Source organism: Pituophis catenifer, unplaced genomic scaffold (genome assembly GCF_029215685.1).
Source record: "Pituophis catenifer annectens isolate HBS135680 unplaced genomic scaffold, rPitCat1.0.hap2 SCAF_1, whole genome shotgun sequence".
NCBI classification, from domain to species: Eukaryota; Metazoa; Chordata; class Lepidosauria; order Squamata; family Colubridae; genus Pituophis; species Pituophis catenifer.
The window spans coordinates 229152537-229274432 of NW_027256881.1; the positions used below are offsets into that span (position 1 = coordinate 229152537).

Consider the following 121896-nt stretch of genomic DNA (forward strand, 5'->3'; position numbering starts at 1 on the left):
GTGTTTGGAGTGAGTTGAAAAGAATCAGAAGTAATGAACAGAAGAACAGGAGTTATACAGTATATTAAAAGTATACAAGCCAGTCCCAAAATCTTAGTGAATTAATGTGATTATACTGAAGAGGCATCTGGGTTAAAATAATTGAAGGATGGAATAAAAACCATCCTCTATTTATTATCACTTAACTAAGGAGAAGATGCAAAAATGTGGATGATGCTTTTCAAGTGCGACATGCCAATTATCAAAGAGATTGAACCAGAGTTGGGGTTCAGCAGGTTCTGACCAGTTCTGGAGAATCGGTAGCGGAAATTTTGAGTAGTTCAGAGAACTGGTAGTAAAAATTCTGACTGGCCCCGCCCCCATTTATTCTCTGCCTCCCAAGTCCCAACTGATTGGGAGGAAATGGGGATTTTACAGTATTCCTCCCCTGCCACGCCCACCAAGCCACACCCACCAAGCTATGCCACACCCAGAGAACCGGTAGTAAAAAAATTTAAAACCCACCACTGGATTGAACTTTAACAATGAAAGATTTTACTTCCCCTGACATCTGCTCAAAGACAACACTGCTGAACCTGGTTCTTGAAAGTCCTAATTTACTTTGCTGAGAGCTTCCTATTTCGGAGAGTGGTAGAAAAGGTTTAACTATCCTTCACCTGATATTAACTAATAATTTAATTTAATTAATTAAATTTATATGCCGCCCCTCTCCGAAGACTCAGGAAAGTTGAGGATACTGGGATTTAATATTTACATGCCATTCATCTAATGCTTTATCTAGTCTTACCTGTGTTGTGGTCTGCCAGCAGCCTGAGGAGTTGGCAGCGGAGTCGGACAGTGAGGAGGCTGCGGAGGAACATGGGCCAGTCCTGGAGTCTGGGGAAGGCCCGGACGAGGGCTCTGCATCGGAGGCAGGGCCAGGGCCATCTGGGAGTGATGCACAGACTCCGGGGCCCCCAGAATTGGACAGCAGAGAGGCAGAGGAACAGGAGGAGCCTGTTCCTAGTGCACGCATCCGCAGAGCTGCCAGAAGGCAAGAGCAGCTGAAGAAAAAGGGATGACTTGGGAGTAAGGCCAGGAGATGATTGGCCCCTGCCATAAGGCTTAAAAGACAAACAAAGGCAGTTGGGGCCTTTTGCAGGAAAGCAATGTTGCTAACTCTGTTTCCAGTCGGCATCTCTTGTTTGTTTCTGAACTTCGTGGGGCTTTGCCAAGTAAGGACTTTGGCAGGGTGTCAAAGAAGATAAAGGCTGGTGATTATCCCGAAGGACTTCTTCCGAAGGACTTGTTTTTGCAACTAATTGGGACTCAGCTGGGAATGAACGTAATTCTCAGATGTTACAATAAAATAGGTTTATTTGGAACTAATTGTGTCTTGTAATGACTCAGTAAGCCTAGGTCACAACAACCTGCTTATTCTAAACTACTTTAATACAGTGTTTCTTAACCTTAGTAACTTAAGATGTGTGAATTTGAACCATGCTGCTGTAGAATTCTGGGAGTTGAAGTCACTCATTTTAAAGTAGCTAAAGATGAGAAACACTAATGTTTTACATCTTCTTCCCTGTTACACTGTGATAATGCATACCAATCCTATTTTATTATTTTTGTATGTCCATCACATCTCAGGTGGAGTATATAACATAGTTTATTAGTCCCATAAGAAACATTAATCTGGGCTAGAAAAACTAGGTCTTTTATCATTAAGAATGCTAGTTTTCCTTTGAGCTGCAAGTTCCCATAGCTTGATGTAAATGGTACTTTTCATAGCTTAGGAGCATTAAAAAGAGTTACTGGTATTGCCCTGCATTAAATGTGCTACTGTTTTCCACAGCAGTATAGTATCCATAAAGTAAATTACCCAAGTTTGCATTGCTTTGCTATTTGTTGATTAATTGATTTATATTTATTTTTTCAATTAACATGTTTCTTGCACTTTATTGGGACTATGGTCCAGGACATTCATGAATAATATAAAATAATTTAGTTTTGGAGAATTATAAATGAATGTTTAAGCTAACTCCATTGAAAACTATTAATTTGAATTGATAGAAGATGCATGAACAATCATTTTTAATTTAAAATAGACATGTTGTAAAAATGAGCTTTGAACTGTGCTTAGATTTATGAGCACATTAAAAAAATACCGAAGCGCTCCTGTACAGGTTTCATATGTAATAGTTCATTTTGCAAGCAGTATGTGATTTTACTTGGCTGTATCAAAATTTGCAAACCTTAGAGATATTATCATTTTAGTCTTTTGTACAAAACTCCAAATAGAAGCCAATAAAATAGGTGATCTTGGCTCAAAAGATTAAGCAATATCAGACCTAATTTGTAGTTCAATGAAAATCCCAGGGCAAGAAGCTAGACTGGGAAATTGAAAAAAAAAAACATTCCAGAAGTCAACAGCAGATCACTTTCATACCAAGTTCACTACATGCTCATGTCCATGAAGTTACCAGGAACCAACCTTTATTTTTTGTACTAGTATCTCAATAATAGGCAGTTTTGGGTTCCAAGAAGTTTGTTCAACTTCACAAGATTAATCTGTAAAATTATACTTAAGAAGTATTATTTTGCTCAATATCACATAATAATAGGGTTCATACATCTAACTGAACTTTAATGTAGTTTTTATCTATGGTTATTCAACAATAACAGCTAATTTGATCTAATGGTTAAGGCACCAGGCTACAAACAAGGAGTCTGTGTGTCCTTGGTCCAGTCACAGTCTCTCAGCCCAACTTGCCTTACAAGGTTATTGTTGGTAGGGAAAATAGGAGAAGGAAGGAATATTAAGTATAGTCACCATCTTAAGTTCTTTATAAAAACAATAAACATGATATAAATAAACAATTAATTTAAGCATAAATTCAGCATCGATTCAACTAACTCCCCAAAACTAGCTGTGTTTAGAAACTCATTGTTGGATCAAATTGTTTCTTTGTACCGTTCTAAGGTTTTCCTGCCATCATGATATTGAAACGCTAAAACCCAGATCCCCCAAAAGTGCTTTGAGGCATTTGTGATTTAACCCAGTCTTTTCCAGTGTGAGGTTTTCCAGAGAATTTCTCCTCAGCATTACCAACTTGTGGAAGTTGAACCACATCACATCTGGAGGACATCAGGTGAGGAAGACAGCTTAAGTCTTCATTGGTAACAGCTGAATTTGGGAGAGACATAGATGTTTGACATCTGCAAATTCATGTAAAAATAAATATTACTATTTCTAAGGTTTTCTGCCAGTGCTGAACCTCTCTTGAAATTAATTGTGATACTGGTTTAAATATAGGTTTTCCTGTGTGAAATCACTTAACTGCTTTTTTTTTTACATTGCAAATTGTCTCAATGTTTCTTTGGGCAATTACAGCATGTCCATTGCATTTAGTATATTGACACACTTCTAATTTACCAAGATTCTTCTAAAGAATGTATGCAGATTGTGCTGTGCAGTAGGCAGTTATCTAAAGAAATGGCAAGAACTTCAACCAAGCCCGCTGGAAGAATTCTGCATAGTAACAGTCAATCCCCTATTTCTAAAAATTCCCTGTTATCACAGTGAACACTCCCTGGGGTTTTTGCAATAGAGAGACTACTGTCTGTTGCTTGTGAACTAAGCTGCTGCTGCTACTTCTCTACAGTATCTCTCTTCGTTCACATTCTTTTCTTTGAAATCCTAATCCTTTTATTTTCTCAAAGACAGATTTATACAGACATGTACATAAAAAGAGGTATTCCTACGCAGTGATTTCAAAATGAGTACAGGAGCATTTACACAATCTGGATTCATGCAATTCACTAAGGCAGAGGTGACTGGAGGATGTAACGATAGCATTTGAGGGAAAGGTGGATAGCAAGGAGGTGGGCCTGGTAGTTCAGCAGACTGATAGCATTGTGATTAACACCAGCTGTCTGCAATTACTGTAAGTTCGAATCTCACCAGGCTCAAGGTTGACTCAGCCTTCCATCCTTTCTAAGGTAGGTAAATTGAGGACCCAGTTTGTGGGGGCAATAAACTGACTTTGTATAAATATACAAAAGTATGAAGGCTATTGCTTAACGCATTGTAAGCCGCCCTGAGTCTCCGGAGAAGGGCGGCATATAAATCAAATTAAAAAATAAAAATAAAAAAATAATGCAAAGAGGACAGAATTTTGTTGCCTGTGGAAGGACAGCCACATTTTTCTCCTTTTAAGAAATGGTTCTCTCCACCAGCATCCCATTTCCTCCCCCCACCCCACCCCCAAAGAACTTCATAAAGCTGATTTTTAGGGCTTGTCGGAGATTTCAAGTGGTGGGAAGCTATGCTGTTATTTTTTGTCCATTATTTATAATCCAAAGGTGGATTGCGAAGCACGTTTACCTTAGAGTCTCAGGTTGTCTTAAATAGCAATGTGAGAACCTAGCTTTTGTGTGCACAGGTTCATTGGAGCACAAACTGGAAAGCCAGATCTTGAGTAATATCCTCAAGCAGACAAGCCTATGTAATTCATTAGAAGCCTTATCACTTTAATTTATTTCTTAAATAAAAGCAGACAATTTAAAACAAAGGCATAAAATGAATAGACATGTCCACATACAGCATCTATATTTTAGTGGCAGCTTTTATATGCTTCCCGGTATATGAAAACAGTTTTATGTATTATTTTTATTCTGCATAGAAATTATCTCCAAGTTACAGGTTTCAACTCAGATTTAAGAATGGTTAGAATAAAAGTCAAGTGTTCTAAATTACTAATGAGTAACTTAAATCTCCTTCATTTTAATCAGTCTCTCATAAACTCAAATAAACTAGATCTTTTTCAATTCATAAGAGAAAGAGTGGTAACTTTCCCCTTCTTTTACTGCAAATATTGAACTCAAGTGAATGTGGTTTAAAATAAATAAATAAAAATCAATGATAGAGATGTATGAACAAAATCAGTTCAGATTAAATGTACTACCATAAAAAGTTATATTCAAATAGATATATAAGGAACACACAAAAAAACAGTTTACATACGTTTCTACAAGGAAATTTTCAAAGGCTAAAGAAATAAAACCCAGAAGTAAGTATCAGAAAAAACAATGAAAGTATAGTAAGGGCAAAATGAATTTCTGAAGGATAAATTTGACTAATATTATATTAGTGACAGAGAAATTATTTTCTCTGATTGGACCATCTTGATTTACATAACTGGACACAAATGATTAGATAATGAAAGTGCAAAATGGGTCTTTTTATCAAACAGCCACAATTCTGGAAGGAATTGGGCTGTGTTTCTGTTTTTTTTAAATAGGATGCTTACCTTTTCTTTTGCCCTTTATATCACTTGAGTGAACATTTTCCTATTGTCTTACATTTCTTCAATATCATTGTTGCACAGTGATACAAACAATATCTCCCAAAAATGATGTTCTCCCATCTGGTAATCTTACACTTCTGCACATTACACAAAACATAATATGGTTTATTTGGTTTCGGGCTTAGTACATTGCATGCCCATTGACATTGCAGCTTTCATGCTAAAGCTCAGGCTGCTTAGAAATCACAAGATGGGTGATTCAGTAAACTGTGCTCCAGCAAACCTGGCCGTATTTACAAACTTGCCTTTGCTTTGGTGTCTGTGGTCAATTTGAAATTGGTTGAAATTTTCTGCTGTGGTCAAGCAACAAAAGTGAGATAATGCATCATGCTGAGCCTTGATTAGCTAAGTCATTATTTGTTAAGCCAGTCAGACTGGCTTGAGTCATATAACTCAATAGCATACCATTCAGTTGTTCTGGTGATGGTCTTATTCTTCATTTGGTTTTTATTCTTCCCTTTACTGCTGGCAGTGTTCTTTTGAAACAAGTCTTTAACCTGACTTGTTACATCGCTTAATAAGATAAAAAATAAAATATCCTTGGATTCAGCATTTCCACTTGTTGAATTCATGAACACATCTATATATAAACAGACACATTTACTAGATATGGAAGAAGCTTGTCAGTGCTTTCTGAGATGATTTTCAGCTTCCGAGTCCCCTGCGACCTCCTGCTGCTTTATCATCTAAGGCCACGATGGTGAACCTATGGCACGTGTGCCAGAGGTGGCGTGCACCGCCTTCTCTGATGGCACACAAGCCATTGCCCCAGTTCAGTTCTGCTGCGCATGCGTGCATGCCTCCCACCAGCCAGCTGGTCTTTGGGTCTCTGCTGCGCATGTGCAGGGGCAAGGTGTGTGCACAGAGGGTGGGGCGTATGCGGGCAATATGTGCGGGGGCTGTATGTGCATTGCATTTGGGGGGATCGCGCACGTTCACGTGCAGCACACTTTCGGCACTCGGTCCAGAAAAGGTTAGCCATCACTGATCTAAGGGCTAACCTGGCCCAGCCCAACTCAGCCTTTTCCAGAACAAATGAAATCTATACATTTCTTGGTGGTGAAGTGAAATAGATTTTCAGGAAGATGATCTCCAAATCTAATTTTCGCAAACACTGTTCAGATAACCGGAACAGTTGCTTTGAATAGTCCAGTGTAAGTTCTTGTATGCAGGGTAACAATGTGCTTTTCTTATCCGCTACCAAACAAAAAGAGTTTTAGAAGGGTTGCAATATACTTTTCCAATAAGAAGATTAAAATGCCCTCAAGTCGAACTTGATTTCTGAGAATTGCACTGGGAAAACCATACAGTTTTCTGGGGAGCATTAGCAAAGTGGCTTGCTATTTATTGACTTCTGATTTTTATTTTTTTTAAAGATTTCCATTCTGGCCTCTTAATAGCCTGAGAGTCCCTCAATCAGATACTACAAATATCAGGTTCATCTGTTCCTTTCTTACCTAAATTCATCTGAGGTTTGGGAGGGAGGAAAGGAAATTCTCTGGACTCCTTAGAAATAAAATCTCCTTTCCCATCTCAAAATCTTGGCCCCAGCCAGAGGCTATTTATAAACATTGTACAAATCAACATACACATTGGACTTCAGATGTGGTTCTAAAGCCAGAGTAACTGGCTTAATGCAACGTGCAAAGCCAGATGTCTTTCTGTGGTAAGCGTGACTCCAGCAAGAGTATTAACTTTGGATGCTGATTTAAATTCATCTCAAGGCTGCTCATTTTATATTCATAATTGGGTCACATTTTCCTGAGCATTTTCTGTCTTTTCTTCTCACTTTTAGGATTCAGAGCAGACGGAATTCATTCAAGGCTGGGAAGGCTGCATTTGTTTGTACTGCTGAAGTGAACACGTCCCTTTTCCAATGATTGTTTTTGGCACATAAGGGAAGAGAAAGCATTTTAGAAGATAGCAGAAAAAGTCAAGAAGATGCCCAGTGAAAGAGTTCAGAGTAACTGTGGGCCAAAAGCCCAAATTTCTAGGAAGAGCAAGAACAAGGGGCAGAGCTCTCCTTGCAACTCCTTACATAGAGCTGTGGCTACGGCTGTGACCTTCGAGGGAGAAGCCAGCACTGAAAAAAGGAAAAAGAGGAGGAAAGATTCCAGGCCAGAATCAATCATCATTTATCGGTCAGGGACGGAAAACAAGGTGGAAGAAGAACAGGCAGAGGAAGATGGGGGTGAGAAAACTTCTGAGAAAGGCTCCAAGTTTTTGGGACACACTCTAGGAGATGGTAAATTCCTTGGAATAAGTGGTTTAACGTTTGTTGTTCAGATTTTATTTGTTCCAATAGATGTGTTAGGGAAGGAAATGACGTCTTTTTGCTCATTTTTCAGGTGCTAACTTAATACAGTCTACAGCTAGTAGTAGTACAGTCTACACATATTGTGTTAAACCATGGTTATTTTGCAGTCAATGCTTGAACAAGCTGCAATCCCTGAATTTGTACATTGCTAAGCCATCATCCATGGTTTGCAAACCACTACAGCTGTATTCTCACATTATGCTTAGCCCAAAGAAGTTACAGACTTTTGTACAAAGTCATCCATAGATCTTTGATTCCCAGAGCTTTCTGTTTTGTAAAAAAATGGAGAAGAGCATGACACACATTGTTTTGCTTCTATATTTTCCATTCAGAAGCTATTGAAAACTACTCACTTCCATTTCTGTAAAGTGGCCTCAATATCACTTGATGATATTGTTTTGTTATAGTGTTTGCCTTATCTGCCCAAAGCATTACTAATCTTTGGAATGACCCTGACAATGTGGCTTTGTCAACAGGCATGGGGACGCAGGAGATGGATGGAGTCAGCATAATGGTTCTATTGAATTCTATTGGTAGATGTGATTCTTTGGCTACAAATTCATTTTTAATGATTTTATATTATTTTGTATTGTTTTGTATTGTTTTAAATTGTATTGTTCAGTTGTTGTTTCTCATTGTTTAATTGTTGTAAGCTACTCAGTCATATATATGAGATTGGTGGCAGTATACATTAGAAAAATTCATACATTTTTCATGATGTATGCTTACTTTTAGCAATGGGAATAGCACTTAGACTTATATACTGCCTCATAGTGCTTTATAACCCTCTCTAAATGGTTTACAGAGTCAGTATATTGCCTCCAACAATCTGGGTTCTCATTTTACTAACCTTGGAAAGATGGAAGGCTGAGTTAATTTTGAGTTGGTCACGACTAACTGCTGGTAGTTGGCAAAATTAGCCTGCAATACTTCATTCTAACCACTGCACCACCATGGCTCTTAATTTCAAGTCCATTCTTATTCTGCAATCTTTTCTCCACAAGTGTCTTACAAAGAGTGTCCTCCAATGATCTTCATCACTGAGAGTGGATCTAAAATAATCCAATACTGACCTACACCACCACACCATCTTCTCAAATAACACAAATAAATATGGATATTTATACGTTTTGAAGTATAAGCCCATAAATTCAAAGTCACATTATATGATCTTTTGATGTATCTTCTCCAGACCAATCAGAAAGGTTTTAGCTCAGCAATCTGACTCAAAAATGGGAGTTTGAATCCAGCTGGCAGCTATTCAAGTGTTGAAAAGATAAAGCAAAATGTCTATACTTCAGTTTCTTACCGATGGTGTGAGATAACGTTACATCAAAGTCTCCAATACTGTGTCCAGGACATATATGCATAGATACAAGTATTTATTTATTTTTATTTATCAATCAGTCAAAGTTCTTAACTGCCCATCACCCTCTGTCTGACAGAGTATATATAGCATGCAATTAGGGTTCACCCTGTTCATGGCTGAAAGGCAACTATGAAACATAGGTATAAACTACCTTTCTTTATGTTGAAACGTTAGCCATTCTAACTTTCATTATTATGGCAAGAGTTATTAATACAAAACCATTAAAGTGTCCAGGAAAACAAACTGTCATATTCCAGCTGTAGTTATTTCAGCATCTTCCCATCCATAATGTGAGAGTGCCAAATCAGACGGGATCTTGCACAAGATTCTGTCATTCTATTGAAAAAACATAAGGCCAAAATCTCACATTTTAATTTATAGGGCTCTGAATACGATACAGGTGAGCAATGGATGTTTCACTTTCTTCAACAATCTTGTGTAACAGGAATTTAATTTACCATGCTTTAACAAACAGCCATTTCACTTTCTTGAGAGAATATTCATGGATCACAGAGGCAATACACTAACATGATGCAAAAATTTACAGAACAGTTACAAGATTTTCAGTTTACCGAATAATATTTACCAGGCAATGAATTTGTTCAATAACGTAACTTAATATAATATGGTTCCATATAATTATGTTTAGTGAATGTTCTAAAGGTTCATTAACACTTAATTATAAAGGTGTTTTTATTCTAAGGCACAGTTTTTTAGAATTACAGTTAATTACTGAAAAATACCTTTTTTCTAATGAAATGGGAACAAAACCCATTTCTTTGAATTATAGTTTTGATTTAGGTTTTCCTGAAAGCATGCTTCTGAGTGCTTTGGCATTATGTCCATCTGGTGCTGGGGGCCATCTGTCATGATCTAGGAGAAAAGAGAAAGTTGCCTCAGAAAGCAAAACTAATGCTATTGATTTAAATTTCAAAGATTTTTTTCCCAAAGAAAAACACTTAAAACAAAATGAGTTAGAGTTACTTTTATATAATCTCAAAAACAGAAAAATGAATATATTTAATATTTCAGAATATTGTAATAGTCATTTTCTTCTCAATGAAGAATAAAGAGTTCAGGCATTTGGCTACATTCAAAATCCTGTTTGCTAAGTTTCAATTAAGAATGTTGTTTGAGTCTTAACCCCAGAGTAATTGTCAAAGATGTATAAAGGAACTTCAAACATATGCTGGAAATGTAATTGTCAAGGGAACTTTTTATCATCTCTGATGGTTTGGTGATAAAGCAAAAAATATTGGAATCAGATTTCCCTAATTCAGAATATTCTTCAAATAAATATTAAAATGAATCCAGAATTTTCCTCTTAGATTTGAAGGATAAAGATTTTGACAGAAAATTTGGAACTTTATACTCAGTCTTCCATCCTTCTGAGGGTGGTAAAATGAGGACTCAGATTGTTGGGGGCAATATGCTGACTCTGTAAACCACTTAGAAAAGGCTGTAAAACACTGTGAAGCAGTATATAAATCTAAGTGCTATTGCTATTACTACATATGTTAATAGCAGCAGGCAAAGATGGAAAGATACACTAATTCCCACAACTGAAGAATTAACCATGAAGGTGATGGAATTGGTAAACATGGCAAAATTGATTACTTTTATTAAATAGAAGAATTAACTATTTTTGTTTCTACTTGGAAACTACTTCTAGATTTTTTTAAATCAAAACTGAGAAAATATCTAATTGTAGATTTTGGTTATTAGAGTGATTTTGTTGTTAGAGAAATGGCTTGAAATATTTAGAATTGTAATACAAAAGATTGAGGTTTTTTTTTTGTTTGTATTCTACTGCACTGAAAGTGGGAAGTAGAGAGAAGTCCTTAGTTTTTTTCTTTCCTCTTCATCTTCTCTTGCACTTTCTCTTTCTTCTTTTTAAACTTTCTCAATTTTTGTTTGTATTTGTATTTTAATCCACAATAAATTCTAGTAATTTTTGCTTTAAAAAAGAGGGTTGTTTGACCGCAATCACTGAGGTTGGCAGCTTAGCGTACTGTGTTTATTTAGCCAACCAAAATTAAGCAAACCAGGACTTCACACAATATGTGAAGCCAAGCTGTAAGTTACATGACAGATATGATAGTATTCAAAATTAAGAAAATGCCTTAACGGAGACAATTTGCACACATCCTTAACTTGTTTCACATGAGGGAAATGGGTCCTCCGCTCACCCCAAAATTAAATAGAAATACGTAAGTGGCTGTAACACAAACCAAATAATTGCTGATTCCTAAATTAAACCAATTACATGAAAGCTCTCTTGGAGGGAAAATCAAAAGAAAATTCCAACAATGGTGGAATGACATTACCAGGGGAGTTGAGACTAATTGTTGTAGAAAGTAGATGTACCCAGAACTAAATCAGAGATGTGAAAGGTGAGAGATTAAATAATTATTAACATTAGGAAATAAATGAAAAGTAATGTAAAATTTCAAGAAGCAAACTTGCATCACAATAATCTAGGCCAGGTAGAGTATTTGACAGAGGTGGACAGCTACAGAAATTGGATGGAAGGATGGATGGATGGGTGAATTTAACAAGTCAATCATACAAAGGGGAAACAGCTCTTGTGATCCTATAGCACTTACAATTCCAATCTAAGTAAATTTAGATTCCTTTCATTAGCAGAGTTTAACCAGAAAAGAAAATAAATTAAAAAGTAATAACTTGGCTTTACGGGGGCAAATTAGGGATCACAAAGATGGAGAATGAAATTTGGATTTAAATAGAGATTGTTAAACTTCCAACTCTTTCATGTAAACATATGATTAAATTCTATCTTGTAACATGATTACTTGAATATCTCTAAGAAACCTAAAAGTTATATGCACCAGGAAAAACTTTGCTCAAAGAAAATCCAGATTATGTTGGTTTATCTTTCTGTATGAATTGAGAGTTTAAAGCTTATAGAAGCCTTATAGGCAAATTCAACATTTAGTAGGCAATGTGAAAACATTTGAGTCAGTGATTTTAACAGAAAAAAGCACATACGGTAATCTGGAAAGTTCAATACGATAATTTCTGGACTAATCTCCTAAATGAAGCGGAATTTGATTAAGATGGAGAAGTCCTAAAGATAAATTCATTTTTAATGTCAGGGCAAAAACATCAGAAAAAAAAGGAAAGCAGACACCGTCTGCTAAAACAGTCAGGTTATTATTTTACCACTATTTTTAAAGCATTGTTTTACCTGGAATGTCCCAGAGGCAAGTGTATAGGCTTTGTCCACCATCAACCTTCACAGTTTCTCCTGTTATAAAGGAGGCAGCCGGTGAAAGCAGAAAACACACCAAAGCTGATACCTTAAAAGGGAAATAGAATTATTCATTGTTACATTAGTTGCCTCCAGACAAGATGGGAGACACATAAATTCAATAAATAAAAACATATTAACCAAAGAGTCAATAAACAAACAAACAAACAAATAACTATTAACCATTATAGCACAGGGCCTTTCAGATGTTCAATTCAGGTTTCACTTATTCTTGTTGCTGGATTCACATATTGTCTGTAGTTTGGTGGACAGACTCAGCTTTCATATTATGATAAGGCACAAACCTTGAGTTATCCACAAAACCTGTGCTCACACATAACACAAAAAGATGAAGTACAGCTTAGTGTAATGAGAGAACCTGCTCAAGAAATGATGAGAATAGAGCAACACTTATTTTTTTTTTATTTTTTTATTTTTTTTATTTATAATTTACTTATAATGCAGTTTTTTTCTCTGCAGACGAGGCAAATTGTGACACAGATCTGAAACATTCATACACATACTGTAGATGCAAGTGAGCATAAGAAGTTGGATATTGTGACGTGTAGGACAAGTATAGTACTGCCAGCACTATTTTGCTATCTTTTACATACATGTTTTTTAGGGTGTAGAACCTTAGTCACATTTTGAATGGGAATGTTAGCTTCATATCCAAATGTGTATTTAATGGTAATCTATTAAATCAATATTTTATTTACTAATTGAATAGGTTCACATAATTTGCTTAGTTCTGGTTTAGTATACTGTGTCAATAATTCAGATTAAGCGTATTATATAAACTAAAACACAAATTAATAATAACAGTCAGTTTGCACTGAATATTAGCAATAAAAATGTATAACATGAAGAGAACAAAATCCAATTTTTAAAATCACCTGAAAACCCAGAAGTTCAAAATATAACAATTACATCAACATAGTACTATACCTCTTCAGGAAGTCCTAATCTCTTTGCAGGAATCCTCTTAATATTATTTTTAAACAAATTTTCACCACCTTTGTAATGTGCAACAGCAGTTTCTGAAAATATAACTCCCTGCAAAGAAAGGACAGTTTCAACATTAAGATTTTGTAATTGTTTTTCACAACAATAAAAACTCCAATCACTTTTGACATTCACTATAAACTCTGAATATCAGTACTGAAAATAAATGACCTGGATTTATAAACCAACAAGCAAACTGCATTGGAAAGGAAGAATGATATCCTTGTAAGTAAAGTGCTATTCGACTCAAGCTCCGTTCTTGGCGACTTCGTGGACTTTATGCAATTTTGCTAGCAAGGGGGCAGCTCTTGCCACATCCCACATTTAGCTTATAACTTCTGGGGTTTCTATTTTTATAAATGTAGTACGTGTAGTAATTACATTTAATTAATTACTAAATGGAATGACTACACATACTACATTTATAAAGCAACACAAAGATATCTACCTGTTTTGTAGAGACATCTGAAGAGCAATTTCATCCCCAGTGTTAATATTAAAATACTTCTGTAAACATTCTTCCTCAATCTGGGTTGGTCACCGAGATCCTGAAGATGGGCTCCAGCACGAGTCCGAAAGCTCAAAAGACAAAACCTCTGGTCCAGGTGACCGACCCAGATTGGATCCTGCAACATTATCCTGGGACACGTATATCCGCCTTCATTTGTGATTCTTCCCCCAAAAAACAAACTCCATTGAGTGTAGATTACAGCCTCTAATCCCCTTCTCAGTGTTTGGTATAGCTAAAGATTTAGATATAAAAATCTTAGCAGTTTCAATAGATACGGTATTAGGAGCAAAATCTTCTGATCTATGAAAAAGCTCATCCATCCAAGATTAAATTAGGCAAATAAGATTGTCAGCATCAGCTGGAGCATTTATTTCCAGTCTGTTGTCTAAATCACTTATTTCATAACCTACCGGGGCAACTGAGTTAATCCTCACTCCATTGCATGCCCACTCAATGGCTAAACTTTTGGTCAGGTTATCAACTGCAGCTCTTGCCGCTCCACTGTGCCTGCAAAGGAAGCAAAAGAAGAGGCAGACTTAATTTCCTTCCACAGATTAAGTTAGACCATTCTGAAATTAGATGTTGTGATTATGAAATGCCTATAACTATACTCTGCTATCTTTAAGTGGGGTTTAGAGTTCAAGAAGCTCTCCTCCTCCAAGTAATTTTGGTGCCATGGGGCAGTTGTCAGAAATAGTGATCAATTTCCACTCATAGTTTAGCTAGCCAGAGTCAGGATGGTTGAAAATCCCACCGTTTAGTTATTCCAGTCTAACTTATCTGTATAAGCACAGATTTTACAAATAGCACCCAATCTGTATCCCCAGCTATAATAAAATTGCTTGTTTACCCTTACGGATCTTTGAAATACAAGTATCTCTAAGAATTCTGAGATTTTAGGGGATATCAGGCATAACTTTCTCTTACAGCTAGGATTGTTCTCAGGACGGAGTTAGAGGCCAACAAAATGTTCTCTCTCTTTCAAATTGTAATTACATGAAACTCTTCCAAGGCAAAAAATATCTGTGTGCACCTGTGTGCATGTTAATGTTCTGCAATCAGGAAGCTTGCAGCAATTTCATAATCAGAATTCCATGAACACAGTCCCAGCAGACAAGTCTATGCAAAGACAAATAGTATTTCAACTGGTTGATAAGAAGGTTCAAATATCATGTTACTCCATGATGTGGTTTCATTGTGAGCATGATTTAGCCCCATTACAGATAGTCCTTGACTTACAAACATTCATTTAGTGACCATTCAAAGTTACAATGGCCCTGAAAAAAGTGACTTATGACGGTTTTTCACATTTACAACCATTGCAGCACCCCCATGGTCACATGATCAAAATTCAGGCACTTGGCAACTGGTTCATATCTTGCAGTGTCCCAGGGTCATGGGATCATGTTTTGTGATCTTCTGACAAGCAAAGTCCATGGAGAAGCCAGATTCATTTAACTGTGTTACTAATTAACCACTGAAATGATTCACTAAGAATTGTGGCAAGAAAAGTCGTAAAATGAGACAAAACTCACTTAACAATTATCTTGCTTCATTCATTGCATCCTTCAGTCTCAAGAGACTATGGTATTGTGCTCTGGAAAAAGTTCCTAAAACAGCATCTGGTGTGACTAAAAAGGCCAATGCGAGAGTGGCAATCCCTTCCACACTGAGGGGAACATACATTCTGTCCCCTGCCCAGCCCCCAGATTTCGCTGGTTCCAGGACTGCCTCTTTGCCTCAGCCTGCCGAACAAGGGTCTCTTCGAATTGGAGAAGGCCATGCTGTGTCTTTAGCGTCCAAGCTGAAGATCAGAGGTTAAGGTTTCCCAGTTGTTAATGTCCATTCCCAGGGCCTTTAGGTCCTCTTGCAGATATCCTTATATCTTGCTTAACATGAGAAATTTTGGGCTCAATTGTGGACATAAGTCAAATATATAAGTCAATTAACATTTTTTCTTCATGAGTGAGTATTCTCTAACAAACCATGCTTTTGCAAGCAGTTGCTGTGAACTATTTCTGGGATCCAAGTTTGAGGATCATAAAGATAGGCAAAAGTCCACAATTCTCAAAGATTCCTATGATATCTGTGGAAATATACCAAGAAACAATGGATTTAGAACCAGCCATTGTTCCAGATAATGTTGATGCCCTTAAAATTCTGGTCACTCAGGATCTGAAGACTGCCAACTCCTGACTTGATCTGTAAAGTCCAGAGTTGGCAATCTCCAACCTCTAAGATACACATGGCCCTCCTGAATTTTTGGCCTAGCTACTTCTGTTCTTCCTAATCCACCAATGTAGCAGATGTTAATTTCTTCAAAACTTTCTGATATTCTGATTTCTGCATTGGAAATCTATATAGTACCTGGGCTTTGCAAAAACAAGGCCATTAAAAAAAAATAGGGAGAACACAGTACAATACTGATAAAAAGGGAGCCAGCTAAGGAACAGAGGCTTCAACCTTCCCTGCCTATTAATTTCAAGCTGCAAAACAATATTGCAAGAAGCAGGGAAGTGTCTCTGTGTCTATAAATAAGTGTCTGCTCAGAATTGCCTGAACCGCAAGATAGGAGGCAAATGAATTGAATAAGTAAATTAAAATAAATACATTTACTTAGACTTAAGTTAACAACAAGAATGCATTTGGATATTAGTAACAGCTTACGATAAGCCAGGCATCCCTTTCCACATATTAGCCACAATATTGACAATGGCACCTCCGTGATCCCGCATCCAAGCATTGTACACTATATGGAAACAAGGAGGGGGGGGGAGAGCAGTAATTAATATTGTGACATTTTTATTTACATTTTCAGAATCTGTACAGAATGCAATCTCTCTTTGAGTTAATCCCCCCCCCCCACACACACAACCTCTATAGCTAAGTGTATCAATATGGGGGGTTGTGTAATATACAAGATAGCAATGACATTAAATCCAGATATTTGCCAGAGGGCACAAGTAACTATGAATGGAGGTTCATTCCCCACATTACTGAAAACATATAAATCCACTCTGTCACACACACCCCAAAGCCCAAACCTACCTCACCGTGGTGGTGGGGAGGATGGAGGGTGAATAGTGTAAGCCTACTATACCAGCCAACACGGCTGTGGCTTGGAGAAAGATCTATTCCAATTCTTCCCACCAAAAAAAAATATGGATTGACGCAAAGATGCGGAAGATATGGTACCGAGCAGTGATTCTCCCTGGCTGGGAGATACCAATAAAGCTACAGGGGAAGAGCAAAGAGAGTATCCTAGTAGCAAGAGCATCCATGGCATAGATGGGGTAAATCCTAATGCCTCCCCCCCCCCCCCGCCAATGACACAGATTCTAGAGAAAAGAGATCTTTCTGCTGTTCAAAGATCTTCAGATCAGGAATATGGAATGTCAATGGCTTATACTTAGGAAAGCTAAACATTGTTAAGGACAAAATGAATAGGCTCAACAATGATATACTTGGCATAATGAACTTCATTGGACTGGCTGTATATGGAGACATTAAAAATAGTTCAGAATCGGAAAAGGCAATTGGCAAGGTTGCATCCTGTCACCTATACTATTCAACATGTACACAGAAATAGTTATGACAAATGCACATTTGAAGGAATCTATCACTGGCGTTAAAATTGGTGGTAGGAATATCAACAACCTCCAATACACAGACAATATAACATTGTTCATGGAAAACAAGTAGGATCTAGAGAGGCTAATCCTGACAGTCAAAGGTGAAAGTGAAAATTTGGACTGCACCTTAACATCAAGAAAACAAAGATAATGACAACTGCAGAGAACATGCAGGTCAGAGTGCTACTATCTCAGTTGGCAGCGTCACTTGATGATTTCCAGTTTTACCTGGAAATGTCAGTCACTGCCTAGGCAATCACCACTATCCATAGCAGGCACTCTAGCATTGAGTCACTCCAAATAAAGTGAAACAATTATATTCCAGTATTATTAATACCAATAAGTATTTTGGTGAGTTATTCAAATTTACACATTTATAAAATCTAAATGCAGATAACAAAACACCAATATTCTGAACAAACAAACAAACTGTAAGGAATAGATTTTAGTATTTCTGATCTAATCATCAAAGCAGTTCAAATTCTTATTAAATGTCTTCTTTGACTTATAATTAAAACCAACTATTCTCTGTCAGAGATGCAGTCTGAATAACTGTTGTGTTATAATTTAACCTAACATAATTGGCAAAACATGCTAATCGCTACATAGTTAGGTTTATCATTATACATCACTTTCAACCATTCTTTTAACCATAATTACATTGCAACAGCCAAATATATACCAGTTAACAAGAATGTGACCAGAAAATATTTGTTTCCTTGCAGACCTATGGATAAATCTCTTATTCATTTGCAGGAGTGTGCTTGCTGAATTCATATCAGGGGTGAAATTCATTTACCTTCGCTACTGGTTTGCAAATGTGAGCGCGCGTGCCTCCTCCACGCATGCGCAGAGCCTTCTGCGCATGTGTAGAGGCTCAGAAACAGGATGTGATGACATCTGGGCGAGTGGGTGGAGCCTCCCACTGCCGGCGCTACCGGTTCTCCCAAGCCAGATAGAACCGGCTGAATTTCACCACTGATTCATATGTCACAATAAACCGTAATTGCAAATATTTAAGGCTAAATATAAAAAATGTCAAGGCATGAAAATGTGAAATGCAAAGTAATCGTGCTTCAAATGGCTTTATGAACAAAACTTCAAGTTATAGTAAGCAATCACCTGCTTTACAGCAATAGAAAGTTCCAGTCAAGTTGGTTTCAATAACAGCATGCCAGCCTTTTGCGCTTATTAGTTCAGATGGGCTAGGAAACTGCCCTCCTCCATTGTTGACCAAAAAATCTATCCTACCGTGAAGATCTAATGTTGCCTTCACCAGTGCCTCTACCTACAAGGAAAAAATAAAGCATAGTGGTAAGATTGATGTTCCATTTGCAGATTTCTGTACAGGATTAAAATCAGTACTTGGCCTTTTGTTTAAGGTCAAATAGAGTTTTTGTCTATAAACTTAAATAAGTGTGGTGTTTCTTTAATAGAAAATCCTTTCCGCAAAATAGTTTTCAGTACTGTTAGAAATCACGATATGGCAGTTAAAAATATCACCTAGAATATTCTATAACAAGGGAATTCCACAACAACCGAAGATTTCATCACAATGACAAAATTTCTGTTGTGATTTGGTTGCAATATGCCTGCAGAAGGATTTGTACAAGTTTATTGAGAGTTTACTCTTAAACGTAATTTATAAAGAAGAAAAGAAGAGTATTATTACTTAGAAAACTCATATACTGTAGTTATTATGTTATATAGTTATTATATAATGTTATAGTCCCATCTTAGCCATGAAAGCCAGCTGGGTGACTTTGGGTCAGTCACTCTTCTCAGCCGAACACACCTCACATGACTGTTATTGTGGTTACAATAGGAGGAAGATGTGTTGGATATGCTCACCGCCCTGAATTATTTGTAAAAAAGAAAAAAGGCAGAATACAAACAAACAAACAAACAAGCAAGCAAGCAATAAAAATTGTAGTCAAAAGGTCCTTATCATATATCATAATCCTGCAAAATGTGTTTTCACTGTATCTGCCTGGCTACCAATGACAGAAAGTTGATCAAGAGATCTATGACTTTAGCCGCTCTTTGAAAGGGATCGAATGGCAGTGGTTTAATAACCATTGTTCCTGTCATTTCAGAGGCGTATTTCAGAACAAGCCTCTACAAAGCAAATTATGTTTCCACATGACATCTGGTAACATGATGTTCCCTTTCCTGGGAAAGATGATCAAGTTAAAATACAACATAAAATACATAAAATACAGTTAAAATACAACAATTTATATATGTAGCAATGTACTTGATATAGAGCTATTGCGCTAAAAGTCACAGCTCTTAACAAAAGAAAGCTGGCAGCCAGTGCTGTACTTAGAAGCTGTGTGCCAAACAGAGCAGAATTATTTATAGCACAATGATGGGAAAGCTTTATTAGAAAGCAAGGATGCCCTAGCGGATAGAGATTAAAACTCAGCATTCAACAAGTTTTCCCCTAGGTGGTTTATTTGAATCTGCTGTAACAGATTACACAGAGAAACAAAGCTGCTGACAGATGTAGACATATGAAAAATAAGGTATTTTAAGCTGTATAAAAAAGAATTTAAAAAAAAGGGCATTGATCCCTTTCAGAGTGATAATATTATCTTAGTTCCTTGAGGGAGACATCTTAGTAGCCACATATTCAGGAAGAAAAGGCCCCCTTTTCTGATTCTGTCACCAAAGGGAAACACAGGCCAAATTTTTCTGATAAAGTGCATTCAACTTGCAACGTACTGCTATCTCAGGTTTTGTGCCCCTTAGAAACAGTGATTTGAGTTACCGGTAGCATCCTATGTAAAGATCTGAGATCGTTATATCATAGCATACAACCTAGCAGATAGCACTAATTTAGAAAATCATAGTTAAACTAAGTATTAACGTGTTCCTATATAAAAGTGAATTCTGATATTGTGCTAAACCATAATTTGTTTAACTATTATTTGCCAATAACGCCACAAGATGTTAAACCACACAGATCAAAATGTGTTATAATATGGTATATGAATCTATTTAAACTATCATTTTAAAAATCCATTTTTAATGTATCCTTCTTTGCTGGAATTGATTCTTGACTCAATAGATTCTGGTTTGGGGTTTTGTACATTTGATAGCTCACTTTCTGTTTCACTCTTTAGGATACACTTTGGCCTAAATTAGGATCAATTACCTTTTTGTCTTTCCAGCCAATTGGTTTATTTAACAGTTCTGTCATGCACTAGACAGGAAGTTCAGGCTAGAGCTCACAACATATATTTAAAATTGTGTAGTATAGCTGAAAACAGCATATGGTTGGAGATGAAGCCTAAACAAAAGCCTTATACTGAGGCAGATTACTTACTAATATAATTCAATATTGCTTGCATATACAGGTAGTCCTTGACTTACAACCAAAATTGAGCCCAAAATTTCTATTGCTAAAGGAGACAGTTGTTAAGTGAGTTTTACCCCATTTTACGACCATTCTTGCCACAGTTGTAAAGTGAATTATTCCAATTGTTAACTTAATAACATGGTTCTTAAATGAATCTGGCTTCCCAATTGACTTTGCTTGTCAGAAAGTTGGAAAAGTGATCACATGACCCTGGGATACCGCAGCCATCATAAATATGAGTCAGTTGCCAAGGGTCTAAATTTTGATCACAGGGATGCTGCAATGGTCATAAGTGTGAAAAATAATCATGTCACTTTTTTCAATGTTGCTGTAACTTCGAATGGTCACTAAATAAATCGTTATAAGTCAAGGACTACCTGTACCGGCAATACAAATGCTACAAAATACTATAGCATTGAACCAGAATGTTTTTTCCTTTTCTAAAATCAAAGCAATTGCCAAATTATAATTCCATTTCCATCTCAGTAAATGGAACTTCATCTAAAGCAGGGATCCTCAACATGATGTCTTTTGATATTTTCCAAATTGTTAAAGATGGATGTTACCAAGAAAGCACACAGAATAAAAAAAAAATATTAATAAATGTAAACTATTTTAAGAGTTTACAAAGCACGGAATGCCTACTCCTATTCCTACATTTAAAATTACAATTATTTAAAATTGTATAATATAGCTGACTGACTCCTAACTGATGTAAAAACAACTGGAAACAACAACATTTGCCATCTCCAGCAAAGGAACTCATATTTATATCACTTTTTTGTGGTTTAATCTTCCAATATTGAGATGAAAATATTATTTTTTCCACTGTAATAATAAAAAGAATAACCCAGTGAACCATACACTAGTCAAATATGGAAGACTATTGCGTTTTTACCTCTTCTTCTTTGCGAATGTTGCATTGTATGGGAGTCACCTGGACAGAACTGGTGGAGGGAATTTCAGCAGCTAACTCTGTCGCTGCAGCTTTTAATCTGTCAAATTTACGAGAGGCAATCACTACATTACTACCTATAAAACAAAATGAGAAGCATTTCAACATCAGTACAAGTTGTAAAAAGATTAAACCAGATCTCTTGCTGAAATATTAAATCTGGGCTAATCATCCCTTCAGTGTCACTTTCAGGCCTATCAAGAGATTACTGGTTCTTGTAAACCTACAAAGAGAGAAAACATGAAAATTGTGCTTATTCTAATCTGATATTTAGTTTATGAACAGCACGCATTCTCTTCCTAGTATTAGGGCTAGTTCTTAGGGCATCACAAACAATCAGTTGGAAACTAGGCAAGTCAATCTAGGCTTATCAAAGCAAGAAGCAGTCCAACCCCACCCCCACCCAAATGAGTAGCTTCAAGTCCTTTACACATACTGTTTGGAGAAAATGGGACAAGAAATGGAACCTTGATTTCTTTAAACAGGGCTTGCATTTGCTAAATCCTTCCATTTTTAGCTTTCCCACAATAAACCACATTAGTCTGTCCTTCAAAGTCTGTTGATGCAAGTGAAATTAAACCTGCCATAAACCAAGGTTCTGTCCCATGACTGAACTTGCTCCCCTCTAAATCTTCTTCAGAGAGTCTTCACTTCCCCAGAATATACTGTATTTTGAGGGCCTATGAATGGAATAAGGGAATTTTATTCTTGTCTCCATTCATAAGATAGCATTTTCATTTATAGATTGAACAAAGACTTTTCAATAATGTCCTAGCTCAATAGTGGAATTTGACTAATATATTACTTCAAATAAGTTAACAGCAAAACCTGTTGACCCAAAGAACCACATATTGTCTTAAAGGCTTAAAGGCGAAGGGGGGAGGGGGGAGAGAGGGGACAGAGGGGGGGAGGAGGGAGGGAGGGAGGGAGAGGGAGAGTACTTTAGTTCAGTCATTGACCAGTATAAAGAAATAAAATGAATAACAGAAAACTATCCCCTAGAAACAAGAACTATTAGCAACTATTTGTGGAAGAAGCTTACACATATTGTAGCAAAATTGTATTACTTTTGGAGAAATACATTTATCTTGATTATTTAACAGATAGTGCAGATAAAAGCTATCAGAATGCCCTGAAATTTAAATAAAAGAAGAGTCATCTAAAAGTATTTTGTGTTTTAAGATCTGAACAATGGTAAGTTTATCCATTGCCACTTATGTCTCTACCCCTGGGAATCCCATCAATGCCTTAGTTCAGTGTTTGAAGACTGAAAGGGTCTGGATAGAGAACAGACTTCAGCTGAACCTTGGCAAGACTGAATGGCACTGGATTTGGGGGGGGGGGGGCACTGGTTCCGAGACTATGCCATCTTTGATGCTGGATAGAGTTGCACTGCCCCAGACAGACCCCATGTGCAAGCTGGGAGTCATCCTAGACTCACAACTCTTGCCTGATGAGGAAATAGCAGTTGTGGCTAGGAAGCCTTTGTACAGCTTTGTATGTGTGCCAGTTGCATCTGTTCCTGGTTCAGCAGGTCCTGGTGGTGATTTAATATCTTAGTCACCATCAGATTGGACTACTGCAATGCACTCTACTTGAGGCTACCCTCAAAGAATATCCAGAAGCTTCAGCTGGTAGAGAATGCAGCAGCATGAGCAGTTATGTGTGTTCCTAGAACAGCACAAGTTATACTTCTGTTCCCCAAGCTGCTTTTTCTTGCTTCTAGATCAACTCAATGTGCTGGTTTTAGGTTTAGTCTTTTTTTCTTTTTTCTTTTTCTTTCTTTTTTTTTTTTTTTTGCTGTGGGACAAGGCTATCTGTGGAACTGTCTCTCCTTGGTTACATCAGCCCATCCATTAGATCTGGCAGAGGAGACATGTGATAAAGGACACCATCAGTTCCAGACCTACATTTGGTGACTCCTAGGAGATGTGTCTTCTTAGTTGTGGCATCCACTTTTATGAAGCATTCTCCTCCCCCTCCCCCCAAGATTAGATTAGCTCAATCCCTTTTTAATATTGCAGAAGTTCCTCAAGACCTGCTTATCTTATCAGGCCTGGGCCTCCCAAGAACCAAAGACACGCTTAGATCACTCCTTTTCTGAGGTACGCATTTTTAATATTCTCTTTGTCTTTATTTTTAATGTGGATTTGTATATTTTAATACCTGTTGTTTTTATATCTGTTGTTTTATTTCATTGTTATATGGTGCTCAGAATTGCCTTTTGTGAAATGGGCAGCTATACAAATTTGATAAATAAGTAAATTTCTTGAGAAAGGAGAGCAAATCCCCATCCGTTTTAATGTTACATTAATAAATTAATACTAATCATTTCAAAAGCATGTTGGGAATCCTAAATTATATAGTAAAAACTGCATACAGTAGTCGACTCTTCTTAACTACATTTTATAGTTACAGAATCACAGAAATCACAGAATTGAGGAATTGGAAGGATCTATAAAAATCATCTAGATCTTTTTTCTGCAATGAGCTGGAAAACTAATTAAACCATCCTCAAAACTAGCTGTCCAGATTCTTCTTAAAAACTTCAAGAGATGGGAAACCCACAACTTCAATGGTTTGATTATTGAAATCCATTGTTGAACTGGTCCATAATGCCTACTTCAAGTAATAGGCTAAGCCAAAACCAACTAATTTGAATGATGAGTTAATTGAAGTGTGTGAACTCAGCTTCTTTGATACTCTTTAATACATTTCTGCACATTTCATTCCGCTAAAACACATACACTCTTCAATAAAAATGACTTTGTAGTTTTATCACGTCCTTGAATTGAAATCCAAGCAAAACAAATTGCAACTTCCTAGTATAACCCATGGATATTTCTCAAATAATATCAGCATTGGAGTTTAAACGGTGTTCATATGATATTAAGTATAACCCAGTGATTTTCAAGCTGGAAATCACATGCATTGCAACTCAATGCCAATTATCCAATAGTTTAATTTTCAGAAGTTTTTTGCACAACAGAATTAACAGAACACCTATCATTATCCCACTTTTATCCAGTATCCAGTTCTTTGCCAATGTTTTGCTATGGTTATAACATTCAAATCATTATACTCAGTTAGTACTAGCTGGAATTTGACACTATTATTGTTTATTTTTAAAAAATAGTTAATACTAATTAAAATCACAGCTATTCCTAAATCAGATGACAAGATATCAAGCATGGTTAAAGGACCATGCACATCAAGGGAGAGATGTCACGTATGCATTCCCATTAATCACATATTGTAGCTTAATATATCATGCCAACCAGGCTTTAGAGATCACAATCTGCTTTTTCAGTAAATTTATTTTGTTCAAATAAACACACACACACACAAACCCATATTCCCAAAGGTGACTGTGGAATTTTCTGGCTTTACATATAAGACTAAGTTAAAATGTCAGTGTTCAAAATAAGGAAGATGATCTTGACCAGATATTCCTATGTAAAAGGAACTGATTGTTTTTTTTAAATCCAGAACATCCAGACAATATTTGGAGTAGTTCAGATTGATACCTCCCTAATTAACTGGAGGATGACAAGGGGAAAGAGTTACAGCACAGTCAGACTTGCCAGATTTTATAATATAACCAATCTCAATAGAAGTAGTTTAAGCCTTCCTTGGGAGTTAATTTCATTATCTGATATACTAATGGAGCCGATTATCAATAGCTAATTTATAGCTCACTGTTTCACATGAATACAGCCTCAGAAAAAGTATCCATAAATAAGAAGGAGCCTGGTGGTGCAGCAGACTAAACCACTGTTATTAACATCAAGCTGTCTGCAATTACTGTAAGTTCAAATCTCACCAGGCTCAAGGTTGACTCAGCCTTCCATCCTTTCTAAGGTAGGTAAAATGAGGACCCAGATTGTGGGGGCAATAAACTGACTTTGTATAAATATACAAAAGTATGAAGGCTATTGCTTAATGCATTGTAAGCCGCCCTGAGTCTCCAGAGAAGGGCGGCATATAAATCAATTAAAAAAAAAAAAAAAGAGGACCAAGTGTATATTTTAGAGGTGAACATGTTCAAAGATGTTTATATCAGCACTTCAGTAAAGAGTGAGAAGATCTTATACTAATTCTAGTGGAAAGAAAAAAATCCATTAATTACATTAATTTGAGCCACAATTCAGCTTCAAGAACTAAGTACAGATAGTCCTCAATTTACAACCAATTGAGCCCAACATTTCTGTTGTTAAATGAGATATTTGTTAAGTTAGTTTTGCCCCATTTTACGACTTTCTTGCCACAGTGGTTAAGGGAATCACTGAACTTATTAAGTTAGTAACCTGGTTGTTAAGTGAGTCTGGCTTTCCCATTGACTTTGCTAGGCAGGTCGCAAAAGGGGATCATCTGACCTTGGGACACAGTAACAGTCATAAATATAAGCCAGTTGCCAAACATCTGAATTTTGATCATGTGACCATGGGAATGCTGCAAAGATTGTAACTGTGAAAAATGGTCATAAGCCACTTTATTCAGTGCTGTTGTAACTTTTAACAGTCACTAAATGAACTGTTATAAGTTGAGGACTACCTGTAATCATAGAAGATATGAAACAGCAGAAGCAAAGCAATGAAAGCACTACAGAGGTGGGGACTAGTTTTTGATTTAGTAAAAGAAGAGTTTAATAAAAAAATGTTTTTACATAATTATAGCAGGACACTGCAGTGAATAGCCTACTATATTTTTCTTCTTAAAGAAAAGAGGAAGAGGAATATAAGCACCTATGCATTAATTTTTTATTTTATTGTTTTCCTGAAAAACATTAATAGTTACAAATCTGCTCCAGGAATCTGACAAATTGCATTGCTTAGTTCCCATCATCTTATAGATGCTTGACTAAAAATCAGTCACAGCTTCCAGAAAAACATTCCCTCCCCAGGTTGAGCTAGATATGCAGGAAAAACCTGTCAATAACCACTAAGCAGAAGGATGGGCATGCATGAGCTTTATCTTAATCCATCTGTCAGTAGTTTGAATATTGTGAAAGTAATGCTCATCATAAAGCCAAACTCCAACTAAATCACCGATCCAGTTCGCACATAGCAAAAAAGTATATTTGAGAAGAGTCCACATACAATTTCCAAATAAAAATTACATTTATTTTACAGAAATAGAGCAGAATGCCAGCTTTTGATAAAACTGTCACATAATCACTATGTCCTGTTACAACATAAACTAACACAGCTAGAAATCTAAACTTGTTTAATGTTTTATAGACTGAGCAAGTGAAGAGGGAAAAAGAGAAGCAGAATCCTAAAGCATTACACAATCTGTTTTCTTGAATTTTCTTTATCGCCTACAGTATTTCCTTCAGTTATACACCATTCATATATGATCATGTCCCATAATCTCAGTGACAACAATAGTTGGGCTATTGGGAGCTGACACCCAAACAATCTGAAGAAAATCCAACTTTTTCTTCCTCCTAGCCCGTTTCCTTCCTTCCAAGAAAATCCCTGGGCCTGTTCTAGTAACTTCACAGCAGGTAACAACTTATTATGAAAAGCAGTCCCAGACACCAAACTTCTAAAGAGAGAGAACCTGCACCCTCTCCCGTCACTCTTGTTGTCTCAAAGGTGGTTTTTCAAGAGGCAAGTGGACTTTTTGGTTTTTCTTTGAAGACGTTTGGCTTCTCATGGAATTCCCCACCATTCAGTCAGAGCTGAAGAAGCTTCTTGCAGGAGAAGCAAAACGTCTTCCAAAAAAACAAAAAAAAAAAAATCAAGAAAAGTCCAGTTGCCTTTGGGACAACCATGACCCCTAGATGAGTGAGAATCTCCATAGACATCCTGTCACTCTTGCCCAAGTCCTAAAGCTACAATCAATAACACGGAGGAAGGACTCGCAGGCATAGGGAGCTTCCATCCTTCCACCTCTCCCATTTCCCCCAGGGGAGGAGAAATCAGCCCGCTCCCAGAGAGGCTAGGCTCTCTCCTCCGTTGCCCACCGAGATGCAGCAGCTCAGCAGCGATAGCCTTGCCGATGCCGGTGCCCCCGCCCGTCACGATGGCCACGTGGTTGCGAAAGAGTCCAGCCGCCAGAATCCCTCGGCCACCGCCGTTACTAAACGACGACGAGGACGCCATCTTGACAGCTCTCAGTCGGACTCTGAACCCTAAAGTCATTCATATCGCCCGGAGCGCTCCGAGTCACGTGACTTGAGCCGCTACGCCCCCTCCCCTCCCCTTTCGAAATCGGAACGCTGCCTCTGGAATAGCGCCCTATACAGTACAGCGGCAGCCTTCTCCCTGCCACGCCCACGCGTTTGCGACGGAGGTGGGGAGGGAGGCTGGGCGCCAATTGCTCAATGCGAGCTAATGGCACGCGAACGGGATTGTGCCTTTCCTTGCATGAGAGAGAGGGAGGGAGGGGGGGAGGGAGGGGAGAAAAAGAAAAAGGGGGGGGGGAGGGGGTTCCGCCAGAACACAATCCTCATTCTTTACCCTCCTCCCCTTTTTCCCTCGCAGGCACAAAAGGTCCGTCTCCGCCGGGTTCCTCCTCTCCCTATCAGAGACACGGGAGGAGAAGGCAGGCGGGGGTGGGTGGAGGGGTTAGATCCCACTCCGCCCATTCTATTCTATGCAATTCGCGATCCGTGAGCCAGATTCCCCCCACCCCCACCCACCCAATAATACCAAAAGAAGCGGAAGAGATCATTCGGTTTCGCCCCCTGTTTTTTGATTTCGCCCCCGGCATTGTCTCCCGATGCAAACCCCGCTCCTTACAGGGCACCCGAGCCGCTCGAAGCGGGGAGCCCCCGGTCCTCCTTGAAAAGGGTCCATCAGACAAGACCCCTCTTCCCTCCGGTCGGTTACAGATGCGAAGGGAGGAGAGGTCCTTCGCCTTTCCGAACCACCTCGGCGGAGAAAGGAGTTCAGGGAAAGGCGGTTCGGGGACAGGGACGGGCGCTACCTTCCCGCGAAAAGGCGGAGGGACCGGAGCATCCTCTGTCCTCGGCGCTCCGGATGCCACCCCAAGGTAGGCAATTGGGGGGCAATTTAACCGGCGTTTTGCAGGCCTTGCCAATCTTGCGGGAACAGGGAAGCCTGGCTTTCATTTAAGAGAATTGGGATTTTTCCAACATGAACACAGGCCAGGCGACTTCGCCCTCCTTTCCTGTAAGCCTATTAAAAAGCGGGAGAAAAGCGGGAATCTCTCACCTGTCTGCAGTCCGCAAAGCCTCCAAAAAGCCAGTCGGAGCACCTGCGTGGCTGGATTATTTGCCTTAAGAGAAACCTCCCTTCTCTTCTTTAACTTGGCGTCCTCCAGAGACCTTTTAACCCAAACTGCTGCAGATGGCAAGGTTTTGCTTGTCTGGAAATGATAGCATAATCAATCCTTCCATAAATATATATATATATATATATTTTAAGGGAGTCAGATTAGACAGGCTGCCCTTTGGAATACAACTCTGGTGAAATTATTTGGAAGCAACGTGTGTGTGTGTGTGAGCAATTTTTAAAAGGAAGCATTGGGATTCCATGGGTATATCTGAAATGGGATGAATATCCATTTACAAGTTGGGGAGGGGTCTCTAATGTTTTCTCTCCCACAATTGTATGTCCACCTTAGTGAGCTCAAAACAATATAGTGGTCTTCTCACAACAGCCTGTGAAATAGCCCTGACTGGCCTAAAGTCATTAAAGACTACAATTTATGGTATTGGGAATAATTCCTCCCCCCACCCCGACTTTACTCACAGCCTCCTCTACAGCAAAGATTAATCGTTACTATTTCTCTTTCATATGAGGAACCTTGAAAATGTATTAAATATTTTGAACTTTTAATGTTAATGACATCAACTTAGTCATAACTGCTCCTCTGCATGTCTTTTGATTTCTTCAGTTGTTGATAAATACAGTAATTGGGAGTTACTTGCTATGTTTTAGAATGAAGGAAAAGTCAGTGAATTCTAGTGTTCTAGGCATTAGCCTTTAGCTTTGAAGATGCATGAAGTTCACCAGTCTTTGCTTACCATGAACCTTTCCTGTGTAAAACAAGATACTACCTGGGCTAGAGTGGGAAGGACTGTTTGCATAGTAGAAGGTAGTTTGCCAATGAAAAATGGCAAAAGAGCCATTTCTCACTCCCGAGAGGCTAAATCACACAATGTTGCCTTATCTGGAAATAAACATACTGACATTTCATATACATAAATAGACATACAAAGCAGTGGTGGGTTGTCCCCGGTTCGGACCAGTTCTTGCGAACCGGTAATAAAACCGGTGTGAGGCTCCGCCCACTGACCTGGCCGTAATCAGGAAGTTTCGGTCCCATTGCGAACCGGTAGTAAAGGTAAGTAGAACCCACTCCTGATACAAAGTAATATACAGTGCAATTAAAAAGCCAGAAAGAATGGGAATACTCACTTCAGAATCTAATTTATTATAAGACGAATGGGAGCTAGCCAATTCACTGCTTAACTATTTCAGCCTGAAGAACCCCATCCATTACTAAAACGGAAACCACAGTTATGGTTCCCCATCCATTACTAAAATGGAAACCATGCAGTGTTCATTCCTGCAATACCAGTGGCATTCCTCTTTCATTCCTCCTTTATAATCTTATAGTCTTGAACAGTATGAGGAAATCAAAAGCAAAAGGCTTTCCCTCCCAGCTCTTTTCCCCCCAGCTTACAAATTTCTAATTTCCCACTGAAGAAAAACCAACTGATTGTGATCAGGATTTCCTGGGAGAGAAAGGAAACTCAAATAATTGTCTTTCCTTTTGGTTGTATCAGGCAAAGTCATAGACAGAAAGGAAAGCAGTGAGGTCTAGAAGGAGAAAGAAGAGGTCAATATTTTCTTCTGGTTAGCTATGAGTCTAATCAGCTGTTCATTACACACTTTTTGCAGCCAAAGCCCACATATAGGCTGCTTAGCATGCCAATGGTTTATACACCCAAGCTATAACAGCTGTTATGCCAACTCTCCACCACACATGGCAGCGCATATGAAATATATTTGTGTCATATGTTTACCCATGATTAACTGAATTCTGCTTTACTCAATTAGCCAAATTGTCTGGATTTCCATGATACATTGTACCATATACTAACCACATGGGTGGCATTAATCCACACACAGAGAGCCAATTTGGTGCAGTGGTTAAGGTGCTGGCCTAGCCAGGAGAGAGTGAGTTCTAGGCCTCAGCATGAAAGCCAACTAGGTTACTTTGGCCCAGTCACTCTCTCAACCCAGCCTACCACACAGGGGTAATTGTTGTGGGGAAAATAGGAGGAAAAAGGAGCATTAGCAGCCTTGAGTTGTGTGTCAAAACAGTAAAGACAAATAAATAAATAAATAAATAAATAAATAAATAAATAAATAAATAAATAAGTAAATAAATAAATAAATAAATAAATTTTCAGAATTTGATAAGCTAGGCTATGGTTGGTTACTTGTAGCTAAGTGTTGTATGAATCCAGGCATAGAATACTTATATGAACAAATACTTGATTCTGCCAACCATCATGTCTGCTTCAGGCTAAATGTTATCCAGATGTGCAGTAGCTCCTGCTCATATACAATGTAATTAGTTCAGTGTGCAAAAATAATAACACTTTATACAGCATGGGTCATTTTTAAAATCATTGGATGCAATCATTTGATCATCATGACTGGCTTGGTTTAGTCTAGTGAATTAATCCTCTCTAGTTTACAGACTCTGGAGTAGAGTGGAACCTCTGTTATATTTTCAAACAACGTATCCTCTAAAATTCTGAGATTTTACTGAACAGTGTAGATTTTTCAAGGTAGTAATAAATCAGTATTGATAATCCCCCCAATAGCTGTATAAATTATCTGACACATTCATACTCTGAATAAAAAAGTCTTATTCTGTTGAATAAACGTATTTTAAAAGAGTGCAGTAAGCCACCCTGAACAGGCTTAAACACATTGTCTGCTAGCCAAGTTGCAGACTGAATTCTTAGTCACCTTGCCAGAGCTTCATCTGAATGGAGGCTTGTCGAGTGAACCATAGTCTGATTCATCCAACTGTTGTCTTAGGGAGTTTAATGGCACTTACTTTCTAATAAGTAGTTCCATTGCTTTGTCTGTGATGCAAGCCCTCATAGTTGTACAGCCTCTTGACTTCTATTGAAGTGGATTTTAATTTATCATTAATACAACTAAATATAGACTATTTAAACATTTGAATTATATAAGTTCAGTTTTCCATTTCTTTCCTATTATTATGTTCATTTAAATTGGAATAATTGAATAACAAAGTATGGATATGTGTGTCAAGCTAATTTTGCTTAGGACTTGAAAGATGTGTATTTCTGTTATTTTTTTTCCTTTTCAGATGCAATTAAATAAAATTTAAAATAAAATAGAAAAAAATCATGGTCTTTTTATCTATACAATATTGGTTGAAGTATGAAAGCTAAATACAAGAGCTCGAAATATGGGTACATGAAGCAAATGCAATTTAATAGTTATAATGTAAATCTCTGATTTATTTCCACAACTGGAATATAAATTGATATCAGTTTAGATACAAAAAGCTGCATGACTACTAGATGGCAGCAAAGAGAGTGTTTGGAGTGAGTTGAAAAGAATCAGAAGCAATGAATAGAAGAACAGAAGGAGTTATACAGTATATTAAAAGTATACAAGCCAGTCCCAAAATCTTAGTGAATTAATGTGATTATACTGAAGAGGCATCTGGGTTAAAATAATTGGAGGATGGAATAAAAACTATCCTCTATTTATTATCACTTAACCAAGGAGAAGATGCAAAAATGTGGATGATGCTTTTCAAGTGAGACCTGCCAATTATCAAAGAGATTGAACTTTAACAATTAAAGATTTTACTTCCCCTGACATCTGCTCAAAGGCAACACTGCTGAACCTGGTTCTTGAAAGTCCTGATTTGCTTTGCTGAGAGCTTCCTATTTCGGAGAGTGGTAGAAAAGGTTTAACTATCCTTCACCTGATATTAACTAATAAAGGAAAGTTGAGGATACTGGGATTTAATATTTATATGCCATCTTCATCTAATGCTTTATCTAGTCTTACCTGCGTTGTGGTCCGCCAGCAGCCTGCGGAGCTGGCAGCGGAGTCGGACAGTGAGGAGGCTGGGGAGGAACATGGGCCAGTCCTGGAGTCTGAGGAAGGCCTGGACGAGGCTCTGCATTGGAGGCAGGGCCAGGGCCAGGGCCATCTGGGAGTGATGCACAGACTCCAGAGCCCCCAGAGTTGGACAGCAGAGAGACAGAGGAACAGGAGGAGCCTGTTCCTAGTACACGCATCCGCAGAGCTGCCAGAAGGCAAGAGCAGCTAAAGCAAAAGGGATGACTTGGGAGTAAGGCCAGGAGATGATTGGCCCCCTTAAAAGACAAACAAAGGCAGTTGGGGCCTTTTGCAGGAAAGCAATGTTGCTAACTCTGTTTCCATTCGGCGTCTCTTGTTTGTTTCTGAACTTCGTGGGGCTTTGCCAAGTAAGGACTTTGGCAGGGTGTCAAAGAAGATAAAGGCTGTGATTATCCCGAAGGACTTCTTCCGAAGGACTTGTTTTTGCAACTAATTGGGACTCAGCTGGGAATGAACGTAATTCTCAGCTGTTACAATAAAATAGGTTTATTTGGAACTAATTGTGTCTTGTAATGACTCAGTAAGCCTAGGTCACAACAACCTGGTTATTCTAAACTACATTAATGCAGTGTTTCTTAACCTTAGTAACTTAAGATGTGTGAATTTGAACCATGCTGCTGTAGAATTCTGGGAGTTGAAGTCACTCATTTTAAAGTAGCTAAAGATGAGAAACACTAATGTTTTACATCTTCTTCCCTGTTACACTGTGATAATGCATACCAATCCTATTTTATTATTTTTGTATGTCCATCACGTCTCAGATGGAGTATATGACATAGTTTATTAGTCCCATAAGAAACATTAATCTTGCCTAGAAAAACTAGGTCTTTTATCATTAAGAATGCTAGTTTTCCTTTGAGCTGCAAGTTCCCATAGCTTGATGTAAATGGTACTTTTCATAGCTTAGGAGCATTAAAAAGAGTTACTGGTATTGCCCTGCATTAAATGTGCTTCTATTGTTTTCCACAGCAGTATAGTATTCATAAAGTAAATTACCCAAGTCTGCATTACTTTGCTATTTGTTGATTAATTGGTTTATATTTATTTTTCAATTAACATGTTTCTTGCACTTTATTGGGACTATGGTCCAGGACATTCATGCATAATATAAAATAATTTAGTTTTGGAGAATTTCAAATGAATGTTTAAGCTACCTCCATTGAAAAGTATTACCGTATTTTTCGGAGTATAAGATGCACCTTAGTTTTTGGGGAGGAAAATAAGAAAAAAGCTGATTGGCAGGTGGATCAGCCTCCCAGAATATCCCCAATCAGCTGTTCCCAGAGGTGAATTTTAGCAACAGGTTCCTTGGTTGTGAGCTCTGTGCCTTGTTTTTTTTGCTTTTTTTTCTGCCTCTCAAACTTCTGAAACTCAGTTTCAGAAAAAACTTTTTTTTCCTGCCTCTGAAAGAGCTTCAGAAAAAAAAAGCCTCTGAAGCTCTGTTTGGGGGCTTCTTTTCTGAAGCTTCGTTTCTGATGCTTTTTTCAGCCTCTGAAACCTCCGTTTGAGAAGTTGGGCGGAGCTACATTCGGAGTATAAGACACACCCAGATTTTTACCCTCTTTTTTGGGGAAAAAAAAGGTGCATCTTATACTGCGAAAAATACGGTATTTTGAATTGATAGAAGATGCATGAACAATCTATCATTTTTAATTTACAATAGGCATATATTGTAAAAATAGGCTTTGAACTGTGCTGAGATACTGTATATGAGCACATTAAAAATACTGAAGTGCTACTGTACAGGTTTCATATGTAATAGTTCATTTTGCAAGCAGTATGTGATTTTACTTGCTATATCAAAATTTGCAAACCTTAGAGATATTATCATTTTAGTCTTTTGTACAAAACTCCAAAGAGAAGGCAATAAAATAGGTGATCTTGGCTCAAAAGATTAAGCAATATCAGACCTAATTTGTAGTTCAATGAAAATCCCAGGACAAGAAGCTAGACTGGGAAATTGAAAAAAAAACCATTCCAGAAGTCAACAGCAGATCACTTTCATACCAAGTTCACTACATGCTCATGTCCATGTCATGAACCAACCTTTATTTTTTGTACTAGTATCTCAATAATAGGCAGTTTTGGGTTCCAAGAAGTTTGTTCAATTTCACAAGATTAATCTGTACAAATTATGCTTAAGAAGTATTATTTTGCTCAATATCACATAATAATAATAGGGATCATACATCTAACCGAACTTTAATGTAGTTTTTATCTACGGTTATTCAACAATAACAGCTAATTTGATCTAATGGTTAAGGCACCAGGCTACAAACAAGGAGCTTGGTTCTTGTCCTTCCAGCTTGGTCCAGTCATACTCTCTCAGCCCAACTTGCCTCACAAGGTTATTGTTAGTAGGGAAAATAGGAGGAGGAAGGAATATTAAGTATAGTCACCATCTTAAGTTCTTTATAAAAACAATAAACATGATATAAATAAACAATTAAATAAGCATAAATTCATCATCGATTCAACTAACTCCCCAAAACTAACTGTGTTTAGAAACTCATTGTTGGATCTGTTTTAAATTGTTTCTTTGTACCGTTCTAAGGTTTTCCTGCCATCCCGATGTTGAAACCCTTAACACGCTAAAACTCAGATCCCCCAAAAGTGCTTTGAGGCATTTGTGGTTTAAGCCAGTCTTTTCCAATGTGAGATTTTCCAGATGCATTAGGATTTCTCCTCTCAGCATTACCAACTTGTGGAAGTTGAAACTCATCACATCTGGAGGACATCAGGTGAGGAAGACAGCTTAAGTCTTCATTGGTAATAGCTGAATTGGGGAGAGACATAGATGTTTGACATCTGCAAATTCGTGTAAAAATTAATATTACTATTTCTAAGGTTTTCTGCCAGTGCTGAACCTCTCTTGAAATTAATTGTGATGCTGGTTTAAACATAGGTTTTCCTGTGTGAAATCACTTAACTGCTTTTTTTTTTTACATTGCAAATTGTCTCAATGTTTCTTTGGGCAATTACAGCATGTCCATTGCATTTAGTATATTGACACACTTATAATTTACCAAGATTCTTCTAAAGAATGTATGCAGATTGTGCTGTGCAATAGGCAGTTATCTAAAGAAATGGCAAGAACTTCAACCAAGCCCGCTGGAAGAATTCTGCATAGTAACAGTCAATCCCCTATTTCTAAAAATTCCCTGTTTTCACAGCGAACACTCCCTGGGGTTTTTGCAATAGAGAGACTACTGTCTGTTGCTTGTGAACTAGGCTGCTGCTGCTACTGTCTCTACAGTATCTCTCTTCGTTCACATTCTTTTCTTTGAAATCCTAATCCTTTTATTATACAGATTTATACAGACATGTACAGAAAAAGAGGTATTCCTACGCAGTAATTTCAAAATGAGCACAGGAGCATTTACACAATCTGGATTCATGCAATTCACTAAGGCAGAGGTGACTGGAGGATGTAACGATAGCATTTGAGGGAAAGGTGGGTAGCAAGGAAGTGGGTGATAATGCAAAGAGGACAGAATTTTGTTGCCCGTGGAAGGACAGCCACATTTTTCTCCTTTTAAGAAATGGTTCTCTCCACCAGGATCCCATTTCTCCCCCCCTCCCCAAAGAACTTCATAAAGCTGATTTTTAGGGCTTGTCGGAGATTTCAAGTGGTGGGAAGCTATGCTGTTATTTTTTGTCCATTATTTATAATCCAAAGGTGGATTGCGAAGCACGTTTGCCTTAGAGTCTCAGGTTGTCTTAAATAGCAATGTGAGAACCTAGCTTTTGTGTGCACAGGTTCATTGGAGCACAAACTGGAAAGCCAGATCTTGAGTAATATCCTCAAGCAGACAAGCCTATGTAATTCATTAGAAGCCTTATCACTTTAATTTATTTCTTAAATAAAAGCAGACAATTTAAAACAAAGGCATAAAATGAATAGACATGTCCACATACAGCATCTATATTTTAGTGGCAGCTTTTATATGCTTCCTGGTATATGAAAACAGTTTTATGTATTATTTTTATTCTGCATAGAAATTATCTCCATGTTACAGGTTTCAACTCAGATTTAAGAATGGTTAGAATAAAAGTCAAGTGTTCTAAATTACTAACGAGTAACTTAAATCTCCTTCATTTTAATCAATCTCTCATAAACTCAAATAAACTAGATCTTTTTCAATTCATAAGAGAAAAAGTGGTTACTTTCCCCTTCTTTTACTGCAAATATTGAACTCAAGTGAATGTGGTTTAAAATAAATAAATAAAAATCAATGATAGAGATGTATGAACAAAATTAATCAGTTCAGATTAAATGTACTACCATAAAAAGTTTATAGATAATCAAATAGATATATAGGGAACACACAAAAAACAATTTATATATGTTTCTACAAGGAAATTCTCAAAGGCTAAAGAAATAAAACCCAGAAGTAAGTATCAGAAGAAACAATGAAAGTATAGTAAGGGCAAAATGAATTTCTGAAGGATAAGTTTGACTAATATTATATTAGTGACAGAGAAATTATTTTCTCTGATTGGACCGTCTTGATTTACATAACTGGACACAAATGATTAGATTATGAAAGTGCAAAATGGGTCTTTTTATCAAACAGCCACAATTCTGGAAGGAATTGGGACGTGTTTTTTTTTTTTAATAGGATGCTTACCTTTTCTTTTGCCTTTTATATCACTTGAGTGAACATTTTCCTATTGTCTTACATTTCTTCAATATCACTGTTGCACAGTGATACAAACAATACCTCCCAAAAATGATGTTCTCCCATCTGGTAATCTTATACTTCTGCACATTACACAAAGCATAATATGGTTTATTTGGTTTCGGGCTTAGCACATTGCATGCCCATTGACATTGCAGCTTTCATGCTAAAGCTCAGGCTGCTTAGAAATCACAAGATGGGTGATTCAATAAACTGTGCTCCAGCAAACCTGGCCATATTTACAAACTTGTCTTTGCTTTGGTGTCTGTGGTCAATTTGAAATTGGTTGAAATTTTCTGCTGTGGTAAAGCAACAAAAGTGAGATAATGCATCATGCTGAGCCTTGATTAGCTAAGTCATTATTTGTTAAGCCAGTCACATTGGCTTGAGTCCAGGGGTGAAATGCTCCCAGTTTGGACCGGATTGCCCGATCCAGTAGCGATGGCGGCGGGTGGTTTGGAGAACCGGTAGCAAAAATCCCTGCGCCCCCCCCCCACCATGCCCAGCTGAGCTGCAGGATCATCAGAGGCTTTTTTTTTACTTTTAAAAGCATTTGTTTCTACAACCTCTTCCGACAAAAAAAATGCTTTTAAAAGTTAAAAAAAAAAAAAAAAGCCTCTGATGATCGCACGGCTCAGCTGGGATCGTCAGAGACTTTTCAAAGCATTTTTTTCTACAACCTCTTGGCCGAAGAGGTGGTAAAAAAAATGCTTTGAAAAGTCTCTGACGATCCCTGCTGAGTTTCCTGATCGGCAGAGGCTTTTCAAAGCATTAGAAAAAATGCTTTGAAAAGTTAAAAAAAAAAAGTTGGCCACGCCCACCCAGTCACATTACCCCCACCACCACCAAGCCACACCCACAGAACCGGTAGTAACAAATTTTACATTTCACCCTGCTTGAGTCATATAATTCAATGGCATACCATTCAGTTGCTCTGGTGATTGTCTTATTCTTCATTTGGTCTTTATTCTTCCCTTTACTGCTGGCAGTGTTCTTTTGAAACAAGTCTTTAACCTGACTTGTTACATCGCTTAATAAGATAAAAAATAAAATATCCTTGGATTCAGCATTTCCACTTGTTAAATTCATGAACACTTCTATATATAAACAGATACATTTACTAGATATGGAAGAAGCTTGTCAGTGCTCTGTGAGATGATTTTCAGCTTCCGAGTCCCCTGCGACCTCCTGCTGCTTTATCATCTAAAGCTATGATGGCGAACCTATGGCACACGTGCCAGAAATGGCCACAGTGCCCTCTCCGTTCAGCTCCGCTGCACATGTGCACACGCCTCCCGCCAGCCAGCTGGTCTTCAGGTCTCTGCTGTGCATGCAGGGGGCATGCATACGTGTGGGAGTGGGCCGCATATGCAGGGGCTGTGCGCACATTGCATTTGGGGGGATCAGGCATGCACGCACGCACTTTGGGCACTCAGTCCCGAAAAGGTTAGCCATCAGTGATCTAAGGGCTAACCTGGCCCAGCCCAACTCAGCCTTTTCCAGAACAAATGAAATCTATACATTTCTTGGTGGTGAAGTGAAATAGATTTTCAGGAAGATGATCTCCAAATCTAATTTTCACAAACACTGTTCAGATAACCAGAACAGTTGCTTTGAATAGTCCAGTGTAAGTTCTTGTATGCAGGGTAACAATGTGCTTTTCTTATCCGCTACCAAACAAAAAGAGTTTTAGAAGGGTTGCAATATACTTTTCCAATAGGAAGATTAAAATACCCTCAAGTTGAACTTGATTTCTGAGAATTGCACTGGGCAAACCATACAGTTTTCTTGGGGGCATTAGCAAAGTGGCTTGCTATTTATTGACTTCTGATTTTTATTTTTTTAAAAGATTTCCATTCTGGCCTCTTAATAGCTTGAGAGTCTCTCAGTCAGATACTACAAATATCAGGTTCATCTGTTCCTTTCTTAAATAAATTCACCTGAGGTTTGGGAGGGAGGAAAGGAAATTCTCTGGACTCCTTAGAAATAAAATCTCCTTTCCCATCTCAAAATCTTGGCCCCAGCCAGAGGCTATTTATAAACATTGTACAAATCAACATACACATTGGACTTCAGATGTGGTTCTAAAGCCAGAGTAACTGGCTTAATGCAACGTGCAAAGCCAGATGTCTTTCTGTGGTAAGCGTGACTCCAGCAAGAGTATTAACTTTGGATGCTGATTTAAATTCATCTCAAGGCTGCTCATTTTATATTCATAATTGGGTCACATTTTCCTGAGCATTTTCTGTCTTTTCTTCTCACTTTTAGGATTCAGAGCAGACGGAATTCATTCAAGGCTGGGAAGGCTGCATTTGTTTGTACTGCTGAAGTGAACACGTCCCTTTTCCAATGATTGTTTTTGGCACATAAGGGAAGAGAAAGCATTTTAGAAGATAGCAGAAAAAGTCAAGAAGATGCCCAGTGAAAGAGTTCAGAGTAACTGTGGGCCAAAAGCCCAAATTTCTGGCGAGAGCAAGAACAAGGGGCAGAGCTCTCCTTGCAACTCCTTACATAGAGCTGTGGCTACGGCTGTGACCTTCGAGGGAGAAGCCAGCACTGAAAAAAGGAAAAAGAGGAGGAAAGAGTCCAGGCCAGAATCAATCATCGTTTATCGGTCAGGGACGGAAAACAAGGTGGAAGAAGAACAGGCAGAGGAAGATGGGGGTGAGAAAACTTCTGAGGAAGGCTCCAAGTTTTTGGGACACACTCTAGGAGATGGTAAATTCTTTGGAATAAGTGGTTTAACGTTTGTTGTTCATATTTTATTTGTTCCAATAGATGTGTTAGGGAAAGAAATGACATGTTTTTGCTCAGTTTTCAGGTGCTAACAATACAGTCTACAGCTAGTAGTACTACAGTCTACATATATTGTGTTAAACCATGGTTATTTTGCAGTCAATGCTTGAACAAGCTGCAGTCCCTGAATTTGTACATTCCTAATCCATCATCCATGGTTTGCAAACCACTACAGCTGTATTCTCACATTATGCTTAGCCCAAAGAAGTTACAGACTTTTGTACAAAGTCATCCATAGATCTTTGATTCCCAGAGCTTTCTGTTTTGTAAAAAAATGGAGAAGAGCATGACACACATTGTTTTGCTTCTATATTTTCCATTCAGAAGCTATCGAAAACTACTCACTTCCATTTCTGCATTTTTTTTGTTCTCTGTCTACTTCAAAAGGTTGATGAGACCAAGTAATCAACTCCATAGGAAGGTTAAAACTGTTATTATTGAGATTGGCTAGAATAACAGAATCTTGCAAGTCTGATTATATTGTGTTTATAGTTCAGTGATTTGGGAAAACGTCTGTTAAGATGCTTCCAAATATTATATATCCATTGTCCACTTAAAATATTTTTCATTCCTCATTGCCCTAGTAATGGATCTTACATATCTATATCAAAGTCAACTTCATAACTCTCCATACTGTCTGAAATGGATTGTTGTTGTTATTAGACACGAAGTCGTGTCCAACCCATTGCGACCCCATGGACAATGTTCCTCCAGGCCTTCCTTCCCTCTACCATCCCCCAGAGTCCAATTAAGCTCACACCGACTGCTTCAGTGGCTCCATCCAGCCACCTCATTCTCTGTCGTCCCATTCTTCTTTTGCCCTCAATCATTCCCAGCATCAGGCTCTTCTCCAGGGAGTCCTTCCTTCTCATTAGGTGGCCAAAGTATTTATTTATTTATTTATTCATTTATCATAAATTTTTAAATTCTTTTAATTAGTCTGTGATTCTTAACTTTCGGGCCAAAATTTATATATATTTTTAAATGTTTTAATATTTGTATTCTATGTTTTTTATCTTGGCTGTACACCGCCCTGAGTCCTCAGAGAGAAGGGCGGTATATAAATTGGAAATTAAATTAAAAATTAAAATATTGGTTCGATTTATATGCCGCCCTTCTCCGGAGACTCAGGGCAGCTTACAATGCGTTAATTTGAGTTTCATCTTCAGGATCTGGCCTTCTAAAGAACAGTCAGGGTTGATCTTCTCTAGGACTGACTGGTTTGATTGCCTTGCAGTCCAAGGGACTTGCAGGAGTCTTCTCCAGCACCATAGTTCAATTCTTTGGTGCTCAGCCTTCCTTATGGTCCAACTTTCGCAGCCATACATTGCAACTGGGAAGACCATAGCCTTGACTATACACACTTTTGTTGGCTGGGTGATATCTCTGTTTTTTAGTATGCTGTCTAGAGTCTGAAAAGGATACACAGGGGTAAATATTAGGGTCTACTTGGAGCAACAAGAGGGAAACCTTAGCCAAGAACTTTGCAATTCAATTTTTTAAGACCCTCTTTATTTTCAGCCTTAGAATGAGAAGCACAATACTTCGACAAACAGGTTGAACTACCAAACCATGTTACAATGTGTTCTGGCTTTTTTGTGTCATTCAGTTACATTCTGTACTGTATTTAATCAGATTTTTTTCAATGTAGTTTTGTATGTTTGTCAGTGCCTTAGATTAAAAGTTCATTCTATATCTGAAGCTTATGTTAATTTTCTCACACAGTCTCCTAATTAAAATGTGGAAAGTTCTTTCTATTTTTAAAGGAGATATGAAAAAATAACTATTGAGGGACTAAATTAAGATAGATATATTATTTTAAACAAAATATTTTCCTGCTTATGAGTTGTCTTTCCTCAATATTTGGATTGATTTTTCCTTCTCTTCCTTCCAATTTGTTCATTTCTTTTACCGTTTCTTAAGCCAACTTTCCCTAACCTGGCGATCTCCAATTTTGATGGACAACAGCTCTATGCTACATAATTTCATGACTATCATAACAAGCTAGTATAGTAATATTACGGTTTAGTTTAGTGGCTTGATACATGTCCCTGGATAAGCTTTCCAGGTATGAATGTGATTGCAATTATTGAAGTAAGTCCCAATTTAGCCCATGCCAAGGAAGGATTGTTTAAATCCATTCCCAGAGTGGCTTGCTTCACAAGGATTACTGATGCATTGACAGACAGGGTCACATATCATGTTAAACCCCCCAAAAAACCCCAACAACACCATAACCCAGAGAATGCCAGGTTAGAGAAATCTGCCGAAAATGCAGCAGAATTTCTATCAAAACAGTGAATCTCGGCTTTCCTTTTGTCTTGTATTGATTTAGCTCTTCTGTGTTCCCAGGTTCATGGGCTATGCCTTTAGATAGCAGGTATGTTACTTTAACTGGAACCATCACAAGAGGAAAGAAGAAAGGACAGATGGTAGACATCCATGTTACACTCACCGACAAAGAGCTGCAAGAACTGGCTCGGTCAAAGGAGCTTCCAAAAACAGAAATGCCTGAAAGGAAGAAGGCTTGTGAAGTTGGGATGGATAAAGGACCCCACGTTCTTCTCTGGAGCCTTGCCTGCCTCCCTATTATCTTCATTATGTCCTTTATTGTTTCTTTTTACTATGGGACCATTACTTGGTACAATGTCTTCTTGGTGTACAATGAAGAGAGGACCTTTTGGCACAAGATCACCTTCTGCCCATTTCTAATTATCTTCTATCCTATCTTCATCATGGTGGTTTCTTTCTCTCTGGGCGTTTATACAGCAATAACTCAAGTCTCCTGGGCCTTTGGAGATTGGTGGCATGCAGTGAGGGATATGGAGAAAGGATTTTGTGGCTGGCTCTGTAGCAAGGTGGGCCTGGAAGATTGCTCTCCGTATAGCATTGTTGAGTTGCTAGATTCAGATAATGTCTCAGGGAGTCTGTCAGCCAAAGGTTCGACACAGGGTGAAGAGGTTTCGGCTGTCTGAGTCTTTGCATTAGGAGATTATGAATACATAAACTGATTGTTTGAAGTATGGACAAAAACTCTGATGCCAACTTGAGCGTTCAGAAATAAGACCACACATTGGTAATTTCTGCATAGTATGTCAACATGAAATATCTGTTTCCATTTCTGTGGAAAATGTTCTTTTTTGTAGAAAGCAGGCATGACCTGTAGAAAGATTTTAGCCCAGCTAAAATGTCTTGCTAATATTGAACATGATGTGCTTTGATACAGCCATAGGCTGTAAGGAAGAGATACATGTTTGATGCCTAGAAAATCTCTCTGCACATCTAAAAATTAAGAGCAATTTTTAGCAAGGCTGGGTTGAAGCCATTTCTCTGGTCAGCTTGTTTCCTGGATTTTTACGATCACATACTTAATTCTAGGCTCCTGCCTACAATGAAACGATTCCACCCATTTTCTACTTGTCTGTATGAACCAAGGGATCATGAAATATCAGTACGCTGGAGAAAAATGTCCTATTCCTTGTTAGGATGAATATGGTTAATTAGCTTATGAGTTTAGCTAGTCGGATCAATTTCAGTTGGACAGTATTAAGCAAGATAATAGAGCTGGGCTGCAGACATTTGGCTAACCATAGTAGTAAAAGGTTACAGAAAAGCATATTTCTTTGCTGCCATCTAGTGTTTTTCTGATTTTTTTGCAGCCCAGAAGTTATTGTGATTGCTTCTGTGGGAGAAGAGTAGTACAAAGAGAAAACAGAGTCCAAAGTTTGCTGATTTTTCACAAATCTTTCACTGTGGACATTCTTGTCCATCTTTCAAACAATGGCTGACAAATGCTGATAGGTGAAATGCATTGAACTGAGAGTGATTCCTGTTAGGTGCAAGAATCCACAGCTTGACTTAGAAATTAGAACCACAAATATGATTTTCATGAAAGAAGCCATGAGCCTGACATATACAAAGATATGTGGAATCTGCTTCCCATTTTATCCAGCCTCTTCCAATTTCAATTGCCAACTGAATTTTAAGGCAATATATTGTTGGTTATGGGGTATCAGCAGTCACATCTGATTTAATATGTGAGCAGAAAGCCAAGGTGAATTTAAATTAATTAAAGCAATAATTAAATCAAGTAAAGTATCTAGAGGAAATCAATGCAGTGTACTTGGAATGACACAATGTCCAAAACTGGAATCTCTAACATATGACGTCTTCAATGTAGACTTCAGATGCTCATCAAGTTTTCTGCTCATAGGAAATCATTCTAATGCTCGCCAAACATTTTGCCCACATGATTTTCTTAAAAAAATAAATTACTTAAGAAGAAGCTGGCTATGCAATAAAGCAGTGTTGTCAAACTCAAGGCCCGGGGGTCGGATCAAGCCCGTTGGGTGCTTAGATCTGGCCCGTGGGGCTGCCCTGGAAACAGTGAAGGACTGGCCCGCAGTGCCTCTGCCAGCGAAAACAGAGTTCAGGAAGGCTGGCAAAGGGTTGCAGGAGGCCATCGCGGACGAAAATGGAGCTCGGAAGCCCATTTTCACTGGCAGAGCGCTCAGGCTGCCACAGGCACCCCCGACAGGAGTGACAATGTTCTGGCCATGCCGCCCCGCCCCACCCCACCCCCCGAGGGCAAACACAACCCTGATGCAGCCTTCAATGAAATCGAGTTTGACACCCCTGCAATAAAGTATCAGCGTGCTATGTTGACTTTTTCTAAATATGAGGCCCATATGCTTACTTATTGAAAACAATGGGCAACTTACTTCCACTGCTTACTGTGAAAGTTCCACCTATCTACGCAAAACAAGCAAATAAAACAAAAATATTAGGGAGCCACCTGAAAGGGCAGAGATACAAAAGATAGTAGGTGGGATTTTGGTAATTCCGTGTTTTGTAACTGATTTTATCCCCAATGGCATTTGTGTATGGACAAGGCATTTTGCCAGCCAACATTTTGCGAGAGAGCCTACCTCTTCAAAACCTATATATATCTACCAGACTTTGCCACTTCAAATTAGCAGTCATGGGATAAATCATGAGTACATGCCTTGTTGACCCCCTCAATTACTATAAGCTGTAGAACTGATGTCAGAAATTACACAACCTATCCAATCGAGCTATTTCTGTGGGGCAAACACCATAGAATGTGGAGCTACCTATGATGCAGAATTTACCTGTATTACACATTTTCTTCTAGTATATGCATTAATAGCCATCTTACTTCAGAACAGATCTGTTGTCTTCTGTGAAGTAAAGAAAACTGTGCCCAATTGGTGGTGCTATTGTATTAGTCTATTTTATGTCTGTCTAAACCGTACAGTTTTTTTCTCATAACAAATCTTTGGTTGCCTACTATTACGAAGTGTTTGCAAATATGACTGTCTATTAAAAGCCATGCTATAATTGAAAAAACACAATGTTCTTTCCTTCCTATGCTCACACTTCGAGTGTATACTGATGTAACATGGAAAAACTTTTTTTTAAAACCTTTTTGTTACACTCTATCCAGGCAAATTATTTTCTCAGGAACAATTTTTAGCAAGTTGTCAATACAACAACAAACTTTATCTCTTCGTAGCACTGACTAGGTAACGCCTGTGATATTACCACTCCATTCTTTCCACAATTGAAATAGTTTGGCATTTTAAAAAAATAAATGCTTAAAAGACAATGGTAATGAATAAACTTTTGAAAATAAACGTGATGTGCTAATAATTTTTTACAGCAAAAAATATCTTGCTGCAAACATGGATGGAGCCATATTGTTGTATTAGATCCATTGATATTCATTACCATCATTTACATCAGATTTCCCTAGTTATATCTTTCAATTAAGTTGGCTGAACTATTTTGCTATGACAGCTATTTTAAATGTTAATCTGTACTGTATCACCCATTTGTTATTTTGCTGGAATGTCCCAAGAGGCTTAATAGCTGAATATTTGTAGTGGGTGATTTAATGATGCATTTCATAATTTTGCTTTGGGGAAGCAGGTCTCCTTGTTCTTGAACAATGCCCCCAAAGTGTACCATCCCCTCATTTCACTTATATTAAACTGCTTTAGATGGATTTATGCTGTCTTTCTGTAACTTCTTTCTGCTACATTTTTCTTCAGATTTACTTATGAAGATTTACTTTACTTCCCCCCCCCCACTTCTTTAAATAGTCTGCTACTAAAAAAAAAGGTCTTTCAAAACTTTGGATTTAATTCCACTTTCATTCATTTTCAAGGGCTTCAGTGATATTAAAATAGGTTAAGTTACATCAGGATGAACAGGAAGAAATGATACTCCTTGTGATTCCTTCAGAACTAGAAGAATCCGTGATTTTTTTTTAATATGAACAATGTCATTTGTTAAAGTAAAAATGGAGTTTAACTAGCCAACTTTTATCTTTCTCATTCTTCTCAGTTTGGAAGTGTATTCGGGAGAGGGGGAGACCCGCTCTTCACCTTTTAAAAAGAATTACCGGTAATTCTTGGGAAAAGAAATTTTAAAATAAATCTAAGAGAGATGAGCAGTTAAGAAATATGAAATATAAATAAAATAAAGTTTCAGGAAGGATAATTCCCAATTCATTTCCAGAGAACTGTGTAACTCCCAAGAAATTTAATTACTGGTAATTAATTAAACCATGTTTAATTAATTAAACCATATGTTTAATTAGCTTGCACGGGATTTTTTGGGCTCTCTGATTTGCAATAAATTTTGAACTTGAGGTAACACAGGCTTCTTTAGGGACAATTTTTGACCACAAGTGAAATTAAGGTAAAATAAATATATAATTGGAAACTCTTGGTTTTAAAATAATTTAACCTGGGAGACAAAGACAGGGTACATGGATGTTTGGTAAATACAGTTTCTTCCGAATTAAAATATGCTTTACTCTGTGTAGGTTGAGTAAACCATCTGTATTCAAATTCTTTTTAGACCATTGGCAAAGAAAAATAATAATTACCTAATCTGTGAGATTTGTTTTGGGATTGAATTGGAACTTTCTACATATAAAACAAATGTTCCACCACTAAGCTACAGCTCTTACTCATAACAATCCCCTACAAATATCATGGAATTTTACTCAGCTATATGTTATTTTTCCTGATTCTTATGTGTGGCCAGCCTTTTCTCAAAAAATCTTTACAAATCTCAGAACGTAATTACTTCCTGGAGAGTTCCTAGCTAGGAATTATTTCAATAAAATGTTTCTACCACATCAAAACCTGTCCACATCTTCATCTGTTTATGTTATTTCCACCCGGAGCAAGCTTCAATTAATGTCAATGAATACATTGCTTCAACATGAAGGAAGTGGGTTATTTAACATCACACAGAATCCATTCATACAGATTCAGGCCACAGCTGCAGTTCTTGAAATGAGGCACTTTTTCTTTGGATACATTATTGATCATTGTTTTTCATTTTGAAGTTTAGTGTTGTGTGCTCTTGCTTCAGACCTGGGTGTGGCAAAATCAGGCCTTGTTTAAATGGAGATCACACTTGTCAGTGGAAATGAGCAAGATTCCTTCAAAATCCACTATTCCTTTCATCTTGGCAGCATTTCTAAACATTATATAAGTTTAGAAATGGTACAATCTAAAAATGCTGTTTAATATCATGTATTCTTCCTGGCAAGTATATACAGTACAGTACTAATAAAGGAGAATATTTGTAGCTCAGGGTTGACATGAGGGTTCTTTGGTGTTTTCTTGCTTGCTTGCTTTCTTGCAGATGTTTCATTACCCAAACTAGGTAACACTAGCACTGATGATACCTAGCATGAGTAATGAAACATCTAGTAAAGAAAATAAGCAAGTTCAGAGAGCACCAAGGACCCCTACCTATACAGTACTAAGTCAGAATGAAGTTTGTTCACCTTTTGCTCCATGTCTTATATTTAACTTTATAAGTAATCCTCACTTCTGGAAGAAATATCCATCTGGTTCAGTTCCAAGTGGGGAGAAAGACACTGGAAACATGGAGGCTGATTGGAAAGATGGTTTATTGATGGACAGGACCACATGGGTTTGAGGTCCTGGGCAGCTGAACACATGGAGGAGAGAGAGAGAGAGAGAGAGAGAGAGAGGGAGGGAGAGAGAGAATTTATACATTATTTTAGGCCTTGCCCTTGAGCTTCCTGTTCCTGTGCAAGAAATGTATTTATTGGCTGTAGTCAAGACTCCTACGTGGAGTCATGTTTGTCTGAATCAAGTTTGGTTGAACCTTGAGCTGATGTAATGTCCCCAGGTGATTTCGCAATGCAGTGAGCCCCGCTGCTAGATAATCCTATAATGTCCTGGAGGGTCATGCATGTCTTAATCCCATCACCCTGGAGCTGAAGGTCTAATTGCCTTGTAAATAGGCTGGCCCAGTCCTGCTGGGGCTATTAACAAAGGTGGGGGCTGCTTTCCAAGAGCATGCTTCTCCTTTAGGGAAATATAATATTCTGCCTTTTTAATATTTCTCAAAATATTTCATTCTTCTAGGAGGGATGGATGCTAACTTTCTACATCACCTTAACAATCACAATTGGGACCAGAATTCTTGTAGCTAAGTAAGGTGCTTGCTAAGTGACTTGCACCTGAGTTTATAATCTTTCTTGCCATGGCTGTTAAGAAAATTGCTGCAATTGTTAAGTGAATCAGGCAGTCATTAAGTGAATCCAACTTCCCTTATTGACTTTGTTTGTGGGAAGCCAGCAGAGAAGGTTGTGCATGGCAATCATGGGACACTTCAACTAAATATATGCTGGTTGCCAAGTGCCTGAAGTTTGATCACACGACCATAGGGATGTTACAATGGTGGTAAATGTGACAACAGGTTGTAAGTCACTAATTTCAGTGCAGTTGTAATTTTGAATGGTTGCTAAGCGAATAGTTGTAAGTCAAGAATTTCCTGTACACTGGCCCAGTTGCATCTCAGAACCGCAAGGAATTGTACCTACCCAACCTTCACTGGGCCAGAAAACAAGTCCATTAAGAAAGTCCATTAAGGAATCGAAGGCTGCAGCTTAGACCAACCACATCCAAAAAAATTAAGCAAGTCCATTAAGAAATCTAAGACTGTAGCCTAGATTAAGACGTTGCAACAACAAAAAACAACAACCTAGAATGGTGCAGTGGGTATGTTGGCCTGTAGGTCCATCTTCAGTTCTTTAATTGGACTGTCTGTCTCCAAATGGTCGCTGCAGGTCACACCTTCTGAAAGCTACTTTTAGGGGAGACCTAGTTAGCTCTTAGAGGGGAGACACCTAGTGTTAAGGATATTGTTGTTGTGTTACCAATCAGCAGAGTAAATGCACAAGGAAATGTTGCTGAGAACACTGAATAAGAGTTATGCAAACTGGTTTATCAAAAGATTACTTTATAGTAGAAAAACAGTCTCATAGTCTACAATTCCAAGTCTTTGCCAGTAAATCAGTCCAGTAGTTACAGAATCTTCTTACCCAACAAACAGTAGTTGGTTAGAATAACAAACTCACTCTGGTTCACAAACCACGATGGTTGCAGATCCATCAAACGATGATTAGCAGATAACAACTCCTCTCAATGGTAGCTTATCATAGCAGCTTCATCATCTCATCATCTTCATACACAATGGCAGCATAGCATAGCAGCTTCATCATCAACAGCAAACTGAATACGTTACAGTAACTTGCTTAAATATTCTCACAACCAGTCATTATGTAATTGCAGCATGACTCAGCATTAAAGTCACATAATACATTTACAGATTAAAGTTACAGTACACTTATATTGCCTGGACAATTTAGTTAGGCTCAAACCATATCCTAACACCTAGTCTCTAGAGTTGTATGCTAAATTAAGAAATTGCACACTTGCACTCTCTCATCCAAAAGCCAGAACGAAATGATTAAGCATTTCTGGACTGCTGTCAAAAAAAAACCAAACCCCTTCCTGGATGTGTTCATGAAACTTCCCAAGATTTGAGCTTAATCTGAAAAAAGATTTTTCAGTAATATTTGCAAGAAACTAGCAATGCCAAAATAAGAGCACGTGAACAGTGGCGTTATCACAAATACTGCCAAGACTAAGTGCATGAGATGACAGACTTTGTCATTTGCTCCCTTGTTCTTACCAGCACCCGAGGCGTTCATGGAGATGTTGCCTTTCATCCAAATGAAATTAATTGGACATTAATATCTACATTGCATGTAAACTCACCAGTTTCCATGATTTGCATGAGGACTATTACATATTCAATGGGTGTCTGTTAGCAAGGGTTTCCAATCTTGTGATAAACAAGCACAAGAGCCGTCCAAGGAACAGCACCAATAACTACCTATCTGAAACACCAGTACAATATTATGCAAATAAGGATCGTTGGAGCTAAAATGTCCTTGAAAGATTTCATGTAACAAACACTGATTAGGGTTAATACATAGATTCTTACTATCAATAGGGCTTCTGATAAAAAACCTAACAGTTTTTGGCGTTTATTAAATTGATACGGTTATTTAACTATATGTCCAGACAGCATCAGTCCAGGGTTGGCTTTATTTTTAGAGATCCACCATTGCTGTTCCAAAGGTGTTTTTTTTTTCCCCAAAAAAGCAACTGGACTTTCTTGGTGTTTTCTTTGAAAACGTTTCGCTTCTTCAGTTCTAACGGAAGCTAAAGGTTTTCAAAGAAAAAAAAAACCCAAGAAAGTCCAGCTGCTTTTTGGAAAAATCAGCCTTTGGGACAACGATGACCTGGATTGATGGACAATCTCCACAGACATCATTGCTGCTTTTCGTTCTGCGGACTCCGGCTACTTCCTTTCCTAGCCGCGCCAGTCGCTCCAGCTTCTGTTAATCGAGACTCAGCCATCGAGGGTCGCTGTCGGCTTTATTCTCAATTCGGAGGAAGGCGGGACAAGTTTCGCTGCCGTAAAGCAAGGCGACTCCAGAAGGAAGAGGCGCCGGGTTTGTGGCGGAAGACCGTGAGAACTTTACAGGATGTCGCGGGCAAAGGTAACGTGAGAAATCGGGCTTAGACCTGGAAGATTGGCCGTCAGAGTGTTTATGAAGGCTTGCCTTTTCCCGCCACAGGCGGCGGCAGAAGCCTGGATCAACTGATCACTGTCCTCCTCCGTTTGTTGGGGCTGCTTGATCCGGATTGGTTACCTCTTAACCATCACCATGTTGGCTCTTTACTCAACGGCGCTTAGCGATTGGACTTTTTTCTCCTAGGCCCTCCCCCCCGCCGTAGAGCGTTTTGTTTTGTGAATGAGAGCTTTCGAACCATACTAGAAGTAAACGGAGGGTAAATGGATCCCGCTACTTCGTAGGGAAGTTGATGTAACAGGTTGCAGGAAGTCTCTATTCTGCATCTATAGATGCAGGAGCTATCTATTAAGCTGGAGGTGGATTCCCCAGGAAATGAGATAGTTCATGCTGCAGTTTCTGCTATTAAATGACAGATGAGGGCCCCTTGTCAGTTGCTGGGAAGTCGGACTGAATCATCATCAAATCTGTACATAAAATAAATTTAAGAATAATGCATAATAAAATCTCTGCATTGACAAAGTTTCCGTCTGTCAGTTACAAAAGGCCCCATTGTCGAGGTTTACATCGATAACTTTATGGCATCCTGGGTCTTTTGAGAAGAACTTGAGGGAATTGAAGGCCAATACTAGCCAAGCAATGGGCAGCTGTAATTTCACATTGTTAAATATATAATAATAGATGTGAGGGCCAGTTTGCTATAATGGTTATGGCATCAGGCTAGAAAATAGGAGACTAAATTTTAGACCCACAATAGGCACAAAGCAACTACATGATCTTGAGCTGCTCCCTCTCTTTCAGCCCCAGGAAGCAGGCAGTGATTTATTTTATTTTATTTATTAAATTTTTATACTGCCCTTCTGCTGGACTCAAGGCGGTGAACAGCCAAGAATAAAAACATCACATACAAAATTTAATTTTTTTTAAAAGAATTAAACAAATTTTGGCCCAATAAATTTAAAACATCCCAACTAAAATCAATTTACAGTTAAAAATATCTAAAAATATCTAAGGGGAGATTATGCCAGCCCAGCTTGATGAAATAAAAAAGTATTAAGAGCACGGCGAAAAGCACGGAGATCTGGTATCCTACATATCTCCGGGGGCAGGTCGTTCCAGAGGGCAGGTGCTGCCACAGAGAAGGCCCTTCCCCTGGGGGTCACCAGCCGACATTGTCTGGCCGACGGCACCCTGAAGAGTCCCTCTCTGTGGGAGCGTACTGGCCGGTGGGAGGCTATCAGTGGCAGAAGGCCGTAAGTACCCAGGCCCTAAGACATGGAGCATGGTAACCAACACCTTGAAGCGCACCCAGAAGAGCACCGGAAACCAATGCAGCTCGCGCAGGAGGGGTGTCACATGGGAGCGCCCCATTGCTCTTATAATCCCCTGTGCAGAAGTGATGAACCACTTCTGGACTCTTCTCAAGAAAACCTCAGAGACTGGTCCAGATAGCCATCGGGAGTCATCTCTGAGTCAAAGATATCTCCCGCCCTGTCCCCCACAAAGCATTTGCAGATTGCCATATTCTAGTTAGTTCTAGTCCTCTCTTACACACCAGAGCCACCTGGTGTCCATGGGCCAGTTTCTTTTAGCCCCAGAGAGGAAAGCTGAGAACCATTGAGAACCAAAGTGGCATGATGCTTGAGTACCAGGCTAAAAACCAGGGGACTGAATTCTGTTTCCATCTCAGGCACAAAATCATCTGGGTAACCCATGTGTCAGTCACTGTCTCTCAGCCCTAGGAAGCAGACAAGGGCAAACCGCTTCTGAAAACCTTGTCAAGAAAACTGGGGGGATCCTAGGAGTCAATGCTGATTTGAAGGTGCATGTGCATGCACACTTGTGCACACACAGATGTGGGCGGCATGGGATAGGTGACCAGCTCCTGGGAAAAGTAAGAAATCCTGAGATTGAAAGGATGGGACTGAAATGAATAGGTTGGAACTGGGTGAGTCATCTAAAGGGATCCAGAAGGATGGCCTTTGGGACAAACTAACTTAATGCTGAGCTAAAAGCAGAACTAGAAAGCATCTGCTTTTGTGCCTTTTTGATCCTTCTGATAAAGATTTTACCCACTTAAAAGGATATATTAAAAGGGTCTTTAATGTTTAGGGGTTAAAGCCATAAAGGACCAATGCTTCATTTTTATCAGAATCAGACCATATTGGGAGCAAAAACTATTTAGGTAAATTCCAATTATTGTGTCGGTGAGGAGGGAGGCTGAGAGGAGTGGGTATTTTTTAAAAGAAGGTTGGGATGTCCTATATAATTAGCCATGGTGTACTTTGTTCTTTCTTCTGGCAAATGTCCTCTTAGCATGGCAGTTTCAGTACCAAAACCTGATTAGGTTCAAGCATGAAATTAATTTTAGGATGTAGAGTAGCAATCAACTCAAGGGGCTTTGTAATATTCCAACATATTGGTGCATCCATTTTGGAGAATCTTTCTGGCTAAAAACCAATTTTGAGCAGCAGCTTCTTTATTTATTTGTAGGAAATTGCTTTTAAATCTTGTCACTGATGAGACTAGTTTTACTGTACAGGGATTTTAATTTGTTTAATTTGTGTTTTAACTCCTTTGCTGTGTAAGTCACACACTAATTGAGCCAAAACAGCAACTGGGATAAACAGAGTAGGATTAGCTATCCATATCCATGAGCTATCCTTTTCCATAGAAGAGGAGGTGAGATTTGAACTAGGATATTTAATGCTAGTGCTCTCTTTTATTTTAGTGGTTCATTATTGGTACCCCAAATACAGGTAGTCCTCAGCTTACAACTACAATTGAGCCCAAAATGTATGTTGTTAAGTGAGAAATTTGTTAAGTGAGTTTTGCTCCATTTTACAACTTTCTTTGGCCATATTTGTTAAGTGAATCACTGCAATTGTTAAATTAGTAACATGGTTGTTAAGTGAATCTGGTTTCCCCATTGACTTTGCTTGTCACAAGGTCGCAAAAGGGGATCACATGACTCCCGGACACTGCAACCGTCATAAATGTGAGTCAGTTGTCAAGCATCCAAATGTTAATTACACGATCATGGAGATGCTACAAAGATTGTAAGTGTGAAAAATGGTCATTAATCACTTTTTTCAGTTCCTTGTAACTTCAAATAGTCACTAAACGAACAGTTGTAAGTCGAGGACTATCTGTAACTTACCATTTAAGGTAGTCAACAGGATTTAAAAAATAATATGGGTATAATGTATTATAAGTAGTATATTTAAATTTGAGCAAAAAGCATTCAGAAGAATTTTTGAATTTTGAGTAGTGATTTCTTTAACAAGTAAAGATAGCATGTTTTTAAAAGAACATTATTCACATTTATGAAAGAGAAGAAAGGTGGAATGTTTTGCAAATGCAGCATTATCTGACTTTTCCAGGACTTTTATCTTCATATAAACACCATATTTCATTTTTGTTCTGCTTCTGTTTCTAGTAAATAATTCCTTGTGGGCCCAACATTACAAAATTTGCATTGGGATAAGGTCATCTTAAGGGAAAAAAAGAAAAAGAAATACCCTGCAGGCAGAGATAAAGAGAAGGGCTTTTTTTATTTCTTCCTCTGAAATGAAATAGTTCATGTTTACTTTCACTGTTTCACATTAAACAACACTTCATTCTGATGGCAATAAAATTTACTCTGCAAAGATAATTGAATAGATTTTTATCCTCCTTTAAAAATCTTTTAGTTTATTTTTCTGTGGTGTTTTTTCCGATACACATGCACATTTTGTATAGTTTGATAGAACACTTAGGTGAATGTTTTCCCAGAAATACATTTCACCAGTGCAGTGTTTATTTGCAGGAGATTGCATATAGGGCTGTAACTTTCTTTGCAGTGGGATTGTATTGTAGGATAACCAGTGGCAGAACCTGGGGGCAGAGTTAAAAGAAGGATCAGCCAAGAATCCCTAGATACTCACAAGTAGACTAAGTCCAACCCCTCTTGAATTCTGTTGACTCTTATCTAACTCCAAGCAGATGCTAACCATTAGTTGAGAAGAGCATAGGCTTTTTAGCAATAAATCAGTTTAATTGCTTTATTAATTTTCCTTCACTTTGGACCTGGTCTTTTTGTAACTGGCATGTATATATCTAAAATATTGTTACTCAAGAAAATTCCACTGAGTACCATGAATAAGGTACAGCAAATACAGCAAATACAAATATACCCCTTGTTTAGCAATTGCCTCATACAGCAACTGTTCACAATTATGATGGTGATGTAAAAATAATTTTGTGACCAATGCCTATATTGTGGCCTTTGAAAATCTGTGAGGCAAAGAAAAGCTGAAGTAAGATCATAAGCAGTCATGACTGCTTCAGGTAACAACCGAGTTACCAGTCCCAATTGTGGTCGCTAAACAATGACTAAGTGTAGGTGCTTGCATTATGTCATCTACTAATCACTAATCTTATTCCATCTATGTTTGTGCCTTTTTCCCCCTCAAAGACAGCTGCTGTGCTATGCATGGATGTTGGTTTTTCAATGAGCAATTCCGCTCCCGGAGAAGAGTCTTCTTTTGAACAAGCCAAGAAAGTGATGACAATGTTTGTGCAGCGACAGGTAAAAGACACCAATAGTGATATAAGTTGTCATAAGCAAGAAATCATGACAGACGGTTGCAAACTGCAAGTCTGTTTACATTTTTGTTGCTATGTGTTCCCACTTCTAGAAGCCATCAGTCAGTTTTTTCTACCCTGTTTCCCCGAAAATAAGACCCAACTGGAAAATAAGTCCTAGCATGATTTTTCAGGATGCTCGTAATATAAGCCTTAACCCTCAAATAAGCCCTGTTAAGATTGTCAACCAGATGGATGCATTTGGTACCGTATTTCCCCCAAAATAGGACCTAGTCAGAAAATAAGCCCTAATGCAACTTTTGGAGCGAAAATTAATATAAGACCCAGTCTTATTTTGGGGGAAACATGGTAGAGAGTCAAGGAACTCGATTGCCATGGATGCCATGATGTTGGGAAAACCTCAGTATCAAATCTTAGAGGGTGGAAGACAAATTGGAGAAAAGGCCGTCTTCAGCAGAAGCTCTTGAACATTTCTTGCAGTGCTTAGCTGAAAATATGTTTATTAGGGAGATGTGGCACAGCCCTGGGTCAAACCTTCAAGCCTCTTCTGGGTTAATGAAGTGAAGTGCTGGTGGGAAATTGACATTTTTCAGCCACTGGAGAGGGAGGTGCATGTGCTTCATGAACATTTCTTCTACTGTAGTGTTTGTATCTCACTCCCCAAAGTTACCTAAAGCAGAAATATACAGTAAACAAAGCTAAAACTAAAGAAGATACCTTCTTTCACATCCTAATACATTATTTATTTTATTAATCTTTTGATGCAGAAGGAAGAAGGCAATGTGTTGTTTTGCAATCCAGAAACTGATGAGTGTTGTTTTTTAAAAACACTTTTTACCCAATGAGAGCAGACTTTTTAAATATAATATTTAGATTAAAAAATGGTTTCAACATATTGACTCTCCATCCTCCCAATATACTGGCTGTTGAGCACGAAAGCTTATTTATTTATTTATTTATTTACTTACTTACTTATTTATTTATTTATTTATTTATTTATTTATTATTTATTTATTTATTTATTTATTTATTTATTGTTTGTTTGTTTGTTTCGGTTTATATGCCGCCTTTCTCCGGAGACTCAGGGCGGCTTACAATGAGTTAAGCAATAGCCTTCATACTTTTGTATTATATTTATATATATATATGTATGTATATATGTATGTATATATGTATGTATATATATATATATATATATATATATATATATATATATATATATATATATATATATATATATATATATATATATATATATATATTCTGAGGTTTTCGCGGGTGTTTGGATGTACTGGCAGTTAAAAGGAAGAAACAGCTGCGATCACACACATTGCTCCTAGAAGCACGAAGCCGAAGACACCAGCCTGAAGATGACGAATGAGACTTCGTCGAAATGTTGCCAAGAAACCTCCAATTTTACGCGGGAGAAAACCCGAATAACCAAAGACCTACATACATACATACATACATACATATAAAAATACGGTGCAGATAAAATGAGAAAATGAAGCTGTAGCAATTAAGGATTTTATGGTAAAATCTACACTGCTCCCTTGTATTAGCCTTTCATTTTTCAACCATCTGTAGGTATTTGCTGAGAATAAAGATGAAGTTTCTTTGGTTTTATATGGCACCGAGAGGACTTCCAATAGTCTTGCAAGTGGGGACCAGTACCAGCATATCACTGTACAGAGACACTTGATGCTGCCGGATTTTGATTTGTTGGAAGACATACAAAACCTGACTCCACTGGGCTCTGAACAAGGCGACAGTATCTTTTTTGAACACTGAAGATGGCTGTCCAGCAGATATTTGTACATAGAATTTCTATTACTTAAATAAACAAACAAAATCTGAATCCTTTAGAATTAAATAGGCATTGATGTTGTCTTGTAGGATCCAATCTGAGTCGGTCACCAGGACCAGAGACTTAGTCTTTCAAGCTTTCAGACTTGTGCCCCTGAACCCATCCTCAGGGAACTTCTCTGTACTGGAATGTATTCTTTGGGCTATTCTATAGTGTTTATGTGGTGCCTGGTTGTGTGTGTCTTTTATGTGTTGATTGGGGTGTTGACATACGGGCTATTAAGTTGTTGGCTGTTGTTTCCTTGTGCCAAGTCCTCAGCTCTTAAGTACTTGATAAGCTGGTGGTAAATTAGAACTGTTGACTGACAAGGGGGCCATTTCCCAGGCTTTAATCATTTCCCTGGCTATCTTAGTAGCTGCGAAATTTCAATCATTTCCCTGGCCAACAATCTTAGTAGCTGTGAAACTGAATGTATGTCCTTGTTCATTGCAATGTGAGGCTACCAATGAGTTTGAGCCTCTTCATCTGAACGCTGGCTTGTGTTCTTGCAATCTGGTGGTTAGCTTCCTCCCCGTCTCTCCTACATGCAGAGGATCCGGTAGATTACATTAGAACTATCTCCCACATCCAAGTGATCTTTACAATGCATATTTGTCTTTGTATGGTAGTTGCTGGGTGATGTGTGGATACCCAGATATAGAAACAAAACAGCTAACAACTTAATAGCTGGTGATCAACACCCCAATCAACAAAGAAAAGCCACAAAAAATCAGGCACCACAAAATTACTACACATAGAATAGCCCAAAGAACACATTCTGGTAGAGCAAAGTTCCCTGAGGATGGGCTCCAGTTTGAGTCTGAAAGCTCGGAAGATTAAACCTCTGGTCCTGGTGACCAACCCAGATTGGATCCTGCAACATTATCCTGGAACATGTATATTTGCTTTCATTCATGACATTCTTTTATTGCATTGTTGGTAGAATTTTAATTTATAACATTTTTCGTCTATGATTCCATACATGTTCTCAGACACTCATGGAGGCTCCTCTTTTTGTGAGGTTTGTCTCATGCAACTTGGTTTTTTTTAGTGCATGCTCATTAGATTTTTTCTTTGATAGAGAGAAAAGGTAAACCTAGAGGAAGAGGTTCAATACAGGCATCATAGCTCCTTTGCCCAGTGAGGAAACTCTGAAATTTCTGTACTATGTTATGATACCGAATTATATTTGAATTACCTTTTCCCCTGTATAATATGGAAGCAAAAATAGTAATAGCTACATACAATAAGAAAATTTAAATATTCTCTCCATCCCAGACATCCCATCCATAAGGCCTGCTTTACTGTACATGTTAACAATTCTGCTTACTTGAAAGGTAGCAATAGCACTTAGACTTATATACTGCTTCACAGTGCTTTACAGCTCTAAGCGGTTTATAGAGTCAGCATATTTATTTCTTTATTTATTATTCGAATTTCTATACCGCCCTTCTCCTTTCGGACTCAGGGCGGTGAACAGCCAAAATAAAAGCATTTATACATAAAGTACGATTAAAAATAGATTTAAAATAATTAAATTTGGCCCATAGTTTAAAATTTATCAATTTAAAATCCATATCAAAATTTAAAACCAACCATAAAATCATAAAATCAAGAGAGACCGGCTAACTGAAAGAGATGAGTTTTTAGGGCCCGACAAAAAGTCTGGAGGTCGGAGATCACTCGTATCTCTGGGGGTAGATTGTTCCAAAGGGTAGGTGCCACCACAGAGAAGGCTCTCCTCCTGGGGGTCGCCAGCCGGCATTGTCTAGCCGACGGCACCCTGAGGAGGCCCTCTCTGGGAGCGAACTGGCCGGTGGGAGACTATTGGTGGCAGAAGGCGGTCCCGTAAGTACCCTGGCCCTAAGCCATGGAGCGCTTTAAAGGTGATCACCAACACCTTGAAGCGCACCCGGAAGTCCACCGGAAGCCAATGCAGCTCACGCAGGAGAGGAGTCACATGGGAGCACCCCGTCGCTCCCATAATCCCCCGCGTGGCCGCATTCTGCACCAGTTGGAGCCTCCGGGTGTACCGCAAGGGGAGCCCCATGTAGAGAGCGTTACAATAGTCCAGACGAGAGGTGACGAGTGCTTGAGTGACAGTGCGTAGGGAGTCCCGATCCAGAAAGTGGCGCAACTGGCGTATCAGGCGAACCTGATAAAAAGCCCCCCTGGCCACGGCCGTCATATGCCCTTCTAAAGACAGCCGTGCGTCCAGAAGGACGCCCAAGTTGCGGGCCCTTTCCGTGGGGGCCAGTGATTAGCCCCCAATAAGCAGTGATGGCGTCAGCTGGCTATACCGGGACGCCGGCAGCCACAGCCACTCGGTCTTGGAAGGGTTGAGTCAAAGCCTCAACAATATTGCCCCCAACAATCTAGGTCTTCATTTTACCGACCTTGGAAACATGGAAGGCTGAGTCAACCTTGAGCCTGATAGATTCGAACTGCCAAACTGCAGGCAGCCGGCAGTCAGCAGAAGTAGCCTGCAGTACTGCATTCTAACCACTGCGCCACCACAGATACTAGTTCTGCTTTCCCCAATGTCAGTGTTAGCTGAAGACTGTCAGAAACTGTAGCCACCAAAAATGGGGATTGTTGAGAAGCAGAGAAAAGTTGCCCTCGATAAATGTTGCATAACAAACCCTGGCTAGCATATTTTGAAATGTCTCGTTTTTTAAAATTATCTTTTCTTAACACACTGAAGTTCTTGATGCTCTGATTGTGTGCATGGATTTGCTTCAGAAAGAAACAATGTAAGTATATGGCTGTATTTAAGAATTCTGAAAACTGCTGTAACAGCATTTTTCCATCGTTAGAATATCAAATGAGATGAAGTGGAGACGGATATAGCATTTTATATTCGTTAAGAAATTATACATGTTATTGAACAAAGCTAATTCATCATCACAAAAAGGGAAGTGCTCACAAAGAAAACAAAATTTCTCAGGCATTTTATTAGGCCACTTAAACGTATGTATTAAGTTGCCTAATAAAATGCCTGAGAAATTTTGCTTTCCTTGTGAGCATCTCTCTTTTTGTGATGATGGATCAGCATTGTTCAATAATATGTATAATTTCTTAGCAAATTAACCTAATGCATAATGGGTATTTTGAAAGTTGCCCCTCAGGTTAAAAATAAGTCCACTTGGTCAATGGGGGCAATGAGAAATTCCTCACAATCGGTGATTCCTCATAATCATTTTTCATAGATTTGTGTCTGTACCATGAAAAGCCATGGAAATGGTTTAAATAATAAACTTATTTATTTTTTCAAAACATGAACTGAACATGAGAAGTATTGTATCTTACAAAGCGCCCTATCAGATAAATGTATTGCCCAAGGGATCAGCGACAATGTGCTAACATTTGGATGGGAATTTTGGGAAGTGAACTCCAAATGTTTTTGGAAATTGTCAGGAAAAGGTGTACTCATTAACCTCAGTTCAGCTATCCTGATTTACAATAACTAGAAGTTAGTAGTTCATGTTACAGGCTGTAAGAACATGTACTTCTGTTGTTTTCACTAGTTATTTAATATTTTGATGATTTTCTATTCAACCCTTCCAGACAATGATTAACAACAGAGAATATGGTATTAATTAAACATATTTTATATTGACTTTTTAATTTTTGAAGCACATAGATTGACATCATTAGAAGTATAAGACTATTTTCTGTAAGGAAGCACAGTATTCCATGTGAATAATGATGTAATTGAAATGTGTGGTTTTTTTTTTTTACTTTTTAGAGGAAAAAAATATGACAAACGGCACATTGAGGTTTTTACTGATCTTGGGAGTCCCTTCAGTGAAGATCAACTGAATATTATCATAGCTAACTTGAAGAAAACCGGCACCTCCCTTCAATTTTTGTGAGTGAAGAAAGAACTGTGACAAATCATAACCAGAAAAGAATGTATCCCTACTCTTAACTTAAACATTCTTAATGTTTTTATTGGATGTAGTCCTAGACTTACAACAGTTCGTTTAGTGCTGTATGAAGTTACAACGGCACTGAAAAAAGTGACATGACAGTTTTTCACACTTATGACCATTGCAGCATCCCCATGGTCACGTGATCAAAATTTGGATGCTTGGCAACTGGTGCATATTTATGACGGTTGCAGTGTCCGAGGGTCATGTGATCACTTTATGCAACCTTCTGACAAAGTCAATGGGGAAGCCAGATTCACTTAACAGCAGTGTTACTAACTTATCAACTGTAGTGATTCACTTAATAATTGTGGCAAGAAAGGTGGTAAAATGGGACAAAATTCACTTAATAAATGTCTCGCTTAGCAACAGAAATTTTGGGGTCAATTGTAATCGTACCTCGAGGACTACCTGTATACAGTATTCTTTCCAGCTAAAAAGAGATTATGCACAGGAATCAGAACTGTATCTGTGGGTCCATCCATTACCAGACCATTCTGAAAATTCAGCAGCAGGATCAATTTTGGTACCGTGTTTCTCCGAAAATAAGACCCTGTCTTATATTTCTTGGAACCCCAAAATAAGACGGGGCTCCTCTTGCCATCTTACCTGATTTCCAGCTCTGTCTCCCTAACCCTAACCAGAGGAAATGGCAGGGACCTGCTGCGCATGCATTTAAATATTTTTGGGGAGGGCTTATTTTCAGGGAGAGCTTATTTTGGGGGGGGGGCTTATTTTAACGCATGCGCTCAAAAGCCCGATTGGGCTTATTATCCGGGGAGGTCTTATTTTCGGGGAAACAGGGTAGTGGCAGGGAAGGTGGCAAAAGAAAGACTGAGTTTGAAAATGGGCAGGATTCAACCAGGGTTTGGGGGAAAAAAACTCCCCCAATGAATATTTAGGAGATGGACTGACAGGCAGTGGCTCAGAAGGCTGCTGATTGTTCTATCCTACGTCCTCACATTCTTCCTTGTCAGGTGACCAGTTGTAGAACATACACAGTTTACTCTGTCTTTATAGGTGCACCCGTACCAGGGGTGGGTTCTACTTAACTTTACTACTGGTTTGCATCGTGCCTGTGCTTCTGCATGCGCAGATCACTTCTGATGACGTCTGGGTCAGTGGGTGGAGCCTACCACCGGTTTTATTACCGGTTCTTGCGAACCGGTCCGAACCGGGGACAACCCACCACTGACCCATACACACTAAGTCACACAGATGCAACAGAAGGGGAGAGCAGAAACATATACATGTGCAGAGTTAGTTACACAGGAGGAAATGCAGATATTTCTTATGGCCACTCCTGGTGAAAGGATTGGAAAGCATTCAAGAAAACATGCTCTGTGTGCTTTTTCCATCTTGTAGAATAGCTACAGCAGCTTGCCATAACCAGTCCCAATTACAATAAAAACAAACAAATCTTGAATCCAGGAAAGCTGATCTTGGCAAATTATATATGTAAATTAAATGAATTTCCATACATTGATTATTCTGCATACCCTTACTCTGTTTTTAGTAGATTTACAAAGAGGGAAAGAGTTATGGAGAACATAAACTGTGGTTGGGTTTATTCATCAGGCTAAGCCAAATGTGATTTGCTTGCTTATGGCTTAGCATATTATATGAGTTGTTGTAGTTTCTTCAGAAAGCCATAGCAAAATGAATCAGGTGCTTAGAATAACAGGTCAACCAACTGTCTGTTTCCTGGGCACTTGAAATGCACGGTTAGTTTTCAGAACAAACAGGTCAAATGATCTTTTTCAAACAATTACCATGTTTCCCCAAAAATAAGACCCTGTCTTATATTTTTTTGAACTCTGAAATAAGCGCTTGGACTTATTGCCATGTGCTCAAAAGCCCGATTGGGCTTATTATCAGGGGGTGTCTTATTTTTGGGGAAACGGTATTATTTTTTAAAAGTTTAAAAAAATATAGCTGACATTCAGAAAATTAAATGTCTTACCTAGTACTACATTTTTGTACTGTTTTCCCTGCTTGTACAGAATACAGGCAGCTCTGGCTATTAATGTAGGCCCAGAAATAGGCAGTTATGGAAAATTGTTTCTGTCCCTAGATTTTTAAGAATGGGGGGGGGGAATGTGTTGACTCACACACTTACATAGGTATGTGAAACAGGTTGTTTTAGTTCAAATAATGCTGAGAATTGCATTCACTTAATAATAATGTTTAGATTATATTAATCCTTCAAAAGCCACCAGGTAGCTAAAAATAATAGGCAGTTGTATTAAATATACAGAATTATACAGTCTGCTCAGAAAAGACACACCGTGGCACTCAGTTCTCAGTAAGTATGAATAGAATTGTAGCCTAAAAAAGAAAATGAAACTCATTCTGCTCTATGTTTTATTTTTTATAAGTCATGGAGATGCAGCGGGTCAGATTACCATTTCAGACAAATCAGGAATACCCGGTATTCTTAGATATATATTTAATTTATTAGGGAAACTTAAGCTTCATCTTTCATTTGGTAGTTTTTAGGGTTGCCAGGTGTCCACTATTTGAGCGGACAGTCCGCTTTTTTCACATTATGTTCACTATTTTTTTTCACAAAATAGTGGACTTTTTTTTATTCAAAAGCTTTATGATGAAATGGTACGTAATCTAAAGCTGTACAGTCTAAGAGAATAAGGATAGGAGAAACGCGTTTCGTCTTTTTTTTCATAAGTTAGAACAAGACAAAGATCGAATATCCATTGAACTCGATTCTCCGAAAAAATTAATGATGAGATTAAAATAAAAATATATTATAAAATTATGTACAGTTCACATTTTTAAAATGTATTGTAGCTTGTGTCGACTGATCTAAAATGGCGTGTTAAAATGTTTGTAAGAAAATATATAATTTAATTGTAAATTTTTTTTAATTTTTTTACTACTTAACACCCCCCCCCCCGCTTGTCCGCTATTTTTTGGAAGCAGACTTGGCAACCCTAGTTGTGTTCTTACTAGAAAATCAGAAATGACTCTGCATAAGTTGCATTTCTTTCTTTTTGCCTCTTAATGGGTACCTTGGACATGGGGAAAGTTATTGTCTTTGGGACACAGTTTTTTGGGAGAGGGAAGGTTAAATGCTTTACCGCTCATCATACTTTTCCTGAAGCTTCTGTTATGTGAATGTGCTTCTAGATAAGCACTAGTCCACTTCAGTCCAATATTAATTGCATCCTTTTCCATTATCTTGTTTTTATGCATATAATTTTTTCTTAAAGAAATTTTTAAAAGAATAAAAACAATGCACATTTTGAAAAGGAATAAGTTAAAGTGCAAAGAAAAAAATAAGAGAACGGAAAGGAAAGGAAAGGAAAAGTGATAAAGAAGCACCTTCCAGTCTTCTTAAAAGCAGTTGCAAATATATTACCTTCTCTCTCTTAAGGCCTTTTTCAGTATCCTGAACTGATCATGATGGGACATTGTCTGTCTCACCAGTTGCTATTAAGAGTATTTACTATAACATATAGATTTGTAGCTGGCATTAATATACAAATGACAACAAAATAGAATTTCTGATACCGTAATAAATTCCTCATAGAGGAAAATATGTGCACTTTTATTTTAACAAATTCTTTACAATTTGCAAACTACCAAGAAATTGTACAGTCATGTTCCCATGACTAATACTGCGGCAATGCCTATCAGCAGCAATTGTTTGCTATGCCTTGATAATGACATTTTTATTTTTAAGTCATATCAAAAGATGCATTCAGAGCATCAGTTTGCAATTTTCCTTCTAAGTTCTTTTTTTTTTTTTTAATAGAAAAGTTATTTCATTTGTTTCCTGACAAATTAGGGTTGTAAATTGAAATTGCTTTCAATTATTTCTTTAGTTTGCCGTTCCCAATGAATGACGAAGACAGAGGTGAGAATGCATCTGCTGGTATGCATGATAGCAGAAACAGAAATTCTTTCCCAGGAAAGGGTCTAAGTGAACAGCAAAAGGAAGGGCTCCAGATGGTGAAAAAACTCATGTTTTCATTAGACCAAGAAGAAGGTCTGGAGGACATTTATACTTTCAGGTAAAATAAAACTCCTCCAGTTCTTGTGAAAAAAACTCTACTATTTGGGGGTATGTTTTCTGTACTCAAGGCTTCAATAACATCAATGAATGCTTTTTTTCTTCTTCTCCTAAGTCAGGGGTGGGCAAATGTGGCTCTTTTACAACCTGTAAAAGGTTCTGGGACTTCAACTCCCAGAATCCTGAGACAGCCAAGCTGGCTCAGGAATTCTGGGAGTTGAAGTCCACAGGTTGTAAAAGAGCCACATTTGCCCACCCCTGTTCTAAGCTATATTACTCTTCTCTCTTGCACCTTATCACTTATTTACTTTAAGCCAGGTTGAGTTTCCAGATTTATGAATGCTATGAGTGACGAGCACTCATACAGAAGCCCACTCTTGTTATAAGAGTAATAGCAGTAGCTGGCCAGCTATGTCTGAGCTTGGATGCAAAACATATTACAGCCCAATTAGTATTTGATTGGGGGAGTCCCAACAGTAGGTTGGGAAATCAAAGCCAAAGAATCTGACAAAAATAACAAAAAAAAAAAAAAGACAAGGGCAAACTACTTGCTCTCGCCAAGAAAAGCACATAAAGGTGTCTGTGAATCATCAGGAGACAAATTCAACGTAAAAGAGATTTTACCTTTTGGGATAATTCTGCATGACAGCCTTCCACTGCTTTTCTCCGATGCTAATCCTGACTGAAAATGAAACCTTAAAAATTCTGTTCAAAGTTTATCACTTTGGCAGTGATGATGGCCAGGTGTTTTCTCTGAAAAATAGTTACTATGGTCCTTGACAGGTGGATTTCCCCAGCGTCTTTATTCTGCCAAACCTCTGCTAGGACAAGGTATGGTTTCCATTTGCATGAGTGAACACACAGCTGTCACGGAACCATAGACTCGGAAGGGATCATAAAGGTCATTAGTCCACTCCCTTGTTCCATGCAGGAGTTGCTTGGTCTTGATGAATGCTTCATTACAACAGTAGATGGGGAAGAAACATTACCATTTCACTGTTCTTGCTATCACTTAAGCTAAAATCAAAATTGGCAAGAAACACTCCAGTATCTCACGATCTATTGGTAGGGGGCAGTGGTGGGTTGCTCCTGGTTCTCTCCGGTTCTTGTGAACCAGTAGTAAAAGCGGCGGGAGGCTCTGCCCACCTGCCCTGACATCAGATTTTGCGATCTGCGCATGCGCAGAAGCACGTGCGCTCCCGTTGCAAACCGGTAGTAAAAGTAAGTAGAACCCACCCCTGGTAGGGGAGAACCCGCTCCTCAAATCCTGTCAACGTAGAAAGGAAAGCTAGCAGCACTCTTATTAGTTTCACCTCAATCCCTAACTACCCCTTTAATACCCCTTCCCCTACATACTGCCTGGAGAATTCTGGGGGTAGAATTCCACATGTCTTCTAGCTGCCATGGTTGAGAAACACTGCCCTAGGTGTCACAAGCTAGCATTGCAGCTCCTGAATATGCCATGAATTACACTGAATGGTGTTAGAGAACATGGCACTGCCTTGCTGTATTTACATGAGATATTTCTCTATAGGACATCAAGCAGAGATGAGCACTGCCTCGTTATATTTATGTGAAATTGGTTAAATAAATAACAAAATCCACCATTTCATGAGCCCAAAGGTGAGGAAAAGAGGCGATTTCTATTCTGAGCAGGTTCTTTCAGAAGAGGGAGCTGACACTCAGCAGCCCATGGGAAAGTGGCTTTGGAGGACAACTAGTAGGATTGGTGAAGAGGGAAATGTCCCATCAGAATGTACTGTATATGTCAGGTTTCCAAGTAACACCCCAATGAAAAAAGACTCTGAGGCTTGAAGTTCCTCAAAGTTCCATTTTATTAGAGATGTCATATTGGCACATCTGGGAAAACCCAAATCTGAAAGTTTTCAGGTTTTCCCCACCCAGAGGAAAGTCCAAGTCCCTGCCCAGCACCCACATGTCCATCATGTGGTCCAATCAAAGCACCGTCCCAACTGGAGATGCCTCCCAGTTCCAGCCCCCCAGGTGCAGGGCAAGATGTCCTTGACTCTCTGAGAAAGGAATGTTATTATGACTATATATCACCCTTGCTCCATACAATCCCCCCTCCCAGTTTCCCAGAGTAGTAAATGTGGCAGGCCTGAAGATCCAATGCAAAAGATGGCTTCCAGGCCTGATAGTATATTTACTGATGGAGTACAACAACCTGAAGTGTAGCAGGACTATTAGGCATAGTGTGCACTGTGGGAATTCAGAAAACATGGCTTTAGATATGAAGCCAGAAAAGATGAGTAATTTTACAAGCAGGAAGTGTGGAAGACCCCTTTGTGTTCATGAGGCAGATGCTACTTGAAATTCTGCGTTAATCAAGACACAATCTGTGAGAATGTAGAGCAGGAGTGTCAAACTCATGGCCCGTGGGCCGGATGCGTCACGTGCTTGCCACCCCCCGCCCCCCCAGTTTAGCAAAGGGAGGAAAAGTCACAATACGTCACGTGACGACAATGTGACGTCTCAAGTTTGACACCCGTGATATAGAGGGATCCTTACGTGCTGTCACAAGTTTAGTATTGTAATGTGCATTCATGTATCGGACTTGATAAATGGAATCTGAATGTGTGAATAATCTCTATGTAAGAGGCATTGCATTTGCTGCCATATGAGGATTTTGTTGGATTTCTATTCATGAAAAATATGTCAGTTCTAACCCAGGTATTAGTGGCCAGATGGAGAAGATATTGCTTGATCCCTCTGTATGAGACAATCTGAAAAGATAATATTTAGACCATAATTTAGGAGTGGTTTTGGGACTGCGGCAGCTAATAAGTGTCCAACAAATGGTTTGGTGAAAACGGGCAAACAGAATTGTTCATTGTGAAATTGTTCTTGTTTTTTAACTGGGCCTCATTTCCTCCATGTTTGCTTATTAAGGGAGAGCCTGGAGCGTCTTTCAATGTTTAAGAAAGTTGAACGGAGACCTATGCCATGGCCCTGCCAGCTTACAATTGGTTCTAACTTGTCTATCAGGATTGTGGCCTACAAAACAGTAAGTGATTAGAACTCATTTTAATCCAGGGTTAGCAGAGCTGGACACAGTCCAACGGAGATGCCAAGTAAAATGGGACTAATATCCATATCGAGGACTAATTAGTTTCACATTCAGACATTGCCAGAATAACTGATCTGAGCTAAAAGCATGTTCAAGTACTAAATGGAATAGCTGAGACAGCTAGAATGCAGGCATTTTTCATAAATCAGACAAACATTCATAGTCTGGTTTCTAAATGCCCTATTAATTTGGAGAAATCAGATGCCTTGGAGTTGAGAAACTATTAGGAATTAACAATTTTCTTTAATTCATTTGGGAAACTTTTCGCATTTATAAAAATATACGTATATTGTATTTAGGCAGTATAATAAAGACAGCTTTATAGACCTGCTCTGATCTCTTGTAATCAATGAAAGCTATACCGTTAAATAAGAGCATTATTCTGTCACCTGTAATTCTAGGCAGTAAAATTTAATAGGTGAGGTTTGTTTTTTATTCATAAATTAAAATGAAACGCCTTCTTTTTCTTTCTCTCAATGTGGTTCCAAGTTCACAGAGGAAAAAGTGAAAAAATCCTGGATAGTTGTTGATGCCAAGACTCATAAAAAAGAGGATATACAGAAAGAAACCGTTTATTGTTTGAATGATGACGACGAAACAGAAGTTCAGAAGGAAGATGTTATTCAAGGTATGAGTTCAGCGTTTTCCAGGGAAGTCTGCGAGTCTTTTTACAATCCGTTATTTTGCTCAGTTCAGACAGAATGAAAATGCTTTATTGTGGAAACTATAGTCTGTCTGACATTTTGTCAGATTTCTCTTCTAGGCCTGACTATAAATCCCAGATTTCTGCAGTTATCCTGCCGTTAGCTAAGAGCAGGTTCTTCATACTGAGATGGATAGATAGTAAATATACATACAGATAGTCTTCGCTTACTGACTTCCTTGTTTAATGACAATTCAACCTTACAATGATGTTTTAAAAAACAGCTTTACAACTCACATTGTGACCATTGCAATGTCCCACAGTCATGTGATCACCATTTGGGGTGCTTTGCAGCTGGTGCAGATTTAAAGCTATTGCAACATCCTGCAGTCATATGATTGCCATTTGTGTTGTTCACAATTGGCTTCCAGTAAGCGGAGTTAATGGGGAACACAACAGTAAAATCATAAATTGTGGTCACAGGATGTCTTGCTTCACAACCTGGGTGGTTTGCTTACTGACAGAATGGAATATGTCTGTAGCAATCAAATGATTTTCCACTTAGTTGCTGGTCCCAACTGTGTCAGTAAGCAAAGATAACCTGCATGCTGAAAACCTGGCTACTACAATTCAAAGCAATTACAGTGTGTGTCTATGTGTGCATGTCTCTCATCCACAGAAAATAAACCATAAGAGGTAACAGTGTAATTAAAGTATGTTCATGTAACAATTCTATCTGGCCTGTGAATCTTAATTTCTCACCAAAGACAAATTCCTTGTGTGTCCAGTCACACTTGGTCAATAAAGAATTCTATTCTATTCTATTCTATTCTATTCTATTCTATTCTATTCTATTCTATTCTATTCTATTCTATTCTATTCTATTCTATTCTACTCTACTCTACTCTACTCTACTCTACTCTACTCTACTCTACTCTACTCCTGCCTATAAATCTTCTCCTCCTCCTTTGCCTGGAAAAGAGACACATTTGAAACTTTAACTTTTGAAATCACTGCAGCTTTTCTATTTTTGGACAACTCTAGGTCAGGGTCCCCAACCCCTGGTCCATTGACTGACACCAGGCCGTGGCCAGTGGTGGGATTCAAAATTTTTTACTACCAGTTCTGTGTGCATGGCTTGTGGGTATGGCTTGATGGGCGTGGCAGAGGAAGGATACTGCAAAATCTCCATTCCCACCCCACTCCAGGGGAAGGATACTATAAAATCTCCATTCCCACCCCACTCCAGGGGAAGGATACTGTAAAATCTCCATTTCCACCCCACTCCAGGGGAAGGATACTGTAAAATCTCCATTCCCTCCCCACCTCACTAACCTGCTTTCCAGCTCTGTTCTCCTGTGCAGGGCAAAAAAAGAAGACCCAGCTGATCAGCTGGGACTCTATCAGCTGGGACGTGGGAGGCAGTGAATAGATGGGGGTGGGGCCAGTCAGAGGTGGTATTTGCTGGTTCTCTGAACTAATCAAAATTTCTGCTACCGGTTTGCCAGAACCTGTCAGAACCGGCTGAATACCACCTCTGGCCATGGCGTGCCAGCAACAGGGCTGTGCAAACAAGTGAAGCCCTATCCGCGGGATGTAGGTAGCATGCAAAACCATGCCCCCCCCCAGTCCACAGAAAAACCTCTTTCCTCAGAACCGGTTCCTGGTGCCCAAAAGATTGGAGGGCCGCTGCTCTAGGTTATTCTAGCATGTTTGACTTTTGTGGTCTAAGGTGCTACTTAGATACGTAAATACGTAAGATCTCCGACCTCTGGGTATTTCGTTGTGCACTCAAGACCCTGTTGTTCTGCCAGGCTGGGCTATCAACATAACAATTTTAAATTGGGTTTTAAATTTCTGGGGTTTTAAAATTTAGCCGAATTCATTTAATAATTTTAAACTATTTTAACTGATGTTGTTTTGTGTTTTTAATAGGCTGTACACCGCCCTGAGTCCTTCGGGAGAAGGGCGGTATAGAAATAAAATAATTATAATTATAATTATAATTATAATTATAATTATAATTATAATTATAATAATTATTACTACTATTATTATTATTATTATTATTATTATTATTATTATTATTATTATTATTATATACTAAGTTTTATTAACTAGGCACAGTGAGAACAGTAACTGTCAAATTCAGATTTAATGGGAAGCTGCCCTGAGTTTGAAAGCAGGAATTTTTAGTCTGTTTGTAAACATGAAAGAATAGAAGGAAGATGAACACAATAGCTCACACAGGCTCATTTTAAATTGGCAGATGATGATATCAGATTTAATAACAAGGAATGATGTATCATTAGATTTCAAAAGGAGTTTGTTGATTAATTTTCTCATAGGGGGCTTTTTGGTTTAAGCGTTAACAGGTTTCAGCAGTTAGTGTGGTCAAATATACTGAAAACAGAAGCAGTTTGAGTATTGGTACCCGCTCACTTTTTCTGATCTGCTCCTCTTGTTTGCAAATTGCCTTGAGTGAAATCTAATATTGGACAAGCAGATTTCACACATGCAACAGGAAACAGTTTCCTCCTCCTCCCCTCTTTTGTATTTGCCAAATCACTGGCGATTGGGACACTCCCAGAAAAAGTTTCTAAGATATACTGTATGTGGCCTGTACACCAGAGAGAACTCATCCTCTACCATTTGTACTAATGGAAGGAATGACGTCAGTAAAACTAATTGGATTTCACTATTTATCATACTTTTTGCTTGTTTTCTTTAAACACAGATGTTGAATGCCGAAAAACATTCAGCCCCAGTAAATCAACATACGTGAGCCCTGTTCTTGCCTCTCCATATGAAATGGTTTGCTCTTGTTCTCTTTGCATCTCTAGTTTCTTCAGCGTGTCCTTTTGAGACATCTTAGACATTCACACCTGAAGTGTTTTAGATATTCCAAAAAAAATGTCTTGGATCTCTAAGGGCTTTAGGTGGCAGATATCAATTTTTGTGAAACCATGCGACACAAATTAAATTGCAGCTTTTCAAAGCTAAATAATAAAAGAAAATTTAGGCAAAAAACCCTGCACATTTGCTCAGTAGATTCTTCATTTTTTCATGGGACACTGGTGTATCTTATCTCCTTTTGTTCTGTAAATTCCCCCGAGCGCTTTTCTGAATCTTCTGCTGATTTTTTTTTTTTTGCCACTGATTCTAATTTTGCAAAAGAAAAGAATAAAAAAATCAGTGCCCTTAGTGAATATGGCAGAATAAGAGTGTGAAAATGGTTCACACATAAATTGTTCTCAGGTTGAAATACTTCATTTCATCTGGTTTGTGCCTGAACCAAAAAATGTAATCTGGATATGGAACAAAATGGAGATGCTTTGTTCTGGATATGGATCAAAATGTACAGTAGTTTGGGAGGATAAGGGGCGGGGAACCAAGGATGATGGTAGCTGAGATGAGTCAGAGAAGAAGGAAAGCCAAGCTCTGAAAGATCAGGGATGGCGGCAGGATATGAAACTTTAGATACTGCTTACAGGAGAGAGGGGGGAAAGCACATCAGTGTTGCCCTACTTACTCTATAAAATTACTGTGGGATAGCTGCAAGTTTTATCTGACCCAAACATAGATGTTCCAAGTTTTGTTTCTGCTGAACTGTGACCAATCTTTGGCAGAACTTTGAAATGTGATTGTTTTGAGCGCAAAATGAAACTCATTTTCCATTTTGTGTGTACCCTGTGGCATAAACATTAGGATGAAATATAGTAAAGCGAGCAGATGTATGATTTGCGACAGAATAGGTTAATGTGATGTGCATTCCAGGAAAGAGAGTATTAAAAATGGCTTTGGGATACATGTCCATAATCAAACATACAGAAAGCTTATCAAACTTTTCAAAATCATCAACCACCAAAACCATTGTGTAGCAAACCATTTGTATAAGACAGTCTTCTTCCTAGTTCCCTAAATATTTTAAGTTGCAATAACTTGGTGTCAAACCTGCACCTCAGTGAAAAGAATTTTGATTGAGGCCAGTAGGTCTATATAAAAGAAATTGTGAAATAATAGAAAAGAAATTGTGTTTAGATATTTGCCACTAAGAATATTCTTCTGCAATTTTGTTCCCCTATCTTTGTTTTAGTGAAAATTCAGTCCAGTTTCATCAGAAAGGGCTTTTCCGGGAAGGCTAACTCATCCTATTGTCTACTCTCATTGCCTATTTTAAGTTTTCTTAGAAGAACATCCACTAACATTGGAAATCATTCTTTAATTTTGTAGGATTCAGGTATGGGAGTGACATCATTCCTTTCTCTAAAGTGGATGAGGAACAGATGAAATATAAGACGGATGGGAAATGCTTTGCTGTTTTGGGATTCTGCCAATCTTCTCTGGTGTGTCCAAAATTCAGGTGTTATTCAATTCATATTTAAACAGGCCAGACATTGCTACAGATGAGTTGCAGATATCTGACTACTAATTTGTGACAGAAAATTTCAAATTGGTTTGTATTAAAATGATGGTATATGTTTTTCCTTCCTGTATATTGTGTATGATTAAATCCTCCTCTTCCTCCTCCTCCTCTTCCTCCTCCTCCTCCTCCTCCCCCCCCTCCTCCTCCTATTTGTCCCAGTTAGAACTCTGTGGATGCTGTAATAAAAAACTTAGAACTGCATGGTGAAATCTGAGAAGCCCACAGGCTTTACTGAATCAGTTTGTCAATGCTCATAGTTTAAATGCCCCATCTGTCTCCGTAATAGAAATAGTGGTAAAAGAATTTATTCAAACTAATAAAAGGAAGATGAAGGAAATAAGAAACCAAAAAGATCTGCTTGATGTTAGCGTTGTGTAGCATTTGTAGAAGATAGCCAAAGTTGTTGCAAAAGCTTCACACAAAGCAAAACATACCCATGATTGTTCCTCACTTGCCCCATTTTGGCTTAGGCTACAGGAGAGACCAGATCCCTGTTTCCACAGGTATTTGACTCAGCCTTCCATCCTTCGGAGGTCGGTAAAATGAGGACTCAGATTGTTGGGGGCAATGTGCTGACACTGTAAACCGCTTAGAGAGGGCTGTAAAAGCAATATGAAGTGGTATATAAATCCAAGTGCTATTGCTATTGCTACATATTTACTCATGTAAACGCTTGATTAATACTTCCCACAGTGCTTCTCAGATTTTATGTGTGTTCCTTGTAAACACAGATTTAATGCTGTTTTGAAAAATTACTAGGTCTGTTGTTTAAACAGGGCTTAAACACTCTCTTGAGTGCAGGCCCCAGAAGATAGATTCACATGCGGAATGAGACCCAAGTTCTATCGATGCATATTGCTGGTTCTCTTACTGTTGAGCTCATAAACTAGCTTTCTGCTAGTTTTTGCCAATAGGATATTTATGTGGCTGTCTTTGTTTTGTGTTGTGTTGTGTTCACTGTTTTTATGATTTCTGAGAGCTTGCACACAAGTACTACAACTATTGCCCTGGCCATTCAACACTGACAGGAACATATCAATTCCTGTGAATTCTTGTGCAATGTACCATGTCACCCTTGGTTTGGAGTGTATATGAGTGTACATTTTGCCTAATCCATTCTCACTCTGACATTACTAAGTGTTTTTATTATGCATGGGCCAATCACAACTGCTTAACTGTTTGCCGGCTGCCTTGGGGAGATGCTGCTAGAAGGTCAAAACTAGATTTCTGGATTACTTCCTGCTCGTACTTTTATTTCCTTTTAGCTCTAGTTTAGGACTGATGTAGAACCAGGTACCCTAAAGGGGATTTGCTTAAACCAAATAGTAGGACACTTGATATTGAGGCATACATTGATTTATTGATAGCAGTGAAGACAAAGGCAGGCCTAGAATACACATATGATTGGATATAGCATTGTATTTAATTGGATATAAATCATCATGTGCCTAGTAAATTTGGTGAGTCCAATAGGGTAGCTCTGATGTAGTGGGATAGGCCTTCAAAGAGAATAGGGGTTTTTGAAGGAACAAAGAGGCAGTATTACATGAACATAGTTTCTTTCTAGGAAGTTAGTTTTCTTTTGCTTTCCTGGAACTTCACTTACTTCCCAGTATCTTTTCCCAACTTATCATCATTATCATATTTCTAAATGTTTTTATGGCTGAACTGACAGTTTTAATTTCCTGGAAAAGTATTTTTGGAAAGAGTTAGTTTTGTTTAAACTGATTTCATATACTAGTCCTATGCCTAGTTTTCTTTGTGGAGATGTTTTTGGGCTAGGGGCTTTTTACTTGACCCTCACAATTTTCCTTCACTGAGCTAATTCATTTGTGCGGCTTCTCACTTATCTTTAAGAATGGCATAACTAAAGGACATCCCCAAAATAGGTAGGACCAACATCTTGGATTCACTCATTCTGGGTCACTGGAAATTGAAAAATATGTTCTGTGGGTTATCCATCTTTAGTTTACAATTAACAATCTGTCTGTTAATTGTAATTGTCTGTCTACCTCAGTATTTCTCAGGTTTGGCAACTTGAAGATGTGTGGACTTCAACTCCCAGAGTTCTCCAGCCAGCATCTTAGAGTTGAAATCCACACATCTTCTAGCTGCCAAGGTTGAGAAACACAGGTCTACACCAACTATTGTCAAGCCAACTGCTTAAAAAAGCTATGTATACGAATATAATACACTGTTCCATTTAATCTTTCAAATGCTGGGTTGGCTTTTTTAACACTTGCACTTGTTTCCTTAAGGAGCTCAGTTTCATAGCTAACTTTCTGAAAACATTCTAGATTCAGACATACCGATATATGGGGAACCAAGTCCTGAAAGTCTTTGCAGCAAAGGATGATGAGGTGAGATAAACTAAGTTTAATACTGGATAAATTATTCATGTATCTTTAAACAGTCAGCTTACTGAACAAAAGCTGAGTAGACATTTTTCCATTTAGTTTTGCAAAATGAAAGAAAGCTCAGTTATTATAGGAATAATGAGAACAGCATGGAGTTGAAAAATAACCCAGCTTTATCCAAGAGCAAGTAACACCAAGAAAATATTTGTATTTATTGGGTATGTTGGAGGGTATATTGGGTATTTATTGGGTATGTTGGCGAGAGAGAGAGAGGATATATATGTAATCTCAAAAAGAGATAAATTTTTGATATCTGTACTGAATAGTTCTGTCTAAAAGACTATTTGCTCATGAGGTTAGTCTTTTTGAGAAATGCTATAAATAGTGAATAGATGGTGACCACATGGGACTAAAATTATATTTTACTGAGGGGTTTTTGTATGACTCTTTTTTGTTGTGTTTTCATCCAAAGCAACTTTGGGAAGATAATTACCACATTTGTATATGTGTGCTTAGCACTATGTAATCCCCCCTTCATTTGAAAGTTAGTACAATATATTTTAAAGGTAGCATCTTAACTGAAATCTTGATTTTGTGACCTGACTCTGCCATATAATGGTTTGCTAAGCTTTTGAAGAGGCAAAACTGAGCTTCAAGTCAGAAGTTAAGAGTTTACTTCTGGGTGATAATGTGTCTTCATTTCTTTGATTCTTTGTTAATATTCCAATTGCTAAGTTTTAATGACATTAGAAATAACTGTGGGGTTTGGGTTTTTTTTTTTTTGACAGGCTGCTGCAGTTGCACTTTCTGCCCTAATTAATGCTTTAAATGAGTTGGACATGGTGGCTATAGTACGGTATGTTTATGATCGGAGATCGTATCCACAGGTTGGAGCAGCCTTTCCACTAATTAAGAATGAATATGAGGTAATATTGATGACTGAAGAGCGTGGGAATGTAATTCAGAGCAATAATGAATTTATGAAGATACAGTTCCTCCATTCTATTCAATTCCCTATCGTTAGAACAGAGAAAAAGAGTACTAAATAGGATAAATCACAGAAAGAATGGAGAATTTCAGTTTAATATTTTCAAAAGATTTTAGATCTCATTTTGGTCTAATAGTTTTCATTTTGAATCTGGATCAATTTTCAGAGGCATTTTTTAAAAGTCTTTGTGCAGTTGCTGTGTCACTGAAATAACTTCTGCATCACTGTGAGGTTTGTGTTACACATAATATTCATCATTAAAGAATAATATAGTTCATTTTAGGGGGTTTTTTTTCTCGTTAGAACAACATGTGAACCCACCCCTTATGGCTTGACATTATATATGAGTCAGGCCATTATGACTCAGTCAGCAAACCATTATGATTCATACAAGAAGCCATTTTTGTATCCTATTATAATACTGTACAGTGGGTAAGTCCAGCAAAAATATTTGTACTGCTGTGTCATCTCTGCAGCATTTACATTTAACAATGGGGGACGTACTAAGAGTTGGTTAGAATAAATTGGAATAGCAGTGTTTTAATTTTATTTTACTTTATTTATAGCTCAAGACCAGTCATAAAGTAAAAATAAAGTACAGCAAACATAATGAATAAAAGAAATAAAATAAGGCAAAACACCCCAACAATTAATAAAGAGAAGGATGCACCAGGTGCTGTCTAAAAGCCAAGACTGTCAATTAGAATTTTGCAACCTTTTTAAAAGATTTCTGAGATTTGAACACATAGAAGGAAAGCCATAATTTCATAATCACAGGAGCAGTTAAATTAGTGTTAATTGAGGCTATGAGTTTCAATGGCTATTGGCTATGTATGGCAATGGGTATTATAATAGCATATGTAACGGAGAATCAATTCTGAGTGCAGAAAAGTACAGCGTTTGTGTGGAAGGTTAGTCTATCTATTAGTTGTCATCCTAAAGGGTAGTGCCCCAATTCTTGCTAAAGTAAAAAAATGTCTCTAGGAGGCAAAGGCAATTATACTCTAGAAAAGCTAAGGAACACTGCTTCTGTCAATATAAATATCTAAGGCTTGGTTCATCTAGAGCAGGGGTCTCCAACTTTTGCAACTTTAAGACTTGTGGACTTCAACTCCCAGAGTTCCTCAGACGACAAAGCTGGCTGAGGAACTCTGGAGTTGAAATCCACAAGTCTTAAAATTGCCAAGGTTGGAAACCCCTGATCTAGACTAAAATTATTTAAGGTGGTCACTAATGTCAAGTTCTTCTGATGCATAGTATCATATATGAAAGTAAATGATTTAAGATTGTATGAAGGATTGAATACAAGAAGAAAAGTCTCTGTGTATTGAGAGTAATTGATACTGGTTATAGTCTTCTGAGAAATACAGCCCAGACCAGGATAATATTTTGATATTTTGATTCCTGTCTTTTTTATAAATAATGCAAGATGGCAAACAAACATTCCTTCCTCCTATTTTCCTCACAATATCAACCCTGTGACGTGGGTTGGGCTGAGAGAGAGTGATGGGCCGGTCACCCAGTCTACCTTCCTGTACTCTATTGAATGTTTTAATTAAATAGCAATTTAAATTCTATTATTTGTTGTTGTTGTTTTAAATCCACAACATGCTTTTATTCCAACTGCATTTTCTTGCCACGTTCTTCCATTTTGTTCTAGTGTTTGGCTTATGTGCAATTACCCTATATGGAAGATTTGAGGCACTACATGTTTTCCTCATTAAAAAATAATAAAAAGTGTACCCCGACAGGTGAGCTTGCATTTTGAATCACGTGTCTATAATGTGTGGCTCCTTTATTTTATTAGAAAGCATGGCTTCTCAATATACATTCAAATGTACATTCAAATTCCAGACATTTTTGTTTAGTTTTAAGCTTCCTCCCCAGTCTTTGGCACCGATCTTAAATGCCTAAGGATAATCAGGGAAGTTCACCATTATTCGACTCCAACATATCCTTTAGTTGCTATGAAAATGGAGTCATCAAATCTAGCAAGGGGAGAGTACAGAATATACTGTTCAACAGTGTGCTTCCTGGTTTCTTTCATCTGACTGAAAGAGTCCTTTGTTGTATTCATACAACAAATGATGGGTTTGTGATACAGTGCATAGTCTGAGATACATTTTTCCCTCTGATTGGCTGGTCTGCCCTCCCTCTTCCTAAATTATAGAATTTTTTACATTTCCTGTCACATTAAGATTGGGTTTAGGGGGTGTGTATGTTTCTTATTAGCAGCACTATGCATTGAGACATTATCAATCCAGCATTCCTTTTGTAACTGGGTTCTCTCTATTATCTAAAAGATTGAAACCATTTAAATGGTTGGTGATGTACTCTACGTAGAAATGCAGTTTGAGGATTGTTCTGTTAGGACTAGCAGTTTGAGAATGATAACGAGCTCTAAACTGTTTTTTTTAAAAAGGTGTTCCTTATCCTAAATGTAGTTGATGTAAACGACACTCCTAAAGTAAAATACTGTAATGTTAAAATATATATTTAGGAATAAAAGTTGTCAGATGAAAAACAGGCTCTTTCCTAATGGGAGAAATGAGAGTATTGTGATCAGAAGACTGAAGATACATTTCTGAAGATGCTTGACATTAAAGCAATTATTTTAGTTGTATTTAAAAACAACCTATAGTGAGACACACATGGCAGAAAAATAGGATGAAACTAAGCAGAAAATGTGACATCTTTTAGTATTTGTGCAGAGAATCCCAAGACAATTTAACTTTATAACCAAAACAGGGAAGATGTCAGGAATATCTAGAAATTGCCTATTTATATTCATTGTATATAGTCTGTGCTTCTCTTTTGTACTTTGATACTGCTCATTTATTACCTGTAATAGGGTTGTACTAGAACTTGGGAGGCAGAGATTCAAGTATCCACTCAATGGTCCAAATTGGATCAGTTATAATACACTCATTCTCAGCCCATCAAACTCAATAGAATTTTTGTTATAGGGATTAAAAATTGAAAACCAATTTTCAATTTATATACCAATGTTTACGAATGATACATAGTCTAAATCTGTTAGGATTAGGAAGAGGGGGAGGCTGCAGTTGAGTGCTACTTGTATTCCGGAAGAGTTTTCTCCCCACCAACTCAAAAAAAGAAAGAAAGAAAATACCTGATCTTTCATAATAGATTTCCTAAAATCAGGGTTCCCCTCTAGGTTTGTGGAGTTCATCTCCCAGATTTCTCCTAATAGCTTGGCCATTGCTCAAATTTCTTGAGTTTCACACATCTGAAGGGGAGGTTGGAGAACACTGTCTTCAAAGATGAGTCAAAGTGTAGTACCACTCTTTAGGCAAGCCTTTAAATACTAATGTTGTTGCTGCGTGCTCTTTGCATTTTTAGTGTTTTGCTTCTATCTTTTAACTTGTATCTTTATTACTTTTACTTTTGTTGTGTCTATGCTATGCTATGAACTGCTATGCTATGAAATGTTAAATATGAGCAGAGATACAGACTGCACATTGAATAAATAAATTTATAAAATGGCAGGAAAAAGCTGTTGCATCATATTAACTATTTCTCTATCTGTATTTGATAATCCAGAGGATCAGCTGTCTGCAGTTGACTCCCTGATTGATTCTATGTCTTTGGTTTGTGAAGATGATAGTGAAGGGACTCTTGTGGATATATTTAAACCGACAAAATTCCCAAATCCTCTGTTTCAAAGATTGTACCAGGTAAGATACTAAAACTTTCCCTCATTCTTCTCATACAGATGGGTTATGTGGCCAGTTGGGTTCATCTTGAGTGAATTGATTGATTCCCCCCCCCTAATGTAACTTGGCCAAACTCTGTTGGGGCCAGCAACTGTCCAGCAGTCCAACCATGGCTGTATGAATTCTCCACTTATTGCCTTCCTTAAATGCCCTGGGCCGACCTCGCTTAACAGAAACAATGCAGAATCCCACAGTTCTCTCATTTCCTGGGCTCCATAATGAGAGCTGAGTTTGTGAACTGCTCACTATGTTGAAAAACCTGATACGATCAGTAAAAAAAAAAATCCAATTGCCCAATAGACCAAAAAATTGATTTGAATTTAGTGGCTGGAAAGATGCTTAGACAACGCTTTGAATAAAGGGGAGGAAATAAAGTATGTTAATACAAAATTGAAGTTTGGGAATTTCTTTCTGGGATTTTCCCCCCCTCCCTCTTCCATCTGCTATGAGGGTGGGATCAGAATCACGTTTGAATCAAATAATAGCATGACATATTAAACTATCTTAATTTATGTTTACTGAAAGATAAAATTTATTGGGTTGCACAACACTCTCTGTGATACAGTAAGTAGACCATACTGATTGGGTTTTCACAACTCACTACACTATAAAAAAAAAACCCAATCAAGATTAAGATTGAGCCAGATCATTTAATTATTAATGAAAGGAATACACGGGCGTCAGTGGAAAACATAAAGCCTTCGATTTAAAATAGTAGGGGCCAATAATAAACACAACCACAACAATGTTAATCTCAGCAAAGGAATTAAAGTTTATAAGAACATAAGTAATATCCTCAACTACCAGACCCATCAACACCTTCTGACCACTTTCGCATATATCAAATATCCAGGTTAATCTATAATCCAAAATAAAAAGTGAGAGGGACCCACCACTTTATTGGAACCGGTCATTACGCAATTTAGATTAATATGCCTGTTCACAACAATATAAGCTATAATAGCATGAAACAAGCTCCTCTATGCAAGAATTAAGTACATTCATTGTTGCAGTAAAAAGCGCTGTTATGTTTTATTGACTTTATAGTAAGTTCTTTGATTGTTGTGAGTCGTTGAGGGTTGGGTGGCATAGAGGTTTAATAAATTATTATTAGCATACTTTCAGATTACCCCAGATTCTTTGTGGTTGGCAAATTAGCAATGTGTATTGAGGACAGAATGCTCTGTATTTTTGTACATCAGGAAACACATATTACAGCAATTCACATAAACTATGTAGCATTTCCTCCTGCAATGCTTAATCCACCGAGTCCCAGGTAGACTAGCCTATGCATATCCCTTCATTACTTATTCTAGTCTCACAGGAAAATATGAATGATACATGGAAAAATTAACATTTCTGTATTGCAAGGTCTGGATAGCTTCATGGGAGTTACTACAGAGAAGTTGGGGGCTTCAGAAATGAATCTAAATGTTAGCGGCTTTAATCATTTTCTTTTTGCCTTATCAGGAAATATATCATAGACCTAAATTCTGAGACAGCAATATTTTTTATTATTGTATTCTAGCTTCAGTCCAATGTTTCAATATTAGTTCCACAAAAATTTAGATAAAAGATAAATTCGTTCAGCTTCCTCTTGAACTTCAACAAAGAATGGAAAAGTTCTACGTTCAATGGGAAGTTGTTCCATAGTTTTATTCATTTATCAGGTCTTGACACAATTTTGGGTAATCTAATGTGAACTCATCAATGATTGTTTACATGCTGACAATAGTGACCATGAATGTTTGCAATATTTTAAACCTTTCATCACAAATCATATCATACAATATCATCTACTTTCAGAATATAGTCAAGGACAAGTTCATATTTGTCCTCTACAGCAATCTTACTCTCTATTCATGGAAAAGTATCTTCCGTTATAACAAGAAAAGGGCAAAATACACCTTTCATTGATTGAATGAGTCATAGATAACCTGATTCATAGATAGCTCCATTAATTTACTGATTTGACATTGCTTATTCTCTTGTGATCTTTCATCAGTGCCTGCAACATAAAGCTTTTCATCCTGATGCACCTCTACCCCCTATTGAAAACCACCTCTTAGACATGTTGGAGGCTCCTCAGGAAGTGACAGAAAAATGCCAGGCTCCCCTTCAGAAAGTAAAAGCTCTGTTTCCCTTGAAGGAGGGAGCCAAAATAAAAGAGCAGAAGACAGCTCAGTCCATCTTCAAAGACAAGTGAGTTAGCAGCACTGCAAAAATAGTTCTTTAGCTGTTTGTCATCTTTCATCTCCTTTGGTACTTCTTTCTATAGGGGGCATATCATTGCCTCTTGGATGGCTGGGCTGGCCGCAAGTGTTTGTTCAATAACATGGTATGGGAAGTAGCTCTTAATGTTCTAACTCTATGTAAAGCTAGCTTCTGTCATTTGCATCCTTAAAGACTTAATGTCTGCTAGAGCTCTTTTGTGGAACAATAGCAAGTGGTAGTATCTGTCTAAACAGGGCTGGATTTGGTTCTAGGTCTAGGCTGGTCTAGAAAATAAAGAAGACATGAAAAAGATCCCTGAATGTTTTGGAATGGCATGTCCTTTATTTGTCCTACAAATATGCATTTTATTTTTCTGAAGTATGTCTGGAAGCTTATAGATCTCCAGCAATGGTCAAGCCACTTTAGAATTTGCCAATGGCATCATGGGGTACAGGTTTTCCTACGGACAAATAATAGCATCTCAAATAAGCATCTTAACATTTGTTTAAGACTTAATGTGCTTTTTTTTTTAAATTTACCCAACCATCTATACATAGGGTAGAAATATTCATATTCCAACTTTGGAAAGATAGCTATCTCTGCTCCAAAAAGATCCAGATGCTAATATGTAAGGGTCAGTCATTACACTTTTCCTCAGAGCTAAATTGGACTTGCTCTTTTTAATGAGTTTATAGCGTAATTTTCTACACAGTACTTCAGGGGATTTAGCTCAATTGCACAAGAATAAAGAAGGATCAACATATTCTGGAGACATGGAATTTTTTTCCTCACAGGAAAGGAAAATCTGGCATAAAAAGGATGTCTTCCATCTGCATATCCTGTACTAGAAAAAAAAAGGGGGGGGACCAAGCCAAAATCAGGCCTTTTGTCATAATGATATGTGTACATAATGTTCGTTTCTTCTGTCTAATGAAGAGAAGGTACAGATAATGACATTAAAATTGCATTTTGCTAAACCCTAAGGCTTGTTTTTAGGAAGCAGATTTGGATGTTCTTGAAGGTCATCCAGCATAAGAGCATATTTAATTGGGAGTTTTTCTCATAAGTACTGACAACTGCAAACTGATGTTTAATAAGCTCTTAGGTATACTAATCTGAAAGATGGTTTAGAAGACATTCTGGGTTTCTGTGTACAGAAGTACTTAGTAGCTATCAGTTTGAAGATGGGAACTAGCAAATTATATTAGAAGGGTAAATAGATTTTTTCCCTTAAATATAAAATTCCCATTATCGCTAATGTCAATTTAAACATTAAAAAAGAATCGGATGTGATTGCAAAGTACTATTAAAGTATTCACATATATACACATGTCAAGAGGAGGCTATATTGGTAAAAATACAGAAACAATAATATTTGATATTTGATTTGATTCAGTAAAAGCATTCTGTAGCTGGTGTTGTAGTTCGGGTGGACATCTCATCATTCAGACATCAGATTTGTTTCTTTATTTTTCTGAATAAGCTCTGAAACAAAGAATAATTTGGAAGGATCTTTAAGGACACTTGAATGCCTAATACGTATCTTCTAAAACTATTCTCACAATAGATGTGATTACTAGATAATTTATCTTGAGAAGAATTTCTTCAGATTGATGGCTTTATCTTTTTCCAGTAATGAAGATGGCCCCAATGCTAAAAAGGCAAAAACAGAAGATGGTGAAGCCAGTTTCAGGATTGCAAGCCTCTCTGAAGGCAATGTGATCACAGTAAGTATTCATGGCAAAGATTCTGCCATAGAAGAGGTTGGATTGGCTACTATGTTAAAGGTGTCTTTTCTTCATGAGGCAAGGAAGTACCAAGAACTGCAATGGTGGGTTGCTCTCGGTTCTCTCCGGTTCTTGAGAACCGGTAGTAGAAGTGGCGGGAGGCTCCGCCCACCCACTTTTGATGTCATATTTTCCAATCTGCACATGCGCATAAGCTTCTGCGCATGCACAGAAGTGCACATGCACACGTGAAGCAAGCACGCACGTTCCCAGTGCAAACCAGTAGTAAAGGTAAGTAGAACCCACCCGTGAAGAACTGGATGATTGGCCTATTTCTGGGTAAAGTCAAGAGCCTATGAATGGTTTCCTTACAATGTTTCCTTACAATGTGTCTTGTGAACACACTTTTGATTTCAAATGCAATAGATTTAGTGATTAACAAAGCATGCAAACTACATCCTATTCTTCGAAACCATGATCTCTCTTTAAGTATACGTTTTTTTTAAAAAAAAGATTTAAATGGCATATTTATAAGAACACAAAATAGTTCCTTAAATAATTCAGCCTACTGTGGATTTAGAGCCATTAGTTGTATGCTTCCTCAGCAGAAAGATGTACAGTGTAGAGTTGGGATTGTGGCAAATGCTGTTCAGTATAAGGAAATGCAAAGAGAGCATGTTGTCTCTGAAGACCCAATTACATACATGTATCTTAACATACATGTTAATGGTTATAAGTATTGATGATTCTGCATCACATCCTGAATCACAAACAAGTGCCTTAAATACTTGAAGAAATAATGAAAGATGTTTGTGAGTTTTCCTGATGCACCTGTTTGCCCCTTGCATAATACACAATTCTGGGCTTGATTGGCATTGGCTCCTCCTCCTCCTCCTTCTCTCCCTCCTCCTCCTCCTCTGCTGCTTTTGCTTCATCAGTTTTGGTCCTTGAGACTGCTTGGACAAGTCCCTACAGTTTTCTTGGCAAGGTTTTTTGGAAGTGGTTTGCCATTGCCTGCTTCCAGTGAGTGAATGTGATTGACTCAAGATCACTGTTTCACTCTTTACAATATTAAACTAATAAATGGGAATATTTGTATCTCAGGGTTGACATGAGGGGTCCTTGGTGCTCTTTGGGCTTGCTTGTTTTCTTGCAAACATTTCATTACCCAAACTAGGTTGCATCATCAGTGCTAATAAGGGAGTGCTGTTTGCTGTCAGTTTTATATTCTAGTGGCTTGCCTGTCAAGTGTTGGTGGGAGTGGTATTAGAGATTCTTTGATTCGGCTGTTTGCTGTTGGTTTCCTTAGCAGTTTTTTGATTGGGGTATTGTTTACTTGATTGTTGATCTGATGTTAACCTTGGAGTTAATCTATGCTGATCTGGATGCTGATTGCTGGTGGAGAGTGCTTGGCTCTTTTTTCTCTCCACCAGAAATCAGCACCCAGATCAGCATAGATTAACTCCAAGGTTAACATCAGACCAACAATCAAGTAAGCAATACCCCAATCAAAAAACTTCCAAAGAAGCCAACAGCAAATATTCTATTTGATGTTGGTCTGATGTTGCTCACTTGATTGTTGGTCTGATGTTACTATCCCTAAGATTACCCCCACCAATACTGACAGGCAAGCCACTAGAATATAAAACTGACAGCAAACAGCACTCCTTACTGGCCTGGATGTTACCTAGTTTGGGTAATGAAACATCTTCAAGAAAACAAGCAAGCTCAGAAAGCACAAGGACACCCCCCACCACCACCTTTATAGTATAAAAAAACAAAACAATTGTTTCCCATTTAAGAACATTTTAAGTAGCCCTTGTTGGAAATTAGCCCTTACATGTAATTGGTTGAAACTATTTTTTGGTTTCTGTATCAATTCTATGTATTCAGTGAAATACATTGTTTCTTCTGACCTCTTAATTCCTATAGGAGCTATCTGTGACTTAGCCTTTTCTTCACCCGTTATAGTTCACATTTTGAAATTTCTGAGTTTAAAGTATTCCTAGAAAGCCACGTGGATGTTTGCTCTTCTAACATTAGATGGCCAGAGCAGCTATTTTGTCTCCATTTGGCTGATATGTTTGACTTGTAAATAAGCATAAGTAAGAATGAATAATTAGTTTAGTTTAGTTTATTTATACTTATATGCCGCCCTTCTCCCGAAGGACTCGGGGCGGCTCACAAAAATAAAACAATAAAACAATAAAATTACGACTAAAATACTCAATTAAAATCCCCCCAAAATTAGTTAAAACTCCCATCAGATCAGCAAATTTGTTGGAAAAGCCATGTCTTCATGTCAGCACGGAAAGAGCAGAGGTCGGGGGCCATCCGGAGCCCAGTGGGTAAACCATTCCAGAAGGTTAGTGCTCCCACAGAGAACGCCCTCATCCTGGGTGCCATCAGCCGACATTGTCTGGCCGATGGCACCCGGAGGAGGGCAATCCAATTAATTTGGGAAAAGTTGCATATGGAAGCAACATAAACCTTTCTTGCTGTAATCTTGAAACGGTATGACGATTTCAGTTGAGGGCATCATATTGTAGGTTCATCTTACAGAGCTCTTCCTTTCAAATCCTGTTTTGACCAAGACATTGCACTTTATGAGTATCTAAAGACCTATTTGGTTTAGCATGAAATGAGAAAAATAAGAGTTAAGCTTTGTATTTCATTAAAATTGGGAAGAAGGCTATGAAAGCTGGGACCGAGGACACGACTTACTGAAGTATTTTGTTAGGTTGGAAGTGTCAATCCAGCAGAAAACTTCAGCGTGCTAGTGAGGAAGAAGAATGCTGACTTCAAAGAAGGTAAATGGAACTTCATTTATTTGAATGAAAAACATTGACAATACTGCTGGGATCCAGGTGTCCTGACTCCAAAATATTGCCATTTTTTAAAACTAATCAATCAAATTCCACTACTCCCATGAGAATTGTGTTAAGTGATACTGAGATTTAATGCAGAAATCTTTCTAACTCCAGGCTGAGTCATACTGGTATGTTCCAACTGAGTTGCTGGATGTTAACTATTTTTAATTGATTCCCTTATCTTTCTTGTCTTGAAGAAGTGAGGAAGTATTAGAAAAGTATTGAGAAAAATATTGGAAGTATTGGGGAAAATGGAACTCTTCGCATATAATAAACCTATGTTATCTGTTTAGCACTATTTATTTAGAATTTAATCCTACTATAGAATTTTCCTATAGCAAGTTGGTATACAACTGTAATCCTAAATTTCTGCAATAATATATATACAATGTATATACACTGTATATCATCTTAAATTTTCTTTAAAATGTAATAAATAATAAATTGATGGTTAAGTTTCAGTAAAAGCCTTTTGTAACATATTCAGAACACAAGGTATATAAGAAATGTCTTTTATATATATTGCTATTCAGCATTTCTGGATAAATGTAAATTATTTTTATAAAATCTAAAATTTTATATAAAATTTTAGCAGTTGATTAAGGATAATGGCTACATTATGCAGACATCTTTTTTTTTAAAGAGATAACACCACCAATTTTAAATAAGAATTGCTTCAAATTTGTACTCTGGTGGTGTACAAATAAACTATTAAAACTTAAAAACAGTATATAAAAAGAAGCAAGGATGATTAAAATTCATTGTCAAAAATTAATCCAAAGGGGAAGATTTTCATAGCACTAACCAGCCTCATAGCTCTGTGCTTCTCTGTGCACTCCAAGATTTACTTTATAAAAGATTTACTTTTATAATGAGATTAATTTATGATAGTTTAGTTTTCTGCATACACAAAAATGGTGGCACACTCTCCAAAGCTTTTTTTTTCCTTTTGCAATTCGTCTCTCCATCTGATCCACAAGAGTACATAAATATGGTGTACTCCTGGAACTGCTGCTATTTTAATCAAATCAAGCAGCAGAAATGTGGTTCATTGAAACGCAGGGTTTAATGTGCACATACACAAAGGCTTGGCTAATGAAATAAATAGAGCATTAGGATGATTAGATCTGGAGGACAAGGGCATTTTTAACATGCATTTATTAAAGTAAATTCAATAATGGGAAACTGCTCAGCTGTCTCAGAAGCATTTGATGTCTGTGCTTGAATGCCTTGGATACCTAACATTAATTTACCAACAATTTGCAGAATGGTTTATAATTACAAGGAAGTTTCTGTCAGTTGTGTTCACCTTCTCATTAAGAAAAAGAATATGGTGATATTCTTAAAGATTCCTACTCAGTAAATGAGAATTTTACGTTATAAATAGAGAAACTTAACTTCAAATAAATACATTATGCTAACTTCCTGAACTAATGCATTTTCATTATTATCTTAAGGATGCAATTAATCATGTTGGTTTTCGCCTGATAAATGCTTTGTCCATTTTATGTGGAAAAAATATGTAAAAAGAGTGGAAATATCTTTTTCTTTAAAAAGAAATCTCCCTTGTCCATAACTTGGGAATGCATTTTACTGTACAAGATATTTCTTAGTGTGCTTCTCAGACATGGTTGCATTCCTTCTTTTGCAGCAGCTTAAATAGGGCCTAGTGTAAACTTTTAAGGTATTTTGGCAGTTTATATGTATGTGCTTCCAAAATCGGCCATGGATTTCCTGACTCTGAAATGGCCCCGATGGGTAATGGTGGTAGGTGGGTGGGTAATTATACCTGAAGAACAGAGTCTGTTTTTATAGCCCTACAAACATATATTTGTGTTACAAAAAAAACATGATGAAGACCAGACAACAATTACATTTCTAACTTGCAAAATGTAGAAGGCAGTAAAAAAGAGGATGGGAAAATATGAAAATCACAGCCTCAGACCCAAAATTGAAGTGGGACAAGGAAATATTACATATTGCCCGGGTTTCTATAACACGTTTTTTATATAAATTAAAAATTAAAATCCATACTTACCCTGACTGTGTTCTAATCTGTCTTGGTTCGAGTGAGTGGCAGGTTCTGTATGTTTGACTATCTTTTAATGGATACATTTCCCCCCTCTGGTGCTTTTTTGTATTATTATGATTGTATGATTGCTTTTACGTTGGCCAAAGTCATCACAGAATTGGGCAGCCTTATACATTTCTAAAGTAAATAAATAAGGTGATCACGCAGTAGTCCAGCATGTGCACTGTTGTTAAAATGTCATCAGACACAATCTTGAGCTGGGTTGGTTTTGTTTAAAAGCCATGAAAATAGGTCAAGTGGACCAAATTGAACTGGAGGTAGGTTAAGTAGTAGCAATAGATTAGCATGATGTGAAAAGCAATGATGGAGGAAAAAACATGCAGGTTGGAGGATAGGCAGTGAAATAAGACGAAGGTAAAGAATCTCAGATTGAAAGCCACCTCTGGTGACTATCTGAATGTGCCCATGTTGTTTTCCTGGCAGTGTTCTTCTGGAGTGATTTCTTTTCTTTTCTTTTTCTTTCGCTTCCTAGTCTTGTTACAACGTATTAACCAGTTTTTTGTTAGCTTTTCAAGATCAGCTAAAGTTAGCTAAGCAATGCTGCTTCTTCTGACACTGGAATAAGATGAGAGGCAAATTAATGCACCGAGTTCTATGGCAGCCCGGAAGGTCATATATATGTGAATTGATTTCAGGGAGAAGTATCTTAAAAATGCTAAGAAGTGGTGATAGATGAGTTATCCTGGACTCAGTATTTGTGCAGCTTTCTCAGCTACTATGTGGTAAGCCAAAATTACCAAGTTTTTTTTTTAGAGGACAGTGTTTTAATAATTTTAGCAAATGTTTCCTAGTGCCATGCATATCTGTAATTGCTGGATTTGATTTCACATGATCTACGCCCACTGTGTAGGTCATGTCATTGTATCACCAACTGTGATGGAAATCAGCTATGCTGACTGACAAGCTCTTCATGTATAAAAGCCCTTAATTTAGGGAGGGTTGTTCTAACATTTTTTAGACAATTTTCGGAGCTCAAAACCAGATTCACACATACCTGGTTTGCTGGGAGCTGCACCCCAAAAATGCGTGAGACTGTAAACTTGTGAGTAAGACCCAAAGGGAGAAATGAAGTGAGAGTAGAGGTAAAATGGTAGAGTACCAATTAACTTTTAAAACCCAGATTAAGGAATCTTTTTTAATCTCTCTCAAGAACTACCTGGACATCTACTAAGAGGATTGTACCAGTGATGAGAGGCTGAAACAAGAAATGGGTGGTGCCGTATTCAACTTTTTCATCTTTTTCATCTCTTTTTCTTTTGTCTTTTCTAAAAGCCATGCTCTACTAGAGACTTGAAGCCTTCACCTGTAGATGGATTTGAAAATTCATCTCAGGGCTACAGCTTTCTTTTTTCTGGTGTAATATATACAGAGCCAAAGTTTCTGCATGGGGTGTTTCATCTGGCATGTTTGGAGTTAGCATATGGACCAGGGGTGGGTTTCACTTACCGTTGCTACCGATTCGCATGCGCAGGTCATATTTGACGACATCCCGGTATGTGGGCGGAGCCTCCCACTGCCGCTGCTACTGGTTCGCCCGAATTAGGGTGAACCGGTAGCAACCCACCACTGACATGGACCCTGAATTTCTGCAGAGAAACCTACTAATCCAGTTTTGGCTTTGTGGCATGAAGGATATGTCCAAAATGGATTAAAAATGCCTTCACAGGTACATAACTATAGGATAATGTTAATAATTGAAAATAAGCTTCAGGGTAGTTTGCTTACTATTATTGATCATTATTATTGACAAATCTATGGTGACTTTCCAAGGAATTCTTGAACAAAGTTGAAAAATGAGTTTGATTTAAAAAAAAAAAAAAACCTCTTTTTAGTCTAAAACAGGGGGGTCATATTGGCGGCCTGTGGACCAAATGCATCACACGCAGGCCACGCCCACCCCAGCTCCACAAAGGAAAAAACATCACATGACGGCAACATGATGCCGTGAGTTTGACACCCATGGTCTAAAACATGAGGAATAGAACCTCATGTGAAAAAAATCTACCAGTGACCTTTTCAAAAAGACTGAATTCAGCTAGGAATTGAATGGTTTGTCATTGCTTTAAGTACATTACACTGGAAGAATATGTAAAGTGTCCAAAGGTGAACCTGCCCACCATCCACTTAACAAGGAAGATAAAAGATTCTTGGACCGAGTACAGGAAATGCTTATAAAGGGACAAGTATTAAGAAGCCTCCAAGGAGATAGAAGATTGCTAGGCAAAAGGAACAGAGAGATGGAGCAATATGACACAAAAACCCTCAACTGTCACAAATAAATGAACACTGAATGAGGAGAATAAGAAGATAGTGTGATAACGTAAGACAGCTTAACACCAGTACTTGAGTGGATGGCAATACTGATGAGAACTGGAGGAATAGAAATAAAGGATCGAGTTGGATGTGAAAGGAGGCAAGAGGAGAATTGGAAGAACTTAAAACAGAGAAAGCCAAGAGTGAAAGTAAAACAGATGTGTTGGAAAGGACTGTTAACAAATCCTAATTGAACAGGCTCCTGGCATTAGAACAACAGGGCAACTAGAGAGATCAACATGAGGCATTAGAAGTTGTAGTGGCCAAGAACAGCAGTGGATTTTGGTAATTCTCCTAACCCCTGACAGCTAGTTGGAAGGTTGCCACCCTTAGTCTGCCTGCTGAGGAAAGTGATGAAATGGAGCTGGTGCCAGTAGGGAATAAGCTGTCAGCTCATAGTCCTGTGGTCAGTGGGGATCAATATGAGAGCACAAATGATTGCTTCTGGCTTGCCATCGGTCCTATGTAGCGATAGGGCAACACAGGAAACCCTAGCCAGCCATGAAAGACCTATTTCAGAGACTATGGGAAGGAAGTGGGAGAGCAGAAGTTTAGTGACTCCAAGAAGAGGCTTCACAGCCCAGATTTCAAAGGAGTCATTTCAAAGAGACTCTGTTTTAATTGGCTCACTATACTTCTGCCTGGGGATTTACTCCTACAGTGTTCAAGGTTGTTATCAGGCCTAATATAGTTGGAAAATCCAAGAAATGAGAACCATACGGATTTTAGAAACATATCTTGATTTCTAGTCAGGGGTAAAAATATAATCTTGTGTGTTGACAAGCAGTAATAATTTCACTTAGTGTGCACTTAAAACTAAGCATAGTATGGATAAATCAATAAAATAGAATATAAACCAGCTTAAACAAACATTTGGACACAATATGCAAAGAGCTATCTCTTTGGAAGAACTCTAATGCTGGGAAAGGTGGAAGGAAAGAGAAGAAGAGGAAGGTGAATGGATTCAGTTATGGTGGGAATGAGTGCATGGTTGGAAGAGCTGAAGGACCATGTTAGCAATACGAACTTAGGAACAAATCATGCTGAAGGAGATTTACGCAATTTGCTAAGAGTTGACAACAACCTGATGGCACATAACCAATAAACCAACTCCCCCCTCCACAAACACATATTATCAACATAAGAGTTTAACAACAACAATAACTGCAACAACAACAACAAGACCTGGCTATGGCTAAGAGCAAGAAAGTTAAAGAAAGAGACCAAGGGATTAATTCCGGCTGCACAAGCCCAAGCCTTAAGGACAAATGTATACAGAGCCAGAATTGAGAAAACAGCAACAGACAATAAGTGCTGCCTATGCAAAGAAGCTGAAGAAACAGTGGACCACCTGGTAAACTGCTGCAAGAAGATCACACAGATTGACTACAAGCAGTGGCATGACAAAGTAGCAACAAGGGTGCATTGGAATATCATTTGCCTGTAAGAACTGATGGGGCCATAAAATAGAAAAAGTCATAAAAAATGAAGAAGTTAAATTGCTCTGGGACTTCAGAATTCAGACAGACAGGCACCTGCCACATAACACCCCGGACTTAACAGTTGTCGATAAGAAAGACAAAAAAGTCTTGATAGTGGATGTGGCACTGCCTGGAGACAGCAGAATAGAAGAGAAAGAACTGGAGAAGATAACGAAATATAAAAACCTACAAATAGAAATTGAATGACTATGGCAAAGGCAAGCAAGGGTAGTACCAATAGTAATAGGTGCCTTGGGTGCAATCCCAAAACAACTGGAGCACCACTTGAACACCATAGGCATTGACAAATTTGCCATGAGTCAATTGCAGAAGGAGGCTTTACTTGGAACATCCTGCGACGATATCTGTAACACCGTCAAATGTCCAGATTTGCCTATCCCAGGTTCTTGGTAAGAACTCAATAGGTAAACAAAAATGCCAAACCCAGTCTGAACATCTGGCTGATTGTGCGATGATCAATAATAATAAGTATAATAAACATCATAAGTTCTTCATTCCAGCCTAATCCTAGTCTATATCTACTGTATATCAACTATTGCCAAGGAAAATTCTTCCAGTATTACAAAGGTCATTAATTTGAATTGTTGTTCAACAGGTCCTCAGCTTCCTTTACCTATCCACTTTCTTGAAAGATTTAAGAATGGATTGAGGTTTCTGTTGGAATCAGGTTAGCATATTTCACAGCAGATTGAAACTATCAAATTGTTTCCCCTTATTTTTTAATACATAAGAGTGAATTCTACCGTTCCAGGTTTCGGTTCCAAAAAGTAGCTACAAAGAATGCCGTCACTTAAGTGGCTAAGTATTCTGCAGAAAGGGAGAAGGTTGCTGTTTCAATGGGGAAATCAGTGGATCAAAACGAACTTGAAAATTCATTGACAATTGGGAATGCCTTCACAATAAAGACTTCTATACTTTCCTGATGCCTGGGGTTTTAATTTAACACATCACCGAAGAGGCAGCACTCTAAAAATAGAGGGGAGGGAGGGAAAAACAGCAGGATTTCATTTTTATTGCTGCAGTTTATAAGAAATTATAATTTATGACAGGATCATTAGGTATGGAGAGGATGAGCTTATAAAAGAAAGAATCTGACTATGCTATAAAGGAAGCAGCATTGGTACATCCTGGCCCAGTTTCTTTTTGCTGCAGGTCAGTATAGCTGCTGCCATTATTGGATCACATTAAGTATTACAAAATAAGTGTTATGGTCCCCGAATTAGCATCCAATTAATATGGATTAATATGTATGTGCGCTACATTGGTTGCTTCAAATGGTGCTCCAGTGAATTCTAGGGATTCATCAGAGACGGGGGTTTTTTTGTCCTCTGATCTTAGTGACAGACAAGTGCCTTAGAATGACAGGTTATTATTGAATTTACCTATATATTCATACTGCCCGTTCACAGAGGGTGACTAACAATGTCAGCATAAAGTGAAATACTTAATACTCCAAGTCTCCAAATCACAAAAACAGAAAATAAAACTTAATATTTTTTTATTATTAATTTATTAATTGTTTTTTATTCTAGGCTGTGCACCGCCCTGAGTCCAGCAGGAGAAGGGCGGTATAAAAATTGAATAAAATAAATAAATAAATAAATATAGAAACACCATGTGCTCCACTCTCAGTTATAACACACCCTCCTCTTGTGCAAAATGGAACAGAATAGGTCTTCAGTTCTTCACCATTCTCTTGAACCTCAAGATATAGCATTGCTGGTTTCCCTAGAAGATTGGCAAGGAGAAATTGATTACAGATAGTCTTCAAATTACAACAGTTCATTTAGTGACCATTCAAAGTTACAAGTACACTAAAAATGCACTTATGTCCGTTTTTCACAGTTGCGACTTTTGCAGCATCCCCATGATCATGTGACCAAAATTCAGATGCTTGGCAACTGCTTCACATTTATGACCGTTGCAGTGTCCTAAGATCATGTGATCACCCTTTGTGACCTTCTTTCAAGCACAGTCCACAGGGAAGCCAAATTCACTTATCAACTAGTTTACCAACTGCAGTGATTCACATAACAACTGTGGCAAGAAAGGTCATAAAGTGGGGCAAAACTCACTTAATAAATATCTCACTTAATAACAGAAATTTTGGGCTCAATTGTGGTCGTAATTAGAGGACAACCTGTAGTGGTATCTGCTTCTTTTCCTTAGAAATCTGTATGGTTTTATGTTTTCCTGTAATGCTTCAGTATTGTGGTTTAGAATTAAGCATTTATTTTTGTCAGTAGGTTAAAACTTGGCTCATTTTGTTTTGTCCCATGCTTGGTGAGACACCTTTGTTGAGTAGGATTATTTTACTCATTTCAGTCCAATTAACCTTGAGAAACAGATACTTTTTATCTCTGAGGCGGTCTCATCACCACCTGTTATAAACAAAAACGCCTCAGTTTCGATTGTCTCATTTTTGACAAGATTTCATAACCTTGAACCTTGATGGTCTCACTCTTGGCAGAAATGCAAGCATTCGAAGATGATATAGGCTTGTCGGCTTTGTCCTTGAGATGAGACCATTGAAAAGTAGGCATGCTTAATTATAGTTTAGACCTATATAAGCTAGTCAAATTGATGAAGGTCTAACCAGGAGGGCTTACTAGGTTTGAAGTGGTCAAATTTTAATAATGCCACACCTATCATCTGGGAAGCAATCAAATATTCCAGTTCCTGAAATGCTTCTAAAGACACTTCAGGCCTCTGAACTGGAGGATTGATTGGCTGTTGTCTGCGTTATCCAACATATTTTTAAACTCACATTCCCCAGACATTCTGGTTCCTTCCTGACACTAATAACAATGTTTCCTTGCAGGTATTCTGTGAGTGCTCTCTAGAACATGGCATAGTTTCCTGCAGTACAAAAAAACCCTCTAACTCTATTTTGTAACAGTGGTTTTTACTAAGCAACTAAATTTTGGAAAACATTTTTGTTGCAATACACAGTATTGAAAAATATGGATTGTTTGAAAAGAATATAACAGAATAACAGAAATGGAAGGAACCTTGGAGGTCTTCTAGTCCAACCCCCTGTTTAGGCAGGAAACCCTACACCACTTCAGACAAATGGTTATCCAACATCTTCTTAAAAATTTCCAGTGTTGGAGCATTCACAACTTCTGCAGGCAAGTTGTTCCACTTATTAATTGTTCTAACTGTCAGGAAATTTCTCCTTAATTCTAAATTGCTTCTCTCCTTGATTAGTTTCCACCCATTGCTTCTTGTTCTATCCTCAGGTGCTTTGGAGAATAGTTTGACTCCCTCTTCTTTGTCGCAGCCCCTGAGATATTGGAACACTGTTATCATGTCTCACCTAGTCCTTCTTTTCATTAAACTAGACATGTTTGGTTTGTTACATATGACATAGCTATATTTTTGTTTTGAACTGTGGGAGTTCTATAATGGTATTTGGGGGAAAAGACCGGCAGAAGTCTTAAGCATAATAAATTAATTGTTCTGAGAAGTAACTTTCTATGAAATTATGTGTATTCATTATGCAGTTAAATTTGTTGTAGCAATTATAAAGATTAAATTTATTCTTTAAAAGGAGGGGAACTGCAGCTATCATACATGTCAAGAGAGCTTATTTCTTTCCCCATCAGTTTTGAAACTGTTGTTTATTTGACAAAGTAAAAAGTCAACATAAAGGCTATTATTTCCTGGTTTTTGTGGACAAAAATAGCTCTGTTTCCATAGGATGACTCACAAGTGCCCTTAATTGTTTAGGGAAGTGTCTAGATCTGTTTGGAAGCTTTAACTTTCAGGATTCAGTCTGAAGAGTCATGAACACAGCTGGCCAGGCCAATCTCTAAAATTTAATTAAATCCTTTGTGAAGGCCTGTCAGTATTGCTTACTAATTGACTGCTTGGTGATTCTAAGCAGCTGCAAGAGCTGAGATGCAAAGGTTTCATCTAATAATTAGGTGCAATACTTTCTGCAAGCCAAAGATTTGGAAGATGCCTTCCTCACAGACCAATTCCATCAATTGTTATGTTCTAATACAACACTCTTTTACAATTAACAGAAATAACAATGTCTTCTGTGTACATGGAACTTGGCATAGCCCATCCTATAAAGAAAGAATGTTAATAATCTATTTTATTCACACACAGAAGCCTATTTTGTTTATGGATTAGCTTCCCTGTTATGCATGCTTGGATATCCAGATTTAATTTGTGAAATAAGAGGTGCTTGGCACTTGTACTGGATGTTTCTCTGCCAACTCTTCTGATGAGAGACCCAAGGTGATAGAACTTGTGAACTGCACCCTAAATTTGAGAAAGTAATAATTACTTATCAGATATTTAGCACAATTCAAAAGTGTAGCATTACAAAATTACTCATTACTTCTTGAAAATAGATCTAGGTAACCCTTTAGGAGATTTAAAACAAGTTTGGGAGCCAGATTTAGGTAAACAGCTGGAGAATGCAATACGGCATGTCTTTAATGAAACCTGGGGAATTGCTATGTGCCTAGGTGGAAGAATTAGATTTTATAATCTCCCTTCACTTGTATATAACCCCTAAAGAAACTCACATATAACATCTGACCATAAGATACTGGAAGAGTTGTAATCAGAGAGGGATTTTGTTCCTGTTGCAATATTTTCAGGATCAGACTCAATAAAATTAGTGAGAGTTAAAGGTTTAAATATACTTCCTTTTATTTACAATAGGCATTCTATATTCACTGAATATTCACAGATAGAAGCAAGGAAAAGGGTGTAGGTGGCTCCTTATATATACAATGGGTGGAGCTATAAGTGGGAGTGGTGAATTATGAATACATTAAGAAGTGAAGAATAAGTTAACCCCTGATACCCCATTCATATACTATTTACACATTAGAGAATAAGGCATTTACATCTGACAAATCCCCCTCTAAATGCCGATTCGTTATACAACACCAATTACATTCTGATTCAGGACAATACAAGACATACAATTTAGATGTTAAATATTTGTGTTGCTTAGAAGGTAAAGGCTTTGTCAATATGTCAGCTAATTGTTCTGAAGTATCACAATGCACTGCTTTAATAAATCCATCCTGAGATAATTGCCTCACATGTTTAAATTTTATATCTATATGCCTGGACCTTTGTCCAATGGCATCAGATCTAGATATTTCAATGGCCGCTTTATTGTCTTCATGCATAACAAAAGGCAAAGCAGGTTTTTTCCAAACATCTGAAATTAAATCATTAAACCATACAAGGTTATTTGCAGCTTTGGATAAACAAACATATTCCGCTTCTGTCGTTGAAGTGGCTACTAGTTCTTGTTTACCAGTATACCAGTAAACTGGACAGTCATTTAAGAGAAAAATATAACCAGATGTACTTTTTCTGCATGATGTGTCTCCAGCCCAGTCCGCATCTGCATAACATGCAAGCTTTGGTTCTTTATTATCACTAGGTTCTAATACTAAGCAAAAATCTAGTGTACTTTTCAGATATCTTAAAATTCTTTTAACAGCTTCCCAGTGATACATTGTTGGTTTGCTGACGTGTCTGGATAATAAATTGAGTGGTAAGGCGATATCTGGTCTAGTCCAATTAGATATATAAAGAAGTGAACCTATGATTGATCTATAAAACGTGTTATCCTTGAATTCAGGGGAAGATTCATCAGTATTTCTAAGAAAATCAGTTTGCATAGGAGTATCACAGGGTTTGGCATTGTTTAAATTGCATTTATTTAAAAGTTCTATAATCTTATCTCTCTGAGTAAGTTTGAATCCCCTTCTAGTCTTATTAATTTGAACACCAAGATATTTGTTCACTTTACCTAGAGATTTCAACGAGAAATGTTCATTTAACTTATTTACAAAAGTTTCTCTTCTCTCTTTGTGTTTTCCTATATATAAAATGTCATCTACATAAATCAACACAAATTCAATGTGATCATCACCCTTTTTGACAAAGAAACAGTTATCAGCAGTGGTAGCGTTGAAATCCATGGTCTTAAGTACTTTTACTAAACAATCATACCATCTTTTACCAGATTGTTTTAATCCGTATAAACTCTTGTTCAACAGCCAAATTTCATTTTTGTTGGTGTATTGACTGTGAGGTGCTCTTACGTATATTTCCTTATCTAGTTTTGCGTGTAGATACGCAGTCTGTATGTCATATTGAAATACATCGAGATTGAGTGCTGATGCTACCACTAGAGCTGTTTTGACACTCTCTGTTCTTACAGTGGGGGAATACGTGTCAGTATAGTCCTCTGGATATTTCTGTGCATAACCTTGTGCAACTAATCTAGCTTTATATAGAGTATTGCCTCCTTCTAAGTTCTTAATTTTATATATCCACCTGGTACCAATAATTGTTTTATCTTTAGGTGCAATTGCAGGTGTAAATACATTTAATCCTTGTAAACTTTCCATCTCTTTTTTCATAGCTAATTCCCATTTTTCTTTTTCTTCACGAGGGAGTTTTAACACTTCCTCATAAGTATTAGGTGTTATTGGCTCACCATCCATATGCATTATGTAATCTCTGTATTTATTTGGCATTTGATTTCTGTTGTTTCTAATGACTCTTTCAGGTTTGCTATTGTTATCATGCAAATATCTTGCTTCTTTTTTTGTTAGTGTGTCTGTCTTTATTTTGTGTTGGCTATTTGTCCAAGTTTTGGTTTTGCTTTTATATTTGTTGATATCCTGTTTTTCTATGGTCCCTTTCTCATGAGATTTTGTATCTTTACATTTATTTGGAAATATTTCATTAAGATGTAATTTAGACCAGTTGGCCTGTTCATGGAACACAGCTGTTCTGGAAACTATAAATTTGTTATTATTATCAATGAATCTGTACCCTTTGGTGCCAGTTTCATATCCCATAAATCTGAGTCTTCTGGATACGTTTTCTCCCTTTCTTCTCAACTGCTTAGGTATGTGTACGTCTGCAGTGACTCCAAATATGTGCATGTGTGCTAATTTTGGTTTCCTATTGTACATTACTTCATATGGTGTCTTATTTACAATACTGGACCAGGTTCTATTTTGTGTGTAATTTGAATAATGTAAGGCTTCTGACCAAAATTGTTTGCTTAAGCCAGCATCCTCCAATGTGCATCTAATCATGGTTTGTAATGTGGAATTCTTTCTCTCTGCAATCCCGTTCTGAAACGCAGAAAATGGACTAGACGTGTAATGTAGCATTCCTCTATCCTTTAACCATTGGGAGAATTCTTTAGACATGAATTCACATCCCCTATCTGTCATAATTTGTTTTATTCTGATATTGTGTTGTGTTTCTATGCGTTTGTAAAATTCCTTAAATTTTTGAAAGGTTTCATCTTTGTGTTTTAATGTATAAACAAACCCATAACGGCTATAATCGTCTACTATTGTCAGGAAGTAACGTTTTCTATAGGTGATTGATGGAGTTAATGGGCCAACTAAGTCCATGTGTACTAAGTCAAAAATTTTGTTAGTTGATCTAGTAGATTTTCTTGGCCTGGGACTAGTTTTTAGTTTTGTAGATTTACATACTGAGCATTCCAAATAGTTTTCACAATTTTTTATTTTGACACCTTCTGCGTGTTCAGTCATTTTTTGTACTACAGGAAAACTGGCATGTCCTAACTTCCTATGTAAGATGTGAGCACACTCATCATGAATTGGTTTACCTATTTTTGGTTTTTTTTCATTGTGTGCATCTGCGTGATCATGAGATATTTTACATTCATCATTGTCACTGTTACTAATATTTTCATCATCTGCTTCAATACAATCTTCCATATTTGAATCAATGTTATGCAACCATTTTTCCTTCGTTATCAGATAAGGTAGGCCTCCTTTAATCATCACAGTGCCTATATTTATTTTATTCTTCTCCAAAGTCGCTTTTCCCTTTGAGAAAACTATATTAATGTCAGAATCTCTACTTAGTTTTATGGCACTTAGTATGTTATGAGGTATTTCAGGTATTAACAATACCCCCTCTATTTTTCCTAGACCAGGCAAGGTTACATTTCCTCTGCCTAATACTTGAACCTTTTCTTGGTTAGCTACCTTTATTACAAATTTATCTTCTGTAAATGAAGACAATATATTTTTGTTATTAGTGGTGTGATTAGTTGCTCCAGAATCAATAAGCCAATTATTGTTCTCATTTTGCTGTATTTTAGTGTTGTCTTGTTTATTTAATCCATTCAGTGAACCAGATTTTCTATCCTTTGAATTATCTCTGCCCCCTCTATTCTCTTTGTAATTTGGTGGGCTTCTATATCTATGTCTATCTATGGAAGACTGTCTATAATTGTATTTGTTCCTATATTCTGACCTATGTCTTTCCTTTGAAATTTTGGGACAATCTCTTCTATTGTGTTCCCTGGATCCACAATTGTGACATTTAAATGTTTCATTATATTTTTCTTGGAAAGCTACTTTCCTATAAGGTTTGTGTTCTGTGTGATTGCTAGAACGATTTCTTCTTGAATTGTCTTCTGCTATCAATTTATTGGATAGACTTTCTATGGATAAATATCCTAGATTGATAGTGTCTAAATGTGACATAAAACTGTCCCATGATGAATCAAGTGAGTTGATAATAACACTTTTCATTGTTTGGTCTGAAATCACCTCCCCCCTCAAATGCAGCTCAGCTCTTATTTTGTTTAAAGATATTAAATGCTCACTTATGGAAACCCCTGGTTTCACTCTAGATGAAAAGAAATCCTTAGACATTCTTGTGGTGGTAGCCACACTATCGCTGTGAAACAAATTAAACATGCATTGAATAATTTCTGAAACAGTCAGATTAGGTTTGATGCTATGATACATTGCAGGAGACACACTAGATATTATTAAGAAAAATGCTCTATGGTGTAAACAATCTATTTTTAAAGTCCAAGGTCTTTTTGGGGGACTAGTGATAAAAAATAGTAAATTTTCCTTCATAAAGACAACCTGGAGCTGTTGATACCATTCTTGCAAATTAATGCCATCAACCCTTAGTTTTGGGAAGTCACTGGGTAAATTTCCGACATTATTTTGTCCATTACTTACGACCTGAGGTAGTCCGTGGTCTCGCAAGTGTAGAAAATTGCAAAACGGCATGGGGATGCTCGCAACGAGTCTGCGTGGTTCTCTCGCCAGTTCATGTCTTCCCGGACCGTCTGCGTAGTTTCGCGCATGCGCGTTGTCCATTTCTTCTTTGGAGTCGTCGTGGAAGGTTCTCTCCATTGCGGCTCGCTCGCTCTGCTCTGCTTCAGACGAGTCGGTCTCTGGTTCGACCTTGGGAGTTCTGACGACGGCGGCTGCTCTTCTTTTTCTTTTGGGGGCGTTGGCACTTGCTTCGGTCTGTGGTGTAGGGCGGAATCGACAAGGCTCTCTGGGTTCGAGCGTCGTCGCTTTCGAAGTCAGGATGGGAGCGGGCAGGTCTTGAGGTATCGGCTTGCTCGCTCGCTTCTTCGGTGAATCTTTGGTAATTTTTAGTTTTGGCCCAAATGCAGCAAAAAGTGTTTTCATTGCTGATTTTATTTGGGATTTTGTTGAGTCATCTTCACTTTCTGATTCTGATTCTTCTGAGGAGTTCGAATCTTCTTTTTCATTTTCGTTGTCTGATAACGTTTTTCGCGCCAGAAATTTTGAATTGATCATTTTGATTGGCTCTGCTTCGCTCACCTTGGAGGCCTGTTGAAACCAAGATGGCTGCCATTCAAAATTTCGCGCGGGATCACTGTTTTTCTTCTTTGTAATGACTTTCTCTGCAGTCATATCACTCACTATTTTTGGGTCTTTAGACTTCTCATTAGTGATGTTTTTCTCTCTCGCTGCTCCGCTGTTCTTCAGCATTTCTTGGAGGTTCGCGATGAGGCTTTCATCATTCTTCTGGCTTTTTAATAGTTTTAATATCTCTGACCTGAGTTCGTTATTCTCTATTTCGATTTCCTCCTGGTCATCATTTTCGTCTATTATTTCTTCGTCTTCAGTGGTGTATTCTTCGGATTCTCTCGAAATTGCGTTTGTGTATTCGTTGATTATTTCTTGTTCTGTTTCCATTTCTTTGCTGTAGGTCCTGGTGTTGGGCCTATCTTTCTTAGACATTTTTTAAGTTTTTTATTGAGTCAATTAACCATCCTCTGCTACCAGCTTGTTGCAATATTTTCAGGATCAGACTCAATAAAATTAGTGAGAGTTAAAGGTTTAAATATACTTCCTTTTATTTACAATAGGCATTCTATATTCACTGAATATTCACAGATAGAAGCAAGGAAAAGGATGTAGGTGGCTCCTTATATATACAATGGGTGGAGCTATAAGTGGGAGTGGTGAATTATGAATACATTAAGAAGTGAAGAATAAGTTAACCCCTGATACCCCATTCATATACTATTTACACATTAGAGAATAAGGCATTTACATCTGACAGTTCCCTTAGAGCAGGGGTGTCAAACTCAAGACCGGGGGCCAGATCCGGACCTTGGGGTGCTTAGATCTGGCCCATGGAGCCACCCTGGAAACAGTGAAGGATCAATCCTCGGGAGCCTGTTTTCGCTGGAAGAGTGCTTGGGCCACCAAAGGCACCCCTAACACGAATGATATCGAGCTGGCCATGCCCACCCTGGCCCCCGGGGGTCAAACACAACCCTGATGCGGCCCTCAATAAAATTGAGTTTGTCACCCCTGCCTTAGGGTAATATATACACGTGTACACATCTATATGTTATCACAAGGGCATGCATAATTAAATTTAAAAAACATTTACTGTGTTACTAGCTTCTCTGCAAGGTAATGTTCCTTGAAAGTATTTTTCAAAGTACTGTAAGTTACACTGTAAGACGCAACAAGGAGTTGAGATACTTCATGTCATGTGAGATGAATAAATTGTAATGGAGCTTTCAGTGCTGCTGTTTCATACTATTATACCTTAAAGAGTTGCAATTAAAACAGTGACTTTAAAAAGAAGAAGAACTTTAAAAAGAAGAACAGTGACTTTAAAAAGAAGGCTTAGGTTGTTCAGATTGGCAAGAATGTGTTTCAGATTGGTTACAAAGGTCATACATTCTAAAACATGTTTTAAATGAAAACAATCTTAGTAAATTATTCAGTCTTGTCTAAGACTGTGTGGTGATCCAGATTCAAAAGCCAAAATGCGTTTCATGGGTATCTCTGTAGCCTCTGTTAGAAGCACTTTAAACACATACTTCTGTGCCTATGGGTGTTTCAGGTTTCATTTTGCCCTTTCAATTCAGATTAGCTTCATTGCCCAATTAGTTAAGCCACTCAAAAAGATCTTTCCTCTTTGGTCATGCCGCAGTATAAAAATATAAAAAGAATACCCCTGTTTCCCTGAAAATAAGATATCCCCTGATAATAAGCCCAATTGGGCTTTTGAGCACATGCGCTAAAATAAGCCCCCCCAAAAAATAAGCCCTCCCCAGAAATATTTAAACACATGCGCAGCCAGTCCCCACCATTTCTTCTGGTTTCCTCCACGCACCCCAAAATAATAAGACCTCCCCAAAAATAAGGCCAAGCGGTTATTTCGGGGTTCAAAAAAATTTAAGACAGGGTCTTATTTTCAGGGAAACACGGTACATCTCGGTTTGGTTTAGAATTTTGCTTTTGAACAGTTTTTGGCAAAAGATAATTCATTCATGTTGAAGTGAGGTTAGGGGCAGCCTTTCGATTGGTATTCCCCAGGCCTTGATTCTGACTGACTTTCTGTTAATGAAACTTTTTCTGATTTGAGAATAAAAGTTTTCCTACCTTTTGCTCATGAATAGATTTCTCAGAGATATTGTGTGTGACTTTTAGGAATAGTATAAACTATAAGGAGTGGCAAATTTAACAGTGAACAGAGGAGAATCTAGGTCAAAATAAGTGTCTGGATGCTAGCATATTGTGTGTCACAATGTTGGCTAGTTTTACAAGCACTCCTTTTCTAACTATTTACTTTTTTGTGCTTATGATCTCTTCTCTGATGATGGCTGTATGTGATTTAACAATGCTTCATAAATTAAGAAAGATGCCGTTTAGACCTTGTCCATCAATGATGATCCAAATTAAATACTGTTTTGTTATTTATATGCCTTGCAAAAACCACACGAAGCTCCTTCAAAGAATGGTAGCATATGTATATCTAGGAAACATTTTTGCAAGTCAGATTATTTGGAATTTTGAAAGCATGAGGTTTGTGTCCTTACCAAACAGAGCTTGTCTATTTATAAAATGGCTGTTGTGGTGGGTGAAAAAAATTAGCCACACATAAAATACTAGAAGGCCGACTTATGTTTTCTTCCAGCTTTCCACACTCGATTGCAGCCAACCAACCTTCTATTTTTATAAGAAATTTTTATAAGGAATTGATGCTAGGACAAGAGCTTTTGTTTTTTTTGTAGTTTGCTTGTTTCTTATCGATTTTTAATTTTTTAAAAAATCTAACATAAATCAAAATCAGATGAAAGAAAGAACCTATTCATGTTCTCTATGGCACTCTGGAGCACCTTGTTACCAACTAGTCAACTAGGCAGTACTTGCTGATGTCGTTGATCCATCTTGTCTTAGGTCTCCTTTGTGAACACTTTTTATCAAGTGGGATCCGTTCTATGACTGCCTTGGTCCACCTGCCATCAGTTCTTCTTGCTATGTGACCAGCTCATTTCCATTTCAGTTCTTTTACACGCTTGACAATATCATATACATTTCTTTGTTCTCTAACCCATGTGCAGGTCTTTCTATCTTGTCTTGTAATGCCGAACATGTATCTTTCCATGGCTCTTTGTGCCACTCGTAGCTTGTGTGTCGATTGTGAGGTTAGTGTCCATGTTTCACTGGCATATGTTAGAGCAGCTAGCACACATTGATGGAAAACGTTTCTCTTCAGGCATAAGGGGGAGGTTGTTCTTGAAAAATTTAACATGCTGTACAATTTCCTTTATTGCATTACCTTCCTTTGAGAATATCTTAGATAAATCTAGGTTCTGAACAAAAGAAATAAGTTATTTTGGCTCTCTAATTTGACCTAACAGTTACAGATTGGCAGATGTGTTTCTTCAAAAGATCACAGAGTTGTTATAGCACACCCTCATCTTTTTTTTTTTTAACATGGATCTTTTTCCTTAAAAGTACAGCTTGGACATACAGTATTACACTTAAAAATTATACAACTGTAGCATTAAGATGAACTCACCCCATAGCTAACACCCAGACAACAACCAGGTCTTCGGCATTAATTAAAGATCTGCATCATTGGAACTATCTAAATTTTGTATGCTGTTTATGGGGCAGGTACCACAACAGAGAAGACACCTTTTTGGGGTCCCATTAAGTGACTGTTTAATGGAAGGGACTTGGAGAAGGATTGGTATATCAGACATCATGGGACAAGCAGAAACGATTGGAGAAAGATGGAACTGAGCAAAGGCCTTCCTAGCCATGGCGGTCAGCTTCTCCTTAAGTACCAGTTGCATACTAGCTTGGTCTTGGAAAGGTCTACTCCATTCAAAACTAAAGTTAGTAAGATCTGAGAAGACTCCAAACCCACAGCTATTCAGTCTTGCTTTGACTGAGCCCGAGCTTGTTCCTCCACTCTCAGGCTCCTACATTTTCTAGACCAGGGGTCAGCAACCTGCAGCTCTGGAGCCGCATGTGGCTCTTTCATTCCTCTGCTGCGGCCCCTTATCATTCAAAATATGCATCACAACCGGCAATGTGCGACACCTGCCGGCACACGATTTATTGAGCTTTTCAACCCCCGGTAGGCCAACCATGGATAAATCCAAGAAAATAAAAGTTTCAGAAGAAAGACAGAATGTTTAATTCAATTATATATGCTAGTTTTGTGGCCGCTCAACGAATAGTCAGGCATAGGAAGGCTTTTGTGGCTCCCGGTGTTTTCTGTGGAAAACGGGTCCAGATGGCTCTTTGAGAGTTTAAGGTTGCAGACCCCTGTTCTAGACACTTCCGAAGCATCTTGATGGGATCATTTGTCAGCCTGGGGCACAGATATACACTTGATCATAACGATGATACTTAATTCCATGCTATTGGATGGCCTTGCTCGGTAGCCTCATATAGATGCTAAAGGGGTAGACAGGTAGTAAAGTTATGTAGAACTCCTCAAAGCAGAGGTTTATGGCTACCCTCCCCCACCCGATCTAAAATCACCAACTGGTATTGATCCTGCCCCCCCCAAATAAAAAAAATACTGAAACACTTTTCCCTGAACTTCCAGTCTCCTAGGTTGAGCCATGCCATGATCAATCATATTGAAAACCACTGAGAAATCAAAGAGGGCCAGGATAGAAACAACCATCCTCGTTTCTCCAGAGGTCATCAGCAAGTGTAATCAATGTTATCTCGGTACTATAACCTGATCTGAATTCTGACGGAAAAGGGGGCCAGGTCATCTGCTTCCCCCAGGACCGTCTTATGTTGCCGTTTGACTATATTCTCAGCAGCCTTCCTGCAAAAGGGAAGGATAAAAGCTATAAAGTAGCACTGAATCCAGGGACGGCTTCTTAAAGTTAACGCTTGAGTTATCAGCATTGTAATACATTGCGCAGTTTGAATGACATCCACACTGCTTACGTATTCCAAATGATATATCTATCTGAATTTTATGATTCTTGTCTTCCAGTTAGTCAGCAGCTGATAAAACACATTTTCCAGTTTTTGGAAAACAGAGGGGTTGTGTATTATATGAAGAGCATCCATTGCATAAAAGTTTTCAGAGAGGACGCTATTAAGGTAACGTGGATATTAAAGCCATAATCTTTTCTGGAAACCAAGATCAAAGACATATGCGTTTTTTTTAAAATTGAAAACTGATGAAGTGGCCTCAAGAAGTGCACCGAACGAAATGGTTATAAATTGCTAGAGATAGAAAAGATATGGCTGTGTTCTGTTTTCAATCTGAGGTCCATATTCTGGACAAGCTTTCTTCAAATTTTCAATTACCTGTAATTGTTAGATGATATAGAAGTTTCATCTAAAATAATTTCTTAGTTCGAGCCACCAAAGAAGCACTGCTCCTTTGAAAAAAGATTTGGTAAATCACATTTCTTTCGTGATTCGCTGCATACTTGAAGCTTGAATCCAAGTGGGGGCAGATGGATGTCTGTGTGGTGGTTTGAAATTCTCTTCTATGCCCCCTTCATTCAGAGTATCACGATGAATTAAGGATATGGTGTCTCTTTGGTGTCAAGCTAACTTTTATTTCCCTGTCTTCTTCCTTTGCTGTTGTCACCATGTCAGCTGTCAGAAGTGCAGTGCTTTAATGATTTTTTGGAGGCGTTGAAAAAAAAGGTGGAAGACAAAAATTTACCAGATTTCTGGGAGATTGTGATACAAGGTATGTCAAATATTAGTTTATGTTATGCAGCAGATGAAGACAGGATTTAATTGTAAAGCATATCAGAAATGTAAAGGAAAAATACTTCTATTCAAAATAATTAATTTTTAATTATTGTATTTATTTACCAAATTTAGATACCACCCATCTTATTGTCTAGGTGACAAATGTAGACTTGAGACACACACACACATACACATATACAAACACACACAGGAGTACAAAAGAAATATATGTGTATGTACAGTATGTCTCTTTGTATTCCTGTATGCACATGTGTGTGTGCACGCAGGAATACATATACACATACACATATACACATGCACAGACATACATTCCTTGTGTGTCCAATCACTCTTAGTCAATAATGAATTCCTATTCTATTCTAATCCTATTCTACTCTACTCCACTCCACTCTCCACTCCACTCCACTCCACTCCACTCTACTCCATTCTATTTCCTGTCCTATTTCCTACTCTATATGTGTGTGTGTACTCCTGTGTGCACAAACAAATGTGCGTATAGAAAGTATTAATTTTTAAATACAAGTGCAGGTCTGCAATGAATTTGATGAAAGGAATGGGCATTCAATAGTCATTCTGCTACCAGTAATTGTAATATTGAACCCTGTACTATTGTAAAAACACATTTCAATCCATATTGTGTTATTCTGCAGGTAGAAGGGGTGTGAGTCATGGAATGCTTTACTAATCCCTTCATCCCCATTATTATCCCTAGCTCCATTTTTTCGACTACCCCAAAGGGCATTGGAGCATAGGGAACTGGCAGAGAACAGTTCCTCTGCTGTTCAGCCACTAGATCAAAAGCTTCCCACAGACAGAGGCATTATAGTATTTCATCCCTAGAAATTGTTTGATGCATTCAACTCATTCACTATAATGGTAAAATATTTGAACCAAATATTTCATGCAAGCAGCATTCAAACAATATATTCCATTGTGAATATTTTGGGATATAATGAATTGGGGGGGCAGGGGGGAATCACCTGTAGCCATAATGTTTGAATAAATTTGTACTTACTTTGTTGTACTTACTTTTTAGCTGAGGTATCACCTCAGTTTCCATTGGATCTGCTTATACTTCTTTATGCATAATTTATAACAGATTATAATTTACCTGTTACATTTGGCCAGCCACTTTTATTTTAAGTATTATTGCACGTTCTTGTTCCCATGCTTATTGAAATTTGGGTAGGCATCTCCAGATGGAATGAGGGAAATTTTTCATAGATGTAAAAGCAGAAAGCTTTTATAGAGTTATGTTAGATTTATGTGTCATGCTTCAATCAAGTGGGGAATAATCAATCAAAAGAATGTTTTGTGTAAGCTAATTTTAAAACTGGCAAACAATAACTCAAGCGTTCATGCCCATATAGCGTTTATTTTTAACAGGCACATACATAAAGACTTTGCATCCCCAAAACAGAAAGCCATTTAGTTTATATAAATCCTTCCCAGCTAAAGGATTTTTACCTTAATGACAAATTAGAGTATGAAAGAAATATTTGGCTAAAAACATAGGACAGTCAATCTTGGCTGTATATCAAATATAGGTGCTAAATTATAAAATAGAAAATATCAGCTTCCCGAGCAAGCTAGCAGATGTTTCCCCATAATAATTATAGAGGCAATCAAAATTCATAAACATCTGGTTACTTATATAGGGAGGGAGTTGTCATCAATTAGAAGTTGGATATAACCATTCTCATCTCTTGAATACGGGTTGTGACATATGTAACCTAATTCAGTTTTGGCTCTCCTCTGAAGAAGTTAGCAGCTGGGCTAGAGAAATGTTAGTAGTAGAGGTGAGACTGGCTGATGTTGCGGAAAAATTCTGCAGTAAGCCAGATCAAAATCGATTTATCTCTTAAGGAAGATTTAAACATATCTGATAAGATGAGAAGGACTAAAAATGTCTGTCTCCTCCATCACCAATTTGCTTCAGCTAGTTTTATTCTTTTTAATCCAGATAATCTGGATTATAGAATAGTTCTGTGGAAGACCAGAATGCCTTGCTTTAAAAAATATTGTTAATGGGTTATATTTATTTAATAGTTGAATTAGGTATATGGTACTTATCCAATATATGAGTGATCCTGTCATGTGGATCTCAAAAAATATTTTGATTTCTGACTATGATACTTTGATGTGCTTTAGCTAATGTGAAAAAGGTTAAATGTAAATTACTTGCTTACTTTTAGAAGGAATTTCCTTGATCACCAATGAAGAAGCTGAAGGAAGCTCTCTAACAGCTGAAGATGCCAAAAAGGTATCAGGGTGTAGCATTTTTATACTCAAAATACATGGTTTGCATTAGGCTTTTGGTAAATATGGAATATTATCACTACTTAGTCCTATGATACAAATGATACCATCTTTAATTTTAGTAAATTAATTTCTGGGGGGAAAGTTCTAGTTTTATATGTCCCTTACGTAAATATAGATGTATGCTCCTACAGGATGTGATAGAAGATCCCGATATTTTGCTATTCTGAGTCACCTTTTCATTGTTAGCACTTTTAACTAGTACATTATTTTCATCATCCTGCCCTTCTTTATAGGATATTCTGTTATGGAAATAAGCATGGACACAATTTGGCCACAAAGCACTGTCGATAAGAGAAGTGGGCCAAGCATTTTCTGTCACTTATCTTGTGAAAACTGAAGGATTTCAATACGATTATTATACGTAATTTCGTTTTGTATCAATGTAAAGCAGATTGTGTCAGGAAGCAGAAAAAAACAGTCTGCTGATGCTTAGTGGGTTTTGATTCAAAATAAAAAAGTTTAACATAGTTGCTAAGCAATTTCTCATCATCATCACATAACACATTTCAGTTACGGGTTGTTTACATTTCATTTAGTGTTATGGTGCCACTTTGGAGGCCTCGGAGTAAATATGGGGTTTTCAAAAATAACATTTTACCTTAATTAACTATAAAATGGGATTTGCTCCAGTGCAAAAAGGTGTTTAAATTTGACAGTTCGCTGTTACTTCAACATTACCTGTACAATAATTGCATTACATCCACAATGTCAGAGAAAGAGGAGCATCTAGGCATGCTGTGTTACAACTGTGCAATCTTTCTTCCCCTATAAACCTTTCTGTGGGTTTTGTTTTGTTGTAAAAGGCTGCGGAATCAGCCTTAAAAATAAACATTTTTTTGAGTATAGAGTTTGCCTGTAGGTTACCAAATATTGGATATTGATACAAATAAAGCAGCTATCAGATTAGATCCAACATCATAAGACGTAGCCTTTTTCTTGAAATGTGAGGTACCCTTTTGTTGGTTCCACTTCTATTGCGCATTTGCTTCAGGGGTTCCCTTGCCAAAATTCTCTCTTTGCAAGCTAGACCGGAACTAATATAAAAAAAGAAGATTCAAGACACTGTTAAACAAGTGTTTTTAGAAGTAAGGTTAAGGTCAAAACCTCAATTCTAAGGGTATATGCTGCTTTCAAATGAGATTCCTCTCTCTATATCATTTAGGGCAGTAAAATTCTTATTCATTTCCTTCTGCTTTTTCCCCCCCTTTGGATTGAGGGCTAAAATTTGCTTCTTCTGTGAAGGCAAAGTAGTTTGTATCTGTTCTCATTTTTGATAACGGTCATTCCAATTGATATGAAAAAAAAATCTCATACCAGCAATTCTACAGATGAATGATTGAGGGCTACAAGTGGAAATCTCTGACATCGGTGGTTTCTATTGCACTCTGTGAAAAGGCGCCGTAGGATGCAATCCATCACATATATTGTAGATGGTAATCAAAAACACCAAAAGTAATACTGCTAAATTAATGTTCTGTTTGTATTATAGCTGGGAAATTGAGTCAAAACAAAGCTTGTGCTAAAAAGGGGGGGGGGAAGAAGTCAAATACTGTCAGGGTTCTAAGTAACACCTCCAATGAAAGAAGACTCCGAGGCTTGAAGTTCCTCAAAGTTCCATTTTATTAGAGATGTCATATTGGCACATCTGGGAAAACCCGAATCTGAAAGCTTCCAGGTTTTCCCCACCCAAAGGAAAGTCCAAGTCCCTGCCCAGCACCCACATGTCCATCACTGGTCCAATCACAGCACCATCCAACTGGAGATGCCTCCCAGTCCTCCAGGTGCAGGGCAAGATGTCCTTGACTTTCTGAGAAAGGAATGTTATTATGACTATATATCACCCATGCTCCATACAATGCCCCCTCCCAGTTTCCTACAGTAGGAAATGTGACAGGCCTGAAGGCCTGACGCAAAAGATGGCTTCCAGGCCTGACAAACTGTTGATCTTTTTTCATGATGTAGAATTAAGTGGTTGATGTGCAATTTACTCGTATCATACGACAACTTTAAGAATAAAATTATAATTGGTTCCCATTACTCTAATACAAGCATTTGCTAGGATATTTGTTGTTTCTAGTGTTCACAGTATGTTTGTTTGTTTGTTTGTTTGTTTATGTCTTCTCTTTACATTCTGTAATTCTACATTTGATGGATGAATATTATTTGGGGTATTAAAGCAGGAATGTAGTGCATGAATGTGATAGTGTGGAAGGAGACCACTCTTAGGCCTTTGCTTCCTTGAGTCACACATTTCATACAGAGGCAATGATCTCTATTGGATATCTTCTATTCCTTGAGATTCTCTACACATGCTAAAGCATTTCTTTCATTCTTTAATTTCGTCTTACATTTTTGTCCTTCTGCCTAGTCTAGTCTGTTTTGTCTAATTTTCTCCTTCTGTCTAGTTCCCAAATAGATGGGTTTTTCAGTAACAATGAGGAAGCTGAGAGTGACGTAGAGTGCAGTGTGTATGCTTGCTTACTCAGTGAAAGGTGCTCTATAGAAAAATGCATGTAAGAGCGTCATCTTTATTATCAAGAGCCTAGCTTACTTCCTAATTGAAGTATATTATCCAAAAGGATGTCATCTGTTTTTCCAAATCTTTTAACATTCCTGATTCAGATATTTTTCTTCTTTTTCTGTAGGTTGCTGTTGCTGCTATTAATAAGGGAGGGAGGGAAAATTAATCTTTAATAACTGACATCACAGGGTGGGGTTGTTGGGAAAATAGGAAGAGGAAGGAGTTAGATACATTCACTGACAGTATTAGATACGTTCACTGCCTTGGTTGTTTAATAATAAATAGGTGGGATGTAGATAAATAAAAATATGTTGCTGATTACATGCAAATGAATTTTGTTTGTAGTTTTTGGCTCCCAAAGAAAAGCCCATGGAAGTTTCACCAGTGGCAGAAGAGGGTGGTGATGTGGATGATCTGGTAAGTATTTTAATGTTGATAATGTACATGTGCTGGATAGTGAGACACGGAGTCAGAAACATTGCTCACCCTTCGATACCCTATAGCAGGGGTGTCAAACTCAATTTCATTGAGGGCTGCATCAGGGTTCTGTTTGACCTTGGGGGGGCTGGCATGGGCATGGCCAGAGTGAGCGTGGCTAGCTCGACATCACTCGTGTTGGGGGTGCCTGTGGTGTCCCGAGCGCTCTGCCAGCAAAAATGGGCTCCCGAGCCCTGTTTTTGGCTGCAACGGCCTCCTGCAACCCTTGGCCAGTGAAAATGGAGCTCAAGAGGGCTGCCTGTGGCTCTCACAAGCCCTGTTTTCAGCTGTGACGGCTTATTGCAACCCTCTGCCAGCAGCCCTCCTGAGCTCCATTTTTGCTGGCAGAAGCACCATGGGCCGGTCCTTCGCTGTTTCCAGGGCAGTCCCCCGGGCCAGATCTAAGCATCTCACGGGCCAGATCTGACCTGCGGGCCTTGAGTTTGATACCCCTGCCCTATAGCATTGGCTGGTCTCTTGTCTCCTGATTGGCCTCTCCTCTTAAACCAAAGCTTACCTGAATTTGGGGCCCTCAGATTTTAATCAGATTTCCTTTATAAAAAAGGAAATTCAAATTGTGGAGAAGGCTCTAAAAGGACACATAATTCGGTTGTGTTAGAAGGTGAGGCACTAATTCTGCTTTGCCTGGACCTGACTGTGCATCCCGCCCTGAAGTGTTTTTGCTCATCCTCAGCAAGTAACAAATTACAAGGCTGACATGTTTAAGCAAATAGCTTTCCAAAAGAGCCCTGATTAGTTCCATTGATGGAGAGATCCTGTAGCAGTTGGAGCGAAAGATACATTCCTTCCAGCTGGATAGGTTTAGCATTGCACCCATCAGAATACCTATGTGGCAAATGGGTAGAAAATATATTGGAGTTTCTAACTAGAACAGCTTCTCCTTTCTCTCACTTTCTCCTCTGGCTCAGTGGTTTTAGGAGAAGTCAGATGCTTCACTTCAGTTGACTTATAAGGTTGCAGTTGGATTCATTTCCTAATAAACAGATCTGGGAATATAGATGGCTAAACATAAGTGCTGTATGTAGTTGCGTGGTGAAGCTGTAGGCTAGAATTCTGACTCTGTCTTCTAGCAAAAAGATGGCTTCTTAGTGGATTTTGTTTTTTAAGGATATACATTGTAAAAGAGAAGCCGAGTCTAGATATTTGTGGCTCACTATCAAATTGTAAGTGATAGAAGGAATATACCTATTCTTGTAGTATTGCACATTTAGCCAACTGTTTATGATGTTACTTTCCCCATGTTCTTTTGCAATTATATTTGTATTTTGGTCTGTGACCGCAAATAAAAGTTATATATTTGGTACTGCACATTTTAAAAAACCATAACCCAATCTGTCTCTGTTGTGGCCCCGCCCTCTGAGCCTGTCCCATCGGAGGAAGAAAGCTCCGAGCATGAGGAAGAGGAGTCAGCCAGGCCTCCCTCTCCAGGCCCCTCCCCTCTGGCATTGTCTCAAGTGCCGGCCGAGGGAGAGGAGACAGCTGATTCGAGTCAAAGTGATAATGAAACATCATTCCTGGACGCACGCCTCCGAAGGCGTGATAAACGTTTGCAGCAGCTTAGGAGGCGTGCTAGGGATTAGGACTGAGTCACTGGACCACACCCCAGAGACTATATAATAGAGGGTAGTGGTCAAAGGATCCTTGTGACGAACAAAGCAAACCTTGAATAGTCACTAAAGCCTCGTCCGGAGCTGCTGAGAGAAAGATTTAAAGTGTCGGACATTTGGACTCTTGAGTATTTATCTTTCTGTTTTCCTTTGAAAATAAAGTCAGTTGGCAGACGGTGTGTCTATCGCTGCCAAGTCGGAGATAAGAACTGGGTGCGTTCCAAAGTGTTTCCTTAACCCTCGACTGGCTGTGTGTGTGTGTGTGGGTACGGGGACAGATCAGTCTCATAACATCTTCCTCAAAGATGCAAAGATTAGCCATTACCTATGTCAGTGTTTCTCAACCTCAGCAACTGAAACACTGATTTATATCATTTGAAAACTTTATTGCCATTAGGATGCCACTCTTTATGAAGTTTTACCCTCAATGGAACAGAGCACCTCAATGCAGAAGCACTTCAGGAGTATAAGAACGGCCCGCTCCAGCTGTAGTATAACATTTGGAGAATAAAAATAACATGGAGTAATTTTCCTCCCATCAAGCAGTTATCCACAGTTTGCTTCTGCCTCTGTGTGTCATTTCATAACTGTGTTTATTTAGAGTGTAGTCGATTTATTTCCTTTTTTCTTTTGTTGGAAGCTTAGGTAGCAAGGTAGGCCTGCACGGTAATCATTCCCAATTTCTAATACATGTGTTGTTGATTACTAGGCTAAGGAATATATTTTATAGAAAATACAATTTAATTCACAGACTTAGCTCCATTTGAGTGTATAGGTGTATATATACATCGATAGAATGATCGAAGAACAGTAGAAGAATATAATCAGTGTATTTTGTGAACATAATGCTTACTCTATGTAAGCAATGGAGTTCAGGCTTCTGTTAAATCCTGAATCATTACACACAAAATCTATCCTCCACACTTAAAATAATGAGTCCAAATTTTAGTGAATTGTCCTCCTTAATGGAAGAAAGCCAGAATATTAAAAAAAAAAAAACAACTGAAAAAGAATATTTATTTTTCAAAAGTTATTTTTATTTTTTTACATAATTGATAGTCTCTTTTCAAATACTGTTTTTTGTTCTTTTGCAGCTGGACATGATTTAAATAGTCAAGCAGCATTTGATGGCCAGTTACATATGAAGTGCTCAGCTCCAGAAAAAGCACCCGTTCCAAAGAAATTGCTTGCAAGGTTTAAATCTTGGTCAGCAGAAGCCATTATAAAAAACTGCCAGCGCGAGCCACAATATTTTACTGACTCAATTTTCCTTCACTGCTTGGAGAGGACATGGTATCAGTGTGGAATCTCAGCGGACTATATCTAGAAATATATATGCATTTTTAGTGTGTTGCTGAAATGTTATGGGTTTGGAGCTATTGTAAATGTTAAGAACATTGTTTAAAAGTTTTATAGTCTATTCTGAAGGTTTGTAAACTGTAACCAATTAAAAAATCTCCTTTGCATAATACCATTTGAACATACTCATGATTTGGGTGGGCCGTCTTAATACCATCGATGCTGAATCATCCATAGTCCAGCTTTTATGTTCAGGTTCATTGCCTATTCACAAGGTGCCATGGGCAATTGGACATCCTTTCAAGGAAGAGTTGGGATGGGAGAGGGGACATAACAAACTGTAACGATATCATACATGTAGGTCCTCGACTTAAAACCACAATTGGGATCAGAATTTCTCTTGCTAAGCAAGGCGGCTAAGTGAGTCATGTCCAATATTACAATCTTTTTTATTTATTTGCTAAATTTATTTTCCACCTTCGTGTAAGAAAAATGACTCTTTTTGCCATAAATCACTTAACAATCACTTGTTAAGTGAATCACTACAGTTGTTAAATGAATCAGGTGGTCATTAAGTGACTCCATCTTCCCCCCGTTGACTTTGCTTATCGGAAGCCAGCTGGGAGGGTTGGGTTGCACATGGCAATCCTCAGTGACTCTAGGATGCTGCAACCATCATAATAGATACAAGCCAGTTGCCAAATGCCTGGATTTTGATTATGTAACTATGGGGATGTGGCAATGGTTGTAACATTTTTCAGTGCTGTTGTGACTTGGATCATTAAATGAATGGTTGTACTGTAAATCAAGGACTACCCATTGATTTTATGTACCGGATGTCATAACTCAAATACCTTTATGTGGTGATGTCATGACATGTGTTGTCGTTTTGACATTGTGGGTAGTTATAAGGACCCATGCAAGGTCCACCTGTAGCTTAAATTACTGTTGTAACATAAACAAAAAATATTTGATATGGTGGTCCAAGTCACGATGACTTCACAGTTAGTAAAGAGAGGTCCACTCCTATCAACGAAGATTGTTGTCCTCAGTTAACAATGGTCATTGGGACTGGAATTTCCATCACTAAGCAACACAGTCATAAAGCACATCATGTGACCGCATCATGTAGCGATGGCAATCCTGGCACTCATGGTTATCATCGTTAAATGAGGATTAGGGTTATTTAGCAAATTCCAGGTGTTTTGCAAGCAGGCTGGCAGGGAGGTAAGGTATGGAGTGGAGAAGGCTGCTGCCAGGTAAGGGAAGGAGGCATGAGTGGCATAGGTTACATATTTAATAATGTAATAAATGGTATATAGCAAGTTGCCTTGCTTGTGACCTATCAGATGAAAGTTCTCGTTTCTATGACACATGACACCTGGAGGCTCCCATGAGTGATGATAATGATGTACGTTTTGGAGATATGTATCAATATTTCACTAGTGTCACAACTTTGAGAAGTGGGGACTGCTTTTCAGACTACATACTGAATTCTATTCTGTTCCGTTGCCTGAACAGGACTTCTGTTTTTGTTCCAATGAAAATGCATGTTTTCTGGTGAAATATAATTATTTGCCTGTATATTAAAAAAAAGCTAGCCTTTGATAGCATAGCAATTTGTTTTGATTTTTTAAAATTATTTTTATAGTATTAGTATTCTTTACTTGTGCCTTATTGGAAGAACACTATTGGATCAGGTGGTTAACAGGAAATATTTTTCTCCTGTGGAAAGCTATAGAATAGGAATAGGAATAGGAATAGGAATAGAATAGAATAGAATAGAATAGAATAGAATAGAATAGAATAGAATAGAATAGAATAGAATAGAATAGAATAGAATTCTTTATTGCCAGGTGTGATTGGACACACAAGGAATTTGTCTTTGGTGTGTATGCTCTCAATGTACATAAGGAGAATAAAATAAGTTCATCAAGAATAAAAAGATACAACACTTAGTGATAGTCAAGTTTACTAATAAGCTATCAAATCGTACTAGGAAACAAAAACAATATAAGTTGAAAGATACAAGCAACATGGTTATAGTAATAAGTGGGAAGAGATAGATACTAGTAAGGAAGAGAAGAATAATAGTAATACAGTCTTAGTGAATTATTTGTCAGTGTTTTATATACATTCTTTTCCCACACCCTTTCTATATTTCTATCTTTCCAGCTTTCACATTTCCTCCTTCTTATGGAGTTGTAGTCCTGAAAGAAATTTTTGTCTCTTGAAAACAAACAAGACAGATCCTTCAACTCTAGAGACATTCATTCATTCATTCATTCATTCATTCATTCATTCATTCAATTTCATTTCTATGCCACTTGTCTCTCCTACAAAGTTACTTTGGGCAGCTTAGAAATTATAGCTTATAAATTATTTCATAGAATTAGGAAAGGTTTTACAGAACAGTAAATGACAGAGAAATATCTTATGCCTAATATAAAGACCCAGGAAGAAAAACTATATGCCGAGACTGCCAAACTGGACATTGAAAAGTACAGTTCCAGAAATATTGAACTTCATGACGAACCTCTAGAAATATAAATATACCAATACTGTCAGAAATCCATGTGAGGAATATATCAAGAAGCAAGATGAAGTGTTGTGTTGTGTTTATAGGCAGCCAGTGAAATACCCTCTGAGATATAGAGAATGGGAGAACCAGGATAAATGTCCAAGACAGCGCAAATCACAGTGTTCTGGATTTAGGTCAAGGGAGAAAGTTTTTTTTTTAAGGATCCACCAATGAATGGTCATAGTAGTTAAGGGGTTATTGTTGGCCATGCTTCCTAGAGTTTCTTGGAGTTGCTGTTCAATATTTGGAATAGGTTCCCTATTCTGCTCTTAGAGCTTAGTGTGTTTTGTATACCCAGCAATTTTGTTGAATTGAGTTGAACAATGCTTTGGTGCTTCTTTCAGGATAAGAAAAGGATACGGAATAGCCTATCAGATTGGAACCAAGCAAAAATAATAGCTTTTTCTCCCTGACCTTGGTGAATTGACAACAATTAAATACTAACATTCTGTCTTTTATGTGCTTCTTGTAGCTACGTTCTGACACCAAACAAATCAATGTGTCCTACATGGCACCTTTAAATGTACAGACTTTTTCATGAGTGCCACCTATTTATAGGAGTGCTTTTCCTATCTCATTTTTTCTTGCTCATCCTTCTCAACACACTGTTGCCTTAACTATTTATTTCAAATATTTCTATACAGGGTTAATTCTGCATTCAGGATGTGATGCTATGGAGAAAGATAGAGAATCGGTGCCATCACTTGGAGCCTGTTGTTTTCCCATATATTTCTCTGTTGGCACTTGAACAAACACACATGCTTAAAGCCTTGAAAATAATTTCTGATTATAGCTAGAGGTAGAACCACTGACACATCTGCTGCTGTGTTTAGAATGAAGAAAAGTTAGGTGTTTTACACACTGGGCTTCACTCCATTCAGCAGCACCCTCAAAGCCCTGGAATTGTATTATCGGCTGGGCAATGGGGCTACTAACACCCGGAGGAAAAAATGTGTAATAGATATTTACCAATAGAACTTGGAAATTGTCATGTTTAACTCACATTCAGCAAGCTTGGGCCATGGCATATGGTTATAAGGAAATCGCCTCTCACATTCCGAACAAGTGGCAGAAACGCTTTTAAATTGGATTCTCTGTTTTTATGAGGTTTCTCAAAGGAAGACATTTGTTATTTGGGTTAACGGCAGTGTCAGTAATGGTGTTTGAACAACTCGCCCGTTTTAATGCCTAATATCTTAAGCTATAAAGCAGACGGTGGGAGCAAACAATCTCCAGCCTTGAGCTCTTTGTTATGGATGAGCTGCAAATTTTTTTGCCCGGGACCATGTCTTTTCCAGGTGAAAGGAAGGACTGGAAATTTGTTCGTACCCATTCTCTTGTGTTTATTGATTGCTATTGTCTGTTTATTTATTGGTTTTATTTATTGGCGAGCCTTCTGAGCAAGCCTGTAACTCTTTTGGAACTGCATGAATGCTCAGACTAAAAACAATCGTCTCTGCAGCAATAGAAGTAGACTCTGATTCTGTAGGGAGGGAAACAGCAATGGCTGGCATTGCCATTCAGAATCATTTTGGATTCTCTTTCCGGGATTCGGCCCAAGCTGAAATTAAAATGTGAGACCCTGAGAAGAGAACCAGTTAATTATATTTTCTTGTTTAGCAAATATAGTAAGACTTCCACAAAAGCATATATTTCCCTCCTGAGACATTTTGGTCTCTATCAAGAGTTTCTTGCAAAAATCAAATCCAGAAGCACACACAGATAACTGAATCATTAACTTCTTTATATTCATAATAACACGTAAAATATATTTACAATACCAACAGTTGATTCTTTAGCTCAGATCAGCAGACAAGTTCACACAATCAGTACAGCAGAGAGATTTTATACACACACTCACTCTGAATAGTTTCAGTTTCAATTCTCTGCACAGAATCAGAAGCTGCAGTCTAAGACATGCCCTGGCTCTAGTCTGTCTCAGCTCCCAATTGGCTGACCTTGTTACCATGTCTTTCCAGTCATGGATATTCTGACAGTCCATTCATTATTGGGGTCATCCTTTTGCACATGCA

At 38.0% G+C, this 121896-nt stretch overlaps 3 protein-coding genes across 4 annotated transcripts; 2 read left to right on the forward strand and 1 right to left on the reverse strand.

Annotated features, from left to right (window-relative positions):
• Window positions 1-9036: 9036 nt before the first annotated feature.
• Window positions 9037-27928, reverse strand: LOC139327310 (peroxisomal trans-2-enoyl-CoA reductase-like). 2 transcript variants are annotated; one of them, XM_070957112.1, is made up of 9 exons: window positions 27744-27928; window positions 21716-21849; window positions 18576-18741; window positions 16489-16570; window positions 14232-14328; window positions 13254-13361; window positions 12243-12354; window positions 9778-9907; window positions 9037-9370 (listed from the first exon to the last, which is right to left on the reverse strand). In XM_070957112.1, exons 1-8 carry the CDS (start codon window positions 27919-27921, stop codon window positions 9819-9821), a joined length of 966 nt encoding a protein of 321 aa, XP_070813213.1. In that variant the 5' UTR covers window positions 27922-27928; the 3' UTR covers window positions 9037-9370; window positions 9778-9818. The 2 variants fall into 2 exon arrangements, with proteins under 2 accessions (XP_070813213.1, XP_070813212.1); XM_070957111.1 differs by lacking the exon at window positions 9037-9370 and having other exon boundaries at window positions 9389-9907.
• Window positions 27929-39991: 12063 nt separating this feature from the next.
• Window positions 39992-43348, forward strand: TMEM169 (transmembrane protein 169). Its single transcript, XM_070957113.1, has 2 exons — window positions 39992-40295; window positions 42726-43348. The coding sequence occupies exons 1-2, from the start codon at window positions 39992-39994 to the stop codon at window positions 43346-43348; spliced, it is 927 nt and encodes a 308-aa protein (XP_070813214.1).
• A 7881-nt stretch (window positions 43349-51229) lies between these two features.
• On the forward strand, window positions 51230-117352 carry XRCC5 (X-ray repair cross complementing 5). The gene is made up of 21 exons (XM_070957114.1): window positions 51230-51303; window positions 55793-55906; window positions 57511-57694; window positions 60474-60522; window positions 61518-61640; window positions 65547-65735; window positions 68645-68759; window positions 69312-69450; window positions 73699-73811; window positions 76189-76251; window positions 77037-77174; window positions 78897-78987; window positions 80801-80934; window positions 82979-83175; window positions 84821-84914; window positions 87655-87724; window positions 108296-108405; window positions 108913-109009; window positions 111231-111298; window positions 114224-114295; window positions 117078-117352. Exons 1-21 carry the CDS (start codon window positions 51289-51291, stop codon window positions 117090-117092), a joined length of 2190 nt encoding a protein of 729 aa, XP_070813215.1. The 5' UTR covers window positions 51230-51288; the 3' UTR covers window positions 117093-117352.
• The last annotated feature ends 4544 nt before the right edge of the window (window positions 117353-121896 follow it).

Bases quoted from the DNA above. Each gene is read 5' to 3' on its own strand.
- LOC139327310 (XM_070957112.1), bottom strand. From the start codon at position 27,921: ATGACTTTAGGGTTCAGAGTCCGACTGAGAGCTGTCAAGATGGCGTCC. The intron at 21,850-27,743 runs GTGGGCAACGGA...TTTGTTTTATAG, and splicing joins TGCTGAGCTGCTGCATCTCG to GTAGTAATGTAGTGATTGCC. The intron at 18,742-21,715 runs GTAAAAACGCAA...TTTTCCTTGTAG, and splicing joins ACATTCGCAAAGAAGAAGAG to GTAGAGGCACTGGTGAAGGC.
- TMEM169 (XM_070957113.1), top strand. From the start codon at position 39,992: ATGCCCAGTGAAAGAGTTCAGAGTAACTGTGGGCCAAAAGCCCAAATT. The intron at 40,296-42,725 runs GTAAATTCTTTG...CTGTGTTCCCAG, and splicing joins GGGACACACTCTAGGAGATG to GTTCATGGGCTATGCCTTTA.
- XRCC5 (XM_070957114.1), top strand. The intron at 55,907-57,510 runs GTAAAAGACACC...AACCATCTGTAG, and splicing joins CAATGTTTGTGCAGCGACAG to GTATTTGCTGAGAATAAAGA. The intron at 73,812-76,188 runs GTGTGTCCAAAA...AAAACATTCTAG, and splicing joins GATTCTGCCAATCTTCTCTG to ATTCAGACATACCGATATAT.